The sequence below is a fragment of the Corapipo altera genome, unplaced genomic scaffold, assembly GCF_003945725.1.
Source record: "Corapipo altera isolate COAL_440 unplaced genomic scaffold, ASM394572v1 2b, whole genome shotgun sequence".
NCBI lineage: Eukaryota > Metazoa > Chordata > Aves > Passeriformes > Pipridae > Corapipo > Corapipo altera.
Window position 1 is genome coordinate 21,318,757 of NW_020884874.1, and position 143,915 is coordinate 21,462,671.

A 143,915-nucleotide genomic window follows, 5' to 3' on the forward strand; every position below is an offset into this window, starting at 1 on the left:
TGCTGCACGATCCCAGCACTTCTTCAAAGATAACACCATTGGTTGCATCAGGCTGCTCTCAAGACAAAAACAGTGTCTTTTCTCCCCTCCTCCCTTTAGAGCCACAGCACTAAGGAAACATGCTCCTTCCCCCCTTTTACAAGCACTCGTTAAAAAAAATAATAAATCCTGTTTTGTACAGCAACGTTATAACTGTACAGGATATTTTGGAAACGCTACTTTTTTTCTGGCTTGCCCTGCAATCTCTGCCATGCTTCATACGTGCAACACTCACTATACTGAGAGCTGTTACTCCCAGATGACAAATCAGGAAAATTCCCAAAATCAATAAAACTCCTGAAAGACATAAATGGAATATAACACTCGAGGTGAAATAAAAAGAAACTAGAATGACCAAGGTTTTGAGTTACACAGTCTCAAAATAAAAAAAAAAATTAAGAAGTTCTGCTCCTTTTCTAATTAACATAAAATCATAAAAAATAGTTGTGGAAGGTACAGTCTTCAGAGTCTTGAAATGTGAATAACATAGAAATATCAAATGAATTAATCAGGGAATCTTACCTCTTGAAATAAGTATCATCATCATAAGCAAGGGAAAATAGTTTCTACACAGCAATCTGCATGATTTGCAAGGTCACTGAAAACCCTCACAAGAGACTACATATTAAAGGACTCCAAGTATCATATGAAGTGTATTTATTTTTATATGAAGTACTAGTTAAGTTCAGCTCTGCAGAGAACAAAAACTGAAACTGACCCCAGAGAAATAGAGAACATAAATACACAAGACTTCAGTTTATTTACACAGGTAACAACCACTTCTTTTCCAGTGAAAGTGATCAGGACAGAGTCACTGAGCCCTTTGCAATTGCACTTGAACCAGGAACGATGGTGATGTTCAGAATTGACAAAACTACGCTCCCAAGGAGACTTGGAAGGTTTCCCCGTTCTTCAACCATTGGTCTGGCAAAAACTCCTCATTTCCAACTGTGATCTGGAAGACGAGCTTACGTTCAGGTGGCAAATGGCTTCTGCCCTTCTGCAGAGATGCCACATATCACTTCCATTGATGGCAAGAGCTGCAGGGAGTGAAGACAAGATGCACCACATAGCCAAAAACCTGACTTTCACTATCATGCCACATTATTGAAAGCATATGCAAGCTGAACCAGTGGTGAGCACACAGATAGTCAGGTTAAAGTCAATCCATTTTCACTTGAATGACCCATGAGGTTACTGGAGGAAAGCTGAGAAACTTTATCTTAGATAAGTCAATAATAAACCAGTAAAACAAAAAATCATGGCATACATCTAGCATGTTTCCCCACAGAGACACTCTTCCATAGAGAAAAGATAGTACTATCCATGCTTTTAGAAGTGTGCGTAGCTGCAAAAATCATACTGAAGGTGGAGCAGCGGAAGTAGGAGCTTTTAATCTTATGGGTGTGCCTTTATTGTGGACTTAAATGAAGCACTTTGCAACTGTGTCAAGATAACTGAATAAATTTATTCCAAGCAGGAGGGGCCCCACTTCTGAACCATAAACAAACTCCTACAGTGGTACAAGTGTTCCTTTACTCTTGGTACATCACTGAGTCTTCCTTGTTCACATCCAGGGCTTCCTGTGCTACAGTCAGATGAGCGACTTCGGCACTTGTGCACACTGCAGAACAGCACAGAAGCCCATGGGAAGGTGTTGGAGGACTTCCAACTCTCAATAATTACTTGACGTGCATCTTCGCTCTTCACAGACTGCAGGTCTCAGAGTATAGTCCCTAGTAAGTCAAAGACTACTGGAAGTAGCATTATACTATACCTGTATCAGACAGGTATTATGTGAAGAGGAAGAAAATCAGATAAAACTCTGTGCAAGAACTGCAGGTGACATCACTGAAAAGCCATCTTCACCACTGAAAGCACCTGCTGCTGGCTCATCCAGAGAGCACTCTCTGCAAGAGCCACCCACAGACACCACCAGCAAGTCCCAGAACAACTCATTTACTTTATTACAGTAAAGCAGAAATGCAGAGCCAAATTTCTACAAGGTTATCTACCTCTTAAATCAAAACATACGTTTCTTGTGGGATTTGAAAGAAAGCTGATTCCCACTGACTTCAAATGATTCAGTCTGTGGGAAATCTTTAAGCCCCATGCTGCATCTTAGCTTATCCCAATGGTTATGAATAAAGGCAGACATGATTTGAAAAAGAATTCAACTCTGGCATGCGTATGTTAGTAGTTGATCAGCAGCTCTTCATAACTGAAATATTATATATGCATCAGTCAAGGCATAAATTTGGTCTCAGAGGAAAAAAGTAATATAAACTAAAAAAGCAGCTTGTGCTTGTGTATCAAGCTCAGCCTGAGGTTCATGTTCTCTTGGAATATAAACAATTACAAACTTCTTACAGAAATCTACCTATCAGTGATTACCAGAAAATTCTCCAATTGTCAAAACAGATTCCTCTGTCATCTGTCACACACACATGTTCTACTGTATAACTTCAATGACTGCTACATATGTTTCTAACAAATGCTGTACTTCTGATTACGTCTGTATCACTGAATATAAACTCCCAGAGATGCCACACAGAAGAAGCGGTAGGAGATTGCAGTGGATGTTCAGGGAAAATCTAAAGCAGGGAGCCCACAAAGAAAGATGTGAATCCCAGCAATAACTTCCATTTTATTAACCACAAACTTGCAAAATCCCTGTCATTGTAGAGCTGCCGAGGTTTTTCAGTTCCTTTAGGTTTAGCTTACAAAAACAACTTGCAGATTGCCTATGTACGCAAATACAGCAGTTTGAAATGGACACTGATCCAGAGGCACTGGGAAAAAAGAGGAACAAGTTTTAAATTATCAGCACCATACACTACACTCAAAACTCAGTTTTTCTATACTGAGACAAAAAAAAAAAAACAACCATAAAAATCCTGCCATAAAACTGAAACTTTCACTTGCTTAACTTCATTTTTCTAAAGATCATAACAGAGGGGGAAATTTAATGAGGATAATGGTGCTAAATGGTGTATTTAAGGCCTATTCTACTTTTCATTTGAACCTTTGGGCTCTAACGCAATTTTTTCAGCCTGTTGTCCCTTGCTACATTTACAACTTTTCGTATTGTGCTTCTTTACTTTGGAAAGCTACTAAAAAGAGAAGTCAAATTATTATCATGACTGCAGCAGATCCCGAAGCCACTTCTTTATGACACATCCTGCTCAGAGCTACAGAAATGCAAACTGCAGAAAAATCAGTCACAGGCTTTCTTCTGCATTACTCAAAAAGCATTCATTTAGCTCCATTCTGCATTTTCTCCAGTGGGGAATACGCTTAGATGATTTCTGCTCGTACAGATGCCTCATGAGTTTTATATCTTTACTGTACTTCAAGAGACTCTAATCATTTCATAACCTGCATTTCTCCCACTCCTTCAACTACCATGCAGTATTCAAAACTAGCTCTATCACCCTGATGCATTTAACACAGAAAGTAGCATTTAAAAAGTCTGTAACTTCTAATAATCCAACAAAAGCCTGGATGCAGATTGTCTAGCCAGGTGTCTCACTAATATCACTGAGGGATTTAGTAAATAAACATTGCAAGAGCACACCCTTAATATTATCTACATTACAGACATGGCTGGAAATTCACACTAGTATCAGGCTTCTGTGCCCAGGGCACCCATGCTAGACGCTATGTAAGCATCTCAGCTGTGGGAGAGGCTCGAGGGAGCTTTTGCTGTACAGTAGAGTTACAAACTGCTATAATAGGCTGGTGACAAAGTCTGAAAGAGAACTCAGGTCTCTCAGCCCACATACATGGAGGTCATGTATAGAATGGGTGCATTTGCTATGTTCCTCCTACTTCAGAGAGAAATTGATGGAATACTAGTTTTCCAGTCAACTACTGATAGGTAGCCCGATGGAAGTTATGCAACACAGTGTCAATATTGGAATCTGGTTATAAATATTTACAGTTGGTCCAGCAATGGAGTATTTGTAAACACATTGTTTCGAATCTCATGATTTCTTCATAAATTCAGTAGTTCTCCACTAGCACTATAAACACACAAAAGAAACTTTACATCAGGACTACAGATTTTTTTCAAGAATTCTCATCATTTTTGTTGTAGAAGTAGATCACATTCAGGTGCTTCAGAATTAAACACTGTTTTGTGTTGAAGATGTGCCACACATTTGGTTTAGGTTTTTAGTGCTGCCTTCTAAGAGTCTGGAATCAATATCAGGAGTCAAAAGGAGCTTTATAACCCACCCCATTTAAACATTACAATATGTTCTATGCATTCAGACACAAAGAGTCTGTATTCATAATACTTTGCATGCCTGACATGATAATAGTCATACTCTTAAGACAGACATCAACTCTATTCCGCATACCATTGTTAAATTACTTGGCATTTCTTGCTCCAACTCATCACTTGCATCATAGTGCTGCTGACATACAAGATATTTCAACATGAGTTCCATGGACGGTGGGACTAAACTTCTTATTTTTTTACTAGTTGCCCTTGACTTTGAAATCAGACAAGAATAATGCATCAGGATAGTTTCTCCTGCTATGTTAATGAGAACTATCATTTGGAACAGGGAGTCTCCAGTACAATGCTACAGAAACAGTAGGATGGATACAGCAGCACCTGGGGAATGGGGAGGTATCAAAAAAAGTAAAATACGCAATGAATGTAAGTGCTGCATAATCACAGAAAGCATGTGCAGTATTTCAAGTGTCTGACAAAACTCTGTCAGTGAAATTAAAAAATAACAGTCAGGAAGCACAGAGAAAAAAGTAGTGAAAAAACACAGAATCATTCTGAGACAATGTGCAATAGAATAAAGCTTTGACTACTCTCTCTCTGATGGTGATTTTTTGCTCCTACAAACAGCTAATATGGTAGGATGCATGCTGCTTTTTACCAAGGAAACGTTTAAGTCAACTTCTAGAATGAAGAACGTAACATATTTAGAGGAAAAACAGGAAGAAGCTGCAAGAATGTAGTTGAGCCCTGGTACTGCTTTACATTTCTGCATGCCTGTAAATGCTTATGAATGCATAATCTACAAATGTTCTGTAGAATCTGCAGAAACAATTTAGGTGTAGAACATATTTGAAGCAAAGTTCACTTTCAGACAAGTGACTGTATTGATTCTCTGAACTCTTTGTCGTTTTGTACACCAAGAGTCTCCCCAAGCACGCTGCACAATATGATTCTAAACCCAACAAGCCAACACTGACAATTTCTAGCCCAAGCTGGCATGAATTCTAAAAGCAATGATGCTGAATTCTAGGAGCAAAGACAAGATACTAAACCTATTTTATTATCTCATATTTGATGAATTCTATTTTGAACAATCATTGCTGTTCTAGGGAATTATCTCAACAGCCCCACGTGACAGTGTTAGGAGAAAATACTATCAAAAGGGCCATTGATTCGAGAAACTTGAGCATATGCCCATGAAGCTTATGAAAAGGAAATTTCCCATTATAAGACAACATTAAAGTTACAAGGACAGTTTTGTATGTCAAGCTGTTTAGCTTGAAAACCAACCTAAAACAAGTGACTGCATAGATTAGAAAACCCATATCCTCCTCAGTCACTGTGTGAACTTTATCTTCTACCAGTCCCTCTGAGATTGCATAGAAATTGTCAGAATGCCCAATTCTGTGCTTCTAACAAATTCCCACACAAAACCCTGCCTAATTCTAAACACATGTGTAAAGAAATTACCTTGACTTAGAGCACCTCCCTACCATGAAGAACTGACCCAGATTATTGACTCATGTGACTTTTTTTCCTCTTACGGGTACTTTGGCCTATTTTGTTTTTCCTCAAACACTCTGTTCAGCCAGTCCTTGTAATACAAAGTTACGTACTACATGTAAAGATCTGTGCAGAAAGACAATATTCTAATTTCAATTGCCTAAAAAAGATAAGGACAACCCCCCTCCCCCCAAAAAAGAATGCTTACCTAAGCCAAACAAACTCCTTAGTACTCTATGCTCACTCATGGCTGTTTACAAAAGGAACTGAACAATTAAAGTAAAATCAACAGGATATGAAGATGTGGTCATTGTGATGTAGAGAAATTACCATTTAATTACAAATATCAATGGTTACAGTAACTCTTAAAACAGCATGATTATCTACTGCACTGTAGAATGGTGTCTCTGCTACATTTTGGCATGGCTCTAATTGCCCAACTCTTAAAATATTCCTGAAGCGTTTAGAAACTAAGTTGAATTTAAGAAATACCTGCAGCACCACAAAATAACTGAACAGAAAAAAAAAAAAAGAAAAAAGAAAAACTCTTTTCCTTTACAAAGGAAAAGAACCCTTAAGACAGTTATCAAACCCAGATACCTCAAGTTTTACAAGATATCGAACTATCTTTTCCTATTCTCACCTTAGTTTCTTTTTACGTGGAGGAAAAAGCTATAAACATTGAAATCTGTTTTTGTCAGATCCTTCTCCAGCAGTTTCCAGGGCTTATTTGACACTTGCTTCTCAAAATATTTTTAAATTTTTTTTCTGAAATCAACTGGTGATTGATATTTTAATATTTGGTGGTTGAATGGTTCAATTATACATAGCTGACACCTACTCACTAATATGGACTGCTAATTAAGGGCCACAGTTGAATGAGGCTGGCAAAAGGAGATTATTAGCGGGCTAATCTACATTTAGAGCGGATGATATTTTCATCTAAGATATTATACTTAATACTCCTTGAGGTTCCCTTTGAAGCAGTGAAAGGCACGAAGCAAACCTACAACAGAAATGACCAAGAGTTCAGACTATGTTATACAAAGCAAAAATAAGACAATAAAAAGGGAAGCTTTAATGATGGACAGGTATGCTATACTGTAGCTTTGCCCCCCCATCACAGGTGATCTACACGCATTATAAGAGTTAAGAGGTTTAATGTTTTATTTCATTCAAACACAGTTAATAAGCTTGATTTTCCAAAACTTCACAAAATCACGTCATTTCTTACTCTTGCAGCTTAGCTGGCCTTTACAATGAGTCCAGGAAGACTTGATACCTTGAATATATATGATCACTTAACTATCACTTAATTTGAAAGAACTTTCACTGCTAAATTCTTATATGACATGCAGTCATGCTGCGCTATTTTCATACCCTATTTTTTTTAAATAATGTAGTGTGTAGACATTCTCTATGATATTACTAATGTCACCTTTGATCACTGAAAGCACACAGCATGAGAGAACAAGAAGGGCAGTAAAGAAGGAGTTTAGGTCACCTACAAATGCTCTGTCCCACCACCCTATTAAAGCAATCAAAAAGAAATATCTGTGCAATAGTTACATCCTCCATGACCATTTTGGTTTTGTTCCCTACGTTGTTCCCCATTTGCATTCTTCTTCTACGAGGCTTTAATGCTCTTTAACACTGTTCCTAAATTGAGACTTTTTTTTCACTATTTTAAAGTTTCTGAAGAACAACTAATTCTTAAAAATAGAGAGAGTGTAGAAAGTGCAACAGGGATAAAGAGACAGTATGAAAATTCATGATTCCTCTAGACCTAGGATCAGTAGCATAATACAGTTTTGGGATTACAGCTGGTTTATGACTGGCCAGTTCAGACCGTACAGAGCATATGTTGATTAGACAGAGACTTCTACATCTAGCTCTCTTCAGTCCAGGAGCTTAATGTCATCAACTCTCCTAGTTCTTTACACGTTTATGGACTTGACTACTAAAGCAGAACGGTAAAGTATTTTCTCTCATTTGAAACTCTTGCATTCAAGTCCCCCAGCCAAACAATACAAAGCAAAAGTAAATTTTCACATTTACAGTTCGCTGAAAAACCATTGAAATAAGCAAATTATATTACATAAGTGTGCAGATATGTAGTGCTATATGCCAGACGCCTACTGCCAAAATTGAAAGGGGCCCACTCCAAGTCAAATCTCCCATTACAAGAAAAGCGTCCATGAATTACTGAGACCCCACCTATTGCAAAGCTCAGAGTCTAGAAATTAACCAGCGTAAGAGTAACAAAAACATCACGGATAATTCAACCTTGTGAGCCCCTCTATGAGACAGCTTCCACAACAGAACCAAAAGAGACTCTCAGATTCCACCTGCCCTGGAATGAAGAGATGTCAGGGTGCTTGAAACCTCTCTGAGCTATATGCAGAGAATATAGGATCTATAATGAAACTCTATGGCCTTCCTATTTCCACCTGTGAGGACACTTCCTCTGACTTCTGAGAATTGTTACCTCTATGGACACAGCTCTGCATGAGGCAGAGGGAACATGCTGTGAATGCATGCTTCAGAATCACCCATCTCACTGAACTCACTGAAAGCAGCAGTCCATGAGGCAAAGCTTGTAGAGTTTCAAAGAGATGACAGGTATAATTGTGTCTGTGCTAAAGAGTCTTAGGTTGGAACTGCTTATAATACTGCCAGGAGATTTTTGTTGGTTTGGGGATTGTTTATTGGGTTTTTTCCTTCTCTTCACCCCTCCCCACGAGAGGAGGAAACTAAAATATCTGACAAAACCTATGCTTATTTTTAGCATATGTTTCATATACACCAAAGCCACATCACACAATAAGCTTAAAATTGTAGGTCAGGTCAATTTCCTGCTTTTGATTTTCTCAAAGCAAAAAAAATGTTAATTTAGCACTGTAATTTTAGTTGTATGAAGCCTTTGTATCTGTCAAAAAAATAAAAAGATGGTGGAATATTTTTGTTGTTATTTTTACAAATGGAGCCATAAGACAGAAGCTCAAGCCACCACAGTGGTTTCAAATGAAGGTGTTTTACTGCCGTGAAATGGGCAAACTGGGTCGAGGGGATGCAGCTCTGGGTACTCTTGCCAACTAACTAGACTGGTGTGTGCAGCTCTTTGTTCAAGCACATCCATCACAAATATTTTATGAAACCAATATCAAAAGCACAAACTTCCAAGCACAAACACACAAATACTGTGTCAGCCCCAAGAAATTGTCCAGCTACGTGTCTGGTGCTAAATCTACTTTTCAAAGCTCCAGTGGCCTCGCAGCTCCTGCCTTTCTCAGCCAGAACTCATCGTATCAGCACAAACTTGCATCCCTACACTGTGTTAGGAGACCGGGAGAAAACAGCCAGGTCACGTTTAACCCGCTGGTAGCATCCACGAGCGCTGATTCACAGCACGCTTGCTGACAGAGAGTTTCTTCTCCAAAACACATTAGCGCGGGGGACGAGAGCGGGCTCTGGCTCACCCCTGCCCCTCCACGGACCCGCCGTGGCCACCCGCGGGGTGTCACTGCAGCCGGGGCCGCGGGGGCAACGCGGGGCTCAGTCCCTGGAGGACTCGGCGGCCGGAGTTACTCCCGCGTCCCCGCGGTGACCCCGGGCCGGGCCGGGGGGGGTGAGCGCGGGCCGAGCCGGTCCCGCGGCGGCGATGACCAGCCCCGGGCGGGCGGGCGCTCTCACCTGCGTTGTAGAAGCGGTCCAGCACGGCGGTCTCGCCGAAGTCCAGCTTCCCGAAGTGCAGGGTCTCCAGCGCGGCCCCCACCGCCTCGCACGCCTCCCGCAGGCTCTGCAGGGCGCCGCTCTCCGCCGCCAGAAGCGGCCCCTGGCTCGCCTCGTTGATCACGTAGGTGACCGCGGTCCGCCGGCCGCCACCCTTGGCCCGCGCCGCGGTGCTCGGGCAGGCGGCGGCGGCGCCGTCCTCAGTCCAGAGAGAGGCGGGCGGCGGCGCGGCCAAGTCGGGCAGGAGGCTGCGGGCGTCGGCCCCAGGCGCTCGCCTGCCGAGCACCTCCTCGCACGGGGTCCCGCCGCCGGGCGGGCCGGGCACCGGCAGGCTGACGATCCCCTCGCTGCTGTCGCTCATCCCGGCGGCGTAGGAGCAGCCCCGGGCTCTGCTGCGCTGGCCGGCGTTAGGCGGATGCCATACTGCGCCGCCCGCCCCGGAGCGGTCCCGCCGAGCTGCTGGAGGGGAGAGGCGGCCGGACTGAAGCGAGGGGCTCCCACTCGAGCGCTAGCGAAGGCTGCCGCAGACCGGGAGACGAGCACAGCCTCCCTCCGTGCCCGCCGCCGGCACCATGACGCGCCGCTCCCTTCTCCCCCGCACCTGCAGGGACTACCCGGCACGCCGACCTCCGGCAGCACGGTCTCCTGCTCCTGCCGCCCCCAGCACCTCGCTCTTTCCCCGGCCTCTCCACTCCCCGGGCAAAATTCCTCGGCCACGGCAGAAACCACTTGTGAGATCGCTCTCCGCCACCCCGGCTTTAGCCGAGCGACAGCTGCGGAGCCACTGGCAGCGCGGGCTGGGGCGGCTCCAGCGCCGGGCACCTCCTCCGGCCCCGCCTCCGGGCAGAAATAACCTTTTCCCGCCCACCCTCAGCGTTCCGGCCGCGTCCCGAGTGGGAGCTCCGGGGGTGGGGATCCACGCCGTGTCCTTACAGCGCTTTTTAGGCGGAAAGGGCGCTGCTCCCCACGGGAAGTTCCGGAGTGGCCGCCCCTGCTTTGCGGGTTGCCCCGGGAGAGGACGGCGGTACCGGCTCTTGGAGAGGGCCGAGGGCGCTCCTTCCCTGCCGCTTCGCGGAGCTTTGCTTTTTTACTATCCTTCCTCCTAACGCGAGCCCACGGTTGTGCTTCAAACTTGTGGGTTCAGGCTGCGCCTCCCCGCCGCTGAAACAATGCGTGCCCTGGCTCGCACTACAGTCTTCAGAGGCGCTTTGGGTTCACCTAAAGGAGAACCTTGTGTTTGCACGAAGCCAGGTCCTGGTCCTGCTAAATGGGTTTTTATCACTTACTGCGCACACATGTTTTAACTATCTCGTCAGGAGTAAACGCTTTGGGTTTTTGCACTGAGTTGAGAGTAGTGTCATGATTTAGTAATCGTTACCCCTTGTCTTCCACAATTAATCTCTCTCTCACTGTGTTCCCAAAAGACTTCGAGTTCACTGAAAGGTTTATGGCTGTTTCCAGCAGGATTACTGCTGCACCTGGAAACTGTAAAACTACCCCTGTATGTTGATTAAATATGCCAGTTTTGGATTCACGTGCAATTTATCTGTCAAGTATACTTGAAATCTTGGTAATCACCAAAAATATTACTTCACAGAAAAGCAAACTAGTAGGAATAACTAGCATATAGCCAAAAGCTGTACTAACTTTGTATGGTAGGGCATCCAGCTGAGGAAAAGATCCCTTGAGATTTGAAATAAAAAATCATATGAGAAAACACCTCAAAATTTCAGATTATTTGCAGGCTAAGAGTGAATCTCTGGGGAATTCAAAATGGATGTGAAAAGGAAATGATGTTTAGACTTCTGTAGTCTGTTCTTGAAGAGAAATACTGTGAAATTGGATGATTTCTTAAATATCTTTTTTTTAGGAGCTCCTATTAAACAGATACAAGAAAAAAGGAAAAATAGTACTTGCATATTTTTAGTTATGTTTATATGTCATATCAATAGGTCCCATCCTGTTAAAATTGATCTTGTTAAGACTAATCAACTTGTTGGCATGAAGCCTTGGTCTATATCATATTATTTATTACTTAGGTAGACAGAGGGTCAGTTCTGGAATAATTAGAAAAATAAGTCACTGCAGTACCTTCAGTAGCTCTGTTTGCTTCTGTGTTGAGCAGTCCCCTTTTTTGACAAGATATGCCTGGCATTTGCTTCTGCTGATAAGGAATGCATAAATGGGGCGGGAAGATGACGAGCAAACTAAAGTCTAATTTACAGGGAAAAGTTAATATTTGCTCATCTGCCAGACACAGTAGGTTATTGTTTCTTGCTACAATCTGAATGGCAAACAGTGTTTTTCTAAATTTTAGTGTTTTTCATGAAATGCAGAATTGGTGTTAATCCATGCAGCATTGCAATTACATCACCTTACAGGAAGCAAGAACAATATGTCTCTGTTGTTCTCGAGAACAGCCCGTGTTTGTCAAGTGCAGAAGGAAGTTATGGACTGAAAGGAGACGGAAGAAGCATGCTATTCCACTTAGCATTACTGACTTGTGACGCTTGCTTCATTATTAGCACCATGTCTACTCCAAATTTAAGTTAGTTTTTCTACTGATTTGGCTGGGAGTGAGGTTGGGTGCTAAACTGGGAAAGAAATCAAAATGCTGTTGAATAACAAACACAAATTGCTGATGCTTTTATAAAGTGAAAACATATCTAATCTGTTAGCTCTCTGAAGTAAATGATCATTTAGGAGCTCTTCTGTTTTCATGTTTGATTAAGAGATAATTCCAAGGATTTTTTAAAAACCAAAATAACACTCCATTTGTTATCAGAAGTACTCTTACCTTGTTCCCTTGTTTCTCAAGAGTTGTAGAATTAACATCTTTAGCACCACTTTGCATATAATCACTATTCAGTGTTGTCCTGTTCCAGCTCTGGTTTTTTCAGAGATGAAACAGACAAAAACATGTAACAAGCAGTCAGCTGTAGACTTGTTGAAATAATGACCCTTTCTTCGTTATGCATTTCTACAGCTATAAATCACTGGCCTCTAGTTTTAACCATAATTATAACTTTAACATCGAAGAGTTTACCAATGTTAATGGTTGCAAATATAAATGCAATTTTTGATGACTGACAAACAGCACATGACAGATGCCACAGGCTTGATTTAGCTGCTCCAACTGGTGTAAACAAGATCCAAGACCAAAAAAGGTAGTTCAAATGTATCCTGATTTATAGAGATTAAATTTAAAACATATGTACATTTAACATAGCTCTGTCCAAACTATATTTTTCATGTATTATGGCCATTGGTGTCTAGTAGAGAGAGAAAAATTACTGTAGAATAACCTGCATTTTGAATTTTGTTTATGGTAAGGTGGATGGAATTGACAGAATGGACTGAAATATATCACTACAGATACTGGGTTTAAAGTGGATGTTAAATTTCATTCATACTTTAAGGCCCTCTTATTTAACTACAGGATAATATATGGGAATGAGAGATTGGAGATACACTGTAAGCTCTTCACTGATAAGCAGGACAAAGAAGTTTGCAGGAGTCCAGCATGCTTCAATTACAGTGTAAGAAAAAAAAAGAATTTAAAGAAATTTGCAGATACAAAAATCTGAGATATTAAAAGTACATAATGCAATTTTTGTAAGCTTTAGGCCAGTACTCTCACAAGCATTAGAAACAATTAAACTGAAATAAAAAGAACTTGTTTCTAAAAAAGGTCTTAAAAAGTTAGACTAAATATATCACTGTAGACAATGAGAAGTAGCTTTTAAGTTCAATAGGGAGAAGGTAATATTTTGCCAATCTTTAAGAAAAGGTACATTTACAATTACACTGAACATTTAAAGCGATATTTACGTACAAAGGGGCAGATAGATAGAGGCTGGTGGCCATTGTGTAGGGATACAGCTAATCATGGAACAGTAGTAATGTGGGGAATCTGCTTACCAAATTATGGCCTGGTGCACATGGACGGCAGCCAGCAAAACCTGACTGAGCAAGGTGGATACATCAGCAGGGATGGATATTTCACTAGTCAGGACCATCCTTGAAGCCCTTTTCCTGTGAGCGTGGTGAAGAATGTGTGCTGTTCTTGCTTCATACTCTTTTCCATTTCTTTCTAAATCACCTTGTCTAAATCTTCCTCTGCACCAGTGTCTTTCCCTTTCCCTTCTCTTGCTTCTTTTGTTGTTTTTTAGACTTCCAGAAAAGGCTCTGTGCTAACTGCCTCTTCCTTCCAAACGCCACAACCCTTACTTTCCCCATATGCGGGGAGCCTTTTCCTTTTCATTCATTCCTGCAACCCCCTTGCTCATTTTCATTTGCTTTTTTTCCCTGCTGCCAGTTTTACAATCCGATAATGAACCTTAATGCTTTTCTTAAAGCTTTATGATGGTATGGGAATTTCAGCTGGGAACACTTCTATTAGTCAATATGAGCAATCACTTGTAGAAGAAAATCTTGATGGCATGGAGCCTAATGAATGGTTCAATAGCTAAAAGAAAAGAAAAAAGTTTACTCAGTAAACCCAGTCCCTGGGTATCTTCAGGGTTGTAAGCTACTTGTCCTTGCATGTGAAGGAAGGGCTCACATTCTAATTTCTCTGGTAGAAAAGCTCTTTTTATAAGTTCTTTAAACACCTGGACCAAGCCTACCTGATTACTGTTTCTGATGACCAGCAAGGGTTTTGGAAGGATTGGCATATACAGCGGTCATGGTTACCAGCTCAGCTCACACCTAAGCTAGCTGTCAGATAGCAAGCTGATGAAATAAGGGACATATGTTTGTAACAGAACAGAACTCTTGGGACTGAAAGGGTAAAAATGCTGCTGTAAGCATCTCAACCACCTATTCTAAGGCTTAGGAGGGGTAGCACTCCAAGCTGGGTGTAGAGAAATGACAGCTGCATAAATACAGCCCAAAAGTTACATACTAAGCAACTTTTTTTTATTGAAATTATGTTGGGTTAGGAAAACAATAATTTCAGTGTAGTTGGGGATTTTTTTCCTGCAACTGAGGAGACTCGGTTTTTTGCATGGAACATGGCTGCCATCTACTGCTGTACATAGGATTTGTCTGTTTGGAAGAATCCATGTGGATTCTTCCCCTGTACTAGGCACTGTTAAGGCCACACCTCACCAGTGAGTCCTGTGTCCAGTTCTGTGCCCCTCAATTCAGCAAGGACACTAAGGTGCTGGAGCAATTCCAGAGAAGGGCAATAAAGCTGGTGAAGGGACTGGAGCCAAGTCTTATGAGGAGCAGCTGAGGGAGCTGGGGTTGTTCAGCCTGGAGAACAGGAGGCTCAGGGGAGACATTATCACTCTCTACAACCACCTGAAAGGAGGTTGTAGGCAGGTGGGGATTGGCCTCTTCTCCCAGGCCACCAGGGACAGGATAACAGAACATAGTCAGAAGCTGTGCCAGAGGAGGTTTAGGTTGGACATTAGGAGAAATTTCTTCACAAAGAGGATGACTGGATATTGGAATGGACTGCCCAGAGAGGTGAAGGAGACACTGTCCTTGTAAGTGTTTGAGCAAAGACTGGATGTGGCACTTAGTGCCATGGTCTAGTTGGTGTGGTGATGTTCAGTCACAGATTGGACTCAGTGATCTCAGAGGTCTTTTCCAACCTAATTGATTCTGTGATTGGTGTTACTGGGTGGAAGGAGCTGGCTGGTAGACCACCCAGTTTCAATAACTGCGTATAAAGTGCTACTATGATTAGCAGTCTGTCATGTTTCTTTAATTTACTCAGATGACCAGAGGGTGAAGAGGAAATACAGTCATGTTTAGCAACTTTTTTTTTTGGGCCCTTCTCTCTTTGCTTGTAAAATAGCTTTTGTTTCTTTAGTTGTTATTCTCTCTACCTTGAAACCGTCCTATGCAAATACGTTCACTTGCTGTATTATTTTGCTTTCTACTTCTTAGGATCTTCAAAACCTGAATTCACAAGTTTGTTTGTGAAAAAAATGTTTGGGGAACTAGTCTTTCTCTCAGGACCTCCCTGTAACCTTTTATCTGCTTCTTGATCTTTATGTCTACAAAACTTGTTTTAATCGTGTCTTTTAAACAAGACCGGGCCACCAATAAGAACTGCTTCCTGTTTGTGTAGCCTCTCTGCAGAATTTCACTCATTACAAAAGATCAACTAGTTTTGAACAATGCACTTGATGAAACCTTTCCAATTCAGTGATAAACTGTCCATAGAATAACTGGACTTTAAACCATCAAGCACTTGACTCACACACCTTGCAAATGGCAGAGTCCAAATTTACTTACTGCACCACTGCAGTAGCCCTGTATCTTTTCAAGTGTTGTTATTGACATCCCAGTCACAAAGGGGACAATTACTTTAAAAACACTTGCTCAGAGAACTGTCTTGTAACTTGCATTTCAGAAAGATAAATTGATGTAAAAAGAGTCCACAGAGGCTAAAATTGGTTGAATTTGGCCTGGAGCAGCTTATTCTGTAAGGTATTCCTTTGCCCCAAGGCTAAAAAAACATTATCTCATGTGATGTCCATCAATAAATTAAGACTATAAATTCCCAGTTGTGAGGATTTGGGAGTTGCTGTAATAATGCAAAGGATACATTAGATTGAGCTTCACTTGCACTGAATTTGAACTGATTTTATTCTAAAATCCTGGAGGCTGCTTGATAAACATATTTGTTTTCATTTTTACCATGAAATCAAAGAATGAGTAGAACTCCTAATTCAGTGTTCTGCATCTGAGTTCCAATTTAAGCAATTAGACATTTCTGTGGCTTTACAACAGATTTTGTAGTCAAGGTTTAATTTTAAATACAAGGCTGAGTAGCAGAAGTATGCTCCAAGCTCCATGATGTAACCTTGATTAAATAACCTGATTTGCCTTTGCTGTACCTTCCAAATGTGTAAAGTAATACTTTGGCATTTTTATCTCTAAATACAGAGATGGGTCATTATAACTAATTAGTCTGTGTCCAAATGGAATAATCTCTGTATATATCTATCTATATGTATATTTTAAAACACGTATAGATAGATATATAGAAGGGTATCATCATCATGGCTAGGCTTCGCGAACGAAGATTTAGGAAGGCTCTATCCACATTTATTACAGGCACGCTGGTGGCTAATGAGGCCAATATGACATAGACATAACCGATTGCAAAAGGCAGAAGGATATAGATACATATATAGAACATATATATGTGTTTAAGAACATATAGATAGGCTATAACACAGCAAAAGCTGCACCTGCTGCTCTGCTGAAAGACTAATTTTCTAAGGCTGAACACCCCCACTATCTCTTCCTTTCCAAGGCAAAATTCCTGTTGACTTAAAAAGAAGTTGTCATGGGTGTAAGAAGTTTGTTCATAGAAGGACTTCCATAAGGCATAATTGCCTAATGAGAAGAATGAAAAAATATGCAGGTCTATTTAAAAAAACTGAAGAATGGTTTAAAAAGCTTAAGTCTTTTTAAAAAGAAAAATGGCAGATAACATACATTCTTTGATTGAAACATCTCGTGTACTCAAGCTGATGCTCATACAACGACCTGATTTATGTCTTACGTGGCATAAAAAAGAGCGGACTGTCCTTGAAATTCGGAAGGGCTGTCGTGCTCACCGGGAAGGTGATTTCGAGGGCTTGTTTCTCCCGAGCTGCCGCACTGGCACAGCGCGGGCCGGCCCTGCCATCGCCAAAGATGGCGGTGGCGGCGCCGCCGCTCCGGCAACGCCCGACGGGCGGGCGCTTCCGCCGGGGCTGGGGCCGGGGCGCGGCGGCTCCTCCGCGGCTCGGCGGAGGTCCGGGCGGGGGCCATGGGCACCATGGCGGGCGGGGCCCTGCGGCTGCCCGGGCTGCACGGCTACGCGGCGGAGTTCTCGCCGTACTGGCCGGGGCGAGTGGCCTGCGCCGCCGCGCAGTACTACGGCATGGCAGGTGCGGGGGGCGGCGGCGGCGGCGGCGGGGGTGACTGGGAACGTGGCTCCTCACGGGAGGAGAAGGAGGAGGCTGGAAACGCGGGTGTGCGGAAGGACAGACGGTGTCTGCAAAAGCGTTTGGGGACGACTTCCCTTTACGCTGCGTTGGTTTTGCTGTGGGACAGCGGCTGTGCCCCGCGGCCGGGCTGGGGTTGGTGCGGGAGCTGCTCGTGCCGCCCCCAGCCCACCGGGATCTGCCGCTTCCCGAGTCCCAGCCCGCTGCTGCCCGGTGTTCTTACAGCGCCCTCGCAGAGGAGCGCTCATTTGATAGGGTCGAGAATAAATACACTAGTAAAGACGTACACATGGTGAATAAAATGTCTGAAAATACTCTCTACACTGACAGGACGAAAGGGAACAGCACGAAGCTGTTTTAGGGGAGGTTTAGGTTAGCTCTTAGGAAAGTGTTCTTCACCGAGAGGTGGTTGGGCACTGGAACAGGCTCTCCAGGGGAGTTGTCACAGCACCAAGCCTGACAGAGTTCAAGAAGTATTTGGACAACGCTCTAAGGTACATGGCTCCTGGGGTGTTCTGTGCAGGGCTACGAGTTGGACTTCGGTGATCCTTGTGAGTCCCTTCCAACTGAGAATACTCTGTGATTCTGTAGTTTCAGCCGTTCTTGCCTCAATACCTGAGTGCCCAGGCAGGCCCTGGCAACCCTGGGGCACCGTGGAAGAGCCAGGCTGAATGTTCCTCAATACTGGGACTTTTTTCATTTTTTGTGGGAGTATTGCTCCCCAAAACATTCATTTTAAATAGAGTTTTCAAGTGTGGAATTACTTTGAAAATATCCCATTCAGATGGGAAAGCAGAACCTGTGTGGTTTTTATCAAAACTGAATTTTTTGTTTCGTTTCTGGTGAGCTCTGTTTGTATTACTAGATTCAGGAGGGGGAAAAAAATAGTGTTCTATCTGGTCCACTGTGTTATCAAAAAGACAAAAGGGAATCCCGTGTTGGTATGTCTGTCACATGAGGCCCGTAAAATGCACTTTTATCCTTTATAAGTGAGTCTTTTTCAACCTCACCTACAGATGTACTGTAGTGAAGGAAAAAACAAAACCAAAATCAAACCAAAACTATCTGATCTAAATGAATTACTGCTTTAGAGAACATGAGACCACAAGATGTTTAATTGTGCAACTAATTGTTTGGTCTCTTAAAGTTCAGGTGCCCTTTCCATTTGCATATTGGAGAATCACACTAGGGGAACTAGTTGTGATGTTTTGTTTTATTTTGCTGGTTTAGGTTGTGGAACTCTGGCAGTGCTGGAACAAAATGAAGCTGGGATTGTTCTGCTGAGGAGGTAGGAAGTCTTTTATTTTTTAAAGAGAAAAACTTACTGTATAGTTGTGAGTACAAGACAGAACTCAAGTATTTTGGGTTGTTGTTGGTGATATAAAGTATTGTATCTATGCTAAAGTATTTACTGAATACCCATCTTTGTATTTACATATAAATGCATTTACATACAACACAGAGGATATGTTTACATTGCGTAGATTTTGTTGTAGGAGGTCATCTAGCTTGTGCTATTTCCATATGTAAACCATTTTATAGAAAACTGACAATGTAAGTTAAAAGCAGTCTCTCTGCCCTAGCTTGAAATTATAAGCTTTAGGTTTTTAGGAACAGTGCCTTGCCACCTAAATTTATGCCCTTATGATTGATTTCTACTGAAAATAGAGCAGGAAGCTACATAAAGTCATGAGGGTCCTTCCTAGGAGATTAAATATTCTAAGCATACGAGAGGAGGTTGATTTCGTTCTGGATGGAAGGAGGAGAAAGGTTAGAAAGGAGGAGGTTTAATACTTGACTGTCATTGACTTAAAATTCTTTTAAGGAAAATTTTGAAACTGCAGCTGTTTAGATTAAGAGGGCTGAAATAGAAATGCTTAAAAAATAGTTGATCATACATACTCAGAGAAACTTTTTTTCATTCATAATTATAAAGCAAGACTCTTTGAAGCTGTTCAGCACTCTGTTACTTCTGCTAAGTGCTCTGGCTTAGTACTGTTCATTTCTATGTTTCCAGTGAGTCCACTGACTTTGTGTTAGAAAGTCCTCTTAACTTCCTGACTGTTGTTTTCTCTGTCAAAGCATTCCATGTGCGGGCCTTTCCCTCATCATTACTGCAAGGTGCCATGAAGTTTAACCACAGCTTAGCTAAACCTTCAATGAAAAGGGAGTAAATAAATTTTATTTGCCATCAGATGGTAGTACAGTCATTGATAGTTGTTGCAGAGCAATTAATATATGGTACCAGATCCCATGTGATGAATTGTTGGTGTGTTGATAGCCTTTTTAGGGGAGTGTAGAGATCTTCAGTAAGTTCATTACTGTGTTTCCGTTGGTTTTTCATTGTGACTCAGATTCCTGATGGTGTTGTGAATTGGATGGGGCTCTCCCAACACAGTTTTATTTCTTATTTTACCATAATTTTTATAAACAAAGGACTCCTACCTGTGTAGCAGCAGCATGGAGAAACCATAGATCAGACTGAGACATATTGTACCTCTGTCTTTGTTTGCATGGCAAGTTCAAGACTGAAATCAGAGTTCATTCTCTGTGTGTGAAAGGTCCTTGGTTCATTTATGCTTTAACTATTTGGTCATACAGTTTTAGATGTTAGCATTATGGCAAGTAAGTTATAATTGTAAGAAGAGTCACTGGAACTCAAATATATAAAAATATTCTTTAGAATAGTAAAAAGGACGATTTAAAGAAATACTGTCTTTGCATGTAACTAGTCCGGATTTTTATGTTGTGCTTTCTCACAGACAAATATTTTCATTTTTTTGTTTAGTTTTGACTGGAATGATGGCCTGTTTGATGTGACATGGAGCGAGAATAATGAACATGTGTTGATCACTTGTAGTGGAGATGGATCTCTGCAAATCTGGGATACAGCTAAAACCAAAGGTCCACTGCAAGTCTATAAAGAGCACACTCTGGAGGTAAACCAGGCAAACTTAAAAAATTTAATGGATGATCTAATGTTTAAATAATTAAAAGATTTATTTGTGGTTTTGTAATCAACAGTGGCTTTTTGTTTCCTATTTTTCAACTTTTTTTGGGTCTGTGGTTTGAATTAATAACTTTGAATAACTTTGAGTATTACTTTGAATATAAAGTGACCTGCCTATTGTACATATTCTTGTGTACATTCATATGCTGTAGTAGGTACAGCTTAATTACACAAATCTAATACATTCAGAATAGCATTTGTGGTTCCTTACGGGCTAAGTAATCATTGTGTTGTATGAAATTACTGCAGTCACACTGTGATTTTTAGAAACCCTTATTGGGTAGGTCAGAATCAGGTGACTGATGTATCAGTGTTTGTTATCCTTGAGGTTATAGAGTGATACACATTATGCAGATCCTTAGGACTTCTGTTGCACCCAGAACTGCTTATGCTTTTCCGTCCTAGCATCTGTGAGATCCTACAGATCCTGTAGTCAAATGTTGGGACAGTGTGTATGAGTTTTTTAGCCTTGATATGATAACTGTTGCATTTGATTTTCCTAAAATCTTAGTATGCAGTGTTTTATGGGTAGAGAATAATGTGATGTTCAGGTTTATAAATATATTTGCATAGTTTTAAGGATATTTTACTGTAGTACATATATTTTCTCCAAAGTGATTTTTCTACCCCTTTTTTTTAAGCTTTCCTTCCACCTTTCCACTCACTTCTGTCAGGTCTTTGAACTTCAGATGCAATCAGTTTTAGCCTGGATTACTGCTACTTTGGCTAAATGACAACAGTCTCAATAAAATAAATTAGTAGATATGTAGTTAATAAAAATGATGGAAGAAATTCAGTTGTGTTCACAAAAACCTCAAGATTTTTTTCAGATATGAAGTACAAAGCTAAAAGCTGAGTGACTGCAGTTACACAACAGTCCATCTTCTGTACCTTGTTTCTTTGTAGTTTTGCTACTTTTTTTTAGTACATATATGGTGTAAATAGAAAATTTTGAGAATTTTATGGTGATTTTCAAAGGCTGATAGTAGTAAGGAGGTGAAGGAAAGTACCAAATTTTTTATTTTGTTTCTATCATTTTCTTGTTGAAATTGTGTCCATAAGTTTATTTTGGTTATGCTACACCATCTGTTGTTTGTGAAGTAAACATTTCTGTGTCCAAGTCTTAGTTGAGCAGGTAGCATGGTGAGGTGGGCATATTCAACCATGATTAGAAAGACAGTGTAGGAAACATGGGCTGAGTGTTTATTGTGAGATATGAAAGGTTTGTATTTGTTCTTTATAAGTTTACATTAAGATGTAAGATCTCAGAGGGAACTTCCTTAATAGTTTGTGGTAAACACTGGCAAACAGTGCTCTCACTACCTTCCTAATCCTTAAACCTCATCTGACATTTCTAATGACGATTTTGTCACTGCATTTTCTATTATTTCTAGTGCAAGATTGACAGGGATCTTTTCCGAATGAGATCATTGTCCCTTCACAAAAAGAACGTGCATTTTTAATTTAGAAGTGAATTTGTATTATCAAAGGACAGTGAGTTTTATTCCAGCACTAACCAACTGCTGAATCTCATGAATAAATTAGTCTAATTTACTTTGGTTTTGGCGCAGTCTCACTTGAATGTAAGACAAGTGAACATTTATTCTGAATGCAATTTTTGGTTTTACATTTTCCCCCCTTGTTTTTTCCTCTTGCCTAAGGCATTTCTTGTTGTTCTTAAGGCATAAACTAGTGTTCATGTATTTTATGATTGAAAATAATATCTTCCCCAGTTGATCAACACAGCTTCTATTGAATTGTCTGCAAATTTATGTTGGATGGCAGCATGAAAAGGAAAGAATAAAAGTGGTTTTCCATCTTCTTTTCATTCTCTTCCTGTTACCTGGACCTGTCACATGCCAAATGGACAGTAGTTCTTGCTTTTTCTGAGCCTGTTGTCTGTTCTATTTGTAATTCCTGCCTGGAGGAGAATATGCCCAGGTCCCATTGCCTCTGCTGCAGCTGCAGAGCGCTGAGCAGTCCCAGCCATGTCTGCCATATGCACACAGGTCCGTGTGTCAACACGTGCACAGCAGATCTGCGTGCTGATAGCTTGTGAGTGAGCTGCAAGCTGTATGTGCTCTTTGCTTTATCTGTGCAGTACGTCTGATATAGCCCAAATACCGTGTGTTCAGTACAGGCTGCATGAGTTGTGTGATACAGGTGCACATTTCCCAAGGATGTATTTATTTCTGGAAAATCTTGAACATGAATATGAGAGCCAAACACTTCTGCTGAGCTGTTTTGTGAAAGAGGCATGCTGTGTAGTGATGCATTTAGGGGCATTTTGAAACAGCAGTGGCTTAGGGGTTGAACACAGGCCATCACACAGATTAAGGGATAAAGAGGGAGGCTAATGTATGTGAGGAGCTCAGGAGGCACTTCGGAGAACTGTCATGTCTTCGACTCTTAGAATATGTAGCAGTACCTGTGTGTCTCCTTTGTTACTGTTTTGGTAAGAGGAGTCAGGTTGGCAGGGAGGATGTTTTAATGATCTGTACTACAATTAGTTAGCTAACAAAAGTAGAAAAGTCAAGAGGTAAAGGCATGCTTTGGCAAAACAAACAAAATAATTACCTCTAGTTATTTGTTTATTTGGCTTTTGTCAAGTACTGTCACAGTGTCTTGTAGATTTGGACTATAAGCTCCTCAGGGAAGGGAGCTAGTACAGAATGGGGCCAGAGCAATATGGCTTTCAGTATGTGGAAAGCAAGACTTCATAAAATAAAAAAGGACAGTTGCAGATAATGCACCTTCTTTTTCTGTGGGCAGTGGTTGCTTTCCACTTATGGAAAATAAGCAAATAGGTGAAAAACAGTTAATTTAAACTAGATTTAGCATAGACCGTATTATTTCTTCGGAAGGGAAATGCTCAGAAGTAGCTAAATGTTACCTCAATTTCCTTTTTCACACAGGACACTTTCCATAGAAGACTTTGGTGTTTGCTGGATTTCTTTCCCTTTCATCTTCTCTGCTTTTTTGTCTGGTGACACAGGTCGAAGCATTTTCACCTTCAAAACAGGGTTGCTGTAATTTAATAAACAATTTCATCTATCCAAAACAAACACAGCTTCTAGTCACGTTGATTTGCAGATCAATCCAGTGATGTGCTAGGACTAGATTATCCCAGGTGGAGTACAAATCCTCAGTGGTTAGTGGCTCAGCTGTTGAAAGCAGTAGGTAGTGACTATATTTCTAAGAAGTGTCATGGAAGATCTGATTGGGTCAGGAAGTGAAGCAAATAATTTGTTTTAGCTGATATTTTTCCCCCTTAACACTGAAATGGTCCATGTCCTGCTGCAGCTTATTGAGCCGTTTTGGTGTGAGGTAAAACTAGACAGAATAGAATGCACTTTCCATCAAGTAAATAAAGAGACTGTGTATTTGAAGATGGAAGTTGTACATGAGACTTGGGGATTTGTTTTTGCAAGGCAGCAGAGCTGAAAAATCAGCAGCGAAGGATAGAATTAAGGTATCCTCTTGTTAAGACAGGGACCAGTTCTACAATAGGCTGTCAAGGAAAAGGGAGCTTTTTTCAACTACACAGTAAGAAAGCAATTTCTTAATAGCTGAAATGATTAGTAATGAGGGAAGTTGAGTTTTTAATTTCATTTTATTTTACTTGTATGAAGATTTGAATGGAAAAAAAAAAAAAAAAGGTGTTGTACAACCAGGAACAGATGAAAAACAGGAGTATTTTATGACATATATTTCTTAGGAGAATTAGGTATAGTAAAAAGCATTTATTGTTAGTCAGCTAAAACCTCAAAGTTAGATACAGAGATGATATTTACATTGCTCGCAACTGGAGACTGTAGGTATTTGCATAAAAATGGATCAGCAATAAGAAGTTAGTCTGAATTACAGGTTTTAAGGTGGTAGACTTCTACTGATGGGGGATGTATGTGGATTTTATTACAACTTTTTTTTTTTCCCTCGGTTTGGCCCATCTTCTTTTTTGGATATTTTTCTGAGCCTATATGTACCTTTAATGCCTGACTGAGATGCTAAGTTTAATTTTTGTTCAGGTAAATAACATTGTTAGCAGTTTTGTGGTGCTTGACTGGTATAGTTTTTTAGCTGACTAGGACTCGGTCTGCAAATCCAAGTCTATTTTGTGAAACTTTGCCTAACTACAGTCTCAAACTTGTATTCTAATGCTCCTTCTAAACTATACCGTTATATCATTTATAGGCATATAGTGTTGACTGGAGCCAAACTAGAGGAGAGCAGCTAGTGGTGTCTGGTTCATGGGATCAAACAGCCAAGCTGGTATGTTGGTTTTCTGCTGAAGGTGAAAAATGTTTTGGATCTGATATTGCTTTGTGTTAAGACAACAGCACTGATGCACTTTTGCTCTTTATTTTTACCCTAAAGCTGAAATTCTGTTTTAACTGAGGTGTTGCTTAATCCCTCAGTTGATACCAGTTTAGGTATACAAATGCTTTTCATAATACATGCTAAAAAGAAATTAATTTAGTTCTTTCTGTATGTATGAAGCTTTTTTTTTTTTTATGTTTGAAACCCTCTCCTTTCGTATTGAATGTTTTTCTTTCTTATTGAACGGTTTTCTTTTTTACTTCATTCAGTGGGATCCAGCTGTGGGGAAGTCATTATGCACTTTTAAAGGCCACGAAGGGGTCATTTACAGCACTATATGGTCTCCACACATCCCAGGTTGTTTTGCATCTGCCTCAGGTAAACATGATGATAAAACAAAAAACCAAAAGCCACCTTTTATGTTATTGGATTAGTTCAGCACTTTGTCCAGCAGATGGTAGCCTGTGTCATACATAAAAATGGAGCAAGGAAAGGTAAACATATTGCTGCAGCTGGATTTGTAGGGTCTGTTACAGTCAGTAAATCATCCTCTTGTCCATTTAAACGGCGATCAGCAGTTCTCTAGCAGTGACCTTGTAGCAGTTTTTTCTCTTATTTTATGTAGCTGTCTTCCGTTCATCTCACTCTTGTTATTGACCACAAAATTACGTTATGTACTTTATTTTGTGTTTTGGCCTGCGTTTTTGTTCAAACTATCTCAAGTGTCAGTAGATTGTTAACTCTGTAAGAAACTAGTCAGTTCCCACTGAATTGTTTTAAGTACTTCTGTAGATTCCTGCTTAGGCCAGTGCTGTCAATGCAACCATAATTGAGGTGGGTGTACCCCGAGGCAAAGAGAGGTGAGGTGGTAGTGTTTTCCAAACACTGCTACTGCTCCAGAGGCACAAGAAGAGCTCTGGAGTGAGACTTGGAGCTCAGCTGATGACTAACTGGGCAAGGGGTGCTGGTAACCATGGAGTTTGATTGGGAAATAGAGGGGCTGTAAGACACTGCCCTAATACAAATACTGATAGATTAACTCTGGTGGGTTGAATTTCTCCAATTTCAAGTCTGTTGTACACCTGTACTGATTTAAATAGAAATTCCTTAGCTCTTATATTGAGAGGGTAAGCAAGTATAAATATGTTTTCCTGTTACCAAAGTTAGAGAGACAGTATGTACTCACAGATATTGGTCTTCACTATTGTGCAGGAAGTTTGATGAAAAAGTGCACATGGCTTTCATAAAATTTCAGTCTGGCTATTTCCATCTGATTCTGCCTCCAGAGTTAAGCTAGAATGACTAACAAGTAATTTTTATTTGTTCTAACATGGTAATGCTTTAAAGCAAGGTGCTGGAGCACAGATATTTCCAACTTATTTGAAGAATCACTGAGTCAACTCTTAGTGACATAATAGGATGTGCAGAAACTTACAGGATTGAGCCCTGTACACTGTATGAACAGTTTACTGAAATGCAGCTATATACTACAAAATGCTAGCTAAATACTCTTTGGTCAAGGTAAAGTGCTTAGTGTTTTTTGCAAGTTCTGAAGGATGTTACGCTCTCTTTAAAATTCTGCTCAGAACGCTCCTGTTCATGGTAGTCTTACTCATACAAAATTTCTCACTTTCTGGATGAACAGAAGGGCTGTATTGATCCAGCTATTTCAAATTTGAATCTCTAGGATATGAAACCAAACTCTCTTCTAATACATTGCCATTTGAACAATTTTGGGAAACACCGATTGTTAGATGGTCATAGTGTCCATGTAATGGTACCTAAATTGGGTACAGCAACATGCAATTGATCTGTTCTTTGAGTGACTCAGTGGGTGCAGCTGTTGGAAGTTTTGACTAAAACACTAAAGAGTTCCTATTCTTTTGTGAATTTTGATTCTTGAAAATTACTAACATACCACTGGAGCCTAAAGCTAATTGCAGTCAGTTTTCACTGATTGATAACTCCACAGTATTATATACTATGGAAAAACAACATGCACAGAAAACACAACGTTTTTCTTCTCTAGGTACTGTGCACGTGTGAAATAAAAATCTGCCATCAGAACACTGGTAGTGTAATGCTAGGTGTAAAATCATTAGGTAAGAGAAGAAGTCTTCAAAAAGATGGTGAACTTTCTTACAGTTTCCAAAATAAAATATCTGGTGCACTTCTAGATGAAATGTCATCAAACCAAAGATCTTGCTTAGAAGTCATGACATCCTAATTTGGAAGAGGTTTCTGTGTTTGCATTGTTTACATTGGAATTTTCCTGTGGTTTGATTGGATTACTTCACTATGGAAAATACACATTGGAAGTCTTTTCTTTGGTCATCAGGACTTTGAGTAGTAGAAGTACTCATGACTCTCTAGCTCTCTGTATAAATGCCATTTCCTTATGGTAAAAAAGGCATATTAGACAGTTTATCTTTAGAGAGTTTAGTGTTTAATGACGTTCTACTCTGCCAGGCAACATATGTGATAGCAGACAAGTGCTGTTCAGGAGGCTGGACCTCCTCATTTGAAACTTGCTGTGGTCTGTATACTTTATAAAGATGACAGAAAATCATGGGACAGAAAGCTTAATTTCACTACTGATTGATCTATTGAGCTTAACTTGGAGCTGGGGAGAAACTTGAATATCAGTGTGATAGTACTGTGTCAAATTTACAGCTGCTCCCTTCTTTGATACACTCGCTGGGAAGGTTGACCTGCAGTTTTGTGGTCTCTTATTTTGCGACTTTTAGTTGTCTTGACAATTAGTAACTGGAAATGTATCTGGAGGGAATTTTTTTTACTTCCTTTCATCTCCCCTTTTTTTAAAAAAATTTTTAAACAGTGGCTTTTTGACAGTTATTGTCGAAGAGTATTGAAACGTTCACATCTTGAAGGAGTCTACACTTCTTTGGGATTGTAGAGTGTGTGTCTGTGTGTTTTCTTTCTGTCTCTTGCCCCACCTGTCCCCTTTTCTCATCCCACCTCACACATACCTGCTCACAACCATGTACTTACTGATATCTTAATATTACAAAGTCATAGTGCTCAAGAAATGAACTGTTTCATATTGCAGCATCTTCAATTTTATGTATTAGTAAAATAAGTTAGATATGTTGTGAACCACAGATTGGAAAAAATGTTGGTCTTGAAATACTTCTGGTTAAACTAAATCTAAGTAAAGCAGTGCAATTGGGGTTTTTTTAAACTTTTTTCTTTAAAGAAAATAAGAGAGAAGGATGTTTTAAGAACATTTTGTGAGCCTCACCCCTGCCGTTCCTCTGCCTTTGTTTGAATCCCCATAGATGCCAGCAGAAGTTTAATTTCCATGTAACTAATTAGTTTGTGAACACTGAAAACGGAAAACCAAACAGAACCGCAAGCCACAATGAAACAGCTGCTCAGAAGAACCAACTTATGCCTGAAGCTAATCTCTGATTTTGGTATATGACTTTTTCTCAAGCTATTACGAGACTACAAAATGAATCTAGGTGAAGAAAATGAGAAACCTAAGACTGCAATATAAAGCAGTTAAAAAAAAAATTGGTACTAGGTGTAGCTGTTTTGCTTCTCTAAGCCTCCATTCTGAATACATACAGGAAAACTGATCTTATCTACAGTGGACAAAAAAATGCAATTGAATTACCAAAGATATGTATATCTGATGCTTCAGTTAAATCAGCTTTTATTCAGCATCTAATAAACTTCCATTTAAAATTTACAGGGATGTGTGAGGTACTTTACAATGCTGTTGTCTTCATGTGCAATTATTTGTGCTCTAAAAAAGAAAGTAAATGGATTATCTTTTTGTTTAAAAATGGGAGTTAATAGTAATAGAACAAACTCTTAATTCTGTATATGTAAATAACTGCTCCTGTGATGTCAGTAGCAATTTCTGAGCTGATAAGATAAGCAGGAGATTCAGGAGTACATGTGGCACCAAACCAGAGCCCTGGTAAATGTCTGCCTTACACTGAAAACACACTGATGTGGAAAATGTCATTAAAGAAGTGGCATGAATGTTTTAACAGCATCTTCATGGCTAAAGGGTTTAATGAGTCATTGTGTCATTTGCCCAGAAAATTTTCTTTTTAACCCAGAGAGCAAATTGGTGAGAAGCACATAAAGAGCTTGTGAAATGCAAATAACAGTAGTATATAGTCAAATATAAATCAGTTCTACTCTATGATTCTCCATAACTGCAAAGTGATAGGCCTTGCTCAGTCCCATGGTTTATAAAGAAAGTATCCTTTATAGTATCAACTAGTTTTATTGCCCTTTAAATTTAACCGTAGAAAGTAATTAATGAGTACCATTTTACCCTTATCTACATAACTGTAGGATTCTTCAATACAGATACAACACTGGCAAATGAAAAGATGAATGGTTTAGATTTACAAAGCCCAAATTTAGAATGACTGCTTGCTTATATCTTAAGCAGTGGGGCCTCAATTTTATTGCTGAATTCCTTTTTAAATCACTTAAGTTTACTGATCAGGGCAGGTATGTGGTTTTAATAACATCTTAAATCATGAATAAGGGAAGGAAGTGTTTTTGAAATCTGCATGACAATGTCTGTATTCATCAGTACTTAGATCAATTAATTGTATTCTTTCCTCAAAGGCTTATTTTTCAGACTGAAAGCCCAGAGCAAACAATTTTCTCATAGCACAACAAAGTGTGATAATTTCTGATAAATTTTGATTATGTTGACACAAGAGTTGGGTAACTGTAGCTTTGCTGCTTTACAAACAAACTTGTAAATCCAGGCCCCGCTCTGGTAAGCCCGTGCATTCAGTGCTAGACTTTAAGGTTAAAACTAAAAACCATTGTTTATCTTGTATTCTGTTTTATTGCCAGCCCTGACTTAGCGAGTTGCCTTTTGAAAAGTTTCTCCTCTTTCCTACTGGTCTCTTAGTGACAAATGTGTGTAGTTAAGGGGTTGTAAAGCTGTTAGTTTCAGAAATGAGGCTGGCATGTAGTCTTGGCACACCTTCTGTGTTTTGTATTCAAATTGTAAAAGAAAACTATAATTGGAAGAAATGATTTTGCATGAAATAATGAACTGGGGAAGATGTACACCTACTAAGAGAACATTTACTTAATTAATTGGAAAGGAATAGTCTTGAGTGCAGTAGAGGGGTGTTTTTCATGTGTATGTTCCTGGACCAAGTTTGGGGTTTTCAGGTCTTTGACATCAATTTTCAGAAGCTTCAGCTCACATTCCTGCTTCAAAAATAGTACAAGGAGCTGTTGGGGAGTGAGGTTGCAGACAAGTAATTCCAAAAGTGTTTGTATTTGTTCAGGTTCCTAAAAAATGGAAGAAATAGTCTTCTGTTTTGCTATGACAGTGCTCTGTCATGAGTTCTAAAACACTTTAGTAGAGGTTTATATTCCATCAGTTTGTGTGTGGTGTGGTTCCACTCTTTGCTTCTTATGACTCGTTTCCTGGTTATTTTCTTATTGAATGTGCTAGAAGAAATGCCACTGTGAACAAGGTTCGAGGCTTTGCGAAAATTGGTCAGTTTTGGAATCCAAATCCTCAAGGGATAAAAGAATAAGATTCTTCAATTTACTATATGGTACCTTGTTGTACAAATCAAGCATCTAGAGAGCAAACTGACTATGGAGTTATTGTGTCTTGTTTTGGTTTAGCTGAACTGCTGTTTATACTATAAACTATTGAAATACAATTTACTTGCTTAAGTTGCTGTGTCAAATCTTCGTAAGGAAGTGGGATGTTTTCATTTGCAGTCTGATACTTCAAGACATACCAGTGCAGAATTGAATTCATTCAAGTCTTGTGCTCAAGTGTTGTGGCTTAACTCCAGCCAGCCACCAAGCCCCAAACAGCGACTCGCTCACTCTCTCACCAGAGGGATCAGGGTGAGAATCAGAAGGGTAAAAGTGAGAAAACTCATGGGTTGAGATAAAGACAGTTTAATAGGGAAGGCAAAAGCCATGCATGCATACAAGCAAAGCAAGGAATTAATTTGCTGTTTCCCATGGACAGGCAGGTGTTCAGCCACCTCCAGGAGAGCAGGGCTCCATCCGTAACAGTTACTTGGGAAAACCCACACGATCGCTCCAAACATCCCCTCCTTTCTCCTTCTTCCCCCCACTTTATATACTGAGCATGATTTCATATGGTCTGGAATATCCCTTTGGTCAGTTGGGGTCAGCTGTCCCAGCTGTGTCTCCTCCCAACCTCCCAGGCACCCCCAACTTCCTTGCCAGCATGGCAGTATGAGAAGCAGAAAAGGCCTTGGCTCTGTGTAAGCGCTGCGCAGCAAGAACAAAAACGTCTCTAGATTATTAACTCTGTGTTCAGCACAAATCCAGAACGTGGCTAGCCCCATGCTAGCCACTGTGAAGAAAATTAACCCCACCCCAACCAAAACGTGCACATCAGATAAGCTGTACTAAATCAACCTCTAATGTACAAGCTGAAGTTTTTCTCAGGAAATGAGTTTGTACCTCAATTTATAGTACATGCTATAATATAAAACACTTTCAGGTTATAATATTTTATATTAGAATCTCATATTCTAAAATTGTTTATTGTTGAGAAGAAATATGCAGTAACGGTTTTTTACAGTAAGTTAATTTGGTTTAGATCATTTAAACTACAGTTAAGGATCTAGCCAATATTGCCATTTGATGAAGAATGGTTTAATAATGTCATAATTTTGGTAAATTTTGAAATAATTTTTTTTTCCCAAGATTTAAGTTTAATCATCTTGGAAAACACTGAAATAAAGGTTTTACTAATATTTTCTTTTTTTAATCTACTGTTTTAAGGAAAAGATTCTGTTGGGTTCTTCTCTGAAATAACTTAAAACTCTTTTGATTTTTAGCTTGACAGCATTTTCAATGATCAGTTGAAAAGTATGTTTCCACTGCTAGTTACATTTACTTACTGTGTAAGATGGAAATAGATTTTGTGCATTTGGTAGTACTCCTGGATGATTTAAGTAAAGCTGCTAATTGTGTCACTCTGTTTCTGCCTCTTTGTGTGGAATCCCATGAGCTTTATTAGTCCTGTTCTTGGTTTGCTTATATTGTTGTATAGCTTTAACCCCAGTTGGCAGCTCAGTACCACACAGCTGCTTGCTCATTCCCCCATGGTGGGATGGGGGAGAGAATCAGTAGGGTAAAAGGTAGAAAATTTGTGGGTTGAGATAAAGATAGTTCAATAGGCAAAGCAAAACTTCTGCATGCAAACAAAGCAAAACAAGGAATTCATCTACCACTTCCTGTGGGCGGACAGGTATTTAAGCATTTCTAGGAAAGCAGGGTTCCATCATGCATAATGATTGCTTGGGAAGACAAATGCCATCATTTCAAACATCTCCCTCTTCCTTCTTCTTCCCCCAGCTTTATATGCTGAGCATGATGCCGTATGTTATGTGATACCCTGTGATTAGCTGTGGTCAGATATTCTGACTGTGACCCCCAGCCTCCTTGCTGGCAAGGCACTCTGAAGAGCTGAGAAGTCCTTGACTTAAAACATCAGTGTGTTATCAACACTATTCTTGTCTTAAATCCAAAGCACAGCACTATACCAGCTACTAGGAAGAAAAATACCTCTGTTTCAGCCAAAACCAAGACAATTATCTATGATAGAAATGATCAGCACTATCACTTTAGCATACATAAAAAGGTTGTTTCTGAGAGTCATGAGATTTGGGTTCTGCTTTTAATTCTCCCACAGATTTTCTATTTGATTTGGACTAAATAATTTAATCTGGTTTAGTATTTAAAAACACAGACAAGTAAGCAGGTGCTGTTAACTTGTAGTTGTTCAATGATACTGCAGAAGTACTTACTTTAATTGAGATTTTTTTGGGTTTTTTACAGGGGCACGTAGTGACAGGACAAAGGGTACTAGCTTCAAACTGCGAGTAGGTTTAGATTGGATGTTAGAAGGAAGTTCTTTCCTGTGAGGATGGTGAGGCACTGACACAGGTTGCCCAGAGAAGTTGTGGATGCCCCATCCCTGGAGGTGTTCAAGGCCAAGTTGGATGGGACTCTGATCAACCTCATCTAGTGAAAGGCTTCCCTGCTCATGGCAGGGGGGGTTGGAACTAGATGGTCTTTAAGGTCCCCTTCAACCCAAACAATATATGCCAGTACTTGTATCCTTTATGCTAAATTGTTTTCCTACAGTAAATTAAAGTTATATTATTGTTTTCCTACAGTAAATTAAAGATATATTATTTGTTGGTAGTTTTTTTCCTTGATGAGAGAACAGTGTAAGAAGATCAGATTTCTTGCTTCAGAACACAGAACCCCCCAAACCAACCCAAAACCCAGATTCATTTTTTTTTAAGTAAAACTTTGAGCTACCAGTACTTTAGTTCCTCAAAAACATTGTACCTGTCCTAGTTAGAATCCTTTTTCCATTCAGATAGTGTTTAAAGTTTCTTGGGGTTTTTCTAACCTCCCAAATACCTAGCTATTTTTTATAGTTAATATTGTACTTCCACTGTCTTGCAATGACTGCTTAGCTGATTGTTCTCACAGGACTTAGGAGATGGTGATTTATGGATTTGGGTAAAATATATCTGTGAGTAAAAAAGCTGGTATAAAACCTACATAAAATTTAAATCTGAAATAAACTTTTATCTTTTCACTATTATACATTGTCATTCACATTAGCAGTCTTTATCCTATGTATAAGGATGATATACTTGTAGATTAGCATCTCTTTGGAAAATTTTGAATAGATGAGTGTATATTGTGTAGTTTTATTGATTCATCCAAGATTTCACAAATATTCATTAGAAAGAAAGAAGCCTGTACAATAGACAAACAATTCTGGAATCATAATTATCTAACAGACCAGCAAAAATCTGTTGCCATAGTGAAATTGCTTATTACAAAAATAGAAATATTTTGTGGGGGAAATGTTGGCTACTTTTGTGGTTGCTTACTTTGAATGTGAACTGGAAGTGGCTGTTAGTGAATATGATTGTACTAGGTGTGCTTTACTTGCACTTTCTGTTATTAGTATTCTACTTTTGCTTTACCATATGGAAGAAATGCATTCTTAGTAATCCAGATTTGAAGGAATCATGGAAATGTGGAAATGGCAAAATTTTTAAGAGCAGCTTTTGTTGAAATTAAATGTAAAAATATATATATATATATAGTGAGGTAATGGAAATATGTTTGTGGTAAAAAAAAAGTTTGTTAGTGTTAGGGTTTTTTTAAATTAATCTGATGTTTCCACTTAAAAGGAAAATTTGGATTTGCCTTTGGCTTTAATTCATTCTTTTCCATTCACAAAAAGGTTCACTTGCATGTTGTGTTACTCCATTAAAAACATTTCCCAGATAGTGCCAGTCAGAATTAATAACAGCTAAGTCTAACATTTTCAAAGAAAGTTTAAAAAAAGGAAAATAACTCTCTTTTTTATTTTTCTCATGCATCAGCATTTTCTGTTAAAAAAGAAATAATTGGGACAATTGTATATTTAGTGTCAAAATTGTTATTGGCTGAGTAGCTTACTTTTTCAAATGTTTTTGGCCCTCATAATGCTGCAACTCTGTGGCAGTTCATTCTAGTTCACCTGGATTTATATATTTATTTGCTTGGAAAAAATGATCCTGTCTGCAGTGAAATATGTGTTTCCCCTTCAAATATATGTTATCTGATGAAATTAAAATAAAAGCTTTTTAAGAAGCCCATAATAATATCTCAGAAAGACTTAAGACTCAAACTGAAATCTGTCTTCTGCAGGCAAGCAGATTAGCAAGACTAATGGTGAGTGGATGGGCATGCTACCTTTTTTTGCCAAGATCCTGCTGTCCATGTTTCTTCCCCTCCATATGTTGCCCTGTTTTTGTAAGCACTGTAGTGATGTTTGAGGCTTCAGCTGACTGCAGGATGTCACTGTCAGGAGTGCTGTACATGTCCTGAGCTGCAGTCTTCCTCCTGACAGTAGGCAAGGGCAATGAAAACAGTGAGAAATTACATGTTGTTCCCACCTTGCAGACAGGGAATTTATCCACCAATGGTGTAGTATCTCTCACAGTCATGAGATCTGAGGACAAGCCAACCAACCAGCAGAGCAAAGCTCCCCGTGATCTGTGTAGTACAACAGTCAGGCCAGTCTTGTGACATGCAGTGAACCAAGCTCTTTCCACCTCAGGTTTTTTTTTTTCGAACTTTCCAAATGTTTTATGTGGTTTTGTGAAGTCTGCAGGGCCTGGTAGTTCAGGCAATAGATATATTACTGTTGTGGTTCTAGGGATGATTTTTTGAAAAGAACTATGATTTTTTGTGCCCAGCTGTATATTCTAAGGCCAGTGACCAAAATGCTTGGATCTAAACAGCATGAAAATATTAATTATTGATCATAATAAATTTGAAAATTTCCAGAATTGTTTCCAATAAGGAAATACCAATAATTTCCTCAGTAGCAAGGTAAAACAGTGGGTTTTTTTAATTTAAGTAATATTGATACATGGTTCCTGTAGAAATCACAGGTGTTTGGATACAGCCTTCAGTGATATAATTTCTCTCTTAAATAAACATAGGCATAATCATCAGTTCTAATTAATTTTGTCTCTCTGTAAACTAATGAGCTAGAAAATCCATTTTTGCTGATACAAAGCTAAATATTCAGGGCTAAGGAGAGAACCCCAATTTAAAAAATTGAAAAGGATAGTTGTCTTGTCAGCTGATGCAGCTTTCTATGTCTTTACAATCATTAGGAACCAAATTTATAAGAATTCTAAAGATCTTTAGGGGTAGAAGACAATTTGTGGCTGAAGGTAAAGAGAGAGGCTCAGATGACTCATAGCTCTTAAGTTAAGCTGGACTCCCTTCATTGCTCTCTGAAGACCTGTATGTGTGTATGCAGGTGTGTGTATGTGCTCCAAGGTTAAAGCATATGTTGCCTTTCATATCTGTAATAGTTACAGCAGAATGACTTTATTTTCCAATATTTCAATAAATGAGAGTAACTGCAGGCTTTGTACATGACAAGTACAGGTGATACATCTTGAATTTTCCTTTTATTGAAAGAATCTTGATATTTCAGATACAGTTCACTTTTCTTTGTGCCAAAAGCATGTGACTAGGTGGTACTTCTCAGCTGACTTGCAAGTAAAGTTTTTTCTGTGATTCTGATATTTTAAGTCCATTTCTAAATGGACCTTAAGCTCCTAGTTTGATTAAATGTTACTCAAGTATTTTAACACATCTTCTTTTAATCAAACCAGAGTTTCAAAAATAATGGAAGTGTTAGTAATAAAGTGAAGTTGTGGTGTTTTTTTCTAATGAAAGAGAGCAGTAAGTTCGGATACCTTTTTTTGCATCACTCTGACTTCTGTGTCTGTAATGTACTTGCTTTATTTGGCATGAGTGTCTGCATATAGTCATTTGTATTTCATGCAGCTAAGAAATAGTTGTCTACTAAGTACTAGTGGATTAACTGTATCCCTTAACTGATGCAACAACATTGAATCGATTTCTCTATATTTCAGGTGATCAGACTTTAAGAATTTGGGATGTGAAAGCCCCAGGAGTCAAACTTGTGATACCGGCCCACCAGGCTGAGATCTTGAGCTGTGACTGGTGCAAATATGATGAGGTATAAAACTGTTCATCCCACTGTTTTCCTAATTGAACCAGTCTCATTAAATAGCAGGTGTTTCTGCTGCAACAGTATTACATCTTCTCTTTATAAAAATATGTCTAGGTGCTTTGTTGCTCTCATTCACTATTACATCTCCAGAAGAGCTTTGTTCTAATGGATAGACAGCCCAAGTAGGTCAGAGATTTTGCTTATTCTTTCATATAGTGGACAGAATAGCCTGTAGTGGAGAAACAGGTTGTATTTCTCTGTGGTCTTTAATGTACACACTGGAGACCTGACCTCATTTATCATAAATGTGATTTATTCATCTGTATTGTTTGATTTATCTAACTTTTGTAGCCAACATATGCATCACTGCCATCTAGTAATTAAATTGTCCTGGTATATCTGTGTTTTATCAAATCATCAGAACTTGCTGGTAACTGGTGCAGTTGACTGTAGCTTAAAAGGCTGGGATTTGCGGAACATCCGGCAACCAGTGTTCGTCTTGCTGGGTCATACCTATGCTATCAGAAGAGTAAAAGTAAGTTGTATTTTATTTCCAATTGACCATCACTGAATTGTTAACAAAATTTTTCTGGAAAGCAGTGATATTTTATATTATCTAATAACTAGGAAAAAACCCAGGATTTTAGATGTTACAGTGACTGTTCTTGAAAACTTTCAGTTTAGCACTGTAAAACATTATGATGTTTAGGAGATTGCTGGGATTTCAAAGTAAATGACATCTTCAAAGTCATTTCCACAAGGAGTGTTAGAGAGCTTGAGAGAGGGCTAGGAGGTTTACTTCAGCTAAGTTATATGAGAAATTGGAGACAGAGAAAATACTTTCCCTTTCTCATTTTTAAATGATGCTGTGCCTTTGTCTTTCCACACAGAGGGTCAATATTCACAGAAGACAGTGTAGAACTTGTTCTGAATACATATTTTTCTGTATACAAAGAAAATATTAGTAAGAGATTTTGAGACTCTAGCATGAAAGGCTACAGATGACTATATTGGATCTGTGTTCTACTAGATCACCCACCAACAGGAATTTGTTCTGATGCACAATGGCTTTTTTTAATATTATATGAAAATATGTATCCAAATATCTTTTTAGGTAAACTCAAAAACTATACCTATGTTTCTGTGTAAGATACTGAAATCAACTAAGAATGTGAGAGTCAAATGCACCAATATCAAAGTCTCATGAAAAGGGAGATAATACCTGATTCTTTTAAAGCCTTTCTGAAACAGGTATTAGCATTTTCTAGGAAGTCTGAACTGGAAATGATCCTGAGTCAGTATATTATTTCACATGGCCTTGAAATCTTTAATATGTTTCTAAGAACTTAGAAGTTACTGTGCTTAGTTTGTAATTTGTCAGAAAAGGATATGACACAGGTAGTCATTCTGTATCACAAATCCTGTTCGTGGTCAGACAACCTGAGAAGCTCCTGCCTCTCCTTATCCCGGCTACCACAGCCTGCTATCCCAACTGGTGGTTGATGCTCAGTCTTTTTTTCTAATTTAATGCCTGCATGACCACACTCTTGTCTGGTTCTGTGAAAGGTTCTTCATAGCAGAAGAACAGTTAGCAGTGCTGTTTGAGTTTGTTTATTTCTTCTCGTTTTTTAAACAAGATAATTTTGCAACTCCAGTTTCACAGCCATTAAGACAAATGAATCAATACAGACTGTCATATTCTTACTCTCTTGACAGTTAGTGGCATCTTTTAAAAACAGCTCTGCCACTAAGGGATTCACAGCACATTGTCTTCATGATAAAATGGAGAAATTGAATGCAGAATTGTTATTCACCCTAACCTAAAGGAAACAATGAAACTTTGGAAATGTGTTTACAAACACATGGGAGTACTTCTCTTACACATCAGGCAGTAGACTTGTTGAATTAGCTCTCTGCACAAGAGGCTGCATAGGCAGGCAGTGTCATCAGGTTCATGGATAGCAACTAGTTGATAAATAGATACTGGAAGAGCTAGACAGGGATAGCACCTCGAATTTTTCTGCTTTCTTTCATCCTGGGCTGCATTAGGAAGAGTACTGCCAGCAGGTTGGGGGAAGTGATCCTTCCCTGCTACTCACCACACCAGTGAGACTATGTATGGAGTGCTGGGTCTAGTTTTGGGATTCACAGTAAAAGGGAGAGTGACATAGACATGCTGGAGTAAATTCAGCAAAGGGCTGTAAAGAAAATTAAGAGACTGAAACCTCTGTCCTACCAGGAAAAGCTGAGAGAGCTGAGATTTTTTTAGTGTGAAGAAGGCAAGGCTTAGGAGAATCTTACCGCTGTATATGAATGATTGGGGGAAATAGAGAAGACAAAACCTGACTGTTCCCAGTGGTATTTGGTGACAGGACCAGAGGTAACTGGTATAAACTAAAATACTGAAAATGCCATGTAAACATTGAGCACTGGGCTCAAAGATTGTCAACCTCACGAGGTAGGGGATCTTATATATTCTTACACTATCTTATTCCCTTTTATGGCCCATCATGCACCTTGTTTTCTTAAAATGGCTTGAAATTGTTATTAAAAGTTGGTCACCAGTAGATCTTTCTTTGCACCAGCCTCTGAGATCTAAGCCACCAAGTGATTTTAAGGCAGTAGTGGAGAGGCTGAACATGCATCCATGTGCAGCAGAGAGGTATGTGAGAGTACATGACTTCTGTTCCATCTTAGGAGGCTTTCATTGCTTCCATTTCAAGGTAGACATGGTCCTTCTGGACATAACATATGAGAATGTGGGCCAGCACTTAGAGGTGGTGCAGAGAGAGACCTGGATACTGCCTAAATAGAGGCAGCTCTCCCTACTGATATCCCTTCCCCTACATTGTGCTGACACTAGCAATTATAAAGCTGTGCAGCAGGCTGGCTCATCTGATGGCTCTGACTGAAAATCCTCTCCCTAAAAGTGACTAGGTTCTGTCTGCATCACTAAGCTGTCTCAATTTATTGCTCAACCACACAAATTGCAAGCCTTGACACAAAGGAGGAGGGCAGGAGCGCACAGCCCGAAGTGGAAAGGAAAATGGAAGCCACGAGTCTTGGCAGCAGTGAACTCTTAAATTAGCTTAAACCAACCATGAAATCAGACTCTTCAGTTGTCTGTCTTTTGTGTTCTGTTCACTTGTTCAGGGGTTTTCAGATCTGAGGCTGGCAAGGAAATGTACCCAACATGATACTGTTGGGATTCCTGCAGATTTCTTGTAGTCTTTCATTGCAGTACAGGGCCTTATCTGGACACTGACATCATTTGGAGCCCTTTTCAGGAGACATTGATATTGGCGCATTTGACTCTCACATCTTCAGTATCTTACACTGACACCTAGTTATGGTTTTTGAGTTTACCTAAAAAGATATTTGGATAAATGATCTGTTCAAGGTCAGGATGGATGATATGCTGGCATCTTCTGTCTGTATACAACTGTTCAGATGATAAAATTGCAGTATCACAGTTAAATGGAACAGAATTTTAAAATACTATCTTCTCTTGTAGCAGAAAGAAATTATGCATATTCTTTCAACTTATGCGTGTAGTGCTCTGCTACGTATTTGGCATCTTAGATAAGCTTCTAGGGTACTTAAGGTTAATGACAAAACTTTGACAAGATGTTTTTACTTCATCTGAAACTATGCGGACAAAGAGGCAAAGGGGGTTTATGAAAAGTGTACCGTTGGTTTTTGTTGCCCATCACACTTCTTCCCCTTTATTATTCGTTTTTGTTAGGTGCAGAAGAAAAAGATGTTTTGTTTTGATTTTTTTTTCCTTCAGAAAAATGGAGGTTAAAGTTCAATCATGCACATCCCTCAGTTCTGCTACAGTAAAGGGAATTTCAGCAGAGTTCAGCAGCCATTAACATACACTGCTTTCTTGGCAACTTGGGCAGTTGTGGCAATAGCCCAGACTTAACTTTTGACTTTGTAGTTGCTATGAATAATATTAGAAGTCTTGCATGTAGACTTACCTATGATCCATGATGTGGAGGACCTGCATTTCAAACTCAAGTTATGTCAGTGGCTCGTGTATTTCCTGTTGAGAAATACAGACCTTAAAATAGTTGGAAACTGAGAGTTAGTAAAAAGGGGGAGCTGAAGTGAAAAATTTTTGCATAACTGCATCCTTATTGCTGCTGTTCTTAGACCAGTGTGCAGGAGTCTGTCAAAGGGTGTGTCCTGTAGAAGAGAGGGAAATCATGAAGTGACGTTACACTGCCTTCAGTTTTTCCACTCATCTCCAATTTTCCCATTTCTATAACAATTTCAAAATTTTAGGATATAGAATTGATGACAATAATCTATCTTATGTTCTCTGCAGTAGGGCACAGGATTTTGTCTCTCTAATAATTAACTGGTCACATAGCTGTTTTGAAACTTGATTTATATAATGAGATGATGCTCAACCAAAAGCAGAATTTAGTAACTGTTTATATGACTGTTCTAGAACTTCTTAAATTTACGGCAGGGTTGTTTGGCACAGCTGTAATGAAATCAAAACAAACCAGGATCCCACAGAGCATTCCTTGTGATTATTAATTCTACGATTCTATGGTTTCTTGTCATTAGAAGCATGGTAGAGAAGTTTGTTGATGTAGTCTGTTTTGTTGCAGCATGATGTGATACCTACCAAGACCATTTATACAGTTGAACTTTGATAACTTTCTACTTATAGTAAGTCTGTATATATTCACAATGTTTTTACTTTAAAAGTTGATTTGTTTTCTTGCAGTTTTCACCCTTCCATGCAACCTTATTGGCCTCTTGCTCCTATGATTTTACTGTAAGGTACAGTACTTTATTTTTAATTGGATAAAAATAGAAAGATAATCTATTTTAATGTGGCTTGCGATAGAAAACAGTTCTAGAGAGGACATACTGAAGTGCAGTTAATGTTGCCATCAGGTGTTTCATAAACTATGTTGAAAATGCACTGGAACTTCTGCGAGTTCCCCTGGCTGCCCAGTATATCTGATACTGCTGAGAATTTTAAAGCTGATTAAAAGATGTAAAGAAGTGTAATATGATAGTGGGATTTCTCTAAGATACACACTGTCATAAGTCAATAAACTGTGAAGTACATTCCTGAATATCTCAGTCACATTCTTTGATCTATATTTTAATTTTCTAACATGGACTAAATGTATATTTCTAACATGGACTCCCGTTTAGAAATGGGAGAAGCCCTCTTGCCTCCAAAAATGATTGCAAAGTTATCCCACTTGTCCAAATCATAGCAATTGATGTCACTTCTGGTTGTGTTCTGAGTGGTCTGACACAAGACATAGAAAGGTTCTATTTCCGGAGGGAAAACTTGCTAAATCTCAGTGCTTGTACATGTTTCTAAATCATAAATCTATACAGTCTTGTGCCATATATAAAGTTACATCATGAAGTTAGCCTTGTAAGCATTGTAGGAATTCTGTTTATTTTCGAAAGTTCTACTGGAAGAACTGGAACACTGTTTTCTTTGAAGCTCCCAGCTCCCAGAATGCAGCTAACAGAAGCATGCAGGGGTGCAAAGGGGCTCTGCTATAGATGGTGAGGCACTGCTGGACATTGCACAGTGACAATGGTGACATTTCACAGGGACATAGTTACTGGAGCAGCTGTCCTTGGCAACCTCAGTAGCACTAAAGAGGATGTTGCCTTCTAGGTCTTGGCTGCAGGGAATGCCTGATGCCTCTTCCTGAGGCTGAGGGTGATGGTGGTGTCACCTGTAAAAGATGTATTCTCTTTGAGGTACTGAGGGGAAGGAGTTGCAGGAGGAGATGAGCAGTCTGTACACCATCAAGGATCGTGAATGCAAGATTGACAGGTCTTTACAGATATCCCTGAGAGGTGAGAGTCCAAATCCCACAGTCCAAGGAAGGAGGAGACACAGTTAGAGACTATGTTTCCAGCAGTAGAGAATAAGGGTAAAGATTCTCTTGATGAGAAAAGCTGGAAATCTGAGACATCTGGCAACACACGTTGGAGCTACAGAAGGGATTTAGTGCCCTGGAAGTGGATGAGCAACATCAAGCTCAGTCAGGGAAGGTATCAGAATCAACTGAGCCTGAATCAAGTGTCTGCACCAAAAGAAAAATGTGCATTATCACTGGAGACTGCCTCCTGTTGCATTCCCTCTCTAGGTATCTGTCTGCTAATACACTTTGCTATCTTGGATGGTTTTGTTGCCTCCCTTGGGTTGAGGTCCAGGAGGCTGTGGAGAAACTGCTAAGGTTTGTTCAGATTCAGAACGCTTCCTTTTCTCACTTACGGTTTTTATATTACTGAAAGAGGTGATCATGAATATATCAAGTGTGGCTACATGGCACTGGGAGCTCAGGTGGTGTTTTCCTTGATCCCGACAGTGAAGGAGAAAGATTCAGAGAGGAAAAGACATCTGCATCAAGTCAACACTTGGCTGCATACCTGGTGTCACGAGCAGGGCTTAGTCTTTTACAACCACAAAGTCCTTTTTAAGCGATGGGGCACTGTGAGGCAGACACAAGATTCGTCTGATAATATAGGGTAGGAGCATCTTTGCCAACAGGCTTGCTAACTTATTGAGGAGTGTTTTAAATGACACTCAGGGCAGAGTGACTATAATCTGAAGAGAATGAAACCATGAGGATCAGAGAGGATTTTGCGTTTTGTATTTTGTGACCTGTGAAAGTGACCTGACACCTGAGTACAGCAAAGGAGAGAAATGGGGAATTAGAAGTCCATGTGTGGCAGCAGAGGTATGGCCTCTTAGGGACTATAAATAGATGGTGGAACCACTCACAGAATTGGAGTGCTGCAATGAATAAAAAGTCCTCAAGAAAGAGAGGCAAGGAAGGCAAGGTGGTGATAATGGCAAATCTGTCTGTTTCCCAGTCCAGTTAGTCCCTTAAATTTTCGGTCCCTACATGGGCTTGTTCCTTTCAAAAATTATGCCTTTTTGTTGTAATTAAAACTGGTTGGTGAGATTATATAATACACCTGTCCCCCACAGGCATGCCATTTTTTCACTAAAGGACTTAAGTGCTTGAGAACATTTCTTTATGTTAATTGTTATTATTTTGCTTACTGTAGTAAGGTAGTCCCTTACCAGTGATACCCACTGGCATGTAGTTGCTGCTAGGGGCCTGACAGTGTAAGTACTGTTATGTACATATGCATATAACTTTCTAGACCGCTGTACCCACATTCTGTCTTATATAAAGTGCTTAATTTTGTTTGTGTTTCAAATGCATTTCTCATAGACTAGTGGTCTGTGGAAGATTATTTATGCGATCTTACTTAACATGCTTTACTGATGCTCTGCCAGCTGGTTTGCAGTGTATTGTTTCTCAAAAGACTTCTAGGACTAAGATGAAAAGTGGTTATTGATTTCTTCCAGTGGCCTTGTCTGAGCAATAAGACAAATAATCAGCATGCTGATGTGTTGAAGTGACTTGATTGTGTTGTCATGCTCTTCCTGTTTTTGACAGCAACTGTATGTCCTTCAGGTTTGGTTCTAATGCAATTCATGTGGTACTGAAACCTAGTGCAATTTAGCTCTGACATTTTCATATGTGGAAACTGTCAGTAAAGACAGAGAGCTCCTAGCTCACATAATAGTGTGTCTGTAAATGCAGAACTTGAGGACCTCTTCACAAAATTCACTCTAGGCATTATTTTTCTGTCCAAATAATTACTTGTTGTGACTAGGGAGAAAGGACAGGGTTGAAGAGATGAAATAAAGATTTTTAACAGTTTTCTAAAACTATTAGTTGTTGGGTTTGGTATAAGTGAACAAACAACAGAGAAGGCCAGGTGAAAGTCTTTGGAAAAAGGTGTCACAAGCGAACTATTCTGCATAATGGAGGAAACTTGTTACCATAAGACTTTGGGAACATCTCTTTTAAAGAGTATATTGTACCTCTATCACATATCCTGTACTGTCATTTACAGAAAAGAATGTAACTTACTGTAAGAAGTAGAGTTTACTTAGGAATGTTCAGAGTTTGACTGGATGCACCATACACTCTACATGCATATACGTGCCCACATCCTGCCATGTATGCACATGCATATACACCACACACGTGTAGGTGTGTGGAGATGAGTATATGCACACATATAAATACATTTAAATTTAAGAATAAAAATCCTTGATAAATATATAAAAGACAGAAGAGAAGTAGGGATTCCAGTACGTGGCATTAATTCTGGATCTTGTTGAACCTACTGAAGGGCTGTAACTTTTTAGTTCCATTTGATAGCAATTCATAGAACAGCATGGTGTGGCAGTCCTTTAGAAACAGATTCATTTCAGTGTTCTTTTAATAGCAGTTTAGTTATGCGATTGCTCATTTATATTCTTTAATGTTTCTGTTTGAAGTTCAGAATTATCTGCAAGCATTAACTTACAGTAGATAACTGGATATAGCATAGCCTACTATGGAAGCTCTATAATATTAAATGTTACTGAAGCTTTATAGTTTGACCAGACAACAGCACATCTTAGATCAGATTACCAAACTACCGTGTAAGAGGCAGGGGTTTTGTTTGTTTCAGGTAGAACAGCTAGTTTGGCACATCATCACAGCTGGATATCTAAAAGCAAAAAATAGTAGCTTGAAAGCAAAGTTAACAATGCTTAGCTTTGTCCTTTGCAAACAGTATAATGATTGCATCTGTGCACTGTAGTCAAGCTACTGAAAAGAAACCTAGTTAACATGCCAGCTTCATATTGGGAGCTAAGAAAAAGTTTTTACATACTTGGGTATAATGGTTTGAATTTAACCCCTCTCCAGTAAATGCTTTGTTGAGACAATTTTTTTCTGTGCAATTTCCTTACTCTTTGGAAGAGTTCAGAAAAAATGTAGGTCAATTAAAGAGCAGATTTAACACAAACGAATCATTAAAATGCCAGGAAATGCACAAAGTACTGTAACATTTCCAGGACTTCTTTAGGTCTGCATGCATATTCTTAAACATTATCTCTATCAAAATTCAGTTTGGAAGAACATCAGTGTCATCTTTTACTGGAATAACTGTTTTGTGTTTTTGGACATTAGGCACAGACAGTGCTTACCAAAATCTACACAGAAGATCTGATAAATTATAGGGCTTCATTAAGCTGGTATCAGACCAGATCTTGAATTGTATTTACAGAAGCTTGCCCCTAAGGCAAAAAGGCAGCTTTTGTTAAAAATTGTACTATGCTGGACATCATCTCTGCAACACACTTTAAGGTAAACCACTGTCTCCAGCTCTTCATCACCATGTACAAGTTCAGTAACTTTGATCACAGATCTTATGGAATAAGGCTGCTCATAAAGAAAACTGGTTTTCACTTCAGTTAATTATCTTTATTATCCTCGTAGTAAGATATAATCCAAAGTATTGCCTTAAGGAAGGTAGGAGATGTAGCATTAATTCACCACCTGTCTAATCTGCTAGCTTCTCATCATGCAGCAACATGCATGGTACTACCTAGTACAGACGCTGGAACCTGAAATGATAATTGCTGCCTTTTTTCTCAGCTAGTGGTGAAGACGCAGGGGCAGGAGGTGAGGGTAGAGTGGGGAGGAGGACAAGGCAGGAAATATGTAGGAGAAACAATGTTTGGGTTCTAAAAGTATTTTGGTAGGGGAGTACAGGTCTTCATGATTCTGCAACAGGTGGTATGAAGTACAAAATCCAGGCTTTTTCTCTTCACATAATGCCTTGCTTAGAATAAGCAGTCCACTTGGAATATACGTGCAGCTTATTAAGTGCATGTGAAGTACATGTAAAATAAATAAAAAACGTAAAAAAATGAGGGAAAAGGTATACTTTTAACAATTCCAGTGTAAAAAACGTTTTAAGAAACTGCACTCATATAGGTTTTGAGGTATCTTCAGTCAGTGCAGATGTGACTGAAGTTGTGACTTCTGGTGATAACGTACATGATATGGGTAAAAATAGCAGTTCTGTCTAAGTGACACACCTGTGATTGTACAGGCTGTACAGACCTGTAATGGACCCTAAAATCTTATGTGGTTGTCTGGCCCACTTTTTGAGTTCATACTGCTGATTGTGTAGACACAATTCAAGTAATGCAAGCACTCGCAAAGCTTGTGCTGTGAATGCCTGTACAGCCATCCTGCTGGGGTAAACAGTGTCTTAGGAAACCTGCAGTGCTGTTTCAGTCTTCAGAGTGTGATGGAGATTTACTGTGAATATAATATTGTTGTCACCATGCTGGTTTTGGAAGCTGTGCTATAGACAGTGTTTCTCACTTTGGACTGCAAAGGTGTTATGAGAGCCATCGTTAATTTGTCATCAATGGTTCTCAGTCCTGACACTGAACATTTTTTTGAGTTTTAGCTAGTAATTATTCTTATATTAAAAAAAATCAAAGCTCCCAGTCAGTCTGTTGTACTTGAACTGAATTGCAGTACTCTTAAACTCTAAACTGCTTCTGCCTTTTACAACAAGACTTTATAGAACAAACACCATGTTGTCCTACTATTTTTAAAATCGATCAGAAAGTCTTTTCTAAGTTTTTATTCATGTAGCTCTGAAGTTAACTCCTTTAATCTTAGTTTTCAGTTATAAGCATCTGTCTTTCAAGAGTTAGTAGAGAGCTAGTGTGGTAAGGAAGGCTACCACTATTGCTTAGAAACAACAAGACTTGTTTCCTTACCTTCTTAGGAACAAATGTGTGAGGATGAAAATGCTGAGGTGGTCTTTTGCTCCTCTCTCCTGGAAAATAAGTTGTTTATCTTAGATCTCAGGTACTAGGAAAAAATTAAGAGGGTTGTTGCTATGACAAAGCCATTGTGCTGACACCAGTCTCCTTGTTTATGAAGGAAATAACATCTACATATTAAACAAACTGACCCTTCCGGCTCCAGTGTTTGCTGTTTTACCTGAATCGCTTTGAACTTACAGTTCTTTCAGTGTACTTAGTCTGATAATCAGCTGTTCTTGTTCAGTATTTTCGCTTTCCCCAATAAGAGCAAGGCAAAGAGACCTCTGTAATTGTTACAGAAGCAGTAAAGCATATAATTGACCCCCGTGTGAAAATTTGAACTGCAGAAAATTTGATTACAGCTGCCAGCCCTCAAAATATGCTGTACTGTGCAGCCTATGGACTTTTCAAAACAGTATATACAACACAAGAAAGAGGAACTAATCTTTGATTTGTGCCATCATATGGGGTATTGTCAGTGTTTTATTATCTGAAAGTTCTATTCTGAATCCTTTTCTTTAACGACTGAGTTGTCTTTTACCTATACATTGTCCCATCCACTCTTACATCTCTCTTATCCTTGCTGTTAATTGCATTCATGGACATTGTGTCTAATGGAACAGTAGCTGGGAGAAGTAGAGGACCTCAGATGTCTATTTTCTAAGTATTTTTTATCAACCAAGGCTTGAAACAAAAATTGCTTTTTAAAATATGAACTAGTGGAATTAACTGTGTAATGCAGCTGATCTCTGTAGTACAAATTTGTTATTAAATTACAATATTAAATTCTGTTTTACGGGAACACAATGTGAATGACTGAGATCTCTAAATGAATGTGTCATTTTCATTTAAATAAAGACCCTATAGTTAATGATACCAAAAACTGAGGAAAAAATAATAAATTGTGCTAACGTCTTTCAGGGATAAAATTCCCCATCCCTCAAGAAATATAATGAGTATTTTAGCCTAAATTTTTTTACTCTGCTTTAATAGTGTCCCAAAGACTGCTCCTCAGTGCCAACTTTGATCTCAGTTTCTGCAACAGGAGACAAAGATGGCTTTGCCTAGTGGGGTTTAATTTATGCAAATCAGCAGATGGCTTTGCAGGAATATGATTTGTTATGTTTCCTAAGTGGATGAGTTTGCTTTTTTAAATATCCTGGCAGCAACAGATTTGTCAATATCTTGCATTATATTTTTGAAATGGCCTTTCAATTACTTTAATTGTGGTTTGTTCGTTTTTTTTTTTTTTTCCTCTCTCTCTTTCCCTTTTCCTCTTTTATTTTCTCTGTAGATTCTGGGACTTTTCCAAGCCTAATCCTTTGCTGGAAACAGTTGAGCATCATACTGAATTTACATGTGGACTGGATTTAAGTCTTCACAACCGTGGTCAGGTAAGAGCTGGATGAATTCACTTTTTGCCTATTATAGCCACAATATATGGCTGGACTGCAGGACTCATATCCTGAATAAGTCACCAGATTGCAGAAAGCTTCTGGAAGTGAGTCTGGCTGATTGCTTATTAAATAAACATCATTTCAGGTCCATTTTTATTTATAAAGCAGTTACTTGCATTGGGTAGGAAAGGAGGGCAGGACAGACAAAATAGCAAAATCAGATAACTGAAAGCCATGGTGAGCTCAGGGAAAATGAAGTAGTTTTGTTTCAGAAGGAAGAGTAATAGAGAAGAGCCCAGAATGCAAAGTTGAGATACAGAGCTGTCTTCCATCTATTTAGATTGTCAGGTTGAACATCGGTAGTGTTGCACATGGTGCCTAGACCTGGTTTGTCATACTGTTTGGAGGACTGTAAGAGGCTTAATATGGGGCTGAAATTCTAAAATTCTAACCTCCTTAGCTATTAACGTGAATGAGTGGAACCCTTTATCAGTGGCACTTATTTATCTAGAGGTTCTGGTAGGATTCTGCTCTCCTTCTGTTGCTACAGTCATTTCTATTTTGTAAGCAGAGGATTTTTCTTTGTAGTATGAACTGGGTTTTTTGGACAAGAAACTCAGAAAACCTGAAGTTAATTATTTGCTTTAAAATGAGAAAGCCTTTAGTTTTCACTAGAAAGTACTGTAACTCAGTTAACAGTAACTAATGCATTATTTAATGTGCCACAGATATTACTTACATCTAGATTCCTCTTAAATTCAGAGTGAAATGAATTTTTTATCCCAGATAAAAATCTACATTTGTGGATGCATAACATCCACATTCAAATTCTGTTTGGACAAAGCAAATAAAACCACTGTAATTTCTGCTGATAAAAGGACACAGGAGAAGGGTATGAGTTTGGCAAAATACTTAGCTTAATGCATGTGGAACCATTCTAGCCAACTGATGGCTTGATGAGTTTTCTGCCTGGTTGGTTGTTCCTTTAGTTCTGTTGCTTCAGTGGTGCTGCAGTAACTGTTCAGGAGGCCAAACTGTGAACCACATAGGGGAATTTGTGAGGCTGAAAAAAAGGTCTCGACGTTCAGGTTATTTTTTTTATTAATGCAGGGCAAGAATGCTTAAAGGCCACTTGCTGGGAATTAAAACTTCATCCCAAGTGACTGCATAGATATGATTCTACCTGAATTGGGTCCAGAGGGAGCAGCAAGCATAGCTTAGTACACTTAGGGCCTCACAGTGCTACAGCTCTGCATGTGCTGAGCCCAGTTCAGCTTTCTATGAAGTTGATGTGGGTTTTGCATTGGATCTGGATGAGGCAAGAAGATTTTCTTTTTATTTTGTATTGAGGATGTGATTACATCTTGACTGTGGGAGATAATGAATTTAAAGAAAACTGCTGCACATGCATTAATATGTTGAAAAAAAAGGAAAATGATGGTGTGCATACCTATCAACATTAGGGCATTTGTGCATTCAGGTATCCTTTTTTCCATGCAGAAATTCTACAACTCCAGTGTTGGACTTAATGCCCAGAATCTGTAAATCTGGGGTACATATCTGTATTTACTGCATGCCAATGTGCGTTCCAGACAGAAGTTTGGCATTTGCAACAGCTTTAATATTCTTCTGTTTTTTTCTGTTGAGTTCATTTAATCTATTGTGAGGGTTGGATATCACAGCAATGCAAAATCTAAATGTTTTGGTTTTTAAAAGAAGTTTAAAAACCTGTGATAGAATTAAACTCTCACTAAGTTAAAGAATGAACACAAGGGAAACTTAACCCTCATTTTTAAAGGAAGACCAATGAGACATCACCTTGAGTACTCTGTTCAACTCTGGGGCTTGCAGCAAAAATAGGACATGGGCCTGTTGGAATGAGTCTAGAAGAAGGCCATGAAGATGGTCAAGGGGCTGAAGCACCTCTCCTGTGAAGACAGGCTGAGAGGGTTGGGGTTCTTCAGCCTGGAGAAGAGAAGGCTCTGGGGAGGCCTTATAGAACCTTCCAGTACTTAAAGGAGTCCTCCAAGAGAGCTGGAGAGGGACTTTTTACAAGGGCATGTAGTTATAGGACAAGATATAATGCCTTCAAACTGAAAGACGGTGAGGTAGGTATAAGGAAGAAATTATTCACTGTGAGAATGGTGAGACACTGGAATAGGTTGCCCAAAGAAGTTGTGGATGGAAGTGCTCAAGGCCAGGCTGGATGAGACTTTGAGTGACCTGGTCTTGTGGAGGGTGTCTCTGCCAATGTCAGGGGGGTTGGAACTAGATGATCTTTAAGTCTTTTCCAGCCCAGAGCATTCTGTGATTCTGTGAATGCTTACTGAATAGTTGCTTCCAGTATGAGCACGTGCAGCCTTTTCTCTGGCTTCTGCATCAATGCAACAAAGATAATTTGCTTTAATTTTATGCTGCTGTTCCCAATACGTAGGTTGCCTTCACGTCTGCTCTTTATCAATCTGATAATGAGCTATATTGTTTCTTTTATTCATGCATTTGCATGATTTGTGATTTTTCATGTATGCTTTATAAGGAGTTACGACTTGAGATTTGAACTGCTTCTCTCCTCCAGGGAGAAGGAGAAGGAGCATCCAGGGAGAATGCAGGGTATTTTATTCGTAATGGACAAGCTATTCATTTATACTCAAATTAAGTATCATTCTGGTAATTTACCTTTGTTTTCATTCTTAATGATATTTTTGTTGTCTAGACAGATTGTTTTATTTGGCTTTGCCCAATGAACTTCAGCATTTTTGAAGTATCTTTTGCATGTCAAGGGAAAAACTATCTGCTGTATTGGAAAAATGTTCAAAATAGATATTATGATTAAGTAGCTAACATAGGAATTATGAGACATTCCTGTGGAACTGATTGAGTTTTGAACAGAACCCTCAGGCACAGAGAAGGTACATGCAGGCAGGCTGGTTCTTGCACAGTATCTTCTAAGGGAGGCAACGTGTGGAGAGAGATCTAGTCATAAGGAATGGGTTGTGAAAGGACCCATTAGTATAGCTGGATGAAACAGAAAACTCCTTTGGTCTAAATTAAAGATTCTAGTATCTGTTTTGTAGTGTGTGCCTCTATGTAAAGTGAGTGTTTTTTGAAAGCTTTGCATTTTAAAGATCAGCTTTTGCTTGGTTTAGTTTTCCCCCCCCACCATAATGTTAGTGTCAGGTTCATAGCAATTTGAGACAACAAACAAACTTTCAGATGCATAGAAAGATGTGTAATTCACAGTGCAAAGCATTAACAGAAATGATCCTCATGATATTCAGGGTATTTCTCTGTTAAACTGCAAGTGCTGATGTGAGAGCTTGCCAGGCAGGTTGTCTAGGAGAAAATACTCCCAACTCCCCCTTTCAGCCAAAGTAGCTTTGGCACGCACAAGAACAGTGACAAGACCCTAAGCACCAAAAATCTTTTAAATTTGTAATGGTGTGTAGCATTAAGAACTGAACAAATCTCTTCACCTTGTCAGCCACCTTAAGAGTATGCAGTTTTTTAAACCAGGTAAGTTCTTTCCGAAGTTTGAGGATAAGGGAAACAATTAAAGTTTGCTTCTTTCTATACACACTAGATATGCATAGGCAGTTATGTAGGGATTATAAAACTGGTAATCAGCTATGTACTATTCCTCGCTTGGGGCTGTTAATGCTAGACCATATAGTGGAGTTGTACTCTGTAGCTCACTGGATTTCTTATTTCTCTCCTGATACTTACTTTCCCTGTATGTGATCTCTGAATGTTCTGATGAATTAAAATGTAATACTCCTTTAAGCCTGTCTCTTACTGGGATTTTGCTGTGTTTACATTTGTGCTTATATGCTGTAGCTGACTTCTTTTGGTATTGTTTGTGCAGCTTTATTTAAAAGCAGCCTTTTTCTTATGCTGTAGGTTAATGTGATACGGCAGTCATTAATTAATTTTAAATGTCTTTAGGCAATCCATTAATGACACAGATAAAAAGTGCAGATCCTGTGAACAGTCACTTCTTGTCTTGATTCTGAAATTATTTCAATAAGTATATGAAGAATAAAAAATACATATATACCACAAATTTCTTTAAATCATGGACAGAAAAAATACCCAGCCATTTCTGTTATAATTCTAAAGCTGTATTTTGCTTTACACAAACGTGAGAGATGCAGAAGCTCTGAATTTTGTCTGAAAACCTTTTTCAGCTACACCTCACATCTGTTCTGAACTCTATAAAGCAACCAATGGAAAGTACAAATTAATGCTTTCCATTGAGTCAGGCTTTCTGTCTTCTACTGAGAATAGGATTAAATATCTAATGGGAACAGGAGAGGAATCTTTCCATTTCTCTATATTTTTATGTTGCACACAATGACATTCCTAAGTTGCAAGGATACGTGATTTTTAACAGACATGATGGCAAGTGGTGTAGTGGCTCAGAACACTTGATATGTGAAAAGCACGTTAGACATCTGTGACATGCCAAATCAGAACAAGACTTCATGACATACAATACTGAGCTAGCTCCCTTAGGAAATTAAAAATGTTCTGCACCAAATGAGGGTAAGCCAAATGTCGGTTCTGTAGTTCAAAATCATCTTGTTACCTGAATGCATGTTGAAGTCTGGGTTTTAGAATAACTTACGCACAGCACAAATAGCGATCACTTACGATTTTTACTGTGAATGTGTGTGTTTGGATCATAATTACACTACAAATAGACAGCTGTCTGTCTAAATAGCTATTTCTGTCAACCTAGGTTGGGAGGAAACTTGTTTTCTCTAGTCCTCTGTCTGGCTGCACCTCCTTATTTTTCCAGTTCTCCTCCCCTCCGCCTGGTGGGGTTGGGGTGAGTGAGCAGCTGTGTGGTACTTAATTGCCAGCTGGGGTTAAACCATGATGTCCAATCCAGAATACCACATATTATGTATGATACATTGATAATACCAGTGGAGCACCCATGACTCTTCTGCTCTGTGTTACACTGTCCTTGTGATTCAGCTGTCCTGAACCTCCAGCTTCTTCTCCCTAAAACTGCAGGGTATCACCAGCACATGGTGCCAAACCACAGTCTGCTCCTTCCTTGCACCTGGCTAAGAGGTAGTTAGAACTGAGCAGAGGTGCCTGCTTTGTAGCATCGGTCTGTTGATCCCATGAAACGTTTCTGTACTGATGGTATTATGCATCACTACAATTTTAAAAACTGTAATTTCTTACTAGTTGGAGGGACGTCGTAGCCAAAATGTATATACTTGAGCTGCATGCCCTGAAGGTAACTTGATATGTGGTTCTAAATTCGTCCAGCTTTATGGAGAAATTTTTGATCATCTGTCAGGTTTCGGTGTACAGGTTTGTTCTGCTACTTGTTTTCTTTGTGCACCTTTTGCAGTGTGCTGCATTAGTTGTGCCAACACACGAAGCAGGAGAATGGACAGGAGGGGCTGCTGAAGTTGGCTTAACCGGTATAGCCAAATATAAATGCAGAGGATGTCTTTAGTGAGGCTGTTTGGCTGTGTATTTTGCCGTTCATTTAAATTAATTGTTCACTCTCAGCAGGCCCAGAAATATTGATTGTTCCATACAAAAGTGGAGTTATATCTTGTGGAAATGTGCAGAAAAACAGACTTTCTCTGCTTTTTTCTTTCGATCACTTGCTCTTATCTTTTACACTTAATTAGCAAGGAACTGATAGCTTCCATCCAACTCTTGTGGCTGTCCTACTGCTATAATAACACTATCTGTACTTCATTTTAGTCTCTCCTTATGGTCCTTCCCCAAGATGCTACTAAAGTTATGTAGTTAGTGATTCTTTGAGATAAAAAGAACCTACTTAATTTCAGAGTGGATTTTTTCATGAAAATACTAGATTTCACCAGCTGCAAATGTTAAACCAATTTGAACATCTTCCAGAGTTGGAGAGACTAAAAGAAGGTGACATTTCTTGCTGGTGCCTATAGTGTGTATTTCCCAAACTGTTAAAATTGAAAGTTTCACTGTGTAAGTCAAAGCCAGCCACTCATGAGTAATGATCACTTTTTGCCATTGGCAGCTAAAGTCTCTTCCTAAGGTGTTTGGAAAGGTTGCTGTCAGGCATCACAATTCTGTAATGCAATTTATCCATGCAAGTGTATGGAGAGGAAAATGCACTTTGATTCTGAAGTACTGGGAAGGGTGGGAGGCAGTATTTTCTTTCTCCTTAAGAAAGAAATGGATTTCTTATGCAGTGTTTGGGATATCTGTTTCTGATAACTCTAGTTTGAACCTAGATCTTTATAAGAAGTTCTCTTCCAGGGTTTGTTTTATTCTGTCTTTACTGGAAATAATAATTAAATTAAGGTGTGTTTATTCAGAAGTAAATTAAAAAATACTGGTGTTACTGCACATTAAAAATTAAAAGTTATAATTTGCAAACTCACATCACTTTCACTCTTGTGTAAAGGTTAACATCATATGCAGTTCACTCTGGCAAGTGTTAACCAAACAAGCCACAGCAGTGGTTCAGATTTTCTAGAACAAAATAGGTATTGAATGAATTTAGTGGATCATGCATGATCCATTATGCACTTGACCAATCAGTTTTAATGCTCACCTGTGAAAGTAATTTGATGAGTAGCAAACCTAATAGCTTGTTTTATCTCCCCTTAATCTCCATCCCACTCGCTTAGAGGATGCTCAGGATCCCTCAAAAATACATAATAATGATATAAATAGATCATTAAATTCTGTTTGAGAAGACACAGAACATGAGAAACTAAAAGAGGAAGGGAAACACAACATTAATGGAAGTCAAGAACTGAATAAGTTTTCTATTGTCTTTTCTACAGAATAAAAAAAAAAAGACAGGTCTTATTAGTTTTATTTGAAAATAGGATGGAGAAGAGCTGAGAAATGGATCACTCTCAGGCACGTTTATGTATTATTGTACAATTTATTATGAGCACTCTGAAAGCTGCATTAGTTCTGGAAATATTAATCTAGAGAGGGCTGTACTTTGTTCTGATTAAACCTGTTCTTTGTTCCTGTTCTGATAAAGGCGTAACTGAACTCTTTAAGTTATTAGTTGTTATTTTGAATGTATTTAATCTTGGTTAGGGCATGGAGATTTAGTATGCCTTCAAATACTTTAAAAAAAGTTAGTAGCTAACTTCGGAGTTTTCTCTTGTTTTCTCTTGTTCTCTTGCTTCTGAGCAGTAAAGAGGCAGAATGTTATGCAGGTAATTGCACTACACTGAATGGATGGCCCTGGGATGCTGGAAAAGGTCTAAGTCTATTGCAAGGCAAGATGATTGCAATGAATAGAAAACAGAGAGCCTGTCGAGGGATTAAATCAGTTAGTGAATGGAAATGGCTCTGATATATGAATGGATGTCCGTATTAGATCAGTTGGTGGAAAACATTGTTATACTCTGGGACAAGGATAAACACTTCAATAAAATACAGGATAGCTGTTTTAGTTGGGTTAAACTATGATTTTCTAGTCAAGCAGTCATCTTCCTGTGATGACTGCAGGTTTTCATTTGTGTGCTTGCTTTTTGGCTTTACTTGAAGAGAAATACAGTGGTCCTCATCTCTACTGGCAGACAAATTGACATGATATGTACTCTGCAGTAATAACCGTACAGTACCTTTAGTGTATATGCTAGTACTGCAAATTTACTACTAAAATAAAAGCATTAAAGATGAGTAATAAAAGTCATTTTATTAGGCTACCTTTGTCACAAATAGCTTTAGTTACAATGAAAATTACCAGGTTTAGAATGCTTTTTCTATTTGCATTATTTCTTGATGTAGTTTACCAATCAGTGTAACATAAAATATTCTTGTTTTACAGTTAAACTCTATAGTTATTTTCCTTTTCCCTGTAATTTATGGTAGTTGAAAGTTGCTATAGTAGAATTACAATCTATAGCTTGATACAAGACCAATTCAGTTTTCATACATGATAATGAAAATTGCATGGCATACAAAACATGCCATGCAAAATAGTCGATAATACAAGAATATGACAGTTTATACAATTCTTTGCAACTGAAATAAACTGTCCTCTGCTGGAATGTCAGTTTGAAAAAAAAAAAATCATGCACCTTCTAAAAACTGAAGTCAGTGAGATTTGTTTGAATCTCAGAGTAAAATTTGTCCCTAAGGCAGCAGACATCTTTACAGAAAGACAAACCTCCATGCCTTTATGCTCCTAACGCTGAGGACTTCTATCAGGTAGGCAAATAAAATGTGAGTCCAGTTTCAGTTTTCCTTTGTCCTTCATCCTGCCACAGGAAGATTTTCTTCACTTGTTAGTAACATTACCTCACTGATCAAAATATAAACTCTAGGAAATTGCAGCTTTTTGTATGTCATGTTTATTTACTGTAGTGTGCTGGATCAACCCTCGTCCCAATGAAATTTCTATCCCTATTTTAATATTTAGTTTATTAAAAAAAAAAAGGCTAAAGTGCTTTAAAGTATGTATTAAAAATGTTCACGTCTCATTAGATCTGACATTTGTAAATAGTTTTAAACCACTTATATTCCACATCCTACGTTCCCCTGTTCTGAGGAAAGACACACAACAGTCATAAGACCACTGTATAAGATACGTCATAAGACAAAATGAAGGAAGACATTTCGTAAACTGATGCAGTAGCTGCATGAACAGGGACTTCTCTTTATCTCAGGATTCATCTTAGTCGTTTGTATTTGAGGCAGTGATAATCTGTGAGATGCTGCAAAGGGGCACGTAGCAGCTGTCCCTCAGTGAATGCTGGCTGCTACACTCTTAGGTTACAGTTGTCCCCTTTTTCTGACAGTCTTGGCTGTATTTTGAAGGAAGTCTGGAGAAATGGAAATGCTATTACATTTTGTAATGCTGTTCCATGCTGTAGTGTCCCAGTTTTCCATAGGTGCCTGTTTGCTGTTCTTTGCATGTGTATTTTCATCAAGGTTTCTGATATCAGTATTTCATTACAGGCTTCCTGCTGCACCAGAGAACTTGATTTACTGTTATTTGCTGTAGCTTTTATTTTCCTTTTGTTGCGTGGCTGTTTTCGCCTTTCATGTTTTCATCTTTCACCATCAAGTCAATGAGTTGGGCAGCTTACCACAAGTGATCCTTTTCAAACTCCCTTTTAGTAACCCCTGTTTATTTTTAGTGCTGCTAGATTAAAAGGTTCTGTAACCTGTAAAAGGTTCAGAGGCTGTTTCAGGGATGCTAATTACTTTGATAACAGGTGGGAATTCCCGTGGGATTTTTACAAATGTTATTTCTGTTTCTTGTTTCTTTATGAAAGTAAAAAGTATTGCCTATAGAAATACAGACATTGATCTATAGTTATGGAGAGTAGTAAAAAATCTGAAGTTTATGTGATTACCAGTTTCTATACAGCATTTAGTGGAGAACACAAATTTTCTTTTAGGTATTATTTAGGAGACTGCAATGCAGGAGAACATTATGCTACTGAAAACTCTATTATGTCATATGAATAGACAGACACGTTGTCAAGAGTTTTTTTGACCCATTTAGATGTATGTGGAAAGTACTTCAAATAACTAAGTAGAACCAGCTAAGGAAGCAGTAGAAATGAATAATAGTGCAGTATAGTAAACATAAAATGGGCTAATTATAGTCTGAAATCATTTTGTAGATGGATTTCCAAATTTTTGATGTGCAGCTGTTCATTCTGGCTCTAGAAGAGAACAGGAATTGCAGTCTACAACAGAAGGAAGCTTGTTGTGCAGAGGATCCAATACTGTATCTTTTGTGATCCCAACTGGAAATGACATTGTAAAGATAATGCAATATGGATTCAGCCAGATTTACTGGAGTATATTTGTGGATCTCATCAGCTTTTTCTCTTTAGCTCTTCTCTTTCTTCTTCTCTTTGCCTTAGTTCTTGTCTTCCACAATATTTTGTGAATATATATTATAGGTCATCTTTTTGAGTAATTGCCAGTGTGGTTAACCCTTTCACTTTGTTACAGACTCTAAAGTGAGGCCCCCAAATCTCAGTGCTCAGCAAATAGACATTTCTCATCTCAACAAAAGACAGTACAGTGATCTCATAGCTTATCAAGTGTGAGACTGAAATTCTGGCTTAATTCTTCAGGAAACTTCCTGTATGATTTTGTTGAACTTCTTTGTTTCTCCATTCCTCAACAATCCATTAGGAAAATGTCTGTAATAAATTTCTGTACCTGTAAGTGTAAGAAAGTTGTTCAGATCTGCTCATGAACTGTTTAGATATCATGGTAAAAGTATCCTGAGACTCTGTAAAAAGAAGAAATATGACAAGGCTGGACTTTTGTGTGTCCTTCCTTAATTTAATTCTCAGGTACGTTCTTTAGCCTATTTGGAATAATCAGTTCAAACCCAAAGATTTCCTCGCTTTCCTCATGAGAAGTATGAAAAAGAGGAAGTTGTTAATTTTCATGCACCTTTGTAAAGTTAAGACAAAGTTTTAAAAAAACAAAACCAAACCTATTTCATTATTATATAATTTTGAAGCATTGTAAATCAGAGTACCGACTGGTATTAACTCCACAATATGCATTAAATTCTTCTAAGTTCCCTCTGTTTTTTGTAAAAATGACACTTATGAAGGATCTAAATAGAATTTGTTTGCTTTGTAGGTGGTGGACTGTGCTTGGGACGAACTGGTCAAGATCTATACTCCATCATGTCTGGCAGTTCCTGTTTAGAGGAAAAGCGATGATCTCACACACCAGGAACCTTTCTCTCTTTCAGACTTGTGCTAAAGTGTCAACTGTATCACTAATCTTAGTGTCTCTTTTTAAGTAAAACTGCTTGAATGGAGTGTTGTGCACTTAAACATGTGGAGATTTTAGGACTTGGTTTACTGTACGGGTAGTACTTGAACTCGCAAAATGTTCAACAGCCACTGAATGGCTGAAGAGTGGCCATAGCAGATATGAGTGGTGTCTTTAGAGTCAAATCACCAGTGCAGTTTTGTGATCTGTCTGGCTAATGATGAGAGCAGAGGCCTGAATCTTCTTGTTCATTATAAAGAATAAAAGTAACTGACAGTGTATTTTGATAATGTCACTGTGGAAAAGAAAAGAAAGGGGGAAAAAAAAGAAAAGAAAATAAAGGCTTTTTCACTGTAAAGTTTGTATCACTCAGATGCATTTATATGTTTTGCTGTGACTCATGTTGCATTATTTTCTTTTGCAATAGGATGAATACTCTTGATCGACAGTAAATGTCGTAGTTTATAGCCAGCTGATTCATTTGACCTTTCTGATTGCTGCTTCAAAAAGATAATAAAGATTATTTTCATATATTTTTTTCTGTTAGATCTTCTTGAGTAAAACGCTTGATGAAGTTATGTAGAAAGATACTCTGATAATAGAGAAAATGCTTAGGAAAAAAATGAAATATATACAAAACTAATTGGATGACAGTCCTCAAGATTTAGAGATAGGGCAGCCATCTCTTCTATTAGACTTGTCTTTTATTTTCATTTAGGAAGTTTTTCCAAGAAGTAGAAGAGGAATGTGACCATATATTCAGTGTTTCTGGACTGCTGACAGCCCGGCCAAAGGGAGAGCTGATGTCCAGACCAACTGAACCTATATATATATATATGCAGATTAACTACATGACATAAACATAGCAGATCCAGCATGGCCAAACTATTACACGTATTATAATATACCCAACATGTTATAGGTACGTTGAATACTTTGCATTTCCGTTTTGAGTCCTCAGCACACATGATGGTATTTTCATCTAAGTTTTCTCAGGCAAATAGAGATGTTCAGTTGTTACACTTCCCCAGTTGCCTTTGAATAGTCTTTTAGGATCCAACTGTGGTAATACTGCAGTGCTCATTGGTATATGTTAGGCTTCTCTCCTGGTGTACTGCTAGCCTTTTCTTTTTTTTTTTCACCTTCTTAAAGCCGTCTCCCTTCCGCTGTTAACCCAGGTCAACTATCGTTACCATCAAAAGACTCTTTGCAGGTCAGGTCTTTGCAGATCTTTGGTCAGGTTTTCGTAGTCTGCTGTTAATGAATGCTGTACACTTCTGGGTTGCACCACTCATAGATCAAGCAATAGCAGACAGTTCCAGATCTGCTGGATGCTTTGAAGCAATGAAAGGAAGAATTCAGCTGAGCTAAGACCTGAAGTTGCAGGGAAAGAATGATTCTTCTATCTTGGGGAAGGAGCTGGGGAACTAGAAGGTATCCACAGGGAGACATTCATATATTGATTTGATGTATAGGACAGGACAGGAAGAAACTTTCTTCTACAACAGATAATTTGGATCCCAATAGGATCTTGTATTTTTCTGAGTCAGTGCAAACTGCCCCCAAAATACCATATTTTTGAGCTAAATTAATAACAAAAAGTTGATTTTCTTTTTTTTTGTAACATTGTGCTGCACCAAATCCCCAACATTTACTGCACTTTAATTCTTTGTGCTGAGGAATAATGCAGCAATAAAGCTGTGCTGCATGCAGCTTTCAGCAGTACCATGGACCATAAAATCTAATTTCAGGCATTAAAATTGATTATTTCAACTTCAGTAGTTACTCCACTCTTCTGTTTTATCTCACTTTTCTGCTTTGACTTCAGCTTACTTGTCAAACTGGAACATTTTGGTGGTGGGCGTGTATTTTATATGCATGTTTCTGGGGGGACAGAGGGAGTGGGATATTCCAGAATGCTGCCATAGCATAGTTGGAAGGGAAAATTTAGAAAACCTAGTGCAGGGGAAAAAATAATGGAATTCTGAACATGCACACTTAGCACATGGATTAAACCTTTCCTCAACTGCCTTCTCTCCCCTCATGTCTAGTTAGCTTCAGTGCTGAGGGTTGCTGCATCCAGATTTAATTCTCTTGAAAGATGAGCACATCCAGAAGATGCACACGGTAAATAAAAACTGTGGCCTTTAGTCTTCCTGTGTGGTCTTTGAATGGAGCGAATGCGCTGTAACATTTCTGCACTGTAACAGAAAAAAACAATCTGGCAATAGTTGTTGCTGATTCTTAATTCTCAGGGAATATTTGCTATAGTTGTTTTAAAGAAATAATTTTTATTTTATGTCCAAAATATTAACTTCCAATCTTTCTTTTTTTTTTTTGTCTACTGAAACATTGTTTAATGACAACAATCTAAAAGATGTAATGTGTTCTACTTTTAAACTTGCTCCTGTGGAAGATTTTGTTTTATTGGAGTCTGTGGGTTTCTCTTTGGTTCAAGAAATATACTGATTAATCAAATTCTTAAAGAGTGGATTGAAGAGTGGATTTGTTGTTCTATAATGCTATTAAATTAATTGCACACAGTATCTTTGGCTATACTCTTGTGTTCAATTCCCCAATTAAGAAATGTCGATCAAAAAGTAAATGCGGAGAAAGATACTGAGAGTATCTTGTAAGTAGAGTATTGTAATCATGGTTTATCTCTTGTATGAATACTGGGTGATGGTCACATTTTTTCTCTGTACTTCTAGGGACCATACTTTATGCAACTTTTCCTAGCTGTATGTCCCATCAGGTCTGCCTTTTGACAAAGGAAAGCTATTTTAAATGATTCTTTGTGTCTGCTTGTGCAGAGTATGTGACAGTGAAGAAGTGATCTCTTTCTTCTATCCAGGTACAGTGCTGGCCTCAGATTTTGCTGCATAAGCACAAGTGTACTAACGCCTTTCAGTAGTACTGCTCAGCTTTGAATGTGCTCAGGGTTGTGGGATAGGGAATGGATACAACTCTGCACAATGCTTCCCCAGGAGACCTCATGGTCAAAGCAAATTGTCCATTAAACATTTTGTATAAATCTTTACCATTTTCATCCAAGAAGCCATTTTTAAAAACCCTCTGCCCTTAGGAAGACACCAATTTGCTCCAGACTTTTCTTTTCCTCTCACCCATTGTACTTAGGTGAAATGCAAAACTGAGCATAATTCCCATTAAAGGATTAGAGTTAAGGCATCATAATCATCTCTTTAGGATAAGGAACCACAGAGCTATTCATGACTATGATCTGTGCCCCACTGCTAGGCCAAAGTTGTGTAAAAGAGTCAACTTACGAATTAAGCACCCACTGTTCTCTGGACACCAGAACAGCTAGTGTGGGGGAAGTACCTTCACTGCAGTGTCACGTCAAATGATGTTTCTCTGTTGCTTTATCCAATTCCTTCCTACTGAAGTGCAGGAAAAGACATTTTTTCTGACTCTGGAGTGGTGGAGAGGCCATGGGAGACTAGTTCTGATTCCGACCTGAATCCGTGTTGAGAAAGTGTTGGTTCAGCAAGGGACAACAGCTTCCCCTCCACCTCCCTTTGCTATCTATACACAAGACTAATATTAGGAATACCATGAGAGATGTTGCAAGAGATGTTGCCCTTGCAACACAGGTGAGTACCAAAAGTGGTACCTGGACACCTGAGTTTCCAAATTCAGCATTGGTGCAGCCTCACCTTGAGTACTCCGTGCAGTTCTGGGCACCACAATGTAAGAGGGATGTGAAGGTCCTTGAATGTGTCCAGAAGAGGACCACAAAGCTGGTGAAAGGGTTGGAAGGCATATCCTGTGAGGAGAGGCTGAGGACTTTGAGCATGTCTAATTTGGAGAAAAGGAGATTGAGGTGTGACCTCATCACTCTCTGCCACTTCCTGAGGAGGGCAAGCGGAGAGGGAGGTGCTGATCTCTTCTTCTTGGGATACAGTGATAGGATGCATGGGAATGGTTCAAAGACACCAGAGGAGGTTCAGACTGGACATTAGGAAGCACTTTCTTACCAAGAGGGTAGTCAAACACTGGAACAGGCTTCCTAGAAAAGTGGTCAATGTCCCAAACCTGTTAGTAGTGTGTAGGAGGCATTTGGACAATGCCCTTAACAACATGATTTAATTTTTGGTCAGTCCTGAACTGGTCAGGTAGTTGGACTAGATGATCATTCTAGCTTCTTTACAAGTGAGATAGTCTGTTAAAATTTTTATGCTTCTGTTTGTTTTTCTGTTTCTGTCAGAGAAGTATTTAGTCCCCAAAGCAGATTCGCAGCCTGATACTCTGCAATGTCAGAGATGCACTTCTCTAGCAGTAATTTCACTGGTGAGGGGACTAATTTTTTTCTTCCAGAGGTTACGCTTAGGTGGAGTCCACATTACTAGAGTATTTCCAGAAAGAACTATTAGATTTTTTTCCATCTGCACTTATTTGGCAGAAGGAGCTTTTATCCTCCCATGTGCAAACACTGTCACAGTGATCCACACGTTCCTTTACATTGTACTGCATGTGGGCTCAGGGTGAGTCGAAATGGAGGCTGGTGTAAATGTGTTGGCACATTTCTTCAGTGGGTTCTGAAGCCAGACTTGGACTCCAGTACCTATGGTTTCCTTTCCCTCATTACCAGTTTTCATCTTCAGACACTCATACTCAATGTGTATCTTGTTTCATTTTATAAACCTTGCCCTGCCTCTTTTCCCCTGCCTGTACCAGCTCCACTGCTAGTTCTAACCCAGGAAATTTCTAACACATCCTCTTTGGTGTGACTGATCCCTGTGACCACTCAGAGCTCCTTACTGTGCCCAGCACTAATCCTGGGCATACACAGCTGCTCCCGGCTCAGACAGAGTGCTGTGGGTCCCGTGTGCTGTTTTTGCCACTCCCCCATACTAGCGTGCTCATTTAGTGCACACTTGCTTGCTTGGCATTCCAAACACCTGCCCTACTCTTGCTGGGAACTGTTGGCATCAGCACCCCTTTCCTGTGATTGCTACAGGTCTTACCCAACACCAACCTGTACGAGAGTTTCCAGGGAAATGACTGGGAAGAAGGACAGCTGGCTTTGGAAGCTGGGGATATCTAGTGAGGTCTGGGAAATGAACTAAGACTGAAACACAATATTTTTCTGCAGAAAAGTCACAGAAAATAGTTATGCCTTTTTAATACTGCTGAAATGCATGGGGTGCTTGTGCAAAGTTCTGTACAAGCCCACAAGAGCTGGCAATCCTTGTAAGGATCTGCCCCAATCTTTTTGTGGCAAGTCTTCTGAAAACAAGCTTTGGGTATCAAGTGTGCCATTTTCTCCCAAGCTGGCTCTTCCTAATACTGTTAGAGTATTAGGCGGGAGGTTGGTTTTGTTTAAAATAAATAATAACTTTGCTGATCTCATATTGATGGGTGAAAGGCATTCTTACTAGTGAGAGAAACCTAACGTATAATTTTAAAGGAAGGCTCAAGATGATAAGGCAGCTCTGAATAGAAGTATAGTTTTTAATTCCATTGCGTTGCCTGACACTTCTGGAGACTGGTAGAGAGAACTGCTGAGAGGCTGCCTGAGAGAACTGCTTTTGCTTTTCCTCAGAATCGAGGTGGTCTATTGCAGTCTCTTATTAAAACCTTCATCTGGCAAGTCGGGAGAAAGAGTCAGCTTATTTAAACTTTACGATGCTTTAAAACATCAATTTCAAGACTTTGTGTGGTTGCCAGTTTTTAGTGACTTCTCAAGGAAAATCCCCCTGCTAGAACCCTGTTCTCCCTGCTTTCTTAGCAGCCGTTCCCCTCTCTCTGACGTCCCCTGCCTGAGAAGGGGTTCCCTTGGACAAGCCGGGCGCGGCCGGGACCCCGACGCGGGGAAACAGGGGGTCTACGCGACGAATGTTGCCGGGTATGCTCGATGCATGCTTTTTCCTGGAAGGCCGTATAATTTTGAGGAGAAGGAAGCGGTACCCTCCTGCTTGTGCACGCGGAGGGGAACCTGCACTGATCTCCCCGCTCCGAAAGACGTGGGGTTTCCGACGGATCTTCCACGTTATTTTGGGGCCAGTGGCACTCCGCCGCGGAGCTGCGGGCACCCTGCAGTTATCCCCGGGGGGGAAAGCACCACGGTGCCCGCTACCGCTGCACTCCCTCCTACACCCGACCGCGTTCGGGAGCGCTTGCGGGCGGCGGGGGGTCTTTCCCACTCCCGCTGAGCCAGGCGTGCTCCGGGAGACACCGCGGGGCGAAGGTGGGGGGACACCCAGGGCGGGAAGGGCGGGATGGAGGACACCGAGAGCAGCGGCGCAGACACCCTGGGGATGGCGGGGGTAGACACGGGGGACGGGGAGGGGACGGGAGGGGGCACGCGGAGGAGGGAGGACACGTAGGGGGCGGCGCGGGGGGTGCACGTCGGAGGGGGGGTGGCTGCCCTGCCGGGAGCGCGTCCTGCCTCCGCCCGCCCCCCGCCTCCGCTCGGCCCCGTCCCCCCGCGCCGCCGCCGCGGCGGGTGGCCGGGCGGGCGGCAGAACCGCGGGCCCCGGCGGCGGGGCCGTACGCGGGGAGGATGCTCCGGTGGCGGGGCCGGGCACGGGGCGTCGCGGTGGCGGTGGCGCACGGGCTCTGTTCGGGCTCGCTGAACATCCTGCTGAAGTTCCTGCTGGCCCGCTACCACTTCGCCTTCCTGACGCTGCTGCAGTGCCTCAGCAGCGCGGCGGCGGCGCTGGGGCTGGAGGCGCTGCGGCGGCGGGGGCTGGCGGCGCTGCCGCCCTTCGGGCTCCGCCTGGCGCGCCCCTTCGCCGCCGTGGCTGCCTTGGCCACCCTGCAGTCCACCCTCACCCTCTGGTCCCTGCGCGGCCTCAGCCTCCCCATGTACGTCGTCTTCAAGCGCTGCCTGCCCCTCGTCACCCTCGTCACCGGCGCCCTGGTGCTCCGCGACGGCATGCCCTCGCCCGGCGTCCTCGTCGCAGTCCTCATCACCACCTGCGGCGCCGCCCTGGCCGGTGAGTGCGACCGCGGCCGCGACCGCACCTGGGGGGACGGGGCGGGACGGGGCGGACCGGGATGCGGCGGGACGGGGCGAGCGGCCGCGCCGCGGAGCGCCCCGACGGGGCCGCCGCCTCTGCAGCGGCAGCCACGGCCGCCCCGGCTCGGGTTTGGGTCGGGACGAGGAGGGCGGCGGGGGGAAAGACGTGTGGATACGGGTGGTGTACAGTCCTGGGGGGACAGCTGCGACCCCACGGGGGCAGGTGCAGCCTTGCAGGGATGGATGATGGGTACATTCTTGCAGGGCTCGGTGCATGTGGAGATAGGTGCATCCTTATGGGGGTCGGTGTAAACCTGTGATTCCTTTCTAGGGAAGGCGCAACCTTATGGAGGGATTTGTAGTCTTATGGGAAGTGGGTGCACCTACGGGGTAGATGTAATGTTCTGTGGGCAACTACAAGCCCATGGGGGCAACTGCAGCCATACTGCAGTAAGAGCGATCTTACATGGGTAGATGCAAGCTTAGGGGTCAGCTGCAACGCTCTGAGGCCAGGAGGACCCATGTTGCTTTCCAGCCGAGGTGTAGGTGGGCTAGGAAGCAAAGCTGGCACTCTGTGCCCTGGCAGCACTCCTGAGGGCTGTCCCAGGGAACAGAGCACACGCACAATGAATAGTTTAATATGCAAAGAGGTCTGAAGGGGCTCAGAAGGGAAGGTCTCGCTTCAGGGACCCCACAGGGGTCCGTTGCTAGAGGGTGCAGAATGGCCAGTGAGTTGGAGGGCAGGCAACCTGGCCAGCCAGAGCTGGCAAGTGTCTGCGCTGGCAAGAGGACGTTCAGGGTTGCTGTGTGTGTGTGCGGTTTCAGCTACAAATCTCCCACAGTGTCTTCACAAAAGGGAGAAAACAATCTGATTTTGACTGTGGGATTTAGGGGGGGCATGAAAGACATTTAGTAGGTTTGCAGCTTGAAAAAAAAGAAAATGAGATATCTACTGAGAGGCAAGTGTGTCCAGCCTTGGGACAAGCATGAGAAGTCCTAGGAGTTATGGAAAGTGCAGTGATGTCTCTTTCCTAAATATCCCTCTAGTCCAAAACAGTGCTCTCTTTCTGTCTCACATGCAAAACGCATGCTTATTTCTCTCTGTGACTCTCCTGACAGGAGCTGGTGACCTGACTGGGGATGCCATGGGCTATGTGACAGGCGTGCTGGCTGTACTGATACATGCTGCCTACCTGGTGCTCATTCAGAAAACCAGTGTAGACAGTGAATATGGACCCCTGACAGCACAGTACGCCATTGCTGTTTCGGCCACTCCTTTTCTCATCATCTGCTCCTTTGCCAGCATGGATTCCATCAATGTCTGGTCCTTTCCAGGGTGGAAGGACCCTGCCATGGTATGCATCTTTATTGCCTGTGTCCTGATTAGCTGTGCCATGAACTTTACCACCCTTCACTGCACTTACATTAACTCGGCTGTGACCACCAGCTTCGTAGGGGTGGTGAAGAGTATAGCCACCATCACGGTAGGCATGGTGGCATTCAATGATGTGGAGCCCACAAGATTATTTATAGCTGGTGTTGTGGTCAATACCTTGGGGTCTGTCATTTACTGCGTGGCCAAGTACATTGAGACCAGACGGCAGAGCAATTATGAGGACCTGGAGAAAGAAGCTAGAGAAGAGGAGGGGAAAAGGCAGGCTGGGGACCAAGCTCTTTTTGCCATGGAGGCAGTTTCCCAGGGGAAGGGGGCTGAGGAAGCACCAGTGGAAGGATCAGCCACAGGGGACAGCCAGAGTGGAGAGGAAGAGAAGGACATCACTGAGAAGTCTGCCAAGGCACCTGTGCTCCAGGGAAAATTCACCATCACACAAGAAGTGAACAGGAGCTCGCTGAAAGAAGCCTATCTTGGAGTATGGAGGTTGGTGAGGGGTGCTAATTATATAAAGAAGGATTATTTGATAGAAAATGAAGAGCTACCAAACCCTTAAAAAGCAGATTTGAAAACTATTTCTTGAGGACAGACACCTGGTTCTCTGAACAGGGGAAAGGCAGAGCATACATTTTACATCAACGCTTACAAATCCAAATCATGCAGGATGACTTTACCTCATTGTCAAAAAGCAAAAGGTCATAGTTTGCTCATGCTTTGGGCTTGCTTTCAGCTGCTTTCAGTACATCACTTTAGTCCCACCTCAGCTAAGGTGTGGAGTCCTCTGCTGCAGACACAGAGAGAGTTGGGTAATGGGAAGTCATGGGGTGCTTACCCAGCCTGGCAAGCACTGGGCATATGAGGGACATCAGTACCATTGAGTTAGTCGGCAGTGCCAGTGACACAGCAGTGGCCTAGAGCTTAGCTTGTGTCTGGAGCCTTGTGATTTTAACACATTAGGAGGCTCTGTCAATGTGCTTCCATGTCTATATCCATCCAATTATAGGTACTCTATATAAATATATTCCTACAATATACTCCTATTAACTGTACTTTTATGTGCTCTTCTATGTCAATACAATTGCAACAGAGCTAGAGGTTGTACCAGTTAAGTTATATTGGCATAAAATCACCCTCTTAACTGAAGAATTGAAACTCTCCAGGCTGAGACTTGGACCTGGTTTAAATTGGGTACTTTGTGTCTTCGGTATAAGTACTTTTGTCTTGTGGTGGTGTACATGAAAGCAGAACCAGATCTGAACGTCTAAGAAGCTTTGATTAGCAAAAGAAGGATGTTTATCTATGAGCTTTAACTACACATAGCATTTGGAATATTAGCTTGACTCAAAAGAGTTTGGAAATGTTATGTGTTGATTGGATTTGAGATGGCTATAAAAAAATTAGGGACAAAGTGTGTGCCTTCTGTCATCCCTCCTTGTACCCTAAAGTCAGGTGAATCAGAGTCTGGGCTGGAACTTAGGAATCGTCTCCATCCATTCTTTCGTAAGTAGAGGTTGATAGCAGAACTGGGGACACTAACTCTCCGGAGTTCCCAGGGATGCTTTTGCAGGACAGTGCTTCTGTATCCTGGCCATGTGTTGGTACATGGCTTTGTGCGTATGAGCCCTTGCTGTCCCTGTGCTGTGTTGTCCAGTGGAAGGAAGCGTGGACAGGCAGACGAGAGCTGCAGTGTGCTCCAGCAGATCCCATGGCTGAGCACTTGTGGGTCAGGATGCTCAGTGCGCTCAGCACCAGGATTTCCATGGCTTTCGTAGAAGCAGCTCCCCAGTGCCCACACTGTCCCTGTGGGCTATGAGGGACAGAGCTGCCTCTACCCCCAGCCACTCAAGTGCTCCTGTGGGAAGTGTGAAGCAGTCACTTCAGTGAGGCCTCTGGTGAATGTGACAATATTTTGTCACACATCTGTTTAACTGAAAGGACCATGGAAACAAATGTTCAAGTGTTTCTTAGCCTGGGGATATCCTTTTGTGAAGATACTTGAGTGAAACCTTTGCTCAGACTAGAGAGAGAAAAGATTGGACACTCAGTATTTCTCATCCCAAAAAGGTGTCATGGCCATTGGGGCCATCTTGACCACAGACTGAAACAAGCTATTATCATCTCCTGAAAAAATGAACCAAGTTTGTCGTTGTTGTATTTAATACTGTTATTGTTGTTGTTAATAATTATTTATTATAATTTATTAAGCCACTGAACTGAAAGTCAATTATTCCCACAGCCCTAATTAATCTGTGCCTAGTCCAATACTCTCTCAAGCTGAGCAGGCAGCATTAGCTCACAGCACATTCAGCACTGGAGTCCAATGTGAGCAATTTGCCCAGCAGGGAATATTTGCAAAACTGCTCTCTGGGGGAGCTTTAGATTCTTGTCAATAAATGCAGGCAGAAACATCAGGTGCTGTGACAGTATGTTTTCTGAGCCAGTGCAGAAGCTGGCTGACCTGGCATCACCTATGGATTTTGAAAGAGGTGTCCATAAAGACATTTAGGCTAAAAGCCTGTAGCTGCTGAGCTGGAGGACAGGGCATGGAGATCTGTACATCCCAGGTTGTGTATAGTTTGTGTTTGAGAGTTGAGAGACGCTGGCTGGATGCCAAAATACATTTACTTTCTGTGCAAGCTCCATATGGGATGTTTTCAATAAAAGCACTCTTTATTGTTTCTAGGCTAATATAATAGGGCTTTTGTTAGTTTTTCAAATGCATCCTAGACTAAAGACACTTGTGCCTATGAATTATAGTTCCTGTATTACTGGACTCATTATGATATTGAACTGCATTGTAATCATACAGATGGCTGGAGAGAAACCCACGTTTCTGATCTGTCCTCACTGTGCTCAGTGTTTTCTGTCCACAAAAAATGTGGATCTTTTTACCACCTGGATACAAGTCTTAGACCCTGTAGTGCATACTCCCATGTTTGACACGTGCTGTATGAAGCTCTTCCCCTGGACTCCTGTTTCAGGAATTTTTCTCAGGGGGAGTAAATGTTTTACCACTTACTGTTGTTGAATTATTCTTAGGAATCTGTGGAAATTCAAACAGTTTTGATTATTGAAAAAGCTGCTGTTACAATGTTGTACATTTGCATGTATAATCAAAAATGTGATTATATTGTATTCTGTTTATACGTGTAAATTCCCTAAATTAAAATGGGAATTTGGCAAATGCAATCCACTTTTTCAGTAACAGACGCTGTCGCACAATAAAATAAAAATACTGCCTCGTGCTGAGGTATTTTAATGGCATCAGCGGAAGACTGCAGAATGAGATGTGGGAATAAAATGCATTGCTTTCCAAAAGCCTTCTGGTTTTCTTATTGTTGCTACTCCAGGGTGCTCATTTTTGGTTCATTTATAGTTATTCTTGTGCCTTTATACCATCCAAGTTTTCTCAACATGTGACCACATGCTATAAATACTGTTATGGACAGAGGGACTAAGAACAGAAAAAAGGAATACAGGAATTTGAAGTGCTGGGCCCTCTGTACAGCTTGAAGTTTCTCTGGTTCTCAACAGTGATTTCTTTGGTTACCTATTTAAAATGATTTAGTGTCACTGGCATAACTGCTGTAACTTTAGAATAAATAAAAGTAAGATGATGCTCATAATTAATAGTTCTATTATAAAGTCACTGTATTATAAAATAACTTAATATTAATTTATTTATCAATGTTAAGTATTTGTATTACCAGCTATGCCACATGGCAATCCTAGGAGATGACTTAAGCATTAACTTTTATCTTTTTGCTTCAAAGGAAAGGTACATAATGAGCCTGTGGCTGAAACTGAGTTGTGTCAGAGCAGGCTGCAGTTGGTGATTATTACCGAATTCATCTTAGAGCTCCACACAAATGTGCCTCCAGGTTGATTAAGAGAAAGAAACTGTCCTTGTTACCAGATAATAAATGAACCTGATGCACAATGACCGCTTTGAGAATAAACATGAATTTCAGTGTCAACATATCCTCGAGTAACACCTGCTATAGCACTCTTAGATCTTCAGATAGACGCACAGACACGCGCACAAATACACATGCGATAGGACAGCAAAAGCCAAACTGTCTTGTCTTTTCTGAAATAATTTTTTTTCTCAAAGAACTTAAAGAGAGGACAGATTATTTGTAGGCAGGTACAGTTAAAATGTGTAAGGATAAATTCAAAATTTCATACACTGCTGACAAACTGATCTTTTATTTGCCATCACTTCCATGAGAAAAATATGCAACAACCTACAGAAAAACATCTGAGAGTGAAAGAAACTTTACAGTTATTAAGCAACACTCCAGAGTCCTGTGTATGTCCGGGGATAGTTTATTGCCAGTGCTTAACAACCTCCTGTAATTCGAGTATGTCTGCTTGCTGCAAAGGCTTCAGGAGGCAGAAAGGTGCAAGCCCCTCAGCTCTGGTCTGTAAATTAACATTTGAGCATTTTGCTGCTTTTCACGGTTAAGGCTTAACACCTTAACCCTCTCTGCCTGGGTCCTGTATAATTTCACATATCGCTTTGAGGTTTCTTCTGTGTATTTTTGAATTGAAGTGCTGTGCAGGCAATTGACTCTGTGTCTCAATTAGCTGCTATAGTCATGCTTCAGTAGCTTGTTGGAGGTCATCAGGAAGCCTTTCACTTCAGCCTCTTTCCTGTCAGGAACTGATGAGCCCGCACAACCCTCCTTTCTCTTTCGTTGTTCTTAATGTGTTTTTTCAAATCTTGTTTTCAGTGCCCATCCTGAAAACCTCTGCCAGTAGTGAAGGACTTGCCACAGAGACTTCTGCTATGGTTTTGGTTTTTTTGCTGTTGTTTTTTTTTTGTTGGTTTTTTTTTTGTTTGGTTGGTTTTTTTATTAGAAGGGCAGGGAAGGATTGGACCAGAGGGAACTTGTATGAGCAGATTTCTTCTTGCTACCTTTGTGCATGTTTCTGCCCACCAGCTCCCTGCATACCAGCTCCCTATATAGCTCAAATGTGGCTGTGTACCAGCTTCTTGTGGAGCTGGGCGGGGGCTGCGTACCAGTGTCCTGCAGAGCTGGGCTGTGGACGCAGGAGTGAGGGCTCTCACTCTGCCAGCCAGCCAGCACTGAAATCTGGTTGTGCATGCCAGTGTGGATATTTATTATACACATAAAACTAGAAGGAGATTTTTTCACAGTAAGAACATTTTAAGTAATAAGGCTATAAACCTGCTGTTAAGCAGCTGGTTTATATTATAGGTGGAGACTAAGAAAGCCAGTCACACTTCAACGGTAGACATGATATTTGCAAAATAGAGAGACCATCTGAGAGAGTGGCAGAGAGCATGAAAACAATGCTCAAAGTACCTGGAATGGGATAAAGATGGATGGAGAGAATATGTGAATTACAAATTAGGATGAATGGGGAATATGTGATAGTTTGCAGGAAAGCCAATGTTCTTGCATGAAGGAAAATAGCGACAGCATTAGAAACCCGTGGCCAAACAACACAGTGAACCTGCAGTGAATAAACTTGAATTTGGGGCCCTGAAAGAGCAATGCACATGAAGGACAGAGGCAGAATGAGTGATCTGGTTGGTGGAAAGACGAGTGGATTTGCTTTTTGTGGTCCTGTGATTTTTTTCCTTATTGGACAGTTGTGGGAAATTTTGCTCTGGGCACGTTATTTTATTAATAAGTTTGTCCTTTATCAAGTAAAAGCAATGCCAGTTCTGTTCTCAAAATTACAGCACTTTTTATAATTAGCTGCTATTGATTTTGTTCCTGACAGAACAAGATTTCAACAATTCTTTAACAGAATTCAGGATTTCTCTGAAAAAGAGCAATAACTTCTAAGGTCACAGACTGTATCATACCTGACATGGCAGTCAAATGAGAGAGAATAATGAGTTGGAACTGGTCATGATAGTAAACCGGTCAGTTTTTCTGGCTGCCATAAATAATGAGTATCATTATTAAATAAAAACAGCTACAGGCTATGTATATCACCATTAACTCCTTGTGTCTTCAGTTGTCTTAATTCTCTTAAGGGAATTTTTTGTCTTCAGAGTAGCTCTGCAAATTTGTCCTTATGGTTAGTCCGATTCCAAACCATGTACGCCTGATTAAAAGGTAAAATACAGATTTTCCCTTCTGATTATCAAACCACTAGCCAACCTGGGCTCTGAAAAGCAGAGGGGTTCCCTCTGTCAATGCATCTTCTTGAGTGAGTAATATTCAGGAGCACAGAAAAAGTCCAACAACATATGTTATTGAAAACATATGAAAAACAGCTAAATATGTCCTCATCACAATTTTACAGGGAAAAAAATTGCATTTCCTCAAGCATAGTGGCTGAGAGGCCACTGAGTCTGCATATTCATTGAACACCAGAAGGCCGGTGCACACACAACACACCACAACTGAGTGCACAGATACACAACTTTGGCCCTGGGATTTACAATATTTTCTAAAAGAAGAGAGACTGAGGTGCATTTGCCTGGCACCATGGAAAAAATTGCTTAACTTAGGAAAACTGGGGTGCAGGTCTCTGTGAAGAAGGATCCTTCAAAGAAGGGTCACTGCCAAGCCAGAAGAACATTTCAAAGATTCCTGAGACAAGATTGGACTTTCAAAATGTCTCAATTGTTTGTTTTTTTGTTTTTTATTCATAGAAGTTATGCATGATCAGAATAATTTGTAATATCTGGTCATGTTCTGGGGTGCTTTCTGAATGCTGAACTCTTCTGGGCCACTTGGATGTTGCAGTGACTTGATCAAACCAGTGCAACTCATGCTGCGTCCAGCTCTGTTATCCAACACAACCAGCACACATTTTTCTTCTGGAGAATCTGCTTAACAGTGATTAACTAAGCTTGTCTTTTATAAAAACAGTTGCTCCAAATATTCAATGCTATAGTTCAAGAAAGACACTAAGCAATAGCTGGCTGATGTGGAAGATGAAAACGACAATCAGAGCTGCCTTTTTGACAGAAGGTTTTGCAGGAGGAGTTTGGATTATTTGCTGTAAAAGCTTTAGACTTTTCCCAGCTTTATCTACTTCAGCGCATTTCTTCAGAACCTGCAAATATTGGTCTTGTCTGAGCTTTGGTGTTGATTTGGCACTATTAATTTTTTTATTTTTTTTCTGAAAATTTCACCTGTCTCTCTGTTGTGGTCAGATAGGGCACAACATCCAGAGTCCTAGAACACAGTCCTCTTCAGGGAAATCAAAGCAGCAGCCAGCAGAAAAAAAATGTCAGATGCCACTCTCACAGACAAAAATAAGGACACATTGTTCTGTACTTGAGCTTCATTACAGATTTATAGTCATAATGAACAAGTACAGTGAGTAAGACCTTCAAAGCCAAGACGGTTTCGCTGCACGTCTGCGTTTAAAGCACAGGTTGAAAACAGAGATTATTTCTTGGTGGGGCTCTTCTCTGTGGATTGTATAGATCCAACATGTTGGCACATAAATTGGTGAACTTTGAAGACTCAGGTTGTAGTGTGAACACAGATTCCTAGGTGGCAATATAGAGCAGTCATCTCAACCCTTCCCAGTTGCCATCACAGATGCTCTCATCCAGTAGTTCTCTCTTTTGCACTGAAACATTTATACATATGTTCATTTTGTGCCTTTTCTGAACCTTCATTCAGTAGGACATAAACCTAAATGAAAGCATTTTGCTGCATTAGTGGCTCGATAGTGGCTGGTGTTCCGCTTCCCCAAGCCAAGGAGAGTGTTGGAAGTGGGTTTTGTGATTACTTTTCTATCCCACCAAGGAGACATCTGTGCTTGAGAAGCTAAGACTCACAATTCCAGCAATGCAAAGTCAAAGAAACAGCCTCTCTGCCCCAAATCTATTTAGTGATGTTGCTGTGGCAATACAACTGATCGTAAAAGCAGCTGCTGCAGGAGAAAAAACCAGCTCCTTAGAGGGAACTGGCACACCGTAGTTCACTCGGTCCCCTCCCCATGCACGGTAACAGGTCAGCTCAGGTGCTCAGTGGTATGGTGAGGGAGAGGAGCAGTACAGATTTTACCTGTGCAGTTCAGGCAGGCTATTACTGCAGAAAAACAGTTCTTTTATTACTTTTTTTTTAATGCCAATTACATCTCCCTCTATACTTCTGAAAGGAAATATGCAAATGCATTAAGTTTTTTTAGAAGAAAAGATTTATTTAAGAAGCAAGTTCCTGCAGGCAATACAACGCTGGCTGAGCTTGCAAAATAATTCAAGGTATGGAATGAATAGGTTGGTGGCTGCCTTATTTTCATTGCCTTCAAAGTTGCTGGGAAAACTAAGATGTAAAGGTGAGGACTGTAATAAAGAATGAGCTCTGTAAAGTGGCTTTGCTGCAGTGAACCTTCAAATCCATTTGAGAATGTCAGGGATTTACCATTATTCTTGAGCTGACTTGACAAACCGTTCTGGCATCTTTACAGTTTGAGCCTTAGAATAAAAAAAAGTCACAAATTCAATCTCCTGCAAGATAAGAACTAGCCAGCTGATTCCCAGAGTGCAGGCAGCACTGATCTTCCCTGCTATTGGTGAGCTCTGCTGTGATGGGATATCTAATTTAGGTAAGTGCATTTCCAGCATTAGGGCACATAAAGTCTGACTGTGGGTGGCTGCCAGTAGAGACACACAAGATCAATTTTGCAGATTCACGCAAAAAACTACTTTCATTTTAACTAAAATGCTAAACTTGTGTAAGTATTATAAGCTATCAGGGAAGAAGGAAATCTAAGGGAAGCAAAAAAAGTAGAGGCCTCCAGACACATTTCCAAAGACTTACAGTTGCTCTGCATTGTTCAGTCAAAATAATGAATAAACATTTGAGTAGTAGTAAGAAGTGCATTGATAATTTGGATTATTTTAAATCCAGCATCACTATCTGAACCAAATATAGGTGTGGGGACCCCATAAGGTGCTTCAGCAGGAGATGCCTGGATCTGAGCCACGGGCATCCCAACACATCACAGCACTTTCAAGGCTGGAGAAGCCCCCATCCAAGGCACGCAGGGATCTGGGAGGCTGTAATACATCTGCTGCCTTATTTTGCCTTTGTGTATCCAGATGAAATTTTAAACTTTACAACTATTTCATTTGCTGACCACTTTCTTTCAGGAACAAACCTCTCTCCACTCATACTTTTTTGTGGCAATGCCTCAACTGGCATTCACATTGCAGTATTGCCAGAAAAAAAAAAAAAAAAAGAAAGCCAGAAGCATTGATTTTTTTTTTTTCTGGACCACAGCCTTCAGACTAATTTAGTAATATATTTTTTTTTCTGCTAGCTTGCTTTCTTAAAGACTGGCAAAGATTTAGATGAACTACTCCATTTGCTTTTGGTCTATCTGATATATGAGATAAAGGTAAGATGATCCACCAAAGTTAGCATCTTTTTACACCAGTTGTGACAGGAGCTGCTGTGTTCCAGGGCTGATGTGTATGTTTAAATAAAGTCCATTAGACTTGGACTATATCCAGATCTTTCATTGCTGGGCTCTTTTTAACTGTAAACAGAATTGCACTCCCTCTGAAACTGTGCTCTCACTCACTTTTGCAAGAGGACACATGAGTATTTGGGGTTTTCATCCATTGATTTTGGACTGTGGGTTAATTCTGTAGATTTGGTGAGATCAATGTGCTTCAAAACAAGTAAAGAGCTGGCTTGCTTCTGCTACACTGTCACTGTCCCATAATGCCAATGAAATTGATTGGGAAAATGTTGTTTCAGGACAAAAAGGTCCCACGTGAGTTATAAACATCTCTCCTGATCAGGAAATGATGGACGTAAAACTACAGAGTTCTGTGCTGTGGCAGCAGAGAGAAGCATAAAAAAGCTCTTGTGAGGGGAGTGTGGTTTGATATACCTGTCACAACAGCTGCTGAGATGCTTTTCAGGATTTTTGCCTTGTTTGTTACAATTTCCCATGCTGTGGAACAGTTCCCTTGTGGGACTTGTTGTCTATCCAGAATTTAGGGATGACAAATGGAGAGCTTTTACTGGCTATTTTTTCTCTTGGTGCTACACAGTTTGCTGCCATTTTGTCATTAGTTAAGGTTTTCACTCCACTCCCTGTGTCCAACCACAAACACTGTGCTGGGAGATACCTGCCTCCTGAGTTCAGATGCAGTCTACAAGCTGTGAATCTGCTTGGCAAAATTCAGGGTCAGGAATGTCCGATGCAGGAAACGGGGAGCAGACGAATTCAACAGGGGCTAAAAACTTCCTTCATCAATGGCAGATCCATTTGAGTTAATAACTGCCCTTCTCCTCCTTCCAACTGCCCACTGGCAGGCTCCTCATCTCAGTCGTCAGCTTCCTTGTAGAAGGATCTAAAGTGATTAATCTTTAGCTAAAAAGTACATTCTAAAAACTACAATATTTTTTACTATTCTGCTGCATTTCACACTGTCAAATCTCAGGCTGATCTTGCACTGTTGACCCTTCGGGACATATCTACACTGCAAACAGGGCAAAATTATTATGACTATTCAGTGCCATCAAGGGCAGACTGGCCTCTTCCATGTTTGGCCCTGAGTTTTCTTTTGGGTCTCAGGTATAATTATAATTTTCTTTATGTTATTTTTATTACAAGTAGAATTATCTGATATAATGAGAGGACTGTGCAGTAGCTCTGGGTTCAAAACAAGTAGAAATGTCCTTCACACAGGAAGCGTTAGACTGGTGTCACTTGCTGCATCAAGGGATGCAGCAGAAGCTAAAAGTTTACTTTACAACATAGATACATGGAAGAGAACTCCATGTACCCATGTAGTGCAGGTACCAGAGGGTTAATAAATACTGAAACCCTCATACAGATCATGAAGTCCTCTGAAATGGAAATATGTTGAGTCTGGGAAAACATTCAGAGGATGTACCATGCACAGGCTCCTGCTCTCATCCCAGGCACCTGCTTATGGTGCTGCTGAGGATGGGATACCAGGCAAGATAGAGCTTTGGTTTGACCTGGTATGGTCCTTTGTATGTTTTTCTCTAATGCATTCTCTAGGAAGAAAGTCTGTAAGGGTTTCTTCAAGATATTCTCCATCTTCAAGGGTCTTATAAAACCTTTCCATCAGCCATTTACTTACTCCTTTCTGCCACTGATCCTTATTTTAAAAACTGTGCTTACCTGCTGTCAATTTCTTTGTTGCCCTCTCTGGCTTGGTTTTTGTCCTCTGCTGTGCCAAAATAGTGACTCATCATGGTTAGAAGCAAAGAAAGGTCCTTGCAAAGGCCATTGAGTTCTGCTGAAAAAGTTCACCAGCACTGACTGCTTTTGAGTGTATGCCCTGCTGGAATCCTCCACCTCCTCACCTATAAAACACCACAGTAATCACAAACAGACATATAATATCTATCATTATTATGGGCAGTGCCCATTTACACTGTGTTCCTAAGAGTGAGTTAGTATACCTTGTAAGTGAATGATGTATGTGCTCCAACCCTCTCAAGGAGCTACTAGACAATGCCTAGTTTACAAGCACAACACAAAGCTGTGTCAATAGATAGCCATCAAAACCTCCATTTTACTGCTTCTACCCATCATGTCTACAAAACATGAATGGATATGGGCTGGTGTCTTGTTGTGCAACACCAAGAGAGGATTGCAGCTTTAGGAGGTAACGGTGTTATATGCTTCCCCTTTGTGGTATCCACCATTTGCTTTCTGCTTCCACATCCTTTGCAGGCATCAGCTCTTTGTATTGCAGAATGGAAAATATGCTTCAGGGTAGTTTGTGACACAAAAAATACTCCAAAGTTGCTAAAAATTAGGCTCCGGAGGATTAATCTAGCTGGATCTTACATGTGGCAGCAGAGGACAGTTTTAAAACAGCAAGATTCTTTAGCAAATCTAATCAGCCACAGCTGACTGAAATCTGTAACCGCATCTCTAAAATAATCCCAAGAGCACAGTAAAATGCTTTCATTGATTTTTATCTATTTTAATCTGAAGACTTACACTTATTCTGATTTGAAATGACTGGATTCAATGACAATTTGATTCACATCTCTTAATAGCTGAACAGAGGCAGGGCTGAACTCTCCAAAGACAGAAAACAGTGGATTTAAGCCATGTGGCTTAAAAAATAACCCAAACCTGATTTTAGTTGCTCCTCTAGCTGTGGAGCTCTCCACCCCTATATTAAGGTGACCAGCCTCTCCCAGAAGCCAAAGTGCTGAGTAGTTGAGATGGAGACTTTCCTGAGCTATGTATAGCCAACAGGGCTGCAAAAAGTAGGATGGGGACAGTGATAGGTTGCACCTATGGCTTGGTCTCAGGAGCTGAACCCTGCACTCTCTGGCTATGCCAGCCAGGTCAGAGCTCAACGGCTGTGTCTTGTGCCTTGGAGAGAAGTGAGATAGTCAGTCATCATGGTAAATTTCTAACTGCTGCATCCCACCAGAAAACATGCCAACATATGTTCCTTTGGTGCAGGACCTCAGAGATAGGCAGCAGCTGAGGAATACTTCTGTAAACACCTGGATAGTGTGTATGTGTTTGTGTTTCTCCTTGGGCATATAGTTTTTATTTTTTCCTTGTACTTTTGCAGTAAATGCACAAAGATTTAATTTTGTAAAGGAATAGACGCAACACCAAGTGCATTATACCAACTTTATGCCATGGAAGGATTCAGGAATAATTCAATCTTGTGGATTGATAATATTTAGAATTTCCATCCAAAAGTGTCTGGAGGACACAGACAAAATGAGGTCCCTGTTGCATTAGGCTCTGCTTATATGAGAGATAGTCTCAGTCCAAAGACTTTGCAATCAAAATACAATGTTGAGTGATACTCTTCAATTGTATGTGCTGCTAGAAGATAAAACTGCATCAAGTACATACCTGTCAGGGCAGATAGATAGTATTGCCTCATCTAATACCGGTTCCATCTGTGGGTAAATTCTTGTTAATAAAATGTATTATGTAATATTCCTTAACAATTCATAATAGCTTGTCTCTGAAAAGAGGAAGATGAAGCAATGAAGAGAGTTCATGGGTGTAGAAGTGAGATAAAGAAGGTGCAGTGAGTCCTCCAGCAGAGCAGCTGCTGTGTGCTCTTTTTTGCTGTACAGAAAAGTTCTCTGAGGCCAGGGCGTATGGTTTGCAGTGAAAGGCTCAGCCAAGCTGTCACTTGGGTTCATACTGTCTGGCGTTCTATAGCAATGAGCTGAGCATATATATTGCAGATGAAAAATGTTGCTACTACTGCTGACAGCTCTTTTTACTCTTTGGTAGAAGAAAAAAAAGTCAGCCTCTTACTGTAAACCAAGTAAGAGAGGGTAATGTGCAGGGTTTTTTTAAACACTTCCTTGCTTCAGAAAAAGTCCTGGGCCTGTGGAGTTACTGATCGCATAGACTTAGGCATGTATGAACATCATTTGCTTTAGAAGATAAGGGAATGTGAGTGCTAAACAGTTTTTCTTAGCTGCTTCTTGTTTAGTTGAATGGAGTTTCACAGATGATTCCAATGGGACCGAACATACTAATAATCAGTTATTTGAAAAAAATCCTGGAGAATTTCATACTGTGATAGAAAATGTTTAATCTATTTCACTAGTAAGTATTCATTCACTAGTAAGTACTTCTGTACCGTGAATCTTTTGTGTTTAGGAGGCTCTCTAGTAACAACATTTTGAATTTCTGTGGTAACTAAACAAAGAAGATGTAGAGAACTTGGGTTATTCCTCATTAGCAATGCAAAAACTAGCAAAAAATGGCAAACTTCAAGTTTTAGGCAAATTACCACAGGCACCAAGTGAACAAAGAACTGAAATTACCTTGCCAACAACGTCTTCAGGTGCACTGCCTTGATTAGCATTTCCTATGTTAGCAGGTCCTGGTTGGCAGCCTGAGTCTCCAAATCCCAAGCTTAGGCACCCATTGCTGCCCTGAGCCAACTGCAGGCCTGCATCCCTCCTGGGGGACACAGGACTCCATTGGGGACTGCCTTGCCCAAGGTCTTCTGCAGGGCTTTGAAATTCTTGTTCCTTCTCTGTTAAGTGGATTGTGACACTCTTGGGTTGGTCTGCTTTGGGGATTAGTGTAGGAGTTACTCTCTATAACTCCTGATTGTTCTTGGGAAGATTATCTAAGGTACAGATTGCCTCAGGTGCAGCGACACCTGAGGTAGCCCCGTGTGACAGCATGGGATTACTTGGATTGATTTACATGAGTGTAGCACCACGTGAACAGAGCTGCACTGCTCCTGAGCTGCCCAACTCACATGCCTGGCCACAAAAGCCCTGACAAGACAGCTTTCTGTGCCTCCATAGTATTTTATTTTGTCTTTTTTTGTTTGGTTGTTGGTTTTTTGTTTTGATTTTTTGTTCTGTTTTGGTTTGTTTGTTTTTGTGTGTGGTTTTTTTTTTTGGTTTGGTTTGGTTTGGTTTTTGGTTTTTGTTTTTTTTTTAAACCAGGCTCTCTATTCCTGATACCAGAGAGCATGCTATAGGACCTATGGAAGTAGCTACCCAGACACCTGTGACAGTATACTTACTACCCTTGTTGCAGACAACTGTTTCTATAGCAGGGAACAGTGTAGTCTCCAGAAGCAAGTGAAAATGGACAAGACTCTCCAGATAAGTGGAGAGTGATAGGATAGTGACTGTCAGAAGGTTGCAACAAATAAACCAAGTTTGTCTTCTTCAGAAGCTCCCTCTATGGTCTTTAGTCTGGGACTGTCAGTGAGAGAGGAACAAACCCTCAGCGGGGTCAGGCTTCTATTTCCCTGTCCTTAGAGCCAGAAGGTTTGGGACTTTGAGGTTTGGAGCTGGAGCCCATAAAGAAGGGCTTGCATTTTGTGAGAGACAGCAGATAATTGTCCTACGGCCAAGAAAGCAGAAGCATTTCTCTGTCGTGGCTGAGCATAGCACATTCTTCTCTTTGCATCATGCTGTCACTGCAGAGTTGTGCAGGAAACACAGGTCCCAGCTCCCCCCATCTCTTCCCAAAGTCACAAGTATGGTAAAGGCTTGCACTATGTTGAACAGCAAGTAGTTCTTCCACTTAATATGATATGTGTGATAATCCATTGCAGTGCATTACAGTGCTATGCTCCAACCTCAGATTTTCCTACAACCTCTACAGCTCTCACAGTCTCTGATCCTTCCTGAGTGTTTATGTGAAACCACTTGTGATTTCTCAAGCAATGTGTCTCTGCAAAAGAATAGGCTCAAATAAATCCAAAAAAGGTTCTGCACTCTAAAAATAAAATTAAATTTTAAAAGGGCTATAAAAATCTGTCACTGACTGGGTCTGGATCATCTCCATGAAAGAGAGAACAATATTCTATTTGTCTAAAACCCCAAGTTCTTCTCAAAAGGCACTATAGAAAACCTTTCAGAGACATAATGTAAATTAGAAAGCCACCAACACAGCTCATACTTGAATGAAACTAATTCCTACAAGAATATCATGGGTTTACTAGCCCTCCCCTGGAGCTGGTTAGTTCCAGGTGGATTTCCTGGTGTTGAACCAATGAGAAGCTGTAGTAACACCTCTGTGAATTACATATTTAAGGAGCTGGAAGAGAAGGCTCTTGGTGCAGAAGAAACTGGAGCCAAAAGGGTGAGAGAGAGAGAGAACCACCAGGCCTGGGGGCCAGGGCTGGGGCGGTTTCCCACCGCTTTTTCCCCCACACTGCGAGCGATGGCCCGGAGCGGCCAGCTGGGGACAGAGCTGGGCCCCCCGGGGGGCAGGCGCAGCGTTGGAGCTGGGCTGGCTTGGGCGGAGGGGTGGCAACCATGACTCTGGGTCCTTGTCAGCTACTGGCCCAGGGGCAGACACGGCACTGAGGCCGAGCCAGGCGCCTGGCCAAGACATGAAGCAGAGCTCAGACGAAATTCCAGAGAGGGAAAGAGAAACTGCCTGGGAGTTCTCCGACTGGCCTCGCCGCCTGCTCCCACCACGAGGGAGGGGTGGTGGCAGGCTGGCTGGGCCCTGAGGTGCCTGGTGCAACAGCAGCATGCGGCACGCAGCGGAGTGGGCCCGGAGCGGCAGCAGTGCATGGCACAGAGCGTGCCCTGGAGTGGAGCGGAGAGGAGAAGCACAGCCAGCACAGCTACTGCCACTGCTGGAACTTGCAACAGAAAGAGGGAGAGAGAGAAGCCACACTGGAGCAGGTTATTTCTGGGTAGGACTCTGGTGAAAACTACTGGGGTATAAAGACTGAGATGAACCCCAGAACCTGCGACCCGGGGGACGGGTCCCCCGAGAACCTACTGCCCTGGGAGGGACCCCACGAAGCAGGGAAAAGACTCAGAGCTTTAAGTCCCTGTAGCCCATGGTGAAGATCATGGTGAAGCAAGTTGTACCCCTGCAGCCCATGAAAGGACCTCAGGGGGTACAGAGATCCCCCGCACCCCTACTGGAAGAGAAACTTTAGCTATCACCCTGAGAGTTCTTCTCCTGCATTGATGCAGGGGCCGAGGGGTGGTTAAAAGTGTGTTTAATACTGTGTATTTTGTTACTTTTTAGTTTCTATTCTGTTAGTAATAAATTTTAATATTATTCCTCACATTGAGTCTGTCTTGCCTGTTGTGAACCTCTCCCAACTTATAGCAATTTTGTAGGAGTTTGAAAAATCTGGCCAAAGTAAATCCACAACAAGGATGCAGCAAATATGGCATAACCACAGCATCACTCTTATTTTTTTATGCCACCAAAGCCTTTATTTCCTTTGAAGATGGATAATTGTAAGGAATACACTACTTTCGACTTCCCATGTAGAATTATTCTCCCCAGTCTCTCTAGGTTGCACAGTGTATTAGCTACAAGTGATTAAAGCTGGCCTCCTGTCCCTTTGGTTGTTTTTCAGAGGCTGTCAGTGTCTCCAGTGGGCTGAAGTTACCTAGCAGAAGACTGAGTATGAACATAAAAGCACCCTATTTATCTTCAAAGAGAAAATTAATTGAGAAGTCTTGATAGATCTCTTGATTATTTTGGTTTGTCAGTAAAAGGGCTTGATTTTATTTAAATAATTTTCAAAAGTAAGTAAACTCAAAGCAAAATACTAATTTCTGGTATTATTATCTCTGCAGGATTGCTACCAGGTCCATATGGTTATTCTAGTCAAGGCTCATACCTTCTGAAAATTTATTAATCTTGAGCCATTGATTCAAAGTAGGATCAGGTTGTTTGCGGTGATCTGAAAGTGTTCCAGGGAGTCTGGGCAGCAGCACTTGCCCTTCCAGGAACAGAGCTTTCATTTTCTGGCAGCTCTATGAGAAAGAAGATGCAAGCACCATGCTTTTTCTGATGCACTAGCAAAGAAACTAACTGTGGCTACATGCCCAAGTGCTAGTGCAAGGTGAACTCCATTTCAAATGCACTTTTGTGGCATTACTCCAGCAGAAGGGGGAAGCACTTGTTGCAGAATAGACATCCTTCTCATCACTGCATATGAGACTTTACTGCTTCTCTGGCTTTGCAGCCTCATGGTCTGGTACTACGGTCTCCTCATTTTAAGAGTGTCAGGAATAGAGGATTGCTGTCAGCATCTGTTTTTGAGTACGATGGTAACAAAATGTTCCCACTCATTTTGAGGACTCATGTCTCCATGTATCCATACAGGAAATAAAGAGATGGTCCAGGATTTGCTTGAAACATGTTAATTATAGACCACAATCAAGACTAGGAACTTCACTCATATGTAATGCGAAAGCTGAAGAACTAGAAGCAAAATTTGGCTTTGTCTGCATTGTTACCTGATCTGGCTGAAATTTTATTCTATTCTAACAGTGGTTTTGATCCAACAGAAGGGTCATTGTGATTAAGACTCTCAGGGACCTTGTTGAGTCTCTGTTCTCTGGTTTATGAACGTGAACCTGGAACTGCTAAGGATATCTAGGGTCATTTTGGTCTAGTCAAGGCTGTTCCTATTCTGGATGTGGCAGTGTGACCACAGGCCTCTGTCTCAGTGCTGCAGTCGAACCAACAAATGTTCATACACCTCCTTCCCCACACCCACCAAAAGATGACTCTCCTCTTAATACCGATGTGTGTCTTCAGACTCAAGTTTCTGCTCACCTGCTTGCAGATGTATAAACTTCTGAATCAGTGTTTGGGTGGCTGTTTCTGAAGTTCCCCCTCAACTTGATAATGAAAGGTTTCCTGTAGAGGAAAATTCCCAGGAATGTTGGCCACGTCATAGATGAAACTATCCAGGTGGATGAACCAGCTAAAAGTATTTAGCTTGAGACACTAATTTTGATGAATAGAAATCAGAGAAGATTATAATCAGTCCTTGAGATAAGATGCAAAATCATGGTCTAGCCTTCCCAAAGAGGTCCCACTTGGAAATGAATATAAACGTATGGATGAAAGTGAGTCTGAGCAGTGTGTGTGCTCATCTGTGCTTAGTTAGAGAGCCAAGACTGCTCTAGGTTTATGCAGTACCCTCAGTTATGTATAACAGTCATGCTCCTTTGGAACAGCCTGTCTGGTTTAGCCTTCTAACATTATATTGTAATATATTCATCTAGGAGACATCCACTTGGTTTATACTTTTAGATATCAAAATAGCATGTGGATTTCACCCACTGCAAGCTTTTGCCTCTATAGATGTGCTTATTATAGACTAGAAGGTTCATGCTGAATCTGTTACTCTGCCATTTTAGTCCTTTTTCTATTACTGAAAAGATGGAGAGAAAATGAGATGTGTCTGAACTGTGTTCTGAAACTCTTACAACCTGGACAAATAACATAGAAATGGAGTAGCTGAGAAAAAAGGAGATGGACAGTGGCGTTCAGCCTAAGGCAGAGGAACCAAATTCTCAGTCATCTGCTCTCCTTGAAACTCTGACTGACAAGTGTCTGGCTCTCTCCTTCCTCTTGCACTGCCGGCAACAGCTTTAAAATGTTAAAAAGCAGCAGTGGATTTAGTCTATCCATTTGTGATTTTAACTTCCTAGTCTGTTTGTGAAGACTTTTATATTCAATGAGCAACTTTCTTGGGTAGGCTTCCCACCACATACAAAGACTTGACCGTCCTTGGTTTCTCTAATATACAAAGGGCCTGGACAGCAAACCCTCCCTCTGAGAAATCAAGAGCTTTGGAAGGCGAGGGACTTCTCATCTTGGGGCATTTACAGATTTGCTGACAGGGTTTCAGGTGCTGTCCTGGCCTCCCCACACAATAGTGTGACACATTTCTGCCAATCAGCTTTCACGGTTTAGCAAATGAATCAATGGATTTCCCCTGTAGCTCCTGGTCCTAGTTATAAGAAGTTTCAATGTGTCTTGCCAGCCAAAATGCTCCTGCTTCCTTCAGTTCTGCTCCAGCTGAATGAAAGCTACCTTAGGCAGAAACTGAGTCCCTGCACGTATTGCACCAGGCAAACCAAAGCTGAGAGAGGTTTGGAGAGCTTTCTAAATAGTAAATATGGAGTAATAGAGGCAGAAATGAAATACAGGAAGAAAAATTGCTTTGCCTGAAGTCCTAGGGTAGCATGTTAAAACCAGAGGATTAAAGTCTAAATCACTGCCCTGAATCTGAACTGCTAAGAGTTTTGCATCCCTAACTGAAACTACATGTTGCTATTTCTACTGTGCTTGTTACCATGAGATTTTTATTTTTAATAGATAAAATTTAGACTACCTAGTTCAGGTGCTCAGTTTAACTGAATTTCAATCGTGGCTTCTGGTGTTTCTTTGCTACTAGGAAAGCTGGAGATGGCACTGGATCATGGAGTAATGAGATTACCTTGATGAGACTGTTAGGACAAGGTTCTTTCCAGCTAACTCAGTGTGGAGTCTCATATGCTCTCTTGCAGAAGAGACAAAAACAAGTAGTAATCAAATCAGACTGAAAGTAATCTTAGCCATCTGCCCTGTGTCATGGTGATCAGAAGTTAGAAGATAAGCAAATTTACAAACCTAGTCTCAATGAAGTCGCTTGATTTGGTCTTTATATGTATTTCCTGGGAACTCTGATGGCCTCACTGTAGCAGATAGCTTTCAGATAAATGTTAACAAAGTTATAAGGAACAGATCTGCCTTCTTACTAATGAAAAACAGAACAGTAAAAAGCTAGGGAAAACAAGCCACAACTGGTCCATTGACTTAATGGATTTTGATTATTGCTGTTTACTGGAATATTTGACATTGGATCAGCCGTGAGCCTTGAAGATGCACGTCGGGCACTTAAAACACTAATTTTTAAGAAGCCAGTAGTAACATGATCACTGCACAAACTACAGATGATAGGGAGCTATGCTTTTTCTTTCACAAGTTGGACTTCAAAACAATCATAGTTACTGAGAAGAAAGCCAGTAATGGGAAATTCTGCACTGCTGAATGCCACAGAAATATGAGGAAAATATCTGTTGTTAAAGAGTGTTTCAGGCATTCAGAACAAAACATTCAGTTCCCATTTTTTGTCTTCACTGCATCGAACGTAGGACTGAACCCCCTTTCGTGGGAGAAGGTGGAGTTTGTATTCCAAATTCTCCAGTCCTTGTCAGGAGTGTCCAGCGCTCAGTAAAATCACAGGATTTTGGGTGCTGACCACACTGCTTTTGAGATTCCCCAGGCCTGGCAGAAGCCATGGATTTCTCTCCTTCTCACTTTCCACATGGTGTTGAGAAGGAAGCTGGCAATTTGGCAATGGCTTCTCTTAAATTTCCTGCATGCTGAGGTGGCCAGGTTGCACACTGGATCTGAGAGAAGCATTAAAATGTCAAGATTGTGCTGAGATTTCCTTTGACATTAACTAGGAAATGAAAACTGGTGTTAAACTTAAAGGACTTGAGGAAACAGAATATGGCACAAGCAACAGGATAAAACATCTATTACTCTAATAATGTACCACTCACTTCCAGGAGAATGGGAAAAATAGAGCATGTAGTAGTGAGATCTAAGGCCATCTGAAATTTAATGTTGCACAGCATTCTGCTGTAGAAGAGGGTTGTGGCTTGGCTATTCAATGTCACTTAGTCTGAGGTCAGCTTATTTCTATCAATCGTTGTAAAGTGATAGAAAGGCTACACAAAAGGAGAAAAACCCCTCCTGATGGTTTCCTGGAAAACCCCAGCACCTGGGGAGACATTCCCAGAAATTGGTAAGAGGATTAAAGTGAAGAAAGGAGTGAACATCCTGGCTGCCTGGAACTTGGGAAGTGGACCCTTGGGCCTATTTCATCTATCAGTCACTCCAAAATTAGTTTCTTGACTATAGACACCCAAACTGCCTAAGAAAAAGGTATAAAAAGAAATTGGACGTAAGCAAAAATTGGGCAGAAATTCCATCAACTCTGGAGAGGTATCTGACAGGCTACCTTTTCTCCCTCCACCTCCTCGGGACACCTTGGGTTGAGCGATTGCTTTATACATATGTACTAATTTTACTTTTGCTCCATAGCACTTTAAAATTTTTACTTATTCTTTGTAAGTTGTCTTACTTATTTGTAAGTTGCTTTTGCTTTAGGGCATGTGCTTAATGTTTTTTGCTTTAAGTTAGTAAGTTGTATTAAGTTGCTTTAGAGCGTGTCCTTTGTAAGTGGCTTTGCTTTAGAGTTTTTGCTTAGGTTTTGCAGTATTAATATTCTTTGTAAGTTTCTTTCCCTTAGCATGTGTACTTATGTCCAGTCTTGTTGTTGCTATGTGGCTTCAGTATAATTTTTGCAGTTAAACATTATCACCCATGACACAAACCCTGTAAGTTGTCGCAAACTTGTATTAATAAACATGTTATTTTGTGAACTGTTAGAGTGAGTCTGCTTTTAGGTGCTGACGGTTTCGTCAACAGCAAAATAATTCATAGGAGAAACCTGCTGAGGAGTTTTCCTACTGCTATTAAGTGCAGTCCTTAAAAGGTATCAAATGTCCTGTCCATCTCAGCAAATCTGTTAAGTGAAGGGTCTCATTAGGTGAGACGCTAACAGACTGTTTTGGATATTAAAAGGCTTTGATCTCCTGAGGGGGACAGTGATAGACAAAAGAAACAAATTAATACAGGTTTGACAGAAAATTCTTCTTTTCTGCCCCTTGTAATATCACAGTGGTGTTGATGCAATCTTGGAAAACGGGAGTGCTTTCTGCTCCATAAGCATACTCTGAATTTTGAAAATGAAAAGGGATAGAGAGGCATGATAAGATTAAACTTGTGTTGGTTATGGAGAGGTTCCTATTAAAGATAATGATGTAAGTGGGGTAGAACTGGTCCCTCCTGAGAGACCTGTTTATAAAAAATTTATTAGTTGGCATAATGGAAGTAAGAATCTTTTTTCTGTGCCATACAGTTCAATTGTGTTTACTAATTGGGTAAAAGGTGATAGATAATCTTGCATCAGTGTGTTGGACTGGAATGTGTTTACAGAGACCTCAGACTGTTTAGATAAAGGCTGTGAGGCTGCGCAGTTCTGACATCTGTGTTTTTGATGATCTAGAAGTACAACTATCCCAAAAGATAAAGATCGTGATTAAATATTTGTGATGGCAATGAGAAATTATGGATTTTGCAAAAATGGAAATAAATTGGTATTTAACTAGTGGTGTGAAGTACACCAAAGGCATTGCAAACTAGCCATCAAGAGATGAATGCAGTAGATGGTTTCAAAGTTTTTTTAGGTTCATGCTCACATTCTTATATTAAAAGACTTAGGATCTGTTTGCTGACAAACCTTTGATTCCTTAGTAGTAGAGAAACACACAGACTAGTTCACTGCTGGTTCCAGAGGCTCAGCAGAGCGGGTGACATTGCTGCAGATGACATTGCTTCAGGCCCTTTCTTAAGTGGCTGCAATAAAATCTCTTAGCAAACAGGAGACTGAGAGAAAGGAGCAGAAGTCAGATTTCCTCTCACTACGCCTATTGTTCCCTAGAAATATCTTTGCTTGTAATACAGAAGCAGTTTGAGTGCCAGTTTCAGGCAGAGGCTAAAACTGTAGCTAGAATTAATTTGGAGCCTTTGGCAAATGTTGTCATTTTTCATGCTGAGAATCCTAGTAGGTCAGTGCTGGGATGTAGGCACTCCTATTTCCAGGAGGCAAGAAATTCCTGCCAAAAAGAAGAGGGGGGCAGGCACAGGGCTTCTCTGCTCTTCTCTAGCATGATTAAACTCCTGATTCAGTAGAACAGAAGACAACCCTTAAACAGCTTTCACTGTTTTCCTTTGCTCTTTGGCAATGCACACTGTCTTTACTGCAACCAACTGCACTGTCTGTCACTAATTTTGCTGGCTATCTGTGGAAAACTGCCGACTATTCCTTTCTGACCGAAAACTGCTGGCCTACCATCAGACTGCTTTTTGGCTACAAATTAAAAATGTGAACCCCAGGGAGACTGGGTGTAGGAGGAAAAGAGAGAATAGCATAGAGCAGCAGATCAGACTGCTCCCTGTGTTTTCCCACTGAAAAATATGGAGGGGTTTAAAATTTCTGATTGACCATGAAAGTTATGTGAAGGTTTCTAAAATCCTCGTATAAGGATATAATACATATCCTTGGTAAATAATAGACATTTGTTTCCATCAGTCAGTGAGCTATGCAAGATCAATCTTACATGCCAGGGAAAAGTCCACACCAAGAGTTTTTAGGATTTATCTTTAAAACCTTTCTAATTGTAAACATTAAATAATTTTGTTTTCTGTTAGGATGCATATAATATGTGATAACTGCTTAAAGAGTAAAATGTTTCTGTGACCACACGGGAAAACATAAGCACATTCAATCTGGGAGAATTATTTTGGGGTGTTTGAGTAAGTCAGTTTAGAAGGAGACAAATAGAGCATACTGTGTTTTTAAGTCCAGTGGGAGAAGAGTAAACAAGTCTCTAAATTACATTACACAAGCTGAATCCCTATGATCTCTTCATAGATGTGGTGGTGCTTGCATTACAAGGATCAAGGGGTAACCTTAGGAATATAATTTTACCAGAGACGGGGTGAGAAATAGATGTACATACATATTCCAACAACTGTTTATTTTGCACAGAGAATAATTCAGTGGACTCAGAAACATATAAACCCATTTTCCAACAGACCGTTAGTGAAAGAATTTTTATCTTTGAGAGTTTGCAGAGCAGAGCTCATTCAGGAGGAGCACTGGGCTAAGTGTGAAATGACTATTCAGAGCTCAAAAGGCCAGAAGCCTGGAAGGTAGCACAGGTAGGGAAGAGAGTGACTGAGAAACCTGAACACTGGTGGAGAGGGCCCCATCTCAGCCCAGGAAATAAGTTTTCAAGAGCAGAACCACTTCCCTCAGCCCATACTTTGTCTGAGGACAAGAGCAAAGGAGAAGTGTAGCAACAGTCCCACCAATATGCAGTGGGATTTTTCTTTGCTGTTTGGGTTGATGCCGTTTGCTGTATAAAAACGGAGCAGTTTGTTTGATTCTCACCCTGCGCCCTGACAAGATCAACTGTATTTAAACCACTGTGACAGATGTTTCTCTATTTTTATTTTTATTTTTTTAATTCTAAAGGGCTATCTGCTCTTTCCAGACTATCTACTCCACTGGTCTAATGTCCATCTTGGAAGAAGGAGGTGTTACAAAATAAACTAGCAAACAAACCACATCCAGCGATACAATGTTAATGTCAATGTTAATGAGGCTGTGGAGCAGAATGGGAGAGCATGGGGGCAGTGGAGATCTCACCCCACTCAGCACAGCAGAAATTAATGCCTCCTTATGATGGCTGCATGGCATGGCTTGGTATCTTTTCTCCCCTAGAGAGTGGTTTACTTAGGTCTTTCTGGCTGACTTTGCCTTGGGGGTCAGGTTTGCCAGACTTCTGCTCTTCTTGTTGGCCTGGACTCTGCAGCTGGTTCACATACTAAATTTTTACCTTTATTAATTTAATCTTTTTAATTCAAGCCAAACTGTGGGTGTGGATAGCCTTAAACAGCCAATAGCCCGGAGTAACCAGCACTATGGTGACATACTGCTGAGGGAAGCTGTGACCTTAGCACTTAATACATTGAGGAAGAGGGAATATGTGCTTTGTCCTCTCCTGCCCTGCACTCTACACTTACTATATGATGTTTTCTCTCCATTTTAGCCTTTCCATGTGTCAGTTTGCCTGTCTGTAAAACTGGGAAAGCAACTTCTCTTTCTTTGTGTTAAATGACTATGAAATGCTTGGAGGACCTGAAATGAAAACCAAGGTAAAATTAAAATATGCAAATGATATGCCAAAGTGCTGAAAAAGGCTTAAGTATTTTGATCTCTTTCTATCACACTGAAAGAGTCCAGATATTTTTTGGACTTCCCTGCTGTTTTCAGTAGGGGATCCTGCTGAACATTTTCTTCCATTCTGAGATTGCAATGATATTATCATTGAGAATTTAGAAACCCAGAGCAATTTGCTGCCGTGTTGCTGGGCCACACTGCTGTCAGCTTGCTGACTTTGGACATCTGGAGGACGTTGCTTCTCAATGGCAGTTTTTGGAAGGCAGAGCTGATGATGCATGTTTACAGCATAGGCTGCTGCTGAAGCCAGTACCTGGGCAAGTTACTGGAAAATGAGAATAGGTTTTGGCACTATAGGAGTCACTGCAGCAATTTCAGATGCTAGCAGACAGCATTTGCTGGATGAATAACTCCTTGTAACTTTGACAAGGTAACAAGTAAGGTGGAGTGAGATCAAGGAGGCTGCTTTGCAGTGATACAGAATTAGGACTGTTCCCTTTCTGCATGTTTCTCAACCTGCAGAGACCTTGTGAAGAGCAGTGGCAAGCAACATACCTTCAGAGCAGGGACCTTAAAACCTAACTTAGTCCAGAAAAATCTGTCTCAGCTAAATTGATCCTGGGGGTATTACAAAACAGAAGGTTTGGGGGTTTTTTGCTTTTACTTGTTTTGGTTTTATTTTTGTTTGGTTTGTTTGGTTTTTTTTTTCGGGGGGGGGGGTGTGTTTGGGTGTTTTTTTTTTACCAGAAAGAGAAAAGACAGTGAGAAATTAAGGAGACCAGCTTAGTGTTACTGTCAGTACAAATTACCAAAAATTGATGGTTTCTAAGAGATTGCACTAAACATGAAAATGACTTCTTACACTTATTGCTGTGTGCTCCTGGGCTGATGAAGCTTGAAACCTAAATGCAAAACCAAGGCAGAAAAATCTTGACATGTTGCTGTAAGGAGAACATTGGTATTTTGAATGAACAATGTGAGACAGCCAAACAGGTTTAAATCTTTGACTTTGCAAGAATGAATCACAACAGACATGGAAGCTGCAACCATTCAAAAATATGGTGCTTGGAATAATTGGTTTTTAGCTCCCCTGTATAGATGAGCCAACATTTTTTATTTAAAGGGAAAAAAAAGGATTAATCAATTTTTAAGACTTTACAGCGCATGAACAATCATGTGATTTAGCATATTCCAGGCAAGAAATGTCACCCATCTCTTAGCATTGTTTGAAAGACCTACAGGCATTAGTGAATTTTCACAGCCTTTTGTAAATAGTCAATTGTCCACATTTCAAAATGTTCAAACCATTCTGCTGTTCTATTTTAAGTTTCACTTACTTCACATTCCAATCATTTTGTCTAGTTAAACCTGTGTTTGCAGGTTAGATCATGTGGAAGTCAAGACCTATTTTTGTTTTGATATACTTTGATAGATTTTGTCAGTCCCAAATTCAGGAATTCATTGCATTTTATGGAAGTGCTAAAGCATAACTTAGAACTTAATTTAAAATCAGCAGAAATTGAGCATGTTTCTGTGCATTTGTTAATAATGTTGTATAATAATGTTAATAGTATTGTGCAATTTCTAGACCCTGAGAATGTTTCTCAGGGCTCTTGCTGGATATATCCTACTATCCATACGAAGAACTGTGCTATCTAATTAATAGTGTTAGCTGCTCTTTCCAGAGCCCATCTCAGATCTCTTGATCACTTCCTTATGCTTCATGTTACAGGTTATCCTGCATTATGTATTAGGAAGTCATCATGTATTCCTCACCTACCTAACCTCATGCCTACTAGGTGGGCACTTCGGTTGCAGTCCTTATTGCACCAGGCACATGACTCATACTGCATTTTTTCCCCAATGTATTTGGACTTTTCCATCTGGTCATTCTCATTCTGCAGTAGCTTTACCAGGTCTGCTGTGTCAGACCACAGGTATCCTGCACTCAGCTGCCTGTTTCAGTCTCTCCTTCAAAAACCCTGTCACTCTGTTTAGGTAGTAAGCAGAAAAAACACACAATTATACTTGCTTTTCCAAAACTGTGTGTACCCACACCTAGCTATCAGTTTCATCACCATTAGATCTCACTTTGATATCTAGGCTTCTTGTTTTTCAAAATACTCTGAAGAGCATTGCTTTAGCTTTTTATAGCAGCATTTACCTTTTATCTTCATGGCTTGTGTAATATTGTAACCTGGATGCAGTTTTTCAGTAGTAGTCACATCAGCCCTGTAAACACAGGCAAAGTTCTGATTTAATTGCTATAACAATCAAGAAATATACATTCTTTTGCCCTCAACAAACTGCTACTTTATTCTATTCATCCCCTACATAATTTTCAAAAGCACTGATTTCACGGCTACAAGCAACCGTATGTTTGAGTACAATCTGTAGTCTAGATATATGCTTCTAGATATATGACCTTGCTTTTGTCTACATTAAGTCTACTATATGTGACTAACCAACCTTTAATAAAGTGCAATAAAAAGACTAGGAACGTCTTAGTGCTTAGCTCTTCCCTGTACTTAATAGTTACCTCTTGTCTGAAATCTTCTATGTAGAATAACAATGTTACATGAAAGTATTTTGCTCCTTGCTGACTATTGGGTTTACTGAAGGTACCATGTCCAGTCAGTTTCATTTCCTTGACATAGTTACAAGATTTTAAGGAAAATCGTCAGTAACTCTGAGGATGTTAAGAAAAGCCATCAACAGTTTACTGGTATGATATTGATAGAAACTGGCACTATTTTTTCTGCCTCATCAATTCCAGAACTTAACTAGCTAACCCAAAAAATTCTTTTGCATATAAAGAATTTCTTAGCTTCATTAATGTGTTTTCCACCACATGGGTTGTTTTTTTTGTTGTTGTTCATTTGGAGAATTTTTAGGTTTTTTGCTGTGATCATCCTAACACTTTGAAAGTGTAACCTATAAATATGAAGAAGGACTGTTTGCATAACCTAGTATCAGTTCTGAATTTAATGCAAATTCTGATCAAAAGGAAGCAACACCAAAAGTGCTGCAAACTTCTATTACACATATTTTGGTCCAAAAAATTACCACTATTTCTAAGAATAAATTTATCATGAAAATAATTGCAAGAATCTCAATACCTTGTGCCTAATCACTAGTAATGCTAACTAGGAAGGGGATGCCTTTTCAAGTACAAGAGGAAGTAAATACTATACAACTTAATCATTACTGAAAAGTAAAATGCCAAGGTTACACAACAAAAACATTAGCTGAGAGAAAAGATATAGCTGAAGGTCTTTCAAAATACACCTAACCACATACATAGTTTGTAGGGTACAATTTTTAAACAGCACAGAAAATTTTTTTTCTCCTTTTTTCTTATCCTCTTCAAAACCAAATAAATCGTTACTGTGTACATACTGTGTGCTGTACATTCTGGAGTACAAAAAAAAAAAAATAAATGAAAAAGTGACAAGCTTTGAAAAAAAAGGGTCATCTGCCCTAGTAAGTAATCTCTAGAATATCCTGTAATTTTACTATCATAAATAAATATTACATGACATGAGGAAAAACTGAACTTGCATCGGAAGTGCTGGTCAAGACATCAGGTAATTAAAGGAAGCCCATAGGTACACTTTCTTGGCCTGTAACAGCAAGTGTGATGTGTCTGAAGAAGCAATGGTGTGTCTGGTGCAGACCTCTCTGTCTGAGCTAGTGCTGCCGTGCTGCCACTCAAGCCATTGGAGCAAAACAGGCACCAGCAGGACCCGATTCACACAGATGCTCTGCTGCACGTGTCCAAGGCTGTGTGAGACACGGTTCGTGCAGTAAGAGTATAAGCGTTTCACGGAATTGCTTTGTACTGCATTTTGTCCCAGTTCAAAACACAATTACTGCTTGCTCTCTTCTGTCCCTTATGCCTGTTGAGCCTGTAGGCACACCTGCTAAAAGGATCATTTCTGACTGCTTATCAGCACAGCAAAGTATGGAAAGGACCCCGCACCCCAGACAAGTCTTTCAAGAGAAACAAGTAAGAACTTTGTTAAGTAGAAGAATATTTGTAAAACAGAAACAAAATGTATACTGGAATACCCTTAACTTGCACAAAGGTCAGCTCAAACCACTACAAGTAGCAGGTATGATATCTAGAAATGACTGCATTGTGTCAAGATACACGAATTAGTGCAGAAAAATGTCATATTGTTGCTTTTTATTTGCTAAAAATAACTGTTTTCAAACGTTGATAATTTTTTTTGGCAGGAATTATGATGTGAAAACATAATCTGTAAAAATATTTATTTTTAATATTTATATTTAAATTTATTTTATTATTTCTTTTATTATTTTATTTTTAAAAAATAATATAATCTCATAACAATCATATTTTACACAAGAGGTTTAGGATGAAAGTCAAATAATTTATATCACATCTGGAAACTGTTATCAATAACAGATAATGAATAAATATTCAACTGTGATGGTTCCAAAAACTTCAATACATTTAGATGTGTCTACTCCCCTGAGTCCATCACTCTCTTTAGCAAAGTAAACAGGATTTTGCATTTTTGAATATTTAAGAAAGTTACTTTTCAGTCTTCCATTTCTACATGAAGTCCCCACTGTTCCTTGAACTGCAGGAGATACATTCCTTGGTCCTTTGATGATTCACTAGATACCTCTTTCTTATACAGTCTGAACAAAATTTCCTCTTTGTTTGGATCATCATACTTGAATACTTCTTCACACACCTGATTTTCAACACTGGACAAAGTAGGAATATACAGTCTTCCATTGTCAGGATCCCAATCAACTACTATGGTCTGTTCACCTTCTTTATCTGTGAGGCCCTGTGTGATTTTTTCCAGCTGACGATAGGATGTCTGCCCAGATTTTTCAGTATCCAGGTCCACAAAGCTCATATGGGTCTCACATGTCAATTCATCTGCTACATCAACCATCTTCAAATTAAGTTCCTCTGTTTTCTGTCCCAGACAAAGGTCTGCTGCCCTCACCTCTAGTTGGGGGGAATATGGCTGTCCTATTTCCATATCAACCAAGTCCCTCAAAGTGATCTGTAGCTCACAGATCTGTCCCCTGGGGGCAGAAAACTTCTCTTCTATTTTCTGACCAGGTCTAAAGTCTTCAGTCCTTACATCATGTTCATACTCTACAGCCCCTGCATTTTTCTTTCTCAAAGTATTCTGTGTCCCAGACTGGCCATAGGATGTCCAGTCTCTAGTTTGGTCCCTTTCCACTAGAATATCTTCTTCGTGTGAAATCTCTTTGTGTGAAATCTCGTGTGAAATCTCAAGCAAGTGTTTTGTTTCCAGTACTTCTTTAACAACTTCCTTAGAAGGCAAATCCTTCCCTTCACTGACAGTGTAAACAGTGTAGTAGTGGGCACTTTTCCTTTCCGATAGATGATTGGATTCCTTACAGTCATCCCCAGTAACGCTGATAAGATTAAGCACCATTTTTTCACTTGGTATGAAAACCTTTTCATTGCATTTGTCAGTGTACTGCCATACCTGGAAAGTAAGAAATATTTTGAGTGAAGTATAACAAAAATACCATCTTGCTTATTCTTATACCATCAGATATTTTTAAAATATAAGGCTAGGTTAGACTTTATTAGGAGGTTATTCCAATTTAGAGAAGAAAAAGGTTCATTATATAAATATTCATGAGTGTCAATATGCTCCCCTTTTTTTATTCTATCCAAAGTAAAATTATATTATGACCAGTTCTAATATCCCTTTTCTCATCTTTCCCATGTCAAAATAATGGTTAGAACAATTCTGTCAAATACTGTTTTTGTTTCCACCAACATAAACTCAAGCGACTTTAGAGAAAACATGAGGGTTGTCCTTGGATCAAAGGTTACTCTTTTTAACAAGTGCAGAGAAAATGCAGCCAAAACCAGTTTCCACAAGCGGAGTCAGGTAGCATGTTAAGGTATAGCTTACAGAGAATAGAATAATACCAGGTTTCCTTTCAGAAAGGAAGCTATACATCAGGCTGAAGTGCTGTGTATGGAGCCTACGTTGTGCAATCTGCCACAGGCTGCTTTTGTGACTCTGTGAGAAATCATCTACTTTTCCTAAACAGGAATCTTTCTGAAATTACTTATATTTCTAACAGGAATAAATTAGCGTGTGGGCAGTCACTAAAGTGAAGTGCAATAGGAAAAACGACCAGAAGCTGCATTTGAATGCTTTCAAGCTTGAAAAGAGGACTAAGACCACTAATCGAAGTACCAGGTAGTCTGAAAGGTTCTGTAGGTCAGAAGTGCTGGGCCAAAACAAACTGCTTATTGCACCTCCACCTGACTACACAGGATGCTCACGTGAAATAGTCTGTAGCTTGGGAAAGATGGAAAGCATCATTAAAATACCAGGTTTATATTCATTTTTTATTTTAACTGAATCTAGAGGTGGAGGTAGGGTAGTTGAACCAGGTGTCTTTGAAGGCCTCTACCAACCCAAATCACTCTGTACTTCCACAGTTTTGTAATGAAGCTGGTGCCTTGTCTAGTGCAGGAGGTGTCTCTGTGCACATCTGAACACGCTGCAGCAATAGCCGCTCTACTCCTTCAAAGCCATTCTGAACCCACTGTGCTGTTCTAAATTCCTTCAGAAAAGTCAGCGTGTTGAAACCAACTCCCTTGTATCTCCCATCCCACGGTGTCATGCAGATTGGATTAACATTGAAGTGTTAATCCAATTCATACTGTAATTGCATGTTTATGGTTGAGCAATTTGTTTAAAGACAGCCGTGAGAAAGCTCTGCTCAGCTCATGAGTTGGAAACCAATAACATTTCATAGACTTTATGTGTTCTTTCTAAAAATGAACAAACTCTGCAGCACTAGAAATTTGCAAACAGTTTTTGTAAAAAGTGTTTCTGGGCTGTCTAAATAACAGAATGTGTTTGTTCATACATTTTTGGGTGTCAGGAAATAGTACAGTATTTGAAAATATTCTGGAAATCCAGATTAAATTATCTGTGTGGTACACGTGTTTAGTCCTTCACGAACAGAATAAAGTGGTAAAATCTGGTATTACCCAGCAATAGTCCAAGGGAACATCATGAGGTTTCTGTACTGCTTAATGGTCTTCCCTTCCTGTTTCTGAATTCAACAAATTAATAACATTTTCCAACTGACTTTCTACAGTGCTTCATCTTAGATACATTAACTGAGTTCTGACTTCCTAACAGAGCTTGCCTCAGTGCACCTCAGACCTTAAGGTTCCAAACTCTTCCCAAACCAACAGCTCTGTTCTGATCCTTCTTACCTCCAGTCATCTTTTCAGATGTGGTCATCTTTTTAGACACAGTTGCTAACTTGAGTAATTACTCTCTTTTTCTTGCATTTAATAACCCTCAATGTAGTTTTCTTTTCTTGATCTCAGTGGCAACTAGAGCTTTTATTTGGAGCTAGATGTGGTTTCCTCCAAACCTGCTTGAAAACCCCGGAAAATGCACAGCTCTGCTGTGACTGCCAAGGTTGGTAGTGACCTCCTGCAACAGAAAACGCTTACCAGATTTGTTGGATGTTTTTGTTTGTGGACATGAATATACTTGTGCACACAATAGCATGTCATTGAAATAAAAAGGACAGCCAGCATGCTAGGGAGAACATATCCAAATGCGATTCTTATAGTCTCATCTTCTGTTTTATCTGTTAACAAAACAAAAGTTTTCATTGTAACAAACAACTTTTTAATCCATTCAGATAGTGTATGCATTCACCGCATTGCTTTTTGGATACAGAATGCAAATGTGCTAGATAAACAAGGAACTTGTAGGAAATAAATAAATAAATAAATAAATAACATTTAAGCTACAGACAATTTTTAGTATTGTCTAAATCATAAATGAAATTCTAAAATGAAGAAACAATCCCTCCCTTAGGTTCTCCTGTTGCTAACTTCAGACTGACCCAACTCTGCCACTCCCAAACCTCATCATCATCATGGCTAGGCTTCGGGAACAAAGATTTAGGAAGGCTCTATCCATGTTTGTTACAGGCATGCTGGTGGCTTATGAGGTCAATACGAGATAGACATGTCCGGTTGCAAAAGGCACAGCAGAAAGACTCCTTGGGTGGTATATTCTGCAGGACACGATTCTTTCTGCGTTGTCTTTTCTCCTCGAGAGTGATCCTGTGTGCGTTCTCAAAAGCATCAGCAGCCTTATAGATGATGTGTCTCCAGGCCTCCCGATTGGAGGCCAGAGTAGACCAGTTATGTTGATCAATATGGCCAAGGCTGAGATGTTGTTTCAGGGAGTCCTTGTATCTTTTCTTTGGGGCTCCTCTCTTGTGGCAGCTGGTGGCAAGTTCGCGATAAAGAAGGATCTTAGGGAGGTGATGCTCCTTCATCCTGGAGACGTGTCCTGCCCAGCACAGTTGTGTTCTCAGCAACATGGCCTCAATACTTGTGACTGCTGCTTGTTCTAGAACAGAGGTATTGGTCACATAATCTGACCAGTGGATGCTTAGGATTGTTCAGAGGCAGCGTTGATGGAAGCGTTCTAGGAGACGCAGGTGGTGGCCAAACCTCATTCGAGGAGAAAAAAAAAACATTCTCCACGCACTAAGACAACTCAAAAAATGCAGATGCTCTTCTTCAGAATTACTCATGTACCTTCCTGTCAGTAGTTCCCAGCTATGTTTTTTTTAAAGGCAAAGATTTTTTCATTGTTACAAATCCACAGAGAAGGGAGAAACCATGCTAATTCTCACTCTCAGAATGGATACATAAAAAACTCACAAATTCAATCACCATGATTTTTTCTAACTCACCTCTTCTTTTTGTAATTTACTAGCTTGAACATACCTTTCAAGGTAGCAATGCAATATTCTTTGGAAAAGCCACTGTCCAAAAGCGGTGTGGTGACATGTATCTGTGCACTGACACAATAAGCTGTTTCAGGTTCTAACCAGGGCACAACCAGGGTGTGGTTTCTGATGGAGAAGAACCACTGGAAGACATTAAAAATAGATATTGCCCCCTACACACTTTTAATTCTTCAGCTACAGAACAGTAACAAGCACATACATTTTCTGGAAAGAATAATGATACTGTAAGAGCTGCCAACTGCATCCTTTTTTTCCAAATGCAATCAACATTCAAGTTACTTAGTAGGTCACATCCTCTCTGAATATTTTCTCTTCCAATCAAACATTCTTCTGTCACTACTGAAAAATTTCATGCTTCATATGAAGCAGGACTATGTGCCACTACTAGCCCATGTTCTCATGCTGATGTTGCAACAGAGCTAAAGCATCACTCCAGCCTTGTCCTGATGCATAAGCCAATGAAAAGCATGTGGTACAGTTCCACAAAATCCTTCCAACTGGAATGTTCTGGTAAAGATAGAAGCCTTAACATAACAGATCTTACGTAGACTTTGAAGTCCAAAGTAAAGGAAATGCTATATGTCCTGCATCTTTATGAAAAAAAAAAAAAACAAACAAAAAAATCCCAACACAACTAACCAAAACACTAAATCACTTTTGTCTACCTCTAGCTGCTAATCTTGGTATTTTAATATCTGTCTTGACAGAAGGTGACCTTTTTGGTGTAAAATTTCCGTCTTTTCAGGAAATTCAGAGATTTGTCATACAGATATTTTGCCTGAAGGATGGGAACAAATGCATGTTTTTGTACTGATCACTGAATCAAAGCTGATCATCTACTGGTTTATGCTGGGAACTATTACTTGCTAATGAAATGTAAACCTCCATAAGCAAATGAAGTTTTCACATGAGGTAATAGAGGACGTGCTTTTTCATGATGTATTTTGAGTACTGCTGGTAGACTGAGTGGCTGTGGAGTGTTTTACAATCTTATAATTCCTATAAGGCTATGAATCTTATTTCAATCCTCGCTGTTACAGACATAGTGCATTTCAAGAAGCACAAAGCATAGATTTAATATGAGCAGTTCTACAGCCCTGTCAAAGCTTACCCGCTTCTTTGTTTTTTTTTTAAGGACAGACACGTTGTATTGCAGGCCAGGATACACTTGAAGCAGAGATATGGGTTCTTCCTCAGGACTTCTTTTCCACTTCTCAGGAGCAGTCAGAATGATTGAAATAGATTTGTCAGTAGAAGATACACTTACCATGGGTGGATCAATTTTAGCTGGAAAAATAAACATGTACAAAAAGCAGTTAAATTCAGCAGAGGCATGCTGACTTGAGCAATTTTTCAAAGGTGATAATATTAATTTTTTGCCATGTTTGAGGGAGTCTAAGTAGGACTTTGAACAATTTATTTGTATCAGTAGAAAATTATTTGATCTGAGGAGAGGATCTTTAAGGGAGAAGGTGAACACTGACTTGGAATTTTGCCTAGGAATTCCTGGGACTTCACAGGATAAATAACCTTGAAACTCAATTTGCTAAAACAAGCTAAATTACCATCATGTTCTCAGATTATTTGGCACAGATAAGAAATATTGGGCTCTAGAGTACAATTACTGCTTGGCTTAATAAAGCCTTTTCAAAATCAGCGTTCTCCATACTCTGGAGGTGCCAAGGCTTTTATGTGCCTTGAGAAAGGTTTTGCCATAGCATGACAGACTATATGTAAGACTATACATATATATATATATATATATATATAACACATATACTCAAATTCCAATTTGATTACTTCAATTACATCTGCCAAAAGCATGAATTGGAAACAACTGCAAAAACAGTAACTTCATGTTAAAATTAAAATATCATATGCTATAAAGGCACATGTAATCTGAGCACACAGTATTAAACAAGGCCATTAAACATCTGGCTGTGTGCTCAGCTTTCCTTACTGTCTGTAAGAGGGTTGAATCGTGTGGTCTCCACCCAGTCAGAGAACATTCCATTTAGGAAGGCTCTAACACTTGCGTAGTATTGTTCTTCGTAGTCAGAGGTCTCACTGGAGAGGTCACACCATGTTCTGTTTATATTCCTGCATTCTGGCTTTCTAATCCATTTGCCAACACCGTACCTATATTGAAAAAGAAAGAGAAAGGAGCTGTACAAAAGCTATTGCCATTATTTTAGTCATCTGATAACATAATTTTCTGTGCTGTATTACAGTTGATAAAACAGCTTGCTTGTTTAGCAGAAATTTGCAACTTTAAGGAATTCCCAACTTTAGCAGAGATGAAGCACAAGACTTCTGCAAGTTCTTAATGAAAAATAAGTGAAGGGTAGGCCCTATCCAGAAGAGGCCAGCTAGAACTAACTGGGATGTTACTGATACCAATCTAAGTCAAGTTTTGCTTGTGCAGATCAGAGATCTCTCAACTTCAATCACTACTGCTCTAGTTTAAACTTTAAACACACAATAACAAAATCAGGATAACTAGAGACAATGAGTTCTCTCAGAATGGTCAGTCACTCATCCTCGTGTATGGACACAGATGATGCTCAGGTTTCCAAGATGAGTGAGAGGAGACTACTCATTCCTGGCTGTGGCTTCTTTTTCTAATTTAAAAGAAAGACTCCATTGCAATACAATGAACTTCAAAATCCTTCTAGTTGAAAAAGTAGCATAAATCTGCTACCAACAATGCCTCGGTACTGAACAACTCTTATACACTAGCAGAACAAATCAAGACTTCCTTGGAAAATTCCTGTTTGGATTTGCTCAGAAGCTCCTGCTCCTCAAATTTACATTATTAAGAATTCCCTTTAGACTGCTAATTAGTAAGGGCATGTGGCAGCTTCTGCATGACTGGAGGACAGGATCACTCACCATCATTTTCCACCTCTCACACCTCTCCTAGGTGAGTACAAACATATGCATGTTTTTGTATTCAGCGTGAAAGATGGCCATACCTATGGTTACAGACTCTTTCATGGACCAGCTGGCCCTGCAGAGTCAGTGTAGCCAGTGCTCTCTGAACACTTTACTTCCTACACAATTATCATTCATTCCGTAATTACTGAGCACTCTCCCCCTTTCTAGGCAGTGGACTGTGTCACTCCTGTTAGCACAGAGGGCAAGATCTGAGCAAAAGAGGTTGTAGTTCATTTCCATTTAAATGTGTACAGAAGACTCATGTGGGCAGAAACCAATCCACAGCACAGTCCTTCTTCATTCCTCTGTCTCATTTTTTCAGGAATGCCTCTGAAAGCTTCTGTAGTATTAGAATGTTGCATCCTACACTTATTTCATAGGAAGAAGGTCTCCTTACACATTTTTTAATTGGATGTGAAGTAAACAGTTGCAGAAGGAAAAAATAAAAACCACATTGCTTAAGTCTAGCCCACACTTTAGTTCTCCTTTCTTTGCTTTATATCAGCCCTATCTTGCATAATGTGTTAAAATTTATTATTTAAAATGCTAAAATAAAAGTCAGTGGGAGATAAAATAAAGAAGCCAACTTACACTGAATACTTCACCTTGTAGAGTACTCCATTGCCTGTGCCTTCTGGTGCTGACCAGTGAAGGACATTCTTCATATTTATAGATTCAAACCGGACATTCCTAGGGTTGAGCAAAGAACAATACAACTCTCCTGAGAAGTAAAACGAGAAAGGAACAACATGCACTAAGAATCTGCAAATACATATGCTTTCAGGTTATTTCTAAATAAACCATAAATTTCTACGTTTCTTAACATTCAGAGTGCAAGGTTGTTGGCTATGGAAAATTGATTTTTTTAGAAGTGTCCCTACCTAGTGCAGTCCCAAATTCCATCTGTACAAGTGTATTTTTTCTCTAGCAAAAACGTCTTTCCCATTTATAACAGGCCCTGACATAGAAATATACATGGACTGAAAGCTAAAGCTAGAAAAGTTTGGCCTAGAAGAGATGAACATTTTCAAAATTGCAAATGCATTTGAATATCAGAACACTTTAACAGTGAAAATTGTAAAAATATCCTTAATACTTCATTAGAATCTTCTTGTAGCTGAGTGGATTTTTAAAAGTCAAACCAGGTATTTTTAAAAAAGACACATGCAGTCTACTGCAAATACAGCTTTACAAACTGATGTATGACTTTGCACTAGAGAATTGGACTGGATTATCACAATAGCCCCAGGGTCATTCGACCATCCCTGTTGATTCTCCAGAAAGTCAAAACCAAACATCTACTTTAGGTCACTCATCTAAATTGCTGTTCATTGCACCAGTTTTTGAAATTAATAAACAAGCAAGTCTGAGTCTCTTAAGAACTCAGTTTCATATCTTTCTAATTCCCACTCCTAATCTAATAAATGTAATGGAGATGCTCATATTGCTAAATAGTTTGCAAAACGGAGCCTGTGGGCCCATGGGAAGAATCCCAAGTTCAAAGTTGTGCCTCAAGCCCCAGCACATCCTGCCAAGTGCCCACGGGAGCAGCTCTGAAGCTGGCACTGCTGGCAAGGAGCTTGCCATTGCAAGTAGCCATAAGAGCACAGCAAAGAGAAAAAGTGACTCTGTAGTTCTTCAGGATTTTTCAAAATCCTTTAAGCTCTTCCTCCAGGGATGTAATTCTAGTTCTTAAGATAACAAAAAGAGGAAAAGAAAGAGGGAAATAAAATATATCAACAAACTGTAGGGACCTGTCTGAATGAATAGTCCTTGACCTCTTACTTCTGTAAGCAGACCTTAAGGCTTTCTTGTAGTATATTTCACTATTACTAGAGTAATAGTGTTCATCCTCCTGTATACGTAACATATATTTGCTTTTGTAAGCAAGAGTCAGCACCATTTGCCTGATTAACTTGCAGAAATAGCTGTCTTTAAGCCAAAAGTAAAAGCTTTTCTCTTCAATAGGTTTATTAAAACAATCACCTTGCAGTTTTGTAGAGACCAATTACTTTACACTGTCTCAGTGCAGACTCCGGGTTTTCCAAGCCTCTAGCTGTATGTTAATGTTCAAAACAACCTCCTTGTTGTACACCTTGCAGGTATATGCCTGCATCAATATTTTCAGATCACAAAACTGTTTATGTATGGTATTTCTAATGTTACTCTCTTTTATCTCTAGCACTTCTGTAGTGTTCAGTGGCTTTCATTTTCTCTAGTCAGAAGAAGTTTTGTCAGGTACAGTCCTTAGGGCAAGCTTATTTATTTATAAAAAGTATGCAGAAAGTCCTATTTCCTTGGCACTTGGACACAGAAATGTCCTATGACTGTCAGCTTGTAAGAGCTCAAACTATGGACTCAGTTATAACACAATAAAAAAAGTTTCAGAACACTCAGGGATGTAAATGCAGCAGAAAGAGACCTCCTGGAATTTGCCTTACTGTAACACTTAATTCCAAGTGGGAGATAGAGAACCTAGAAAATAAAAGGTTTTGATTTCCCCCAAAATAAATGTCCTCTGCAACTGCTTTAAGCAGATACTAATGTAAAAATGAAGCTCTTCAGGAGAGCCAGAAAAACAGCCTAAAACTCGTAAAATCTCTTCAGTAAAACAGAGAAGCTCCCAAAATACTCATATGCATGTTACCAAGAAGAACAAACCAAAACTAGCATTACATGGACTATGAAAAATCATTCATGCATCAAGTTTCATTCTTTGTACCACATCGCAGCACCATAGTGTGTGACACTACAGGAAATCCAATTGCATAATCAGTAACTGTGAATAAGAGATTTAAAAAAACCCTAAAAAATCTCACACAGAAGTCACACAGTCCTGCTGCTAAAGTTCCCAAGTAGAAGGAAATACAACATAGGTATTTTCTTAGATTGATGGGAATCAAAGTCATAAAAGGTTCCTTATTATAAAAACAATGAGGAAAAACTAAAAAGCCCAACAAGGAGATATTAAATAATAAAACAGAGACTGGAGAATAATACTGGATATATATTGCACACTCCAAAAACCTCTGGAGAAAAGATTAAAACAATTTTAAACAGGAGCAGATGAGAAGGGGATTTGTCTCTGGTAACTTGGGTTCTGAGCAAGGCATCTAGTTTGCAGTGACCATAAAACACAGAGGAAGATAAGTTCTTCCATAGGGTAGTTCATCTCTCTAGTCAGGATGGACCAGACTGGGTGCATCTGTTTCCCTCCAGTGGAGGAGGTGGTTATGCCAATTAGCCTTTGGCTCTGCTTCCTTGGCAATTAAACTTAGGAGGGATGCATCTGGTCCAGGGAACAGTGACAGGGCACTCTCCAATTCTTTACTTGAAAAGGATAATCTACTTTCCTTGTCCATCACAAACAAGGAGGAAAAGGAACAGAGTTCAGTTTCAACAAGAAAGTGGGCACTGGGAATTACCCCTTGTGGGAACAGGAGCAACACATGAGGATGGGAGGGCTGCTGGATGTTTCAAAGGACAGATTAGAAAAACATCTGTTAGAAGTGGCAGTAATTTAGCTGATTCTGCCTAGAAGTAGTGGGACAGACTTAAGGTCACCACCAGTCCCATTTTGATAGGCCTTCTACATACATCTGATAAATCTGGCTTTGTTCAGTGTACTACTAAATTTGGCAGGGGTACTGCTGAATCAAGTATAAGACAGCTAAAAGCATCCCTAACAGCTCACTTTTCACACATTTTTCTTTAAAATTTTTTAAATGTGTACTACTTATCAGGCTAGTCAATAGTCACCAAACTGAACTGGCTGGAGGCAGCCAGCTCATCACGGACAAGGGAAATTACTTCAATTGGTTTACTGAAGGCTTTTTGTTCACCTGTACTGTTCCACATTTGTCCACCTTTACATAAAAACATTAATATTCTTCCAGTGTATTTTAAAGTAGCAGGAGTCATGCATTTGTCTGTTACATTAAAATATTTTTAAACAAGTAACATGTAAAGGTAGTTCTTTGACTCTTTTTTTTTTTTAATTTCTCTCCTCCCAGTGTGGTTTCTGCTGTGGTAAATGAAGTTTCAAAACAGAAGCACTGACTGCAGCAGAGGAGCCAGTCTCAGTACACAGAAGCCACAGACTCTATCTTTACAAGATCTAAAGCATTACAACACTGCTGGTGTGCTCCCACCTACCCCCAGCTCAAAGTGATTTGGAAGGTAGAGGGATGGAGACCGTTAACTTTCCATGAGCTGCAAAAGCAGAGATTTGGTTTCTATTTCTCATCCCTTCACTAAAGGTTTCTGTTTGCCCCTACAACAAATCACGCAAGTTGGTTATACCTCAATTCTGAATACGTAAAACAAGAATAAAACTACCATGCTCCCTATTTCTCCAGGAAGAGTTAAGAATAAACTCCATCATGACTATTTGATGATCAATAATATCAGGGGACGTGCATAGAAAATAGATCACACATAGAGCTTGTATGCTCCATGGTTATCAGTCAGGAAGGGACTCAAGTATGTGCATCAGCTGCTTATTTCAGTATCTTGTCTTTGAACATACTTATTTCAGCATCTTGTCTTTAAAAACAATTTGTCCAGTTACATTCTGATTTTATTTCAATGAAATGGGATTAATGGCATGGGTATAACATAGAGTATTTTCAGTTCGTACTGGTCTAAGAGCAGAAATCAGTCATACATGTTGCTTTGCTAGGTTTAGTCTCCTCATCAGTAGCCTGCAATGGCTGTCATCACTTTCCAATATAACAAGGTCACTTTATTTATTTATTGCATGGTAAAAACTGGAACCCTTATTACTCTCTTTGGAAAGGCTGTAAATCAAACCTTGAGTAATATCATTCCTTACGTCTTCTTGACTGACACCTGCACTGGAAATAAAGTAAACTTCTAACAGGCAACTCCTGATCTTAGAATAAGCTGTTGCAAGACTCTCCAAAACAGACATGACTTAGCCTGAAAACACCTTTACATGTGAGTGAAAAACCCCATTGACGTCAGTGAGACTATTCACATGACTAAAAGACTGTATGGCAGGTGCTTCATCTTCTCTTTATGAAAGCGTCTGCTGGGTTTCAAAACCTCGTCGGCTTTAATCATATAGAGCCCCCTGCCAGGTACATGCCTTGCTCAAGTCAGTACTCTTCAAAGCTCAGTCTTGGTTACAGTTGTATCTATCTATCTATACACATGTATACTCTATGATCCTTCTGGGTCCCTTTCAACTTGGCAGATTCTGCGATTCTGTGATTTATACAAACACAAGTATAAACGTACACAATTTCCATGTTACAACCATTATCCATTCAGTGCATCTGCTTTTTACCTGCTAGGAGGCCCTGCTGCCTGTCTCAGTGACAAACAGCTGCGTTTAATGTCAGTGCTGCAGAACAAATACAGCTGCCAACTACCCATGTCCTCTTGCTCTAAACAGATTCCTTAGCTTTGCACTGGAATCAGGTAACCCAGCAGCTGCAAAGCACAAAAATACACAAATACATAAAAGCACAGATATTTTTTTCTGTACACTAGCTAAAGTTCTGGGGTGGTGAGAAGGCAGAGGATCCACTGAAAGATGACCTATTGGCATCACAGTGCCTTCTGTGTGAGTACTGTTGTTGACTGTACTGTATTCAAGCAGTGATCATCTGCTGCATTTTACTGTGGCAAAGCATAAAGGTCCAAAAAACAAATTATCCAATAAAACATAGCAACAAAGAAGGTCACAGGACTCTCTAGACAACTGTAAGATATAATTTAAGACAATGAGTGATGTGGAAAGCATTAAAACAGAAAGACAAGCCTTACTGCAACAGGTTTTCCCTCTAGTCACAGCAATAAAACCCAAGGACTCCTCCCCTACAGTTGTCTCAGAATTCAAAATGGGAACCGCTTTTCTGACAACAGCAGACTTTGTTGTCAATTATTGTCGTATTTTCCTTTACGAAAGTGGCCTTTGGGAGCACCTCTGATGGAAGCACCTTAGTGCTGGGCACCAAATTTGTGGGCAGTGCTGCAGGCACACCCTGTGCCTCACCATTTGCAGCCACTTCAAGCCCATGGATTGAACCCACACTTACACATCTCAGAGAGAGGACAACCTCTCAAACTGTCTGAATCCCTGATTTACCTTTTCCCACTGGTATCTTAGACCCACCAGCGAAGCATCTGGCAAATTAGGAGCAATCTAGGATACACTGCTTCTGGCAGTGAATGCTGTAAGCCACTGCCTTTTCTTTAGTCTTTCTTTTCAGCTTTGTGTGAATTCCACCAAGCTCCTATGACATTTTGCTTGCTCCTTCTATCACGTTGCTCTTCGTTTTTCAAGGCATTTTTGCTCTTTTCTTTCTCCAGCTCATCTGTTTTGATGATTATGTTGTTCTCAGCGAAAAACAGTCCCTCAAACACATGCCTAAGCATAAAATTAAAATAAAAATGGTCATACTCAGTGCAAGTGTCCATTTAACATCATGTTCAGTGGCACTTGTGAGCTGAGGGTTGGGGTTGTCTTTTCTGGTTCATCTCCAGCCTCAAGCAAGTCAGTACTGGCCATGAAGGAATGCGGGGGAGTACACCAAGTAGTAAACAGGGAGACTGAGCCAAAATTGGAAATTGTAAGTTACATGGAGGAAGGAAAACCCGGTAAAGCCAGGAATACGTTTTAGCAAACGTACTACTTATTATCTTAGCAACAATATAAACAAGTGAGTTAACTTTTTAAAAATTCAGTGAGCTTGAAAGGTTTTCTCTGTGCTGATTCTTTTTGACTCGAATTCAGTAATCTGGGTGAAAAGAAAGAGGAGAGGTATGTAGAGCCATTACAGCTCAGCTGCCTTCCTCCAGGTGGGTTTCTGGAGCTCTGGTGTTGCCTGGTATGAAGTCAGGCTAGCGAAACCTTTTGACTTGAGCAGCACTGGTGGGAATGTGGGGAGGAGCACGGAGGTGATTTCCTGTTTGAGTCGTAATGCTACTCAAGAGCTAACCACAAAGCACACACTTGCCCTCCCAGAACAGGAGCCCATCACTCCCATCACAGCCTGTTTAGGGGGAAGAAAGACAGACTACAGGAAAAGCAGGTGGTGAAGCAGATGAAAAAACATGAGAGAAGAGGTGGGGATGGGTGGGAGAAGGATGAGACTGGGGCATGTGGGGATTGTTTTTCAAGAAACAGGCAGACTGCCATTGGAAATAGGTGAACCTGAGGAGGTCATTTGGCTAAAGACTGCAAGTGGAAATACAGCCTGAAGAATTGGAGATGCAGAAGTGGGACTGAAGGTGTGGCTTGCCCTGACAAGCTCTCATCCTCCATATGAAGCCTAGCCTTTATTTACCCAAACCACTTCCTAACTTATAAAAATACCTCTGCAGAGAATATTGGTCAAAGAACGTTATAGACCTAGTCCAGAAATACCCAACTCCAGAAAGTGTTCCTAGCCCATTGAAGGTTTGTTAGGAGACAGCTGAAGAGGGCTATGGCAGCTGACATCCATTGCTTTTTGGTAACTTGTATGACAGAAAAAAAATAAACTGAATTTTCTTCCCACTGTGTTGAAGGTTTGCAAGTGCAAGAGTAGAGCTCGCACTACCTAGCCATGCCCTGCTACACTTTCCTTGACACACTGCAGCAGGTAGAAGTTGTTGTGGGTATGTTTTCCATTAATTCTGAGTGATCAATACTGCCTGAAACAAGGAAACATGGTGAGTGAAATTCAAGGTGTGCTTGTCTCAAATTAGTCACAACACCTCTAGGCTTTTATAGTTGTAATCTGTTGGAGGTGTTTTAGGCTTCATGGTTTTGTTTAGTTTTTGTTTTATTGTTAGGCTTTTTTATATTTAATTTAAAATTGAGTGAAGTTTTGTTAAGTTTGGAATGCAAAAACATTTTCTGTCAAAAATTAATTAATTTTAAAAGCCCAGTGGTGACATAAAGTCATGACATAATAGCTGGTTTTTAGAACAGATGTTTTGAAGTTATATAAAATGCTAAAAATAGCCTGACTGTCCAGCATTTAACTTTGAGAATTTTCTTTTCTCTCTAGAATATAATTAGCATTACCCATTTGTTACTGCTTAGATCAACCACAACCCAACAAACAAGAAAATGAAACCTTAATTAGAATACCTCTGACATCTTACATTTGTTTTTTAAAATATCCAAGGGTTACAGTTAATGGCTCTATTTGAAATATTGTATAAATGATGCTCTGTAACAGTTATCAGCCCAGTTCTCATACACCTCTAATTCATCCCTACATCAAAGATCTATTTTTTTACATATAAAGTGAGCAAAAATTAGGTTTGGCTTTCATCATTCAGTGATGACTAATAACTACTAGGCAACAACAGTCCAACTGGAACTATCAGCATCATATTTACTGCCTAATCAGTGTTGCTCCTGGCTCTGTGACCTACTGATGGCTTGCCTAGAGAAGGGATTTTTCTCTTCTTGGTGTCAAGACTATTTCAATTAGTGAAATCCACGATTCTGAACTCACATTTTTCCCTTGGACAGGAGATTGAGTGTAATGTCAATGGAGGATGAGCACTTGCCTTCATATCTGAGGGAAAGGCAATCCTCAGAAGATGCAAGTTAAACACCTTCTTCTGCATCGAAGATCTAAGAGGAAAGACCAACACTCCCAGCAAGCTGTCACTGAGGTTCAAGGGAGCAGCTAACACACTTTGGCGAGATCAGGAGGAGTGTGACTGTTGCCTGGGATAGCAGAGAAGCTAACTTTCAAGTAATTTAGATTGATTTAGACTTGGAAATCTGAACAGGTCTACTTCTGTGCCTGTCTGCTACTTTCTTACAGTGGTGAAAAGCCCTGTCAGCAATTGCACATGCTTCAGCCTTCTCAGGGCACAGTCAGGTTTCAATGCTTCTGAGCCACATCCTATACACTACTATTACTACATCTAAAAGCAGAATATTGATGTATTTCCAGAGAACACAAGGAAAGCCATGAGAAGCAAAGTCTTTGCAAACCAGATGCAATAATAAATACTGGCTCAACTGCTCCCTCCAGCCTTTAAGAAAGCAGAAGGAAACAGATTAACCCCTTTCACTTAAGAGCTATAACACCCAGTCATGTGCTCTTATGCATGGAGTGTGATTAAGTTCAAATACATAAGTCTTGGTAACAGCATGTCAGATTCTTTCACCACCTGAAGCAATATTCTTCTTCTTTTTCTTCTCTTTGGACACATTCCTTTTTCCCATCAGAGAAGACGAAGTGGGAAATGGAAGGCTGAAAAATAACTAATCTATCAGGTGAGATGTAACTAAAGGTGCTGGGATATAAAGAAGGTAAGGAGAGACTTTGGTCTTCCTCCTGTTCATTCACTGAGCTTAAAATACTCTTGCAGTAGCCAGACAAACAAGAAAACTCATCCATTTTCCATGAGAAAGAAATATAATTAATTTAACCTCTTCAATTGTAAACTATCCCATACCTCCAGTCCTACAACTTATTTCCTTTTTTTTTTCTGATTTACTAGTTTTACTGTACTGTTTTCAAAATAGGATGAACTGTGGATAGAAACCTGCAAGTTACTGGCACACCAAGTACAAAGCACAAACAGAGCTGTATGTCATTTAAACACAGCTCTCTAGTAAAACCTCATTTTTATTTAGAGCTTCCAGAAATCAGGCTCTTATAAAAGTAAGCTTTCTAAAATATGGAAGCTCTTGTTTGGCTCATAAAGGGTGGCTTTTCTCTCTTAATCCTGCAGTTGTAGATAATCAACACTACTTCTTGGAGAGAAATCAATCAGCAGAAATCAATCTGTACAAGCCACAACTGTCAAACCAAACATAAACAGGAACCACACAAACACAAATGACCTGAGTAATCCTAACCACTTGCTTCGCTCGGAATTAAGACTTTAAAGGCCACTAGACAACAACAGGCACAGAAGGGTACAGTTATCAGCTACAACACCTGAGTGTTTGCATACGGAACTGCAATGCACATCTAAGTTTTGGACTTTAATCGCGAATCCCAGCAATGTTGGAAGTTTCTCTATAGAATGAACTGCCTCCTCTAAACATTTCCATTCCTAATTAACAATCAGTAAGAATTTGTCAAGTTGAGGAAATCATAAGCAAAGGGCAAAGGGCAAAGATCACAGTGTTGTCCAAAACAGCCTGGCATGAGATTGGAAGCTGGAGATGAGAAGATAAGGATGAGCCTTTTGACTATAAGAACATGACACTCCTTCATATACTGCAGTTCTCCTTATGCTAATATCCATTTTTATTTGTTTCTATTTTACGCTTATTCTTCTTTCCTTCACACTGTCAGAGAGCAAGGAAATATGTAAAAATGAGAAGCTCAACCCTCCTATTAACTTCCACTCAGTACTGAAGCTTAATGACTGTCTGTGAGGTCTTACTGCATTTGGGTAATGTACAACCACCACTTGAAGTGCCATCTATTAACTCCACACAGACATCCCAGAATACATCTATAGGGCAATTAGCTTATTTATTACATGCACACTGCATGCCTTATATATGAAATAGTATGATGCTTCAGTACAACATTTAATAGTTTAATAGTTACTTGCTGTGTCTACACAACAGACCAGACTCTTCTCAGTTCCACACTGTACCTTAAATGACCTTGTGTCAACATCAAAACATCTCCCCACTGCTCACCTTGGAGCCAAGAATTTCTCTTCAGTTAGTCACAGATTATGACTGGTGCTCAAAGACCATGTATTCATGGAGGAATAAAAGTGGTTGTTCAGGCTTTGTTTCTATCAAAATAAGCTGTGCAAGCTGCTTCAGTTGTCCCATTTTTTTGGGTGAAGGAATTACAAACAGCGGTCTCACCTCTCCTCTCCAATTTAGGAGCAACATCCACATAGACACTTCAAGTTTTTAAAGCACTGCACGTAAGCTGACCTCAGAAAGCTTTCTCAAGTCTTAAATGAGAAGGAAGTGGATTATTAGCATTGAAATATTTCCTGCCTTTTGGGTGGTTTTAACATCAGTGTGGTCCCTGAACTTCAGCTTAATGGCTTAACTGCAAAGTTAAGCCATGACCCCTTTCAACTTTTTATTCTGTATTTCCCAGAACAACATCTCGATAAAAGGGATGCTTAGTACATTTCAGTGCTCTAGTAACTGTGAAAGAAAACACACTGGAATTTGTTTAAAAAGAGGCCTGAAGCTGTTTCTCAAAATGTAGATCTATTTATTCCAAAAAATACAATAAAGTGGAACATGAATGACAGGTAAATTAAATCAGGTGTGCCAATGCAGACCAAGCAACTCACACAGCCATTAGAAAACATTAGAAGTGAGAAGTTTTTAAAGTCACATCAAAAGAAATGCTGCTACTATAGAGTTCAGAAAAGAACTCGACAAGAGATCCCAAAGGGACAGGCAGAGCACAGATCCTGTAACATGTAATGTAAGAATCTGAGTCTACAAGGTTCTGCTAGCACTTGGGTGCCAGCACAATCTGCTTCTATTCCAGCACAAGATCAAATGCTCAGATTGCAATACTGCAACCACAGTATTTTCAGGACTGCATCTGCTCCCAGCTGGTAATCCAGACTTCTTCTATTGGAACAGAGTACCCAAAAGGGACTCCTCTACCTATCACCTCACTTTGGAGAAAGCACATAAGCACTGCTATAACAGTTCTACACTTCATGTAAATTCTTCCATTATCAGCAAAATACTGCTAGGATGAATCAATCTAACATTTACTCTCTCATGCTGAAAAAGGTGAAAATGGAAGCCCTAAACTTTCAGTGAAAGGCACAGCTCTCCCTTCCTTACTGGTATCGCTGACTGTCAACAAAACCCTGAAATTATGTCCAGCTAAAACCTCAGGAATGTGCAAACAGATTCCCTTCTGCCTTGAACAACCATTAGACAAAGCCAGCATAACCCCCTTGACATTTTTCTAAACTTTCTTTGGAATCAAAACCAGTAGTAGTCACATTTTACAGGTTTTTTAAGGGTAACTGAATACCAATTATACAGATTTTCCACAACACTTGCACTGATGATCAGTGGACTTAAATAAAATGAGAATTATGTGGTCAGTTGCTTAAAAAGAAGCTAGCATTGGTACCTCTGAAAGTCACCCAATATCACTGATGCATACTGGAGTAGTTTGTCAAAAGAGTTAACTGGGACACATGAACTGAATATCTCTGCCAAACCCCTATCCTGACTTTTTTTTTTAATCTGGCTCTCGATTGCTTAGCTGGGGATGGCACCTGTCAAGCAGAACGGAAGATACAAACACCAAAGGTATTTGGGGAATTATCTCAATGGATATAGCACGGACTATCTCAACAGCACGCTATCAATTTACAGCAAATTAACACGGAGCTCTGTAAGACCTAATTCCAGCATAATTATGGAGAGAAGAAAAAGATGAAGCAACATCACAGAAATACCCAGTCGTTTGCTTCCAGTTGAGTGCCGGAGGCCAGAAACACGAACACCAAATAAAGGCACGATTGCCTAACACGGACGGCAGTAGCACCCCAGACCTGCTCCAGCCTGCCGCCTCCCTGGCTGCGGCCGGCCGCGGGCTGAGGGAACACGGCTCGGCACGGGGACGCGGTTCCCGCTACCATCCCAGGGAGGGATGCGCATCCCCGCCGTGACGGCGACAGGCGGGCAATGGGATGTGCAAGCAGCACCTACCTGTGCACGCCGCGGGGGCCGGCGGCAGGAGCAGGAGCACCAGCAGCAGCCAGGCCGCCCCCCGGCACGGCTGGCCGGGGACCATCAGGTCACATCTCCCGGACCGGGCGCCACCCGCTCCCCTGCGCCGCTGCCACGCAGGTGGAAGGAGCCGGCGGGCGGGCAGAGCAGGGCTGGGCAGGGCAGCAGAGGTAGGGAGGAGGAGCTGGGCGGGCGGTGCCGTGCTGGGCGGGGGCTGCAATGCCGGGCGAGTGCCGCGCGGAGTTGCCACGGCCCCGTCTTCCCGCCGTGACGCTCAAACTGCGGGGTGACTTCTGCTGCACCCCTCGGTGTTTTCACCGATGAGTAACTCTCCCTCGAAGTCACCGTGAGACGTGGGTGGGATGTTGTTGCACCCCTCTTTTTTTTTGCAGAGAAAGCTGGAGGCCAACGTGCTACATAGTGTGTTCAAATATCTGATTTTCCCCACTGGACATGGGAAGAGGCTATGGAGTCTACATGCTTGGAAATACTGAAAATCCATCAGTGATAGAGCTGAGCACCCTGCTCCGCCTGACCCTGGTTGGAATAGGAGGTCTGCAGAGGTTTGCTCACACCTCAGCATTTCTGGGCTGTGAGAAATAGCATGTTTTTGCTGTGAACAGAGCTCTTGCTGTGTTTGTGTGAAGCTGCTCAGTGCAACCAACACCCAAGAGCAGAAGGAGGTGAGGGAACAGGACAAGGTGAACACTGTGCTCGTGGGGTCCTACAGACTGAATACTTGGGGAGGCTCTAGCAGGTGAAGGTGATTTGATACAATCCCTTCTTCCCTCAGACGGATACATGCCAGCTCCTTTCTTGCCTACTGACCTGATTCGCTGTCTTCCCACTTTTGTTCCCTTCAAGTTTACCTCCTCCATCCTGGCACCCTTCAGCCGCTTTTTGATTTCTCAGTCCTTTCATCACCATATACTTTCCTGTCATTTCCCTTAGGTCTTTCTGCATAAATGAAATATCATGCAAGCAAGAGCCAGGTATCAATACGACTGCTATATATCAATCCATTTTGAAGTGATGGTCAGCATGGGTTGACTAATAAAATAAGAGACTCTGTCTGAAAGTTAATGTCTTGCTTATTTATCTAATTCTAATTTGCAGAAAATTAGAAACTAAGAACTGCATATGGTAAATATATAAAATAATATATATTGTAAGTATATATATATATGTATATATATACACACACTAGAGTGAAGCTCCTGATGGACCTCTCTCCCCAGTCACTGTTTCCATGTGTTCCATGCAGGTTTCTCTCCCAGTTAGCTGACTCTGTCACTTTGGCTTGTTTGCCTGTTGTGCTGACTGCTTTAGAAATGAAGTACTTGGTGCCTTTGTCTGGATACAGAGGGCTACTCTGTGAATGTGGTGAGAATATGAGGGTTTTAGCCTCAATTCTGGCTCCATGGACAAAGTACAGCTTTTCAAAGTTCAAAGCTGTGATCATAACAAGTAATCCTGCTTGCTCATAGGCTTAAGTATACATACAGTGATGAGAGGACTTAGAGTGAGTTCAGATACTCAAATGGACAACATCTATCCTGTCGATAAATTTTGTCCAGATTTTTCACAAGGACTGAAAAGGTACTTTAATGAAAGATCACACTACTTTCTCTAAATGGAAGTGTTTCTGCATTCAGCTGAAACTTCTTGAACTCTTGTGGATAAACATTGTTGGCATTTGAAGCAGAAGCGGGGGGAGGAGGCCTTCTGGTACTTTTTTTATTCCCCTGTCCTTTTTCTTGGAAATGTCCCAGTGACTTGACTTAGGAAGACTGCTTGGCTTCTAGACTGGAAACCTTGCCAAAAGTGGCTGAAATTTCTGAATATTATAAAGAGTGAAACTAGCCCCTCAATTTCAGTGTCTCCTTTTCCATTTTCTGTTTTTTTTCTTGAAGAAAAAAATGAATACCATTTTCCTAGCAGAGTTTGGCACTGCCAATACAGTTTGCTATCACCTCTGACTACCTCTACACTCATGACAGTGGAGCCTTGTTTCCATTGTAATTTGATCTTTTTCTTCTCCAGCTCCATTTTTGTCTAAAATAAAAGATATATGTAAGAAATTAATGATGGAAGAATCTAATTTAAGCTGGGCAGGGTCCCTCTGATTTACATCACAGAGAATTTGCATATAACTCTTAACTTCTGCAGATATATTCTAGATTGACTGTACAAAAGAGCTGTTAAGAGTAGAATTCAATTGCTATCCAAAGCGTCTGAAAGACTGAATAGGCTGAATAACTTTTATTATAAAAGAAAATTTCAAGAAGTGAATATAGTTATACAATGGAAAAAGTCAGAAGAACATTTAGGGTTATGTATCATAAATATGAAAAAATCCAATCCTTGATATGTTGATTTTATCCCCCTTTTTAGCTGTTAGGGTGTTGAAATGGTGTCTGGATAAGTTCCTGCCTTTGTCAAATAAGTGTGAGAAAGAGATGTTAATCTTTCCTGATAAGATGTTGTGTGACAGGTGTTCAGGAGCAGTTTGCTTCTCCTATGAACTTGCTGGCAGCTTGGGGTGTTTTTTCACCTGACATCCTTAACCCTAGAAGTCCAGCAGGAGGGAGGAAATTCTGTCCTTGACAGGGTGAGGACATCAATGAATGCATCAATCTGGGACTGTGAGTGTCTTTTTCTTTTCTTTCCCATTCCCTGATCACAAGAGCTGCAGTTGAAATTAAGTCATAGATGTGCTTTTCAGCAAACTCATTCTCAGTAGTGCTCATATTTCTAAGACAGATGTTTATTTTACAGAACTGTGCACACACAGCTTTTGGCTCCAACACTACCTGTAATCCTGTGCTCCTTTCTCAGTCTAAGTTGCTGTTGGCTTTCATTGGAAATTTGCCTGAGTGAGGCATGCAGTGTCTGGTCTTGTGTTTATGCCAATATGTTGACTAGGCTTGGGTGGTGACTGTTATTGGGTGTGTTAGCAAGTGAGGAGTGATGTAGATGGACTGCACAGATATTAATACAGACCATGTTTATTGTCTACAAGCAACAAAAAACTCACTGTTTGAACAAAATAGAGCTTCAGTCAAGAGCACTGCGTTGATGATGCATCGCCCCTGAACCTTGCCTGCTAGCAGTGAAGACAAAAACTCTTCTGAGACTTTTCCTCCAACCAACAAATAAAGAGGCTGTCTCAGAAAAAAAAGAGCCTATGCTTTACTCTGTAAATAGTTTAACTTGGGAGTGTAAATAAAAGATGCATTTCAATGCAGATAACATCAGACATGGCCAAATGTATTCATAAAGAACAACATGAGCACTAGGAAGGAACTGGAAAGTTCAGAGATGTGACCACAATCCAATCCAGCCTTGCAAAATGGATCTTTCTATGGAAATATTTAAATGGTTGTAATTTAAGATGCAGGGAGGCTGCCTTGGACAATTTTTAAATTATACATGGAAAAGATAAACTTACACTGTTCCTCAGAAAATATTCCAGGAAATTTTTACCTTTGCTTTAATTCAATAGGACAGTAGCAGCTTAGTATTCTTCTGAGGAACTTAAAGAAAAAGGACTTGAAAATACTAGAAGACACTATCAGACTTATGTTTTGAAATCCAGATGTAGAACTGAGAAAGGTGTTATTTCTGTTTTGTACTCAGCGTAGGAACAGATCTGTGTCTTGTGTATCTTGAAGGCCAACCACCTTGCAAGCCACGAATAAGTTTTTTTTGGTTTAACCAATTGATTTCAGGTTATATTGGGGTGCTTTTGTTCTGATAATGTACAGTTTTGTGCCTTTCGTATTTGCAACATCCTTTTCCTACTCATCAGTTCTCTGCTGCCAATTGTGTATTCTACCAGCCAGGTTAAAACTCAGGTGCAGACTACTAGGTTTTGCTGGTGCAATCAAGAGGCCATGGTCTTGCTATTCAGCTCAGCAGAAGATAGATGGGAAAATGTCTCTTGCTAGGTGCTGATACTTGTTGCTTTGCCTGTAAGTGCCTCTGACACTGTCCACATTAATGGGAAGACTGCTGAACTGCTAGTTTTGCTACCCTCCGTGCTGTTATTTAAAAAATTCTAAGGAAGTATCCAAAGGAAAATACAAACAGAACTCATTCCTTTGTGATACTTCCTTTCTGATTATGAACGTCACTCACATTTTGAAAATAAATGTATACTTCGGCAAAAATAAGTTAAATAGCTTTTTTTCCCTTCTTTGATATGTGAATCTATCAGAGCTTTCAAAGAGAAAACTGAGGGAAAATAAAATTGCTCTGTTACTAAAGAGAGTTTTGGGTGATGATTCATATTCCTCCAGACAGAGTTTATATGTTATTCCTCATGCTACTACTTTCAGTGTAACAACAGTTACTCATCTTCACCCATAAAGTACCTCTCGTGAAATTCATCATCATCCTGTTTCCTAAGTTATTTCTGTCATTTACTATAAAAGAATAAATAAAAGTTCATGATTTTCAATATATGCAAAACAGTACTGTTATTTTCAATCATAGGCTGAAAGAAAAGGATCAGATGTTTACATTTCTCTAAGATTTTGGGTAAAGAGAACAACAGATCTCATTAAAAAATGTTTTTCTCTGGAATTTTTGAAAAATAAACATCTCAGAAAATCCTGCTATTGCTCACAGTGAACTGAAACACCTTAAACACTGCTTGTTTGCTCTTCATAGACTGACTGAATACACCTGTACTTTAGGGCACTCCCTGAAGTGCAGGCTCTGATGAAGGAGATTAGCACTTCTAAACCCTGGAGATAGTTCAACTAGATCTTTTAAAAATGCTTTGTCTCTTGCCTCTTTCAAGGTGTTGCTAATAAATGCAAACTTGACCAAGGAGAAAGTTCTCGTATCCAAGATCCAGCACGTGTGTGGATGCTTTGCATACAGGCTCCCTTCAGTGAAAAAGCTGGAAATGGAGATATACTTCCTTGTCCATCCCTGTTCCCCTCCATGGCACCCAGAGTGGCAGTGCTGTCTCAGATGACATAGTCCCACCTGCATCTGATCCTCATCTCCCCTATATCATGGTTGAATTGAATTTTCTTCAGGATACTGCCTTGACTGTTTTCTATACATACACTTTGTTCTGGGTTATACTGACAGTGAAATCACAAAGTAAAAGGTCTTGTCCCAGAACAAAAAAAAAGCCTCAGACTACTTCATCTATCATGCTGTCAATAACCCCTATAAAAATAAAATGCTTATTGTAGGACTGAGAGACCAGGAAAGCATGGTGAGCCTTCCAATGACCACGTGTTAATACCTTTACCAGAGCTGTTCCCTGTCTCTAATTCAACTAAGAGTAGTTATGATTCACCATCATATTACATGTAGGAGGAAATGGCATGAGGTCTTGCTCTGACTCCATCTACTGATACTACTAAAACCAGTAAAGTTAAGCCATTGCAAAAAGGGAAGTGAAAATCATACTTCCACCCTCCAAAGTCACAGCTGCAGAACTATTTTGAATGATATATTCACAAACCCTGATCTGCATAGCCCAGGCAGCAGACCCAAGCACTGAGCACAGACAAGAGCATGCCTCCTGATTTGTAAAGCCAAATCCAAGGTGAGTTTACCAAGATGGAAAAAAATAACCAAGACAGAGAAATAATAATCGTAACAGCACTCTTCCCAACAGAGCTTGAAACAGGACACTCTCTGAAGCACAAAGTGCTCTGAGAAATGTTTGAGCCCAACAGCCTGCCATATTGCACTGTTCCTCTGAGTTAGGATCCTCTGCTGTGGGTGGAAATTAGTTAACATCTCCTCAAGAGGAAAACAACTGACATCCTTGCTGAAGAGCATAATTTATCCTGTCCCCAGAAAGCAACCCTCAGAACATTAGAAGGTTGTACCCAAGGATTAGGCGAAATCAAGAGCAGCCTGAATGGACTGACCATGAATTGCATGTCACTCCACTGTTTCTTTGGGAGGGTTTAGTAGAGGAATAATGACTCAGTATGTAATTTCTGTGCATAGGTCTCACTGGGCTACTCAAGCCATTTTATTTCTTTCATCCCCTTCTCTTTATTAACTTATTGGATAATTAAGTGGTATGTTGAGACATAACTAGTGCAGTCCTGCTGTGACAAAGTAGAAAGGAGTGACTTCGGGAGGTCTCTCATGAACCTTCAGAAAATCAGCATGATGGTATGCTGAAAAATGTACCTGTTGTGCAAACCAGACTTCATAAATTGTTTATCAGAAACATTACTTACCTTAAGATACGGCCTAGGACCAAAATGAGTCTAGCAAATGCCTGCAACAGGAGGGAAACCTACTCCTGCCTAGGTCCTCAGAGTACAACCTGCCCTTCATACTATGGCACCTGGCCTAGAAACTGCAGGCAGGTGTCTCCCCTGCTGCTATATCTGTCATTCCTGACCTGAGAAGTAGAAGAATGATGCAATCTCATCAGGGTTTAGATCAGACATCTGAATTTGTGGGTTTACTCTATGTTCACGAATTATTTTTGAACAGCTGCAGGTTTTCTAAGGCTACTCTATTTGGAACTTTACAAAACCTGATTTTCAATCACCTGTTCAAGTGTTTATGTTTCGACAACAACACATAATTTAGGTGTCTTTCTAAATGAAGGACTTCAATTCACTTTGGAAGACCTTCTTGTGAGTAGTGCTGTTGCTGAGGCAGCAAGAAAGCCACATAGAATTAATAACTTAAGTGCCCAGAGTCAGTCAACTCTTAAGAATCAGAGAAGCCTGATTCTGGATAAGTTATATCGTCAGGACTTTTCATTACATGGGCAGTAAGACTGGAGCCACCACATGCAGGGCAGAGTTCAGTGCAGACACGTAGATGCAATGGCCATCACACAGGTAGCTATAACATGTTCAGGATTTTACTTAAAGTGTGCTTTCTGTGGGGATCACGCTTCAGGCTGTGCCTGGTTAGCCCAGGCAATGCTGCCATCTAGGAGTTAGATGCGCAAATATGGTCATACTCAAGAAATTGTGAATAAAGCATTCAAATATTTAGAGGTTTTGCTGTAATGTAGTCAATATAGATGTTACATTGGTCAGTTACATCCCCTTGAGAACAGAGTGGAAACTGTCCCTTTCAAAGTAATACCCCCATGTTATGGTACTACAACAAAGAAATGGAAAAACACTGCAAATGCTTAATAAATCATAAGAGACAGCTGAAACAGTTATTCAAATGAATGGAGAAGGATTAGCTCCATATAAATAATGAATTACTTCTGTATTGAAATGAAAGAGATGGCAAGTATGCAAGAGGGAGCAGTGTCACTAGCAATGTTTTTTTAAGGAAAGAGAGATGCCTAAAGGAAGGAGTTTGTCCTAACATTCGGAAAAAGTGCTTCCAAGTGGAGCAGGAGCATGCACAGCTGATATGACATGGTACTTCCCATCAGCTGGTTCAAGCTGTGGCACACACCTGAGATATGGTTGTTGGCATTGAAGGGTAGCTGGATGCTGATTGACAGAGAAGGTGCCATGGTTGGCTGCTGCACAGCACCTTAGTTGAGTCAGGGGGGTTTGCTGGTTTGTGGTAAATTTCTGAATCTCTACTGAGACTCAATAGAGGCAGAAGACCTTTGGCACTGCAATGTTGAGGGCTGCTGTACCACAGTGAACAGTTCAGGAGGGTGAACTTCCCCTTGGGTCATTTTCCCTGAGTCACAGAATCACAGAATCAGTCAGGTTGGAAGGGACGACAGAGGGTCATCTGATCCAACCTCTCTGCTCAATCAAGGTCATCCCAGAGCACATTGCACAGGATTGCAAGATAGTTTTTGAATATGTCCTGTGAGGGAGGCTCCACAACCTCTCTGGGCAATCTGTTCCAGTAAAAAGTTCTTCCTCATATGCAGGTGGAACTTTCTATGCATCAGTTTCTGCCTGTTGCCTCTTGGCACCACCAAGAAGAACCTGGCTCCATCCACTTGACACTTTCCCTTCAGATACTTCAGGTCGCCTCTCAGTTGTCTCTTCTTGAGGCTGAACAGTCCCAGCTCCCTCAGCCTTTCCTCAGCTACGATAAGATTGGTTGCATTAAGAATGTTTAAAAATTGTATTGTTTTACAACTTGTTAATTATTTAGAGAAGGGAGATATGTGGCAAGGAATTATGGGATTTGTAGTTTTCTGGGTTGATGCTCAATCAATACTTGATTGTCATTGGCTGGAAGATCATGTGACATGTTTAAGCGCTGTATTTAAACCAAAGTGTTTTGTAATAAACCTTAATTATGCCCTGGCACTTGATTGTGTCACCGGTGGGCTTCATGCCTTATTCACCACCTCACTTCCTGACTGCAATAAGGCTTTGCCTCCAGTAATTCTTTGAATCTGGTTCAAAGAGGTGATTTGCGGTCTTTCATCCAGTGCAATCCCTCATGAAGCCTGCAACTGTATGTCCTGGGACAGTCACATCCATGGCTATGTTTCTTAGGAACAGGACATGACACACTACTTCTTGAAGACAGCTGCTAATTTGCAAACATATTGGCAATGAGCACCGGCATCTTACTGTGGACAAACAAGGAAATTAGAATAAATTAATGGCTTAATTAATAGACTGTATTCTACTGCCACTGCATGCGATAATTGTTACTACGATGCACACAAGTCCCTTGAAACCCATGGAAGTGGAATGTGATTCTAAAGCTCAGAGAAGCAGAAACAGTGAATGTGTGCATATGGAGAAGTTTAACACAGCAAAAATTTAATGAGGCTACTAATTAGAAATTACTTATAGAAATCACAGCCCCGTTTTTCAGAGGCTAGAGGATGAGTTTGCATTTATAGAAGTAACAGCAATAAACTAAACAGAAATTTTGCTTCCATTATAGTCGTTCAGAAAATGAGCAAATCTCATAGCTTCTGAATAAAGTTTCTGTTGATTTCATCTTCCCTGCTTAACTCCAACATCAGACTATTAACCCTTGAAATAAAGTTTTTATCAGTATTTTGTTGCTGCAGGAAATTGAAAAAAGAAACAAATAGCCTTATGAAGAAGCCATAATGGTATAATTTTGAAAGCATTAGGTATAACTCACTGTTAACTTCTGAAGGAAAAAAGCATTGTTGCTACTTGATTTCCATGCACTGATAAAGAAATCAATATGACCACACAAATGATTGATATCATGAATACTAGAATCATTGTAAATTCTGTTAAATCTGTTTTTTAAAATGTCAGCAATTCATCCTTTGCAGGAAGCTGCAACTTCTGCATTACATTTATCAACATCAATGTCATGCAAAACATATTTGCTACAAAAATCTCAAAGAGCTTATGGATAATTTTTATTTGTGTTTTCTTACTATCCCAGCTCTTATTTAAAAAAACCTTACTGGAATGATATCAGTATTCATTGCCTTAGATCAGTGTTATTTAGGGAAGTTGTACTCAATGCATCAGTTTACCTATATAATTAAATACTAAACAAAGAGGAAATACAGAGTAAAAGTTGAAGTTGCAGCTCTGAGTAAGATTAGTCTCAAAATTAACGTCCAATTAGCCAACTGATGAGGATGTGCAAGCCCTTTGCAGGTCTCAAATGTCCTGTCAAATAGATGGCAGCATTCATCTCACTGAAACAGCAAGAGTTACTTAAATGTAGAGAATGGATATGTGTTGTAAGTTGGCTTCTCTCCTTTGTTGTTACAATGTGAAGACCTGCCCTTTAATTTGCTTTTAATTTTTGCCTTTCTACATAGAAGAATCTTTGGTTTTTGACTAATAAACCTCCTTTTCTCAAGAGCTTATGTGCTAATTTGAGTCTTAAACCTGATTTCTGCTGGACTTGGTGAAAGCCAGCGAATGTTGTTGGGTTCATATGTGCCTTACTATGTGTCTGACTCTATGATACACGTATTTTGTCCTGCTACCGATTCTGCCACCATTGGCTATTTCTAAGCTTCTGCAACTGTTTAGTACTCATCTGGAGTTTGCTCACCTGGCTTTTTCTCAGTGCAAAGGTTTGCAATAAACCAGTCCATGAAGAGGTATTGAAACTCCTTCTGATGATCCCACATTATGCCATTTTATCGATTACTTTCATCTCATGAAATATTTATTGAGCTGAAAGTGGAAATGTAGTTAAAAATAATAAAGATGCAGCAGGACTCCACAATTTGTTTTTTTCTTTAGAAGGCTCATGTCATCATGCTTAGTACTTTTTTTCTGGTTTGGAATCACTTTCTCAATCAGAAGGAGTCTTAGAGTAAAAGTTAGAATTTCTTACCTTGCTCAGATAGATATGTCTTCCCAGGATGGGCTTCTAATATAAAAGGTTTTTTGCTCTATCAGAGTCCTTGCTTCTTTTCCTCTTTTTCTAAAATGTCCAAATTAACTAAAAAATTTACCAAAGTAGCAATTGGATGCCATCATTTTCTTTCAGTATCTACTGCACCTTTTTACTGCAATACTGCAACTCTTGTGGGTGGCCCACACAAACCCGTAATACAAGCCTAAAGTCAAGGCAGACCAAGATACTGCATACCTACCAATGGGGTCCTTGGGGACTCACTTTGAAATTAAACTAAAGTAATTTTCAATATGGAATCGTTTTATTGTGTGGGTGCATTTGCACATAAAGTTTACTTCGGGGTCTGAACAGCACATAAAGACTTGTGAGAGATAAATTAGACTAAGTAAAGCACTCATCATTAATCAGAGTACTAAACAAGCATGAGCGCTAGAGAATGAACACAGCTGCCGCTTCATTTATCTTGCTGTCAGAAGGTAACTCTCCTACAGAGAGAAGCTCAGAAGTGGTAGCTTTAAGGTCTTTTGTGTCTCTCAGCTTGCAGAGAATATATATGCTCATATATAATAAATACATATCTATATTACACACATATACGTTTTTATATTCACAGACAAATATATAAGCACATTTTTGTACTGGTGTGTGTATACTGATGTTTATGTTCTCAGTAGTGCTAAACTCCAGTTTGGAGCTGAGAGGTGAGAGATATGCCTGGGGTTTTCAATGAAAAAAAAATGTATTACTTTTTTTTTTTTTACTCTGAATTTTCTGAGTCAATAACAGAAACCTTGGCTACAGTCTTATTGTGGGGTTATCTTCTGTGATAACTTTCCTCAATTAACTCCTCGTGAACATGTGATGTATATGAAGCTGATATGGTAAATCAGAGTGTCATCTTCCATTTCAGAGTGAGTATGTGATTCTGGAAGGCAACAGAACCTACTTTCTCATTTTCTTTGGAGAAAAAAAGAAAAACAGAGAAGCGAAGTACAAGTTACTGAAAGCCTCCAAGTGTTATTTTTATAGTAGCTGTTCTATGTCAAAGGATGTTTTGAAGACAAGCTAACAAACGGCTTGTCATATACTAAACTTATAGGGCAAAAGACTCCAGTGGCTGGTCTTCCTTAGTCTGACCTTTTCAATGACAGCAATAAATCAGTGAGCCTTCCATGTCTCTTGTATTGTCCCAAGCTCTTGGGAAAAGGATGATTGAATAGGAAGAATTAGTGCTGCTGCATAGGATTTAGCATAATGGATAGATCATTAACCTTTTAAGTCTGGTATCCTGGCTTCCAAACTGGCCTACCATGGCTGCTTCAAGTAAGCAAAAATCTCCATACAATAGCGGGGTGGTTGGTGCAGGGAAGGGGAAAGATTTTGCCGAATGGAGTCATGAGAACGGGTTGCTGTGAGGCCCAGTGGCACTGCAGCCACAGTGGGACAGCGCTGTGAAGTGCTCAAGCTCCAGGAACACAGACAGGGACATGACATGTGTGTCCTCAGTGCAGTGACTTACTCCACACTGCACGACCAGAGCTATGCACTCACTGTGCCAGGGTTATGTTATCCCAGTGGCAGCTGGAGGCCAGGCAGAATACCCTCAGTACCTAAAATGTACTCACTTCCCTGATTTATGCAACGACATCATGTCCTAGATGTATATTAACAATGGAGTCCTATTACAATGAAATTCAGTGTTGAAAATGAAACAAAGCTTCTAGTCTCTTGTTGGATGTTTAGTGTGAAAGAGGCTGCGGAAAGGTACAGTTTCAATTCCATTTGATTTGAACTTACCTCATAGGATGTGTTTAAACACTTGAAAACATATGTCAGAGGATCTATCTTGACAGGGTTTTCTGCAAGAGAAAGCAGCTAGATGTAGACAAAGATCAGTGACACATAATCAGATCAACCTCAAAAGTACCAGCTAAGCATCTTCTTCATTTCTGGTAATTTTGATGAGCCCACACTGAAAACAGGTCCATAATGTAGTTTATTTCTGTAAAGTCTATGAAAAAAGACTTTATGGTCCAGGAGCTTTAATTCATGTCTTAACAACACCCTACACTGATCATTGCAATGCTTTGTGTGTTGTCTTGCCATCTGCCTACAGAGAGAAATTACAGTCCTATTACATTATGTTGTTGGGATCATGCTAAAATGCAAGAAAATATCTGAGAAGTTTTCTGCTTGGTTGATGCTCTGATATTTTTCAAATAATGATAAAGGTAGTAAGTGTGTCAGTTTGAGCTGACTTACACCTTACACTAGCAATGTCATGGAAATCTCATCATGATATTTTGTACTTCCTCCTTTCTTACTGCATGTTACTGATAAGCAGCAGTAGCACAAGACATCAGAGAGACAATCTGACTCTAAAGGAACTGAGAAGAGACATAAACTTGTTTCTAGGCACAGTGACACCTCTTTCCAGCAAACCACATGGCAAAGTGGGGAATTTATGGGTGGACCAAAGCTGGAGACTGACTGCTGAGGCTGTCTACTTCAAAGGTGATCAAGTATCTAGTCAGATAATTGGCTGCCTGAACTGTGTGTATGTTCACAAAACCCTGTATAAAATCTCTAGGCATACATATGGTAAAGGTTTCTATTTTAAAAATTGGCTTTTTCGTGTCTAGCCCTGCCTACCTTTATATGGCCCCCTGAGCTTTGTTACCACCCAAGAGCAGGTATGCTGCCACTTGCCCATCACCTGACTAATCTCACCTCAAGAAACTTTCTGTTTCTGTACTATTCTCAAATCATGTCCTTACTGGTCTGGTTCTGCTGCTGCTGAAAATTTTTAGCAGTTTCACTAATAGTGTAAAGGCAAATTGTTCAAATAGCGGCAAACATCACAAGCATCTGAGTTTCTACCAGTTATCTTCTGTCATTGGTATGTGTACTCATAGCATAACAGGTTTCACTCTTGGGAAATCAGATTTCTAGCTTCTACCTCTTTTTTTTTGCATTGTTAATTCGCTGTATCAGAGGAGGAATTGAGGACCTAAGCTTGTTCCATAAATGAAACTGGAAAAAAAACAGAGCGTAGACCTAGCTGTATGGGGAAACTTAAAATTCATAGATCACCCATGGAAACTTCCTTGTATGGGCAAGGTTTGAATGTCAAGAAACCAGAGGTCTGCCACAATGTCACTTCCTGAGGTGTCCACCTTCAGAGGAAATGCCGAAGTTCAAGAGGAAAGCAAGGCTTTTTGCCTCTTGAGGTTTCTCTGGAAAGATCATGTATACTGTATCTAATGGCCAGATTTGAAATGCTAATAGAATTTTCAAAGCAGGTTCTCATTTTCAAGCTTCAAATTATACGTTTTTCAAGCTAACACATGTACCCTTACAACAAATCACAAATGTTCTGATGTGGTCTGTTTTGAGCAGTGGTGGGGTAGGTTGACTCCTCTGGAGACACCTGAACTCCTCCTGTTTGCTTTCTGCAGAGGGTTGCTAGTCAGCACATGGCTTGTGTAAGCCTTTATCTAAAAAAATCTTCGCTTTTGACAGGGCTCCATGGGGTAGGGAAACAAATAGGATTCATGGACTGCAACATGCGGCATTCAACATTGTAATACTGTGTTTCTAGGCATTGTGACTAGCACAGTGCAAAGTCTCAGGTAAAGTACCTGACTTGCTGGGGAGAAGTCTCACTGCTGTCATTGTCTCTTTCTTATTGCCATAGTCCCACACTGGAATTTTTCTGTGTCTTGCCTGTCTTGTGAATATCTGTCCTGTCGACACTTCCTAGCTGCTGCTTTCTTGCCTTGCCCTAGCCTTCCTGGCGTGCTGGAGAGCCTGTAGGCAGTATGAAGCATTCCATGCATCAAGCTGTTGAAAGGGAAAGGTGACAGAGCAGTGCTTTCATCTCCCCTCTGTTTTTTGGAGGACCAGGAGTCTATTGATACTGGATGGATGCTGCTGCTCCCCTACAGGTACAGCCTTTAGCACAGTCTGAGAGGAGCCTCTGCACTGCTGGCAGCTGTACAGCTCCTCGAGAGGTGAAGATGGGTATCACAAAAATCAGGCTGCTGGCACGGTGGTGTGTGCCAGGGGGCTGGCCCAGTCCCTGCTGGGCTCCCCCAAGACAGGGGCAGCCCACTTACACAGTGGTTCAGTGCACTCCTCTGGGATGTGGGCAGTGGCATGTACAGAGAGGGAGGGTGAATTGGGCTGTGATAGCCAGCATGTTGACTGGAATGGCTTTCTCTAGTCTTGCAGTAACATAAAATACAAAAATAATTACCAGTGTGAGGCAGCACAGTGCTATGTGAGCACCAGAAGCACTGGATTGTGAAATAGGTTTTTTCAACTTCCTTGTTTATGACCAAGGAAGTTACAAGTATATTAAAGAAATACTGGTGTACTTTGAGTGTTTTACAGACCGTGTTTGTTATTTTTCTTGTGAGTAAGCCATTTAATATTTGTATCTGTATTTATTCTGATAACTAACTGTTAGGACAGAGATGAGAATTATGCAGGAGAGAGTGGTAGGGATGTGAAACTACACATAGAAAAAAATATTCCTTTTAGTATAGATATCCTTTATACCATAGATAATAATTCCACATGTAGTTCACTTCCAGAAAACATTTCCTCAATAGGCACAACAGGCACATTTTCTGTGGACTGAAAGCAGCAAGTTCCTTACAGAAGGAGTCAGAGCTCTTCTGTAGTCGTATGCTACAAGTACTGTGCAAGGTAACAGGGAATAACAACACTAATTTCACCTCAACATAAAGTTCAAAAGTGTGGCTCCTTCATGAAATTCCCTTTGTACATAATAGTGGCATTAATAGGAATGTGTTTTTAAATTACAACAAAGGTTAAAAAGTTAGGACATAGCAGTGATTAACATATCTCAAGCTGTAGTTTAAAGGTCTACATTTTTACTGGCCTGAGAAGTTGGCATTTTCTGCTGCAACACAGAACATACTATTTTTGTTCAATGAAAAAATCTTGCTGCTTTTTTTGTTGTTTTCTTCCAAGTAGCAAAAAAGGGAATGGTCTTTAGTCACTCTAGGATTGACTGAGATGAAGGAGCGTCTTTTCTGTTGCTGAGCCAGCTGTGCTGTAACTTCTCAAATCTTTTGAAGCACATCTTGCCAGAATGGATGTTTCACCTTAAAATAAGTTGGCAATTATGATCCCGGCTGACCTTTAACCACTGAGACTGTTGACTGTGATGTAGGCTTTCTGTGTAATCTTAGCAAATCACTTTGTTCAAAGGGGATTGGCTGCCTGTATATCTTTACAAACACTTTTGAATATTTTTATAGACCAGATTAGAGCCCTTGCCTATTTCACATGGATACTGCTAAGACAAATACATTAATGGGTTTAAGGCACTCTGAAACTAGGGGTATTTAGATTACTAACTGTCACTGAAGTCAGTAGTTTCTGAATAATGTGTTCTTCACAGGAACTTTTCCTCTTACCTAGGAAAGATAAGCTCTGCTAGCTGCCTTGCTATTTAAGTAACTGCGGTCTTTATGGTCCTACAAAAACATGCCATGTTTCAAACTTCTCTCATAGCCCAGAAGGAAGGTGCATCAAGTAGCTCTGTAGAAGTCTTCCAACTTGTGCAAATGATGGCATGGTGGAACTGTGGTTGGTCAACTTTGGTTCACGTCACCCTTTACCTCCCTACTACAACTATTCACTAGTTAGGATGAGTTGTAGCTCTCCAGCACTGAGACTGATTCTTGTGACTCCACAGATGAAAAGGCTTTATAAGTCCACACTTGAGGAAAAATTATTGTCAGAATTCATTAGGGAGCAGTCAGTATTTTCTTATGAATGATCTAAGGCATTACTGTGAAAACAAGAGAGGTTCCAATCAGTGAGCAGATCACATCAGGAAAGAGAGGTACCCAGTGATCATGCTCAAAATGTATTTTCAGGCTGTCTTTTCTGAAAGGACTAGAGTTGTTAAAAATGTGATTCTGAGCTCTGCAGGCTGGGGATGTCCTGCCTGATTGCCTGTCCCCATGTCCAAGGGGACTTTCAGTCCAGAAAGCTTATTCATTGCCACAGTTCTGTTAATTATTTTTTTCTGCATGGTCTTTTCCCTCTGAAAATGTCATGTCTCAGGGCACAGCTTGTGCCTGAACTTCTTTTCTCAAGTATCAGTGGTATGGGAAAGATTATTCAACTGAGTCATTCAGGAATAATTCTTTGGAAAACAAAGACCTTTTTGGCTGGATGAAAGCTCAGAGTTTGGAGGCCTCCAAATGCACATCTGCAGCTGTGTGGGGTGTAGGGCTTTCAGCTATGGATTCAGACAAGAAAGCAATTTGCTCTGCATCTCTGTTATCTAGACAAGACTTTTCACTATGCTAAGATGTGGAAACTACTACATTGTTCCATATACCATGGTTAGAAGCATTGGAAGGATCCAGTGATGCAGTCTGGTTTTTTATTTTCTCAGTTTCCTTGTACCTGTCCTCAGTCTGGGACTGAGGACCCTAGACTTCGCTCTTCTCTTCAGCCATAGGGAGGAGAGTAGCAGAATAGCTGATGGTCACGAATGTGATTAAGGCATTGTATTACTTCTCTCTTGCCACAGTATGTCAGTATAATCCCATATATGGTTCAGCCAGACTTCTTTTTATAGTTCCCTGGTTTACTTAGAAAATACTGCCTTGGGATTTGGAATTTTGCCCTTCTTTTCAGCTTTTTTCTTTTTTTTTTTTTTTTCAATCTGTGAAGTAACAGCTGCATGAACCAAGTAGAGATGAACAAATGTACCCTTTTTATGCTTTTATTTAAAAAAATAGAGTGCAAGTATTCACGAAAGCCTCAGTTCTGAAATGTACTTTTCCAGGACCAGCTCATGACAAGCTAGATACACCTAGCAAATAAAAAGAAATTATACCTATGACTGTGGATAGAATTTTTTCTTTGTATTATTTAAATCAGGATTCTCTTTACCAAGTAATTCTGATTTTTCTATGGCCATAAAACATTCATATCTTGTGGTTTTATGCAGACCATGGCTAAAATGCTGTCCCTAAGCAAGTGAACAGATGACCTGTGTCATTTAGTGAAGTTAGCCTTCAGATTGTGAAAGCTGGTTCTGATTTTTGCACAGCCTACAGCAAGCAAAGAGTCTGTCCCTACTTCTGCTTCACAGCCTCTCCAAATAACTGTGATACTACCCCAGACTTATGGTCATCCACACCCATTATGCCCAGTACCACTCAGCAGTACTTGCTCAATCCTTGCCTAAAACCACATGAGTAAAGTTCTTGAGAGGGTTAAGTATGCAGCCTCCTGAGTAATGACAGCAAATGCAAAAAGGCCAAGAGGGAATAGTGAACTTCTTATTCTTTTCTTCTACTTTGCCAACAAGGAACTGTAAATAGCTCTGGGGAATTCTGTGTTCTCCATCTCCTAAGGATGTCATAGGATTTGAACTCACTGAACTGGCTGGCTTTCTCTTGTTGAGCTTGTCCATGTTGTTCTTCAGCTAATAGAAATGCCGTAAGGCTGGAAGGGACATAATCTGCAAAAGTGCCTCAAAACTTACTTCTACTTAATAAATATTACTATTCATACAGTATATTCAATAATACAAGCAGCTAGTTTCTCTGTTCTGTTGTGCCTGCCTGCAGGTTGCTAACTGCATAATGTGAGTGCAATGTCTTCCAGTCCCCTCTTCTGGCCCACTGATTGGTCACACTTCAGTCTTCAGTTTGCTCAAGTCTTGAAATCCATTAGAAATACTAGCACTGGAATTTGGATTGTAACCATTAAACAGATGTTTTTAATCTTGATTGTTTATGAGGTACACCCTGTTCTGCACTATTCACCAGTGGAAATGAAGTGCTGAGAGGTTATGGGGATAAAACACCTTAAAGGAAGGGAGGCCCTACAGAGAGACCCCAACAAATCACAATTGGTGATTGGCAATCACCAACCATATGAAGTTGTGGCAGTTTGAGCCACATTAGAAATCCAAAATCCAATTTCCAGGCTTCCCCACACCCCTTTCCACAATTTTTCCCAACACCGGAGAGAAACTGTCAGGCCAGAGGCTTCTAAAGGGGGAAGGGGAAGTATATACATTTATTTACACAAATAAATACTATACAAACTAAAGGCAACTATATTTATATATAGTCTTACACTTTCATCAGTCCTTTAAGCCCCTCCCTTTAACTTAAGTCCAGGAGAAGCCTTTCAAGGCTGATATGTAACGCAGTCTCTCTCTTGTGGGAGTGTTCGGGGCCCCTGAACACTCCCCCCCAACCAACCTTCAGCTGTTTGCTGAAGTCCTTTCTCCTCATGAAGTCCAAGAAGGTAGCTTTGAGTCCTTTCTCCTCGGTCCCATGTCAGTCTCTGTTGTGTCATTCTCTGTCTCTCAGTCTCATACCTCGGTTCGCTGCTGCTGTAGTGTAGCTTATCGCAGTAGGCATTTGGAATCTTCATTCTTCCAAGTCAGTTTTCAGCTGCCCCCGTTCAGCTTCGGCAGGGCAACTCCCGAGCTCTTTTGGCCTGTCTCTAGTTTCACCTGGGATTCTTCTCCCTAGCGCCGAGCTGTTTCGTTATCAGCTTGTCCACTTGGCTCTGCTTCAGATGCTGAGCCTCTCCTCCACTTTACAGCAGAGGGAAAGAAAAGGCCCCTCTCCACAGTTTAACTGTAGAAAGGGGGGTGAAGAGGGCTTGGCTGCAAGGCCTGCCTCTCTCCTCTTACCTCAGGTGCTGTGAGTCGCGTCCCTCACAAACACTCACTCTAAATGTTGTTTCTAACTCTGGCCTAGGTAGAGTTGGGGGCCACAGGGCTCCCCTCCCCCCAGGAAGGGGAAAAAGGAGCCCAGCCACCCCTTCTCCACCTACACGCAGCAGACACCAACCGAAAAACTGCCAACAGCTTCCAGTGCTGTGTATACATGATTTTTCAGCAGAAGCGAACAAGACGAGTGGTGATTGACTCTCCAGGGAACACTGCCCTGGCACCCAATCACCTCTGAGCCCCCGACTCCCGGGGGGGGCAATCTCAAACCATGACAGAAGTCCAACAGGAGTAAGTGCTGGATTCTGTACCTGGGATAGGGCAAGCCTGGATGATTGTACAAACTGGAGAATGAGATCCTGGAAAGCAGTGTAGTGGAAAGGGACCTGGGGGTCCTGGTCAATGGCAAGTTGAATATGAGTCAGCAGTGCCCTGGCAGCCAGGAGGGTCAACCATGTCCTGGGGGGCATCAGGCAAAGCACTGTCACCTGGTTGGGGGGGGGCTTGTCCCACTCTGCTCTGCCCTGGTGAGGCCTCACCTTGAATATTGTGTGCAGTTTTGGGCACCGGAATACAAGAAAGACATTAAGCTATTAGAGAGCATCCAAAGGAAGGCAACAAAGATGGTGAAGGGCCTTGAGGGAAAGCTGTATAAGGAGTGGTTGAGGTCACTCGATCTGTTCAGCCTGGAGGAGACCGAGGGGAGATTTCATTGCATTCCCCTCATGAGGGGAAGAGGAGGGGAAGGCACTGATCTTTTCTCTGTGGTGACCAGTCACAAGACCTGAGGGAATGGCCTGAAATTGTGTTAGGGGAGGTTTAGATTGAATATTAGAAAAAGATTCCTCACACAGAGAGTGATTGAGTGCTGGAACAGGCTCCCTAGGGAAGTGGTCACTGCACCAAGCCTGACAGAATTCAAGAAGTGTTTGGATTACACTCTCAGGCACACGGCGTAACTCTTGGGGATGGTCCTGTGCAGGGCTAAGGGTTGGACTTGATGATCCTTGTGGGTCGCTTCCAACTCAGCATGTTCTGAGATTCTGTGATTCTGTGAATACTCCATTTGTGGCATGTAAACCTCAGTAAGCTGTCTGGACTCCCATGATTACACAGCAGAAGTTTCTTGGGTGTTGTTTCTCCTTTTCTAGCCAGCACAGCAAGGAATCAAGGTGACGTGAAGCGTAATTTGTGAAACTTGCACAAAGTGAGCAGGAGCAGAGTGTCTGCAGCAGGAAAGAGACCTGACCCAAGGCAGGGGAATTTCTTTGTTTTCTCATCAATGTAATGCTGATATGTCGGTCTCTGTTGCTGAAATCAGAGGGGTATCATCACCAAGAAGCTGAGGATGATTGGAGCAACCTCAACTCCTGAAGTAAGCATCCCTCTTAGGACTGATGACTGTACAGAGCAATGTCCTCTTTTTACTTCCTGGCTTGGATCACCGGTGTATGCTGCATTCCAGACAGGATCATTGAATTATTATTCAATATTATATATTGAATTATTTTGTTTTCAGAGATCCAGTATCTCATTAAAAGCATTCCCAAAGGTCACTGATTGCAATATGAGCTCTGATTGGCTGTGTTACATAAAGATTGAACAGAATTGTCAAGGACAGTTTCCTTTCCTGTCCTACTCCAGGAAATTCAGGCACGTGTTGGAAATCTCACAGCCTGGAAAATTAAGGACACAGGGTTGTTGTCACAGAGAAAACAATCTTGTTTTGTTTTTTTCACTTGAAAAACATAATGTTATTAAAGATATTTTAATAAGTGATATTTTTTCCCCTCAGTAAAATTCCAGTTTTTCATTAGAAATGTTTATACTATTCACATGCACTGTGAGGGCTTAAGAGAAATCAGCTGAAGCTTCTCCGGTATTCAATTTGCCCTCCCCTGTTTGTCTTATTTTTCCAACTTATCCCATAACGTGACTGGCTATTGTTATACCTTGAGAGGTCATGTTTCTTGCCACAGACCACCAGGTGTTGGGTTCACCAATGCTCAGCTCTTTTGTTTGGTCATATTGATGGCCTCACTCTGAAATGTTACTTTTCCTACTTCATCTGGAAGTAGCAGAATATTTTTTGTTGTAATGGTTGGTCATTGTAAAATCAACAGCATAATGTTTCTTTAGATGGTTAATGGTAATATGAGTTGGTGCTTTCCTCCGTCTTTAATACACAGCAGGCATGAAAATTATGGAAAAAAACCTTTTTCCAGCCAAAGCCATTTTGGCCAGCATCACAGATACTGTGTTTTCATACACTAAAAGGATCTCACAGCTGCAGTAGATCTTGCTTGTTTGTGGCTCTGGTTCTTTTTTGAGGTCATAGCACAGCCTGTAGAGCAAGGAGGCGTATGCCTTGAACATGTAGAATAATAGATCTCCCTGTGCCTCCCAGTTGTACTTCCTAGTTGTGGGGATGTGCTGCTCAGCTCTTCTCATTGCTTATGCTTTATCCTAGCCTCTTTCATTTCAAAACTTAAGCATTCAAAGTACATTACACTTCATGTCATTGTGTGTCCTGTTATTTCTAGAAATCTATCACCATTAAGGAGCAAACTGGCAAGAGATAATGGCCTTGTGTACTCAGGGACAGCATAATGATGCAGCTTGTGCAGCTGAAAGGATTTAGGTTATTTAGTATTTTTGTGTACTTTTAGCATAATTTTTCACGGTATTTATGAGAGTGGAGCAATATTTCAGTGAGTGAGAAAATCAGCTTCAAGGTAGTATTCAGAATGAATGTGCAAAAAGCAGTAACAAACTGGGATCTCATTAAATTTCTGCAGTCTCTTCACATTCATTTTTCAGAGTTTCTCTCATCCTACTCCATTTTCCACAGGTTCATTCAAATTTAAAAGTGATAATTCAAGCATAAAAGTAATCATTCAAGGCAAGGAGAAGGCCTTTGGCATTAGAAAGGCTACCGTGCCTGAGGAACTCTGCAACTCCGTTGTACACATCAACGTTTTCTCATCTGTGTTTCACCCCAATAACCAGGTTTTCTTTTTGTATTTATTAATGTAACCCTACAAATCATATACACATGACTTCAGGGTCCAGCTTATACCTGGTAAATATCCCATTAGTACATTACAGTATATTTCAGCATAGATGTTGAGTGTATAACTGTGGGATGTCCCATCATGACTTCAGCTGCCACCCTCAGGATGTGAGGGTCTCATGCAGATCCCTCGCTGTGTCTGCCAAACGTGCATGGATTTCTCACTCTGGCTTTTCCCTTCTCAGTAATGGCTTTTACCCTCTGAGGTTGCTGCTGAAATAGCTGAAATGGTCTCTCTGATCAGAACGCATTAGTATTGTGTCCTTTTAGGTGTATCTTCTCCTTGACTATGGACACATATGAAATAGTTTTGCTCCATAGAAGTATATGGCTCCCTTTCTGAGGCAGAAACTGCCTAATGTCTGTGTTGTTTGCCAAATCACTTTGCTCCTATTTTGAATGCTTATTGCTCTAATGCTGCAAGTTCTCTGCTTCCCAGCCCCTCTATGTGTGCACTTTGTCTTCTGCCTTTTCTGCCTTTTCCAGCAGTTTCTTTCCCAGGTTTGTCTCTCTGATTCTCATTCTACTCAGGACATGCTTAGTGACTTCACAGACCCTCTGAAACTGTTTGATTTAACAAAGACAACCCTATTGCTTGTGTTTTTTTCTGTTATCTTTTAGGAGCTTTATTCTTTCAAGTATAAGATTTTATATTTAGATATTAGCCTAGAAATAAGGCCTTAGCCCAGTCCTATAACAATCATGTGCCTGCCAGCTATTAAACCCAGTGTCTCATGACAAGCAATGTTAAAGAAATACTCATCAGTTGTTAGAAAATGAAAAACTGTTTCTTGGAGATTTGTATGATTTCTCACTCCCCAAAAAAAGAAAAAAAAGTATCAGAATGACAGTGCCTGAAATGAATTAATTAATGACAATTTTGTTGCTCTTTTGTAGATATAGAAATTAGCACAATGGCTCTTCATTGTCATCCTGCTCCTGTGTTTAAAAGAGTCTAATCCTCAGAGCATGATACCACTGGGCTGCATTTTGTCATTGTTGAGGGTATTTAGGCAACTCAGCATCAAATCCCCACTGCCTTAGAAAAGAGCACAATGATAAAAAATTTATAACTATCTTCAGTATTTACCTCAGATGATGGAGCTTTTTCAAGTATTCCCTTTTTGAACTTTCCTTGTAAGCACCAAGGCTCAAGCCTCTCATTTTTCCTCATCTCAAGCCAAAATTCTGGTAGCAATGACCCCTTGAACTGGGCCTTCAGCAGACTAAACACATAAGACAATAAAACAGCCAGTTACTTCATCATTTGGGGAATTACATTTTAAAGGTTCTTTTTCCTTGGAAAACTTTTATAAAAGATTCTGAAAACAAGTTGCAAAGGAGACTGTAGCTTTCCTAGCAGTGAACACCGATGTCTTTTCTTTCCCTCCCCTTCTCCAAAGAAGTACTCTTGTTTTGTATCTTGTGTCCTTTGTGACAAACCAACACTCAGGAGTTTGGGGTGCTTTTTTTTTTTTTATCAGGCAGATTTTACAGATTAATATCTTTGTAGCAAACATTGAAATCCATAGAAAGCCCCACCTATTTATTATTAATTCTCTGCAGGCTGGAATACTTGATAATATCTAATAGATCTGTGGCAAAAGTCAACATCATTTCACAACAGAGCTCCACCCCTAAGTGGTTCTTAGCTGAGATCAAGTCATGCAAGTAAATAAACCCCAAGTTCACATCTGATTAAAGCAGATATATGGGAGGTGTGAACAAGACTGACCAGATGCTACATCATATGATAAACATCAAGGATCATGGCATCATATAAAAATGGGCATTTATATGCTACAGCTGGCTATGCATAATCTTCTCCTAATTTATAAGGCTGGAGCGTCTGGTCCATTGCTGTTTCTCTATCAGCTTTTCTGGAGCCCTGTTCTTGAATTTCTGGTAGCTGAATACTGCTCTTGTGAGTGCCAGCAGAATGGGAAGATAAAGGCATTTATAGTAGGAGATAAGCACTTATTCCATCCAACAGATAAGATAATGTTCAAACACAGACATGAAAGAAAGAAGGGTAGACTCTTGTGGGATGGGCTCCACTTCACAACAAAGTCCATAACCTCAAACTCTCAAAGACATAGTATCTATTTCTCATTAGAGGGACCCTCAGCTGTGATAGAGGGACCCAGCCAGATGAGGCTATTGCGACAGGCAGACATCCCTCAGCAAAGTGGCAAGTGAGAACTTACAGAATAGGTTGCACAAGTCCTGCTTTTGTTACACTGTTTGGTCTTTCCCACCCAGTGCCATACCCCGAAAAGTCAGCATTTATTTATCTCTTTTCTGAAACAGAAGCTGGCACTTGGGTAGAAAATGTCTCCTCTGTAAGTGACTAAGAAAACAAGAGAAGGGTGTTTTCAGCTGGGCCTTGCAAACTTTTAGCCAGAAGGAGCAAGCCAACGATGTGAAAGCATCCTGAACTGAATGGTGTATGTGCGCATGAACCACTGCAGAGCTGAGTGTCAATCCAGGCAGTTCTGGAGATGGTCTGCTTGTGCCCATGAAGAGAAAGGAGAGGTAGAGCTCACTTTTCCAGGTATTTCCAAACTGACTTGCCTGCGGGAAAGTCCCAGCTGTAGTTAAGAGAACTCTTTCTCCATTCCACCCTCATGGAGTCATAAATAGCAGTGCAGCATACAGTCTAAGGCATAATAAGTTGTTATTAAAAGTTACAGCATTGCCAAGGCTATCTAGAAGCTGTGGGTACAGATCCTTCAGCCTTTGTGGACTAAAAATACAGCACCAAGCCCTTCCCTGGTAAAATTACATGTCAGAACAGCACTGAAAGGAAATTTGCATTTCAAACGGAAAGGGAAAATTTGATTTTGCAGAACATCATGGGGCTGGCAATAATAAATCATGGTACTGTCAGAATGGAAGTGGGTTCCTGCAACTCTTGCACTGCTTTCCGTAAGCCTGTGTTGTTGCTGAGGAAGTGAAATCTGGTTAGCAACACAAATGTGCAAGACTTCTTCAGATCTTTTATTGTTTTTCTCAATATGCATGCTGCACATTTTTCATAATTTAATAAAATTGAAAAACTTTCGGATTTCAAATGTCCTGTGGCTCTGCTGCTTATTCTTTTTTTTTTTTTTAATGTTTTCTTTAAAAGAGTTTTACCCTCTGCATCTGACAAAGGTACAGTATTTGGCATTGTCTTCTCTGGCTAGGGTTAGTAGATGTTACCTTAACAACGCTTTATCTTTGGGTAACAGTGGCAACATGAGCTGCACTAAGGAAAGAAGTGACTTTGAGAAAGAACTTGAATTACTACAGATATTATTTTTAGGTTGTGATGACCCACAAATGGATGAAGTCACCACTACTGAAATATAAGACAGGCTATTTTTTAATAGGTTGCCTGGTCAGTTTTATTGTTGTTCTGGCCAGTGCAAGAGGAGTAGCAGGGCAGTGCTTGATCCGAGGCTTGTCTTGGTGCTAGGTATTGTACAGAGATTTAATAAGACTCACGTCCTAAAAAAACTTACCTAAATAAAGAAACTGTGGGATATGGGTGGGGAAAGCAACTGGAAGAACTGGGAAAGGAGTGAAAAGAGGAAGTGTGGTGAAAGAAACCTGGAGTTATGGACTAGATATATGGACATGGCTAGATGTCTGCAAACTTAGTCATTCAAATATATAATGCATTAAAATCAGGTGGTGGAAATGTTTATTTATGGAATGTTCTCTTTCATTTTGGTAAGGGCAAGTATGATGAGCATTCACTTCCTTAAGCACAGCCTCTTCCCAAACACCTACTGCCAGCACCCTGATGCAGCTGTCAGCTGTGATGCCTCCAGCTGAGGTGTTAGTGACAGACCATGAAAAATGCTTTGGATGTGGCTTAAGAGAACTCAAGCTCAGTTACTTAAACTGAATCGATTCACCTTTGTGTATGTGATTTAAGGGAAAAGTAGATAGAGCAGGGAGCTCCAGTATTCCCAGGGCTTGCTTTGCCCTTTTGTGTCTGCTCCAATCTCTCCTCCTCTCATTTCATCTGCAGTAAGAGAATGTAGTTAAGTACTAATATTGTCATTGTCCTCGTGGTACCTGCCTTTGAGATATTTATATGCATTGATAAGATCCCCTCTCAGTCTTCTCTAGGCTAAACAGGCCCAGCTCCCTCAGTCTCTCCTCCAAAGAGAGATGCTCCAGATCCCTAATCATCTTTATGGTTCTCTGCTGGACCGTCTCCAGCAGCTCCTTGTCTTTCTTATACTGAGGAGCCCAGAACTGGACAAACTACTCCAGATGGGGCCTCACTAGGGCTGAGTAGAGAGGGAGGATCACCTCCCTCAACTTGCTGGCCACTCTCTTCCTGATGCACCCTGGGATACCATTGGCCCTCCTGGCCACAAGGGCACACTGCTGGCTCATGGTCAACCTGTCATCCACCAATACTCCCAGATCCTTCTCAGCAGAGCTGATCTCTAGTAGGTCAGCCCCCAACCTGTACTGGTTATTCCTCCCCAGGTGCAGTTCCCCACACTTGCCCTTGTTGAACCTCATTAGGTTTCTCTGTCCAATTTTCCATCCTATCAAGGTCCCACTGAATGGCAGCACAGCCTTCAGGTGTATCAACCAGTCCCCCCAGTTTTGTATCATCAGCAAACTTGCTGAGAGTCT

At 40.4% G+C, this 143,915-nt stretch overlaps 4 protein-coding genes across 7 annotated transcripts in view; 2 read left to right on the forward strand and 2 right to left on the reverse strand.

Moving 5' to 3' along the window:
- Positions 1 to 9,973, reverse strand: part of MAP3K5 (mitogen-activated protein kinase kinase kinase 5) — a 104,962-nt gene extending 94,989 nt beyond the window's left edge. Inside the window, exon 1 of the mRNA XM_027633853.1 lies at positions 9,479 to 9,973. Within this exon, the coding sequence (XP_027489654.1) occupies positions 9,479 to 9,878 (400 nt within the window). The 5' untranslated portion in view covers positions 9,879 to 9,973. The remainder of the gene's footprint in view (positions 1 to 9,478) is intronic.
- Positions 9,974 to 17,288: 7,315 nt separating this feature from the next.
- On the forward strand, positions 17,289 to 59,595 carry PEX7 (peroxisomal biogenesis factor 7). Of its 2 annotated transcripts, XM_027633941.1 has the most exons (10): positions 17,289 to 17,418; positions 18,706 to 18,763; positions 20,264 to 20,414; positions 24,680 to 24,757; positions 25,075 to 25,183; positions 36,295 to 36,401; positions 36,817 to 36,930; positions 41,140 to 41,195; positions 48,395 to 48,494; positions 59,100 to 59,595. In XM_027633941.1, the coding sequence occupies exons 1-10, from the start codon at positions 17,298 to 17,300 to the stop codon at positions 59,166 to 59,168; spliced, it is 963 nt and encodes a 320-aa protein (XP_027489742.1). In that variant the 5' UTR covers positions 17,289 to 17,297; the 3' UTR covers positions 59,169 to 59,595. The 2 variants fall into 2 exon arrangements, with proteins under 2 accessions (XP_027489742.1, XP_027489743.1); XM_027633942.1 differs by lacking the exon at positions 24,680 to 24,757 and having other exon boundaries at positions 17,295 to 17,418.
- A 6,168-nt stretch (positions 59,596 to 65,763) lies between these two features.
- On the forward strand, positions 65,764 to 70,934 carry SLC35D3 (solute carrier family 35 member D3). The gene is made up of 2 exons (XM_027634222.1): positions 65,764 to 66,199; positions 67,342 to 70,934. Exons 1-2 carry the CDS (start codon positions 65,764 to 65,766, stop codon positions 68,169 to 68,171), a joined length of 1,266 nt encoding a protein of 421 aa, XP_027490023.1. The 3' UTR covers positions 68,172 to 70,934.
- Positions 70,935 to 97,061: 26,127 nt separating this feature from the next.
- IL20RA (interleukin 20 receptor subunit alpha) lies at positions 97,062 to 117,259 on the reverse strand. 3 transcript variants are annotated; one of them, XM_027633902.1, is made up of 7 exons: positions 117,169 to 117,259; positions 105,113 to 105,228; positions 103,531 to 103,709; positions 102,682 to 102,857; positions 101,548 to 101,692; positions 100,249 to 100,388; positions 97,062 to 98,236 (listed from the first exon to the last, which is right to left on the reverse strand). In XM_027633902.1, the coding sequence occupies exons 2-7, from the start codon at positions 105,163 to 105,165 to the stop codon at positions 97,298 to 97,300; spliced, it is 1,632 nt and encodes a 543-aa protein (XP_027489703.1). In that variant the 5' UTR covers positions 105,166 to 105,228; positions 117,169 to 117,259; the 3' UTR covers positions 97,062 to 97,297. The 3 variants fall into 3 exon arrangements, with proteins under 3 accessions (XP_027489703.1, XP_027489700.1, XP_027489702.1); XM_027633899.1 differs by having other exon boundaries at positions 105,099 to 105,228; positions 117,169 to 117,253; XM_027633901.1 differs by having other exon boundaries at positions 105,099 to 105,197; positions 117,169 to 117,248.
- Positions 117,260 to 143,915: the final 26,656 nt, after the last annotated feature.

What these genes read in the sequence shown, in the direction of transcription:
- PEX7 (XM_027633941.1), top strand. Translation starts at nt 17,298, where the DNA reads ATGGGCACCATGGCGGGCGGGGCCCTGCGGCTGCCCGGGCTGCACGGC. An exon ending in GGGATCAAACAGCCAAGCTG is followed by an intron (nt 24,758 to 25,074) that starts GTATGTTGGTTT and finishes TACTTCATTCAG; the next exon opens with TGGGATCCAGCTGTGGGGAA. An exon ending in TTGTTTTGCATCTGCCTCAG is followed by an intron (nt 25,184 to 36,294) that starts GTAAACATGATG and finishes TCTATATTTCAG; the next exon opens with GTGATCAGACTTTAAGAATT.
- SLC35D3 (XM_027634222.1), top strand. Translation starts at nt 65,764, where the DNA reads ATGCTCCGGTGGCGGGGCCGGGCACGGGGCGTCGCGGTGGCGGTGGCG. An exon ending in CTGCGGCGCCGCCCTGGCCG is followed by an intron (nt 66,200 to 67,341) that starts GTGAGTGCGACC and finishes CTCTCCTGACAG; the next exon opens with GAGCTGGTGACCTGACTGGG.
- IL20RA (XM_027633899.1), bottom strand. Translation starts at nt 117,253, where the DNA reads ATGGTCCCCGGCCAGCCGTGCCGGGGGGCGGCCTGGCTGCTGCTGGTG. An exon ending in GGCCCCCGCGGCGTGCACAG is followed by an intron (nt 105,229 to 117,168) that starts GTAGGTGCTGCT and finishes TTTACTTCTCAG; the next exon opens with GAGAGTTGTATTGTTCTTTG. An exon ending in AAAAAAAAACAAAGAAGCGG is followed by an intron (nt 101,693 to 102,681) that starts GTAAGCTTTGAC and finishes AATGTCTTCCAG; the next exon opens with TGGTTCTTCTCCATCAGAAA.